The 115,698-nt window shown below is 34.1% G+C and overlaps 6 protein-coding genes across 8 annotated transcripts; 2 read left to right on the top strand and 4 right to left on the bottom strand.

The window, feature by feature from the left end:
• Positions 1-2,448: 2,448 nt before the first annotated feature.
• LOC111046345 (tRNA-dihydrouridine(20) synthase [NAD(P)+]-like) lies at positions 2,449-17,672 on the bottom strand. 2 transcript variants are annotated; one of them, XM_022331871.2, is made up of 7 exons: positions 17,130-17,672; positions 12,534-12,672; positions 11,485-11,817; positions 8,923-9,210; positions 8,016-8,321; positions 6,911-7,015; positions 2,449-2,637 (listed from the first exon to the last, which is right to left on the bottom strand). In XM_022331871.2, coding segments are annotated over exons 1-7 (1,341 nt in total). In that variant the 5' UTR covers positions 17,299-17,672; the 3' UTR covers positions 2,449-2,636. The 2 variants fall into 2 exon arrangements, with proteins under 2 accessions (XP_022187563.2, XP_039279831.1); XM_039423897.1 differs by lacking the exon at positions 2,449-2,637 and adding an exon at positions 5,423-5,477 and having other exon boundaries at positions 17,130-17,671.
• Positions 17,673-23,119: 5,447 nt separating this feature from the next.
• Positions 23,120-24,436, top strand: LOC120350237. The gene has a single exon (XM_039422808.1). It carries the CDS (start codon positions 23,120-23,122, stop codon positions 24,434-24,436), a length of 1,317 nt encoding a protein of 438 aa, XP_039278742.1.
• Positions 24,437-49,065: 24,629 nt separating this feature from the next.
• Positions 49,066-58,775, top strand: LOC111046342 (probable 26S proteasome non-ATPase regulatory subunit 3). Its single transcript, XM_022331868.2, has 2 exons — positions 49,066-49,298; positions 57,066-58,775. The coding sequence occupies exon 2, from the start codon at positions 57,084-57,086 to the stop codon at positions 58,578-58,580; it is 1,497 nt and encodes a 498-aa protein (XP_022187560.2). The 5' UTR covers positions 49,066-49,298; positions 57,066-57,083; the 3' UTR covers positions 58,581-58,775.
• Positions 58,776-62,060: 3,285 nt separating this feature from the next.
• On the bottom strand, positions 62,061-86,025 carry LOC111054112 (tyrosine aminotransferase). Of its 2 annotated transcripts, XM_039423894.1 has the most exons (10): positions 85,524-86,001; positions 80,433-80,701; positions 72,370-72,474; positions 70,371-70,438; positions 69,644-69,802; positions 69,085-69,276; positions 68,419-68,501; positions 68,244-68,310; positions 63,517-63,645; positions 62,061-63,005 (listed from the first exon to the last, which is right to left on the bottom strand). In XM_039423894.1, exons 2-10 carry the CDS (start codon positions 80,596-80,598, stop codon positions 62,898-62,900), a joined length of 1,077 nt encoding a protein of 358 aa, XP_039279828.1. In that variant the 5' UTR covers positions 80,599-80,701; positions 85,524-86,001; the 3' UTR covers positions 62,061-62,897. The 2 variants fall into 2 exon arrangements, with proteins under 2 accessions (XP_039279828.1, XP_039279829.1); XM_039423895.1 differs by lacking the exon at positions 80,433-80,701 and having other exon boundaries at positions 85,524-86,025.
• On the bottom strand, positions 81,303-83,450 carry LOC111054111 (probable ubiquitin-conjugating enzyme E2 C). Its single transcript, XM_039423896.1, has one exon. The coding sequence runs from the start codon at positions 82,989-82,991 to the stop codon at positions 82,428-82,430; it is 564 nt and encodes a 187-aa protein (XP_039279830.1). The 5' UTR covers positions 82,992-83,450; the 3' UTR covers positions 81,303-82,427.
• Positions 86,026-86,984: 959 nt separating the features above from the next.
• On the bottom strand, positions 86,985-109,098 carry LOC111054113 (dnaJ homolog subfamily A member 2). Its single transcript, XM_022341078.2, has 8 exons — positions 108,751-109,098; positions 107,957-108,225; positions 104,709-104,792; positions 103,453-103,586; positions 101,835-101,977; positions 101,068-101,266; positions 89,527-89,654; positions 86,985-87,998 (listed from the first exon to the last, which is right to left on the bottom strand). The coding sequence occupies exons 1-8, from the start codon at positions 108,817-108,819 to the stop codon at positions 87,810-87,812; spliced, it is 1,215 nt and encodes a 404-aa protein (XP_022196770.1). The 5' UTR covers positions 108,820-109,098; the 3' UTR covers positions 86,985-87,809.
• Positions 109,099-115,698: the final 6,600 nt, after the last annotated feature.

Raw genomic sequence — 115,698 nt, 5'->3', positions numbered from 1 at the left:
GATAGGATTTTTGAAACTATAAAGCCTACAATAGAGTCATTTTTTTCAAAAATGAGTGAAATTTCAAAGAAAAATTAATTTTGATGAATTTCAGTTTTTAGTCCCGACTGTCATAATTTGAATGTAGGTTACGAGGGTCATTTTTTCAACCCCCCAATGGTCAAAAATAAACGTACGGCTGTGAATCTTGGATGTTAACAAAATAAGACAAAAACCATTTAGGCGTTTTTGAAAGGAAAATCCTAAGAAAGATTTATGGTCCAGTTAAAGAAGGAGAGGAGTGGAGAAAAACTAATTCAGAGCTCGAGGCATTGATAAAAGGCCGAAATATTGTAAAATTTATAAAGGCACAGCTGCTTAGATGGTTTGGACATATCTGTAGAATGAACGAAAACATAAGCCTAAAATAATATTCAAGGAGAGGCTATATTCAAGAAGAAAGATAGAAGAAAATTTAAATTGAAAAAAGGCCGAAGATAAGGTGGGAAGATGAAGTGAGAGACAATCTCCAAAAAATGGGATATAGAGGATGGAGACAATTAACAGAGGACCGAAAAACGTGGAGAGCTGTAGTGGAGGCGGCCAAAGCTCAAATTGAGCTGTAGAGCTAAAAAAATAATAATATTATCCATTTATTGATTAACGTATGTACATTATTTTATAAAAATTACATCAATAAACTTCATTGAAGTTGAAAATTCTCAGCAAAAAAAGAGACTATGGATGGAATTGAACCCCAACCTCATCAATCAATCTTCCATTTATCATCCCAGCACGCTCGCAACTGAGAACTTCTGATGATAAAATGTTTGATGGGGGTTATATCTTATGTAAGCATTCAAATGATTACCATTGTCAGTGTGGCCAACTTAATTTCGGTTTTCACGCACTGATCCTCTATATAATCTACTAACTATTTTGAGTTGTCATGTTGCAAATCTGGAGAAGGCCTACGCAAAGTAGTACTTTGTGCACTAGTGCGGGAATGTGATTCTTTGCGGGTTGTAATCAATACAGGAATGGTCACTTTTCAAGGTAACTGTAGAAAATAGCTATACATGTATTAAGAGCGTAATGCGCGACTTTATCGCTCGCGCAAAGCGGAGCATGATAATTTTGCAAGAGCGATAAAGAAGCATTACGCGCGAATTACATGCAATTTTTTTTCCACAACTGCCCAAACCTGTTAAATCACTTATATCTGGCGGTGTTAATAATAATTCGTCTTCACTGATATCCATCATGCTGCAGAGTGCAGAACCGGTACAATTACCGACTTTTTAGGTTAAGACCTACTTTTTGTGAGCTGCTTATCATCAGCTGATTAGCGAGCGTAAAGAAACTTTTCTGCGCATGCGCGAATGATTAGCGAGGGAAAAGTAGATTCTCCTCAGAAATAAGCTGTTTTACGAGGAGAATTGAGGAGTATGTAAATTCTTTTTTTACGCGCAGTTGTAGAAAAAATAAGTTTTATTGATTTTTTTTATTAGTCCGTATTAAAATTAATCAATTTACCTTTGGAAATGCTGTACAGAACTCATCGTACACTCAGAATAATTATGTTCCCAATCGGTGAAAGAAGTTATAAGTTCCAATACTTCAATGCATTAAGATAAGATAATATTAAGTTTGTTTGGAATCTTAATGGTGAATTTGTACCACGTGATTGAGCTAGCCTATCAAAAGTGTGACAGTCAATGCAAAAATGTCTTGATGCATTAACTGTAGCATAAACTAGCCTGCCCTAAGGGACCACAGGAACACGTAATTGGGAATATCATGTACTAATTGTACCATTAGTCTGGGTTCGTGGCTGTAACAGCTGTAGTGTGAGGAGACTCTTTTCTAAAAAAAAAACAGTATCTTTTTTTCTGGCTGCCACATAAAATGCTGTTTTATGAATTTTGTAGACAAGTATATAAGCGAGCCCAAATTTTATAGAATGGCTATTGGCTAGTAGAGTCAAAGCCGCGCACACAGACTAATGACACAGAAATTCCGGATTTCCGTTTTTGTCCTTGTGTGCAGGTTGCAACTCACTTTTGGACGATATGAAAGTTTTTCACTATTATAATTTATATTACTATCTAACACAAAATTGCTAGTAAGCAATATTTTCCTAACATGAATTTCAAAAATTCTATTGCATGCTAAGAAAAATTTCATATGAAACCATCATTATTTGTTTTTGCGTTTTTAAGAATATTTTATACTCCCCTTATTCTAAGGTTACCTAACAAAACTGAACTTGTTGGAAACAAGGTGAAATTCAAAAGTAAAATGGGCTCGAAAGTGAAACTATGCTATGTTTACAACTAGTGTTTAATATGGTTCCAGTTGATGTGAACAACAGTAATAATATAATTGAAGTACATGTGAGTACCTCAGCATAATGTTCATAGGATGATTCTATTTTTGTCAGGAGAAGAATGAATGAAATGACAGTCGAATATTTACAAAATGTAATTTTTTTACTTTGAAAAAATGAATACATCATTCCAATGATAACAACGAAATTCTCATTTATAAGAGAGATTTCCAATATTTCTTTCAATATTATGATATAATATATACTTTGTTACTGATTGGTATTATCTGAAGATATTATCTTCTGCTTCTCATAAAAGGTATTCCATTCTGAAAATAAAATCGGTTCAAAAATCAATATACTATAGTATACATCAATAACAGGACATAATTTATAATATAACTTGCAGTATAATTCAATTAATGAAATTGCTGATCAGGGCGTGTCCAGACTTATGCGCCACGAAAACACGCATTTCACTTTTCATCAGCTGATTCTATGATTATTATAACTGTATCTTACTGGTTTTGTACAAATAATAAAAAAATACTATACAAATATAATAAGAATAGAATCAGCTGGTAAAAAGGGAAATGTGCGTGTTCGTGGCACATACTTCTGCAAGCACCTTTAGAAATGACTGACCAGACAGACCTTTCCATCAAAATCAGAGTTATTGGGAGAAATAAAATGTCGCAAATATGGCACATGACTATGCAATGAAAATAAGACGAGTAGAATAACTAATGACCCCCTGGATTGAAGAACTCACTCATGAACTGTTGTATTGTAATCTTTGGAACCCGCAACTTTTAATTATACAGAGTTAGTGAAAATTATGGAAAAAGCAAAATATTTCTTTTACAAGAATAATTTGACAGTAGGTTTCATTGGGGATCATATTTGAATTGAAAAATTACTCTTCAAAAATTATTCTTGTCCCTGTCAACATCTTTGTCCCTCATATGAATCGAAATTCATGGCGGACAAGAGTTTTGAAGCGACAGAAAAGTAGTTTTTTCAATTCGAATAGGATCCCCATAAAACCTACTGTCAAATTATCCTCGCGAAAGAAATATTTTGCTGTTTCCATAACTCTCACTAATCCTGTATAATTACAAGTTGCGGATTTCAATGATCAATACAACAGTTCATGAGCGAGTTCGCCAACCCAGGGGGTCACTAGCATATTAACCAGCTGAAATTATGTGACAGCGCATGAAGGACTGTCTGTGTGATAGCTCCCAAATAGCCTCAGCTAATGTTATAAATGAATGAATGGAAAAACTGTAGTATTTGCATGCAATGAATTCTCCAGCTGTCTAAATGATACATCACAATTTTTTTTCTTTTGCACCTCAATGTTATTTATTACCTATATCCTGAAAAAAGACGAAGGAGTCGGTAAATTTTGTTGTCCAACGAACTTAATCTGTAATAAGGGTTGAAGAATATGTGTTCAAAATTTGAAAGCTGATTGATCAAATCTTTGAAAATTAATTATCGAACATACACACAGATGGACAACGATTTTGGCCTTGAATTAGAAGTAAGAACTCGCTAACGCTCGTTTAAATATATGAGAAGGCAAATGATAAACAAGACAGACAAATTCAATACAGAAAAATGAGCAAGTGGAATTTTTTTCATTTTGAATAAAAGTTTATACTTCTACCCCGGAAGGTTTTCCCGTACCCATACTTTTCCTGCCTCTTACAATCCTAATCGATCTATAATGTGCGTTTTGTGAGTAAGGATTTATAACCCAAAACGAAGTAGTGTTACTTTGTGGTGATAACGCTTGTGATTTCCCCCACCACAATACCCACTTCACTAAAAGCCAATTCTTGTAATGTCAGTACCTTTACAGTCGGGTAGCCGTCTAGTTGTCACCCCGACTACTTGACACCTGGTCATTTTGGCCATAGGCGACTACTTGTACCCTCGTAAAAATATGCCATTGCCGTCAAGTTGTCCCCCCGACTACTTGACACCTACTGGACCAAATGTGCCAACTAGTCATGACCGTAAACGACAACTTGACACCTCGCACCCTCGCGTCAGGGTGTCCCCTCGACTAGTTGACACCTCCTTGGAAAGGAGACACCGGGTTGTCACCCCGACTACTTGTCACCTACAGAGCACCAGTTGGCACGACTTTCACCCCCGCGGCGTAGAGAGGAGAGATCAAGCAATTTCTATTAGTGGTTATGATGTAGAATTGAATTCCAAGCACTTTTGGTTCAGTAAAATTTTCCCGTCAAACGCACGGTTCGGGAGATATTCGCTATCTTTGCTATTTTTAGAATAAATTTTTTCGAGTTGGTTGAAAACAGATAAAAATGAATAATAAGCCCTTTTGATGACTGAACCAGATGTAGAACACAATTCTAAACACATTTTGTTCAGTTATATTTTCCCGTCAGACGCAGCGTTTACGAGTAAATTAAGCCTAATGCTAGAACAGTCAAATTTTCATTCATCAATGAATGATATGGCAGATCAAGCTATCAGTCTGGTTATCAACTGAGGTAATACATGAAGTCTAGTAATTAATATGAGGAAAAATAATGATTTATACACACTTGCGCTCAGATTGCAATCAGACCATAAGAAGGCCAATGAGAATCTTCAAGTTGTGTCTGTCTTCTACACTCAAAGACACTGTTCAAACAAATTTTATGAGTATGATTATTAAGAAGATTAGCGTTTAAAGATGTTTCATATAAAAATGAAACCGGTTTAAAGTTTATTGATTACTCAAGATTACAAATAGGGATGTCAATCCCGGGACTGATTTCCAATCCCGGTATTTCGGGATTATCCAATATCAATCCCGGAATTGGCAAAAATCATTTACATGCATTTTTGCAATTGTTCTTCCTCAATTACATGTTCAGTAACAGTGTGTGGAGATGAAAAAGGAGAGGGAGAGGATATTATTAAAATGAAAAAATAATATTAAAATTAAACATTCTATCTCTATAAATGTTTTCAAGATTAGGAGTAACTTTTTATTTGATGTCCTACCTTAAATTTGCTGTATCCTAGATGATAGTGAGAACTGAGGAAAGCAAGATGACTCATCAGAGTCTTTTTTTATGTAGAAAAAAGCATTTCTATCCTACATCAGGACGGGATAGAGTTCACACTTTTACCACTCCAAATACTGTAGAGTGAATTAATATAACTTGAATTAATAATATAATTAATTAAATAGAATACTTTTTGTAAGACCGTAACGCCATACCGACCGAACAAAGCGAAAGCTGAACCACTACACTACTAAATTAAATTTCGTAGTCAACTATATTTACTTCAACTAGATATTCTACTTATGATAGAGAAAGAGAAGAGAGGAGGAATAATTAGACAGAGAGTGAATAGTTAGTGCTTGTTTATTTCTGATTTTTGAAGTCTTTTCAAAGTTCTAAGTGCATTTCAAGGAAATGCAATCAGCACTATTGCAAATATCTAGACTGGTAATTGTGGTGCGTTGTAAAGAGAAACAAGTGTAGAGACATAGCAACCGATCAACTGCCATTCTTTGAATAATATGAACCGATAATGCGAATTCTATTTAGCCAGTACAGAGTACAGTATACAGTATTATATATATGCAACTGTAGGCTGTGCCTGTAGAATGAATTAGTCAAACACTCAGAACACAATTATACTAAATGAACTCTATATTAAATGAAAAACAAATAACTCTAACAAACAACTCTAAACAAACAACTCTATATTAAATGTAAATAAACTCTATATTGAATTTGTTTTTGGAAAAATATGATTCACAATTTCAGGTTTTCTAATCCCAGAAATCCCGGGATTGACGCTGAAAAATCCCGGGATTGTTAGGTATCAAAAATGGACCGGGATCCCGAATCCCGGGATTGACATCCCTAATTACAAATAACTTGTCACTAATGCTGGACAAATATTTTGAGGCTCTTTCAACATCCAGTCTGTTTCTATACTTATTCTTGTACTTATACTTGATTGCACCACGGTTGCATAACCATGAAAAGCCAGCCGGAATGGTGATTTATTGTGGAGTGGAATCGAGGGGATAGGTTGTCGTGACCGTGGACGACTACTTGTACCCTTGTAAAATATACCATTGCCGTCAAGTTGTCACCCCGACTACTTGACACCTACTGGACCGGAGGTGTCAACTAGTCCCGACCGTAAACGACAACTTGACACCTCGCACCCTCACGACAGGGTGTCCCCACGACTAGTTATCACCTCCTCAGAAAGGATACAACTAGACGGGTATGGCTCACGTCTACTTGTCCCCTAAAAACCGGTTTTAAAAGGGGACAAGTAGTCGGGGTGGCACCTAGTCGCGTACCCTTACAGTCAGTAGCAAAATATACATTCCACATTTCCACACAAAACTGTCTGCAAGACAAAAATCTGTTTTTCAGTGTTGATGTAGAATAATGAAAATTGAAAATAGAAGAATAATGAATAGAACGTTAACGAATTTTTATCACTAAACGTTGACATTAAAATGTAAACATACCTTAATCTTGAAAACAAAATTATAATCTGCCATTACCAAACAAACTATTCATAAATAGAAAGGATATTTACCATCTTAGTGCTCCTTTACGCCTCAAAGGTTCAGCATCAATGACATTAAGAGAGCACAAAGCAACTAGAGCTGCCGCTTGTTCAGACCATCTTTTATTCTTTTCCCTGAAAAAGTAAAATAAATTGTCAGTTTATTGTGAGGGGATAAATACTCGTTGAAGAGAATAAATATATTCATGAATTTTGAACTTGACCTTACTTAGGACAAATTATTCGACTGAGGTAATGAAAATGATGCCCATTTTCTCTTTTCTTCAATTTAAATGCTTGATTAGATAAATGAGCCATAACTAATACAAAGCGATCTTATACAATTCAAATGTCGTTAATACTGTACTTTAATTTGCAATTCAAACAAGACGATTGATTATTCGGAATAATAAAATTTGAAGATTGAATCACAACAAAACACATTTTGAACTTACTATTAATGAGAAGATTAACAATAATCTTAGTAAGATTCCAATAGCTGAGAATGCTTGGTAAAAGTTGTAGCAATAAATTGTAACAAACCAGTTTGACCAAATTTACATTCAATTTTTTCATTTCCCATTTCATTATTGTAGGAAATATTTCATTTTGCAATTTATTATTCCAGTGTGGTTCGAACTTCTAATGTGGTAATTGCCGTAACATACATAATTTTATTGTCATGAGTTTAAAATATTAATCAAAATAACAAATTTGACAAAAATAAACAGTTAGATTCTGAAATGAACTCAAATGAATAAGTTGTTTTTGAAAATGTGTAAGTTGTTAAAAGAAATAAACAGAATTTTATTGAAAATCGTATTCTAGGATAACTTCAAACGTTGAAATATCGTAAATAGGAAAATTAATATATTATACTACACTTGAAAAAGGTTAACAAGTATTAGTTGACGACTATTTTATAGTTGGAGTTATGAATTTATTCAATTCTAGATAGCGATGTAAGATTTAAATTAATATTTTGTTTTAAACTACTGGAAGATGTTATTTTTGCTTATTACAAGGTACGAATGAGTGGCGCATAAGTGCCATAAAATGAATGCTTTACAGAGAATCGGATGGGAAAAAATATTTCAATTGTTAGTTGTAGTTCAAAGTGAGTAATTATAGTTACCAGAAGGACGAGGAATATTTAGAGTTGTTGACTGTGACTATGGATCTGAACCGTTTATCGTACTGTTCAGTTTCGTAACTAGGGGTTCGCTGGAATTTTCTCCGCGCCCAGGTGAGCAATTGCGTTTTGGGCAGGTCATTTGTCTGAAACAAGTGCCTGAGGAATGCACATTTCATTTCCACTACACCTTCCTCTGCCAAATTTCGTTTTACACCTTCGGGCATTGCTTCACGTCTACACAGAACTCCACGATTGCGATGCTCGCTTTGTTTCATCTTGCAGTATTCTCCTAGCTCCCACAGCGAACTGAAACCAATGGAAGAAATTATTACTATACTATTGTATAAATTGTTTAAATTTGGATTTTTTTTAAATAATTATTATAACTAGTATTTTAAACAGAAATTTACAGATGAATTTATTTATTTATAATTTATCGAATTTGGTAAGGATTTCTGTTTGTTATAGCGCTCTATCTCTCAACTACATCGAACAAAGTTTTTAAATAAATATTTCTAGTATAAAATAGAATAAAGTAACTGAATTCTGCAAAAAATTGAGCTATGGTTGATTTGAATAATCTATAAATTTGAACCCTCACATTGTTCATTGTACAACGTAAGTAGCACTGATACTATTTGACTTACTAAATTCGATAATTTACATTTTTTAAATTAAAAATCTAGTGATTTGTAATCTAATCTAATTAGTGATTTGTAATCACAGTATGTTTAGTTTATGTAGGAAGTCATGATGATCGCCTATCTTCGCTAGAAGAAAAATGTTCTTTTCTGTAATTGAAATTTTTAAAAAGGAAAACTAGATGTCAAGATGGAAAACTAATGTCAAGGGATTGAATGATAGTAAACAATCTCTAAGCTGGAAATATTAAAAGTAGTTGCATTACCATATGTCTTCCAAAGTATGAGACTCAAGGAAAGCTAATCCCTTTGGAGAGTGCTGAAATTCTCTCAACATGTTCTGTACGCAGTATTTGCAATTTGATGTCGGATTATCGTAGTCGACACAGTACTTCAGGTATGCAGTTATAACTTCATCAATTGGTAACTTTCCACTCTTCCTAAATATTGAGCAATTCCATTGAGCTGCCCTGGCGATCATTACGCTACTACTGCCAGTTTGCTGCTGGAACGAATCTAGATCTTCGTATGAGTCTATCACCAGGGATCCACCACTAGAAATAAAATATAAATTACGAGATTATGTTAAAGTTAGGCAATCACATCAAACATTTATTTCAACAAAGGTTCAAATATTATGAAATCAATCAAAAGCAAGAAATTTATTTTGAATATTACAACAATATTACATTACATATTACAATTGAATATTACAACAATAACGTGCTATAAATTTTCGGCTCTAAATTTATTGTCTAAATTCAATATTTTCTAAATTTGGCTTAGTGGTTTTGTGTTTTGTTTCGGTTTTGTATATCTTTGGACTTTTTAACATCAAAATGAACTTTATTCCGAAGTGAAAAGTTAAAATTTAAAGTATTGTGCTCACTATAACCTTAGTGTCCGGTTTCCCATCAGGGAACTTTGGACTATATACGGCGAGGTGGAACTACCCGTGGGTCTCCCCACCATTCAAAGCCATACGCTAATAATAATAATAATAATAATAATAATAATAAAAATTACAACAATTATATAATTTTTGTTTGCTACATTTTTTCGAATGTATTTATGTTGAATGATATTTGAGAATAACTCATGACCTAGTTTTGAACTGTTGGTATAAATGAATAGTATCTAGTATAAATATTATGTATAATATTCATACTATTATAAAATAATATAATATTAATAATAGGCATATTCATTAATTATGTATAATATTTATTAATAAATAGTATGAATAAATTGGAGGTGGATCAGATATGAGCAAAAGTTTGAAGTTCAACATCAAGTTTAGAAACGATTGCTTTATCTTTTCGAATAATTAAATAAAGCATTTTTTCATTTGATAAATCATTGGCATTGTTTTTGAACAATACAATGACACTACAATGGATGACAAAAGAGTAAGACATAATAAAAGAGTGAACTCGTCATCCACTATATGATTACGTCCAGCTGTGGACCTGTGCGTTGGTCAAATATAGTTTTACTACCAATGCTCCGCAAGGGTCTACTTTAAAACTTGACAAACTGAAATCTTGAAGAATTGAAAATACGCCTATAAAAATCCTTGATGGATTAGGAATCTATATGCAAAATTTCATGTTAATCAATTCAGTAGTTCAGACGTGATGATGCGTCATTCGTGAATTTCCTACTGTATAAGTCAATGTATAAGCCTATTGTATTCCACAGCCAATTGTTCTCTTTATTGTACTATAGATGATTAGAACAACAACACTTTTGCTCAATCAAAAGAGAAAAACAGTTCAAATAGATTGAAGAAATAAGTTAATGAGTATGAACTTGTGCCATGTGAAGAAATAAGAGCTGGACATAATTATTATTATCAAACGAAAATCTAAATTAAATGCTATAATTCACCCCGAAGACTTCTGTTACTGCAAATATTGACAGGGTAAACAGCTAGATGGAAATTCGATGAGCGCTACTATACAAAAATTATTTTTAAGTCCGGGAATCGAACCCAGTATCTCCTAATTTCCGGTCAGGAATGCTTACACTTACACCAAACTGACAATCTCTGGATTGCAGCGCTATTTGTCCCGGGCTGGCAAATAATTTTTGAATAGTAGCGCTCATCGAATTTCCATCTGGCTGTTTACCCTGTTGTCAATATTTTCAGTAGCAGAAGTCTTCGGGGTGAATTACAGCATTTGATTTGGATTTTCATTTAATAATAATAATTAATTTATTAGCATTTGAATAATTGCAATATCTCAGTAATTTTCATCTGTATGCTGGACATAATGTGGATTATACAGTGTGGAGGTCTCTGAATAGGACGAGAACCGGAGTGCCCAGATGCAGGACCAAAATGCTGAAATAGAGCATACTCTACCTTGACATCCTGATAGGGATATTCTGGAGAAATTCAGGTTCCAAAACAAGTTGGTTTGTGGGATGCTTCCCAGCAACATGTAGCCTTGATAACTTGATATCAGCTAACCACAAGCTACTTCTAGTATCAAGAATATATTATGTATTAAAATTGGATACACTTCTAGTAAGACTTGGACACGGAAACGAACTAACAACAATAATCTCATCTGCCAAAAAAATATCACATAAATAATCCGTATTTTCTTCGTGAACTTTGTTTTTCCTGGATGATTTCCAAATAAAATGTTATTTGTGCATAGGTGATTTTTCAGTAGTATTTAAATGAAGACTATCAACACATCATTCTACTGTAACATCCACAATAATTACAAAGCTCATGAAAAAAATGCTCGAGGAGCAAATCTATACTGTCTCAAAAAATTAACATGTTAAAAAAATTAAGTTCTGAAAAAACTCACTTGGCAATGACTGGTATTGTTAGACACTTGGCCATAATCCTTATGAAATCATTATGGTTCTCACACTGAGGCCGCTCTTCCTTTCTCCGGCCATGAATGGCAATGGCGTCGATTCCACAGTCGGCCATTCGCTGACAAAACTGAAGGGTGCTGTCGACGTCTGGGAATATCCTCACCTTACATGTAACCGTGCATGGCAAGTTTTCGACCAGTGTTCGCATTATATCTTCGGCTACATCTGGCTTACATAAGAGAGCAGAGCCCATGCCACCCTTCACAGAGAACTCCTTCGGGCAGCCCATGTTCACATCAATTCCAGCCACATCATCCAGTCTGGAAAACGAAGCAATCTATTGAACTTGTAAAAACACCAACATAAGTGGAAAATTATATTTAAAAAATCATTAAAATTTACAGATTATATTTTTTGTTAGATGTACCTATATTTTTGAATGTAGCCTATTAATTGAAAATTGAATTTCCATCGCAGTTCCTTCAAATACATTGGATGAAAGAATAATTTGAAAGAATAAAAACAATTACTTTAGCCTATTAACATTAATAACACAGACTAATTTATACATTTCAGGCCAGCTTCAACTCAATATTTTCGGGTTGTAAGTTGTGATCAATATTTTAGTTGATATTATTTTCTTGTTTACCTATAAAAAAATCGAATTATTATCCTACAAAACACTAGTAAATTCGCCAAACTCAATAATGATGAGATTCCAGTGAGGGTTTAGGGAAATTTCAAGTAAACTATATTTTTAGTGATCTGTAGAGCCTTTGCTAATAGACTTATGCTAATTGCCTTATGCTAGGCCCTATTTACTTACTAAAAATAATCTGAAATAGGCCCTATGAGTTGACCATAGAAATTAGTCATGAATGAAAATAAAATATCTTTTCATACATGACCTCAAGCAACATAAGTATATAAAGCAATGTAAGTTGAATATGATGACAAGCAATAGACCATTGACAGAACAGACTCAACAAATTTACAAAAATTAAATTATTAGCCTACTGTGAGAAAAAAAAATTACACTAGCTTGGCTGCAGCTAACGCCCGTTGTGCATCGGCTGTTCCCAACTGTAGAACAACTTTGTCTTTTTCCAGCTCACAGGTTCTGAATATAAGTGAGCCATCGGATTTATCGATGAAGTCAACAGTTCCAAGCAGATCTGGAAACACAAGTATTGAACGTTTGAAAAATTAAGTAACTTTTCATAAAATCAGTAAATGTTTAAGGAATGCCATTTATGAAGCTTATATTTCAAGTAGATTAAATACATGTCAACGGTTGATAAAAATTTATTACAGCAGTGATTTTTGTATCTAGAGCTGCGTACAGACCTGGGCGCCTCGAATTTCACGGACGTTTCCCAAACAAGAATTAGCCAAGTCTGTATGTATATACATGCCATGTTGGCGTATCGATAGGAAGCTATCAGGAGGAGGATGTAGCTTTCTCGAATCAGCCAATGGCCGTTTTCATACTTGCCAATTCCGAGAAGGCAAGGCACAATAGGGCAGGAAGCTATGCGATTGGCTGATTGTTAATACGTCAACCTAATCAGCTAGTCGGAGAGCTTCCGGAATCGATGTGTGAAAACAGTCATTCAGGGAGATTCCTATCCTGTCGTGCCGACTCGATTGAAAACGTTTTGTGTAGATTTGGCTCTAAGGATCGTTGAAATTGGCGATCGAGACGAGCAGCTGAGATAACAAGAGTTTTGATTGTGGGCGTGTTTGAACGCTTCTCAGTAGATTTAACTCAATAGCGAATATTGCAACTCAATTACAGAGTAGATGAAAAAACAGGGATCCGCACGCATTTTTTGCTAGTTTGGATGGGTGGTTTGTCAGTGCTGGCCTTTGTTGGCCTACGCTAAGATTGCCTGCGATCGGCAAAAAATTGAGCGATGGCAAGCGCTGACAAACCACCCACATACACTGGCGCTATAGTGAGGTCCACGTTATAATGGCAGTGGATAAAGATAGAAAAATAGCGATGCTGATTCTCTGAATTAATTAATTATATTTCTATACTGTCAAAAACATAATTGGCTTCGTTGTGGACCTAGAAATGGAGATTGTGATGGCAGTGGTTGAATGTGACGTTAATATTTGCTCTAAGTGTACCGAAATTGTTAAATATGATGATTTAGGTGTAAAATGTGATGGAATATGTGACAAGTGGTTCCATGCGAGTTGTGTGGGTCTGTCTAAAAAGAAATACAACAGTATTTTAATTCTTGGTGATAGTGTACATTGGTACTGTGACGAATGCCAAGTTGAGGTTATCTCTATGCTTCAGTGTCTGGCTAATGTTGCGACTCCTTCAAATTTAAATTGTAAGGAAGATCGAAGTAAATCTACTTCAATTTTTGACAAAATCAAAAATCTGAGTGAAAACATTCTGAAACTTTCCAAAAGAGTTGAGGTGATAGAAAGTTCACATAGTGTGACTACTGTAGGTAATCGTGTTGTGAACTGTCTTGCTGACATTGTTTCAAAGGATAATATTTCGGTGAATGTTTCATTGGATTCAACTGACTGTGATAAGCCCAGCTGTCCTATTAATCCTGTTGTGAACCTAACAAGTGGGAAGGTGACTTCATATAGTTCTGCTGTAGCAAAAAAGCCAAAGCATATTATTGGTTCTAAAAAGAGTTCTCCTCCAGTGCCTACTGCAGGTAGTGTGCAACCCCTGAAGACCGTGGACAAGAAAAGTTCTATTTTTATATCAAGGCTTCAACCTGAGGTGGGAGTTTCGGATATTGAAACATATTTGACTCAGTCTGGTATAGCCAGCTCCGAATTTGACTGTTACAAACTGAAATCAAGGTACGATACATACTCTTCTTTCAAGCTTGCTATTTCTGAAAAGTTCTATAACCTTGTCTTGAGTGCTGATTTTTGGACAGAGGGTACTTTAGTTAAAAAATTTACTCCAACCAGTGTAAAAAACAAAAATCAACCAAAAGTTTTTTTAGGCAAACCAAAGCAGGCTGCTTGCCAGAAAGACTGATGGATTCAAGTCTACAATTACTTTTCTGTAATATACAGTGTTTGAGTAATAAAGTCTATCAAGTTGAAGCAATTGATCAATTTGATGAATATGATATTTTATGCTTCTCTGAGCACTGGCTGAGGGGGTGTGATTTGCAGCATATTAAAATAAAAGGCCTTGAACTGATGTCTGATTTCTCACGTAGAGTGCTTCACAATGGTGGAGTAGCAATTTTTGCTGCTAAGAGTGTAAAAGCATGCTCAGTAGATTTAGATCGCTTCTGCATAGAGGGTAAGCATGAATTTGCATGCATAGCATTACTAAATGATAAACTGTGTATTGTGGTAGTATATCGGCCACCATCTGGAAATATTGACAGCTTTTCTAATGTATTGGAGTCTTTGATTGAGCATCTTGAACATCGTTTTCCTGGCTTTGACATTGTGATGGGAGGTGATTTTAACATCAATGTGCTTGTTGAGGACAAAAAAACAACTGATTTTAAAAACTTGTTGAGATCAAGGAACTTATACTTGACAATACATCAGCCTACTAGGCTGGCTGCTTGCCTAGATAATGTTGCCACTAACCTGAAAGTGGATGTGAATATTTGGTGTGAGGTTATGCACTATGCTCTTGGTGATCATGATGCGATAAGGTGTAGGGTGGTACCCTCCTCAACTTCTCATCTCCGACCAGGAGACAACCTGCCACTCCAACCAATGGTGACTAGAATTATCTCTAGGAGTTCTTTTGAGCGGTTCTGCTGTTTGATTGGTCATGTGGATTGGTTTCTACTGCTTCAGCACTCTCTGGATGCTCAGCCCACTTTTACAGCATTCTTCAATCGGCTGTTGGGTGAGTTCAACTCAGCCTTCCCACTCAGAGTGCTGGAGCAAGCTGGGAGAGGACGAACATCTCCTTGGATAAGCCAAGATCTTATTAATCTGAGAGACTTGGTCCTGATGGCCTATGAAAGGTTTCGACAGGAGGGCTCAGGTGAATCGAAGTCTATGTATCAAAGACTGAAGGTCAGATACCATCGTGAAACCAGGCAGGCTAGGCTCTCCTACAATGCAGACATTATCAATGGGGCCTCAAATAAGTGTCTGGCAGCCTGGAATGTGATCCGAAGGGAGACAAAAGCATCTGCCCCAGCAAGTGTCCCGCTGTCTTCGGAGGAGCTGAACGACCACTGGATTGACTCTATCCAGCACATCACGGAGAGGATTGCTGCTTCTCCAGAGGCATCAGCATCACCAACACAACTGCTGAGAGAATCCAGGCAACCACCAGCGGCTACCCTGACTTGGCGCGGTGTCACACCAGAGGACATCTTGAGGATCACATCCAGTATGAAGAGCTCTACTAGTAAAGACTTTTATTATATGTCTAGTGGGTTTATAAAAAGTATTATTAAGCTGATTGTCGTTCCCCTGACATACTGTATAAACCTATGTTTAGCTCAGTCTGTTTTCCTAGCCAGCTTAAATTGGCAAAAACGATTCCAGTTTTTAAAAAAGGTGATACCCTAGACCATGACATCTTAATGTCTAAGCTCTCTGCCTATGGCATAGTTGGCAGTCCTCTGGTGCTTCTCCGCTCCTACCTGGAGGGTCGTCAGCAGGCTGTCTCTGCAAATGGTATAAGGTCGCGGGTGAGATTGGTGACCTGTGGGGTGCCCCAGGGCTCTGTGCTGGGGCCCTTATTGTTCCTGATCATGATAAACGATGTCGCTCTCTCCAGAAACAGGACAGTGGTATGCTATGCTGATGATACCTCATTATTGGACATCAATGGGGACTTGGCTGACCTGCATGAACTGATGCAGGCTTCAGAGGGGACCGTGGCTGACCGAGCAAATAGATTTTTGCTTAACAGCGAGAAGACTCAGTCCATTGTGTTCAGCCTCAAGAATGGTGATCAGTTCAACTTCCCCTCGGTGAAGCTCTTGGGCTTTACAATGGATCGTAAGCTTGCTTGGGGAGATCACATTCAGGGTGTCTGTTGCAGGCTCAATAGAGTGCTGTTCCTGCTGAGGAGTCTGAGAGGTTGCATCCCGCCAGAGGTTTGCCTGAGGTGGTCTTGAGGAGGAGATTGAGGACGTTCCTGCATGAAAATCCCTTTTACTCTTTAAGGGAATTTTTTGAATGTGACACGGCAACTGTAAGTAGCTACTTCTTGTAATAGCGCATTTGCCTGCTGCTTGGTTGTATTTTTCTGTGTTTCTTTTTACTTTCTGTAACATTTTGACTGTCCATCTAAGGACTTGTTTTTATTATTATCTTGACGTGTTCCCTTATGGACATGCCCTGGTGGCATGTCTGTGCTATGAACAAAAACCATTATTATTATTATTATTACCACCGGCTTTGTCGAATGACAGACAAGGATAGCAAAACCACAGTTGATCAAATAGGCTACTGTCATTATAACGTGGACCTCACTATAGTCACCATTGTGCCAACATGTAGTTGCGGCATTAGATTTTAAACATAATATGTGTTTTGATATTTTGATGTGGGCCTATTCTATCAATAATTTCAATATCGGTAATACGTAGAACATAATTATACGGAATTGTACCAGATTTATTAAATTTATTACAGTAAAATGTTTACTTACCATTTACAACTCTCTCAGATCTGATTAATCGATAGTCAATAATTTCTTCAGTATAAACAATATCACAGCCATAATCCAAACATAAAAGTCTCATAGGTAGAGTTCCAATCCTTACCATTGGAGCAAGAATTTTTTTATTGTTAAAAGTAAGTTTTTTTCTGCAACTCATTTTGATACCGGTATCAGAGCTCAAATATTTTTCAATAAAAGAGTTAAACTGAATCAGAGTAGCAAAACATGTTTCATTATTTTTCTTTAAATGAGAAAATTATGAAATAATAATAACCATGCCACTATGCCAGAGTTGTTGACAACTGACAGCATGAACATTGAACGAAAAAATGTATTATTGTATTTCGTGGATCTCAATTTCCTAAATAACACTGAAAAACTAATAGTAAATTGAACCTAAAGAAAGCCAATTATAAACCAGTTTAATTCATTGTCTATCGCTAATTATTTTTACATTATAAAAAATAAGATAATCTTTAGAATACTTTTAACCTTAAAATTTACTGAAGTCGACTGCCAGACCACAGAATAGATACAGAATGGAAACTTGTAATCAAACGCCTATAACCAATGCCTTTTAAATGACGCCAATACTAAACACGTCACGTGACCTTGGGAAGTTCCAATCCTGGTCTTCTAATGGGTCGCCTGAATTGGGAATTCAGGAATTGAGTTCCGGATATTTCCAATTCCACTGTCTGACAAATATTCGGAGTTCCACCCAGCAACAGTTTTCAAGCATAGAACATTTAACATTGATATTTTGAGTTCCAGATATTTCCAATTCCGCGGCCCCCTTCTGATTGACTCGTGGCAGTGAATGAGATCAATTGATCCGGATCATTAAAGTGATCCAAACCTACCATAAATACTATTACAATGCGGCGCTTTCTAACAAGATGGCGGATTTTGGCGTCAGGGTATAGCCAAGTTTCCGTACTGTATGTATACTGTGGCCAGACTGCCATAGCCATTACAAAAGAAACATAATGAGCGTCTTCAGGGATACACTGCTTCAATGGTTGAGTTCAAAGCCACTGATCGGTGAGTGAACGTGGCACTGAACGAAGTACTGTTTTGTCGTTGAACGATGCATAGACTCACATGCAGTGCTAGATTATTTGGAATTGAAATCGGCCATTAAGGGGACAGCCTGGAAGATTATTACATACTAAAGATCTTGAAGATTTTTGTGATCTATAATATTACAAAAAATATATATTATATAATATCTTGCGCTAAAATACCTCAATGGAACCTTTAATTTCAAGTAAGAGCTAGCATTGGGAAGGCATAGGTATTGTGCATTTATACCTCTTCAAGGTCTTTGGTCCAACTGATAAGAAAAAAAATATGTCATAATTATCCGGTTCGTTCACTGATCAGTTAATCGTACTTTTCCACCGATGGAAAATAACGTAAATAGAGAAGCTGAACGTAAACAGACATGGCTGAATATGAGGTTGTTTACAAATGATGGACTCCATTATAATGTATTTGGGAGCAGAGAAATGCATGATTACATAAATTCAATAACATTCAAAATATTTTACAAAGCATTTAAAATTACTCCAATCACCTGATGGTTTCCCATTTTAATTGATTACAATGAAATAGGTTAAGTTCTAGTTTTGTTTACAAAATATGATCAACATGGGAAACATCTGTCAGTCATGACTCATGAGCAACCGTTCAGCCACAGAATACACTCAAAATGGAAGGTATCAATCTAACCAAGATTTGAGTGCACCAAGACCACGACACATGACTGCATCATCTTGTTAGAAATTAAAACTACTGCTGTATTACAATGCTACACTTTCTTTCAAGATGGCGGATTATGGCGTCAGGATACTAGCCGTCAGGTTTTTACTGAACGTAAAAAAACCCGATGGAATTGATCAGTGGCTTTGAACTCAACCAATGTGGCTCTGAATGAAGTACTGTTTTGTCATTGAACGATGCATAGACTCACATGCAGCGCTAGATTATTTGGTATTGAAATCGGCCATTAAGGGGACAGCCTGGAAGATTATTACATACTAAAGATCTTGAAGATTTTTGTGATCTATAATATTACAAAAAATATATATTATATAATATCTTGCGCTAGAATACCTCAATGGAACCTTTAATTTTAAGTAAGAGCTAGCATTGGGAGCTAGTATTGTGCATTTATACCTCTTCAAGGTCTTTGGTCTAACTGATAAGAAAAAAAATATGTCATATATCCGGTTTGTTCACTGATCAGATAATCATACTTTTCCATCGATGGAAAAGAACGTAAATAGAGAAGCTGAACATAAACATACATGGCTGAATATGAGGTTGTTTACAAATGATGGACTCCTTTATAATGTATTTGGGAGCAGAGAAATGCATGATTACTTAAATTCAATAACATTTAAAATATTTTACAAAGCATTTAAAACTACTCCAATCACCTGATGGTTTTTTATTTTAATTGATTACAATGAAATAGGTTAAGTTCTAGTTTTGTTTACAAAATATGATCAACAGGGGAAACATCTGTCAGTCATGACTCATGAGCAACCGTTCAGCCACAGAATACACACAAAATGGAAGGTATCGATCTAACCAAGATTTGGGTGCACCAAGACCATGACACATGACTGCATCATCTTGTTAGAAATTAAAACTACTGCTGTATTACAATGCTACACTTTCTTTCAAGATGGCAGATAATGGCGTCAAGATACTAAAGTGCGAGATAAATTACTTTTAACATGAAGGAGGAGGAGGCGGTACAAGTTATTCGCTCCGCCATTTGTTTGACTTACAATCTGTTCGCTTGACAATCTGTGCACACTAGTAGACAAAGGTCACGTGATGGCATTTTGTGTGCACGATGCTTTGAGTGACGTCATCGGCTGTAGCGCTACCTACTGCTTTATTATTACTCTTTTTACTTTCAATAATTCTATAAAACCTCTCTAATAATTCTATTCATTTCAATCCAACCATTATTATTATAGCAAGATGGCGCGAAATACATATCACAATGGTGGCTATTTGGAAATTATGAATTAATTTGTTTATGACAAAAACTTTGTAAGATACCTTCCTCCAAAGGGGGTCTGGGAAGCTTTCCTCAGAAAATTATGTATTTTACTTGTCAAGAAATACCGGTAATACCCCAAATATAGTTTTGTTGTGTCCAGTTAGTAGGCTACTTGTTCAAATTTGCCCTTGAAAAAGCTCATATCATTTTAATAGTAGCCTATAATTTCGATAATTATTTTAAGTTTTTTTTTTTAAATACAGTATGCTACTTTGTTCTATTGTTCAAATTTGTCCTTGAAATAGCTCATTTATTCAATTTATTTGTTTATTTACTCAATAATTCAGAATTACTCAACTTACAGAAAAGTACCGCAGGCTTATAAGCCCAAAACGGTTCCAATTCTAATTCTCATGTCATTTTAGTAGTATAATTTCCATGATTATTTGAGTTTTGAAAAAATACACAGACTTGAACCATTCAAAAACTCCTTCACAAACTAACTCATGTAGGCCTATATACTGTGTATGGTTTCAGAAGGAAGAAGGGGCAGTGGAAAAATTCTACAACTTTTTTCTTTGTCAATTTAACAAATTTCTAAATTTTCAAATCAATCTGTCAAAATTTTAGAAAATCATTAACATACCGTATTTTTGAAACGCATACCGTGTATCCCATGATTTAACATACTCAGTCATTCTTGTTATTTTCGATATTGTAGCCTAAATAATACTAATATATTCAAGGTTCCCTCTAAAACGTTAACAGTATATATTTTATTAGTTATAATAACCTTCCAAAACTCTAAACAGACATTTAATACTGTACCAATTATAACGTTTTCTGTGCGAGCTACAGAGAATAATCTATTAAATTCATATTATAGTTTTCTTAGCTTCATAATGATATGTATCCACGTGCTGTGATGACAGGTATCAAAAATAACTGTACATTTCTCTCTTTTTCTTTATAATGACGTTCCAGGCGTGGAAAATGGATTTAGCCCACAGCCCTCAACTAGATGTCATTTCTGAAGCTTTACGGAAATATTCTATGGCGCTGTTTCAACGTAGTTGATGTCCACTGCAGAGATGCATTATTTTTACAAATTGGATGGTAAAATTTTGTCTCCGAAAGATGTACGGTATATGGTATTTCAAGTTTTTGTCCACAGAATGCCTTTTCTAGTAGCCTACCTACATTTGCGCCTGGACTATGTAGGCTACTAAATTTGAACGTTTTCTGTCAATCTGTTACTGAAAAAGCAAAGAAATGAAGATTTTGGGCGTATGTTTTTGCGTTATTTTTAAGCCATTTTATTTTCAATACAACATTTCAACATCTCAGATGAACCTGTTCACCAAGTTTGAAAATTTCTTGTGAATTAGTTTTTGAAAGAGATGAGAAAACACAGAAAAAATGCTAGGGAACGCTTAAAAACGCAGTAAAATCTTTGGCGTAATTCTGAAGTTTTCTCAAGACAAAATTTCTAGACCCTTGCTGAGTTTTTGCAATATATAGTTCTTGAGAATGCCTAGAAAACGCAGGAAAAACGCTCAGAAACCGCCAATCTTGGGCGGAACTTTATCTCAAAATCCTTACAGTACAACATTAATTTGTAAACCTCTGCTGAGCCTGTGTACCAATTTTGAACATTTTTTCTCGATTAGTTCTGAGAATAAGCAAATTTTGGGTTTATTTTTGATTTTTTAAAATCCATTCTTAGTGAGCCTTCAGGAGGCCAACTGAACAAACTTGCCAAATTTTAACTTACCCAGTAGATTTTCAGATCTAAAGGTAAGAATAATGCTCAGAGATATTTGATAAATTTTACATTGCTAGCTCTGATAGATCATAGATTCCAGATGACAGAGTGAGAGAGAGTAATTCAATATCTTTATTTTTCAATTAGAATATAATAATTATGTGTTGAGCACACCAGTGAGAGTTGTCTACTGGGGGCGGGATCATTTCAACCATGGTTGAAACGTTTTCATGCTCCTGTCGCTCACACTGTTGTGCCCAGGGGTTTATATACTAGATTAATTACTATCATCCCCTCCTAGGGAGTACAACACCTTGTTGTTGGTGGAGGGGCTTGTGTACTCCAATGACCCTGAGAGCTATGCCGGCGGTAGTGTAACTACCAGCAGGGCCTCCCAAGCCGGACAGGTTGAAGGGTAGGAGGCAGACTAAGAAGTGCTCCAAAGAAGGCGTTGTTGGGCTAATCACCCACACGCTGGATCAAAACTGATTCAAAGAACTACAACTAGCCTCGGACGGGACCGGAATTCAAGGAAAAATAAAAGGACACTCAATAAAATACGATTCGGGACATGGAATGTGATAACTCTGAATGGGCAAGAGGTGGAGTTGGTGGAGGAAATGATGAAGTACAAGGTTGAACTCATGGGACTTAGCGAAACAAGAAAGAAGGGACAGGGTGAGATACAACTAGAGAAGGGTTATTGTCTGAGATTCTCAGGAGTGAATAGAGCAAGACGAGCAGGAGAAGGAGTTGGAATAGTGATCTCTGAAGAACTAGACAAGAAAGTATGCAGATGGAAAGCAATAAGCCCAGAGCTGATGTATGTTGATTTGGTAATGGAGGAAAAAGTAACAATAATCCAGATCTATGCTCCAACGGATGACTATGACCCTGCTGAAAAGGATGCGTTCTATGAACAGCTACAAAAAGAAATGGATGAAGCAAGAGAAAGAAGCAAACATGTCATTATAATGGGTGACTGGAATGGAAGAGTAGGACGTGACATGAGTAGAGGACAGGGGTGTATTAGAAAATTTGTTGGAGACGAAATCATTAATGACAATGGTGAAAGAATAATTGATTTCTGTGTGGAAAATAACCTAATGATTGGGAATACATTCTATAACCACAAAAGAATACATCAAATAACATACTCTGGGAAGACAAGCAGAAAGCACAATTGACTACATGGTATACACTAGACAGACAAATTATGCCATCTGTGATGTCAAGGTTATTAGAGGTGCAGAGCTTAGCACAGATCATAAACTACTCATGATAGATACCAAATTCGCCTTACCGAAAGCAAGAAAAAGCAAGACATATGTTAAAGTTGAGACAGAAGAATTGAGAAAGCCTGAAAGAAGAGACATGTTTGAAAGAAAAATGGAAGAAGAGCTGATATGGGGAGAAGAGGAATTAGCAGGAAAAGGAATTGAGGAGATATGGCATGCCCTTAAAATCACAATCATAAGAGTTGGGAAGGAAGTTTGTGGTTGTAGGAGGATTAAAGGGACTGGAAATAAGTGCACAAAATGGTGGAATGAAGAGGTTAAGGCAAGAATAAAAGAGAAAAAAGAAGCATGGAGAAAGTATGTCAGAACAAAGAATGATGATGACAGGCAGACATATGTCGAAAAAAGGAATCGTGCTAAGGAGGCAGTGAAGAAGGCCAAAGCTGAAACATGGGAGGAATTTGGCAAGGAATTGGAAGAAAACTTTCGGTACAATAACAGGATATTTTGGAGTACTATTAGAGGGTTGAGACGAAAAGCGGGGAAAAAGATACAGAATATTGCTAATGAAGAAGGAAGGATAATATCTGATCCTCAGGAAATACTAGCAACATGGAGACGTCATTATGAGGAGAAATTTGGAGGTGGTGAGGAAGAGGACATGGAGGGACTGGCTGAGAGGGAGAGGGAAGCAGAGGAGGAGAACGGGGATATAAGCAGGATGGAAGTTGAGGAGGCAATAAGGATAATGAAAATTGGAAAGGCAGCAGGTATTGATGAGCTAAGCCCTGAGTACATAAAGTATAGAGGATCAAAGGTCAAGTTGTATTTGTGGGAACTATTCAAAAAGGTGTGGCGATACAATGAAATACCTGGTGATTGGGAGAAAAATATTATCATTCCCATTTATAGGAAAGGTAGAACGGTGGAGTGCGACAACTATAGAGCAATATGTCTTTCGTCAGTGGTGTTAAAACTATACTCCAGGATTATAGAGAAGAGACTGAGAGGAGAAGTCGAGGAGAGACTGGAGGAAGAGCAAAGCGCATTCAGAAGGGATAGGCAGACTCAAGACCACATTTGTGCCGTGAGAAGGGTGATAGAAATGTATTTGGAAGAAGGAAGAGAATTATATTTGGCATTTATTGACCTCAAGGCCGCATTCGACTCAGTGCCCAGGAAAGAAGTATGGAGTGCCATGAGGGAGATGGAAGTGAGTGATAGACTGATTCAAGCTGTACAGCACTATATAAAAAGACCGCTGGAGTAGTGAGGCTAGATGGAGACCTTTCTCAAGAGTTCAATATGAAGAAAGGGATGAAACGAGGGGATAGTCTGAGCCCACTGCTTTTCATAATATTTATGAATAGCATTCTCAAATATTGTAAAAGAAACACTCCAAAAATGAAGGTTGGATATAAAAACCTCAGACCAGTGTATGTGCAGGCCTTGGTATTTGCGGACGACATCGTGCTAATGGAGGATAGTGAGAGTAAACTTCAAAAGGCAGTGGATGTATGGGAGAAGGTTATGGCAAGAAGAGGTGTGGAGGTCAATGCAGGGAAGAGCAAGGTTATGAAGATAGCGGGGGGTCAAAGAAATACTCTGGCAATTACATGTAGAGGACAGGCCCTAGAAGAGGTTGATCAATATGAATATCTTATTGGTACAGTGATCAGCTGATGGGAAACTGGACAAAGAAATCAGAAACAGAGTGAAGAAAGCCATGCATGTATACTTCCAACTAAACAACACATTAGTAGGAAAAAGAGAGCTGTCTATGGAGACAAAGAAAAGAGTCTTCAATTGTGTATTTGCTCCTACTCTCATGTATGGAAGTGAGAGCTGGGTTACCCTCAAAAGCCATTGGAGTAGGATAACTGCCACCGAAATGAGATTCTTGAGAAAATTGGTGGGCAAAACGAGAAGAGATAGATGGAGAAATGAAAGGGTAAGACAAGAGGTAGGGAGGAAGGCGCTAAGTGTGGACGTAAAGGAAAAGCAGCTCAAATGGTTTGGACACGTCACCAGGATGGAGGAATATAGAGGAGTAAAGCAAGAGGCCAGGAGAGAGGGAAAAAGAAGGAAAGGTAGACCGAGAATGAATTGGGAGAAATATCTTGAAAGTCTGGGTCGCGAGAGAGGGAGTTCCATGAGGGAAATGAGGAGAATGGCTGAGGACCAGGAGGTGTGGAAGAGGCTGGGACCCCTACGCTGTAGCGGCAGAAGGGGAAAAGAAAAAGAAGAAGAAGAATTACTATCATAATTTAATCACCATATTTATTAAAAATTTTGACTGTTATTTCAAATCGAAGTGTCACTTCCCATTTATTGATTCATCGCAGTGATAATAATATACTCTCAGATAAGTTTATCAATATTAATTATATAAAATGACTTGTAGTTTTAAAACATCCAGTCTTGATGTAAATTTACTTTTCATGACAGCTAGAGAAGAAAACCCAGTTTTTACACGAATAAGTTGTCGCAAAAGAAGTCAATATTTTCAATGCCTTTTCACTCAAAAATGGGTGTTCCTTGTGCACACCAATCCAGAAGGATGTGAGAGAATATTCTTCAAACTTCATTTTAAATGCATAGTCACCTTGGAGATCAACGAGGTTTTCTTTTTCTATAATGTTGAGGGAGCACTCATTGATTAGGAATTTGAATGGGATTTGAATCCATGCCAAACCATTCAAGTTCTCATTAAAATATTTTCAAGTAGAATTTTAAAAGTAGAAAGATTACTTATAGTAATTATTTAAGAAGTAAATTTAAATAATTTACTTCTAAAATAATTACTATAAGCAATCTTTCTACCAAGCTTTGCGCCCCCCCCCTTGAACATTCATCGCGCCCCCCTTGGGGGGTCGCGCCCCACACTTTGAGAACCACTGATCTAAAGCACAAATGAACAGAGTTAGAAATAATAGGTTTGTTGTGAAGCACACTCACTCCAAAAAATTCTTTCTATATAAGTTAGCATTAATGTGCAGAAATAATTATTTTTCCCGAATATTCGCACCTATACCTCAATATAATCTTAGAGCATTCAGCAGATTATACTCAATTCCTAGATATAACAATTTGTACGGAAATAGACAATTAAAATACACTATTCCAAAACTTTCTAATTTGCTTCCAATATTATCATCCGAGATTACTCCAAGGAAGATATTTTCCAACTTACTAGTAATTCTGTGAACAGTAGACCTCACGCAGTTATAAACCACAGCCTCTTCTTATACTGTCCATACGAGTAAAACGTGTCTGTAAGTCGTGTCGGCGAGTTATCGGTGTGAAAACGGCTAATAGCTGTTGTGGTTGTTGTATAAAAATGCTAACATCAAATCCTTATCTCCTTCAATACATACTGGCAACAGGTCAGCCTGAAAGGTCGAGAGAAAATACTATGATACCTTCTGTCTTTTTTCTTCAGGGCTACTTTAAATATAAATAAAAATATAAATCTGAGTACCCTTTTATAACATTTTGTCACGACATGTTTCGTCGTGACAAAACATTTAAATTTAATGAATAATGTTTTCTCTTTAGTCTATAGTTAGCATATCATTCTACTTATGTATTTTATTATTTGTGGGCACCTGCTGTAAAATTCATTTAGGCTTAGCTGGACCAATTTTGTAATTCATTTTATCGGATAAAATGATTGAGTTCAAAATAGAATAGATTCAGTTTTATTAAACAGATCGTACAATGTCTTCGTTTATAACAATGCTATTATAGCTATTTTTATTAGAATGTTTCTTAAATGCAGTATAAAAACCAACACACACAATGAGCAGACTAAGATGAGGACTTTGTGATATGTTTTCTTGTCTGAAATAGAAAACAAAAGAATAAATTAACATACATTTTTGCAACGGGCACAAAATATTTGATAAGATTACGGGACAACATTTTTTTTTAATAAACTATCTATCAACAAATCTTTGAAAAATGTTATTTACTGTGTCTTGAAATATTAATACAATGATAAAGTGAAAATAACCATTAATGAAATATCAGCCTTTACTATTTAATTTTCATTTGTCAAAATAGTTCAACAACACTCAATGCAAATGATTACTTATTTTGTATTGAATGATATATTATTGCTCATACAACAAATCTCTCAACCAGAATATCGATACCTTCATTCTAATACCACGTATGTACAGAAAAGCAAATTTTTCAGGAGGGCAAAAAAACTGATTTTAGCAATTATTATTATAATTTCCCATGTGAAAAGCTACAATTATGGATAATAGTACATTTTTTGAACTTTTTTTCACAAATAAATCTTCAAATGATTATCCTACAAATTTTTAAATCACATACGTGGTATTAGAACTGCAAAACAGCTCTGATACGTGTTATTTCCTGCATAGGCTCATACAATAACAATGCATTCATTTATAAAATTCATAATTACAATGATTCTATAAGAGTTGACTTTGAATTTCCATTCAGAAATAAAGTTGAGACAAATAATTATTTGAATAGAAATATATTTTTTACAACTTGACTCAAGAAATCATTATTATTATTAACTTATTTTATATGAAAATTTCAGGAGCTCCGCCCCATCTATGCAAAGTTTGATTTTAGATTCCCAATTATCAGACTTCAGATACAATTTAAACCAAAAATTCTGAGTGGAAAAGATTGAGCATGAAAATTTCTTCAATTAATGTTCAGTAACATTTTCACCTGAAATTGAAAATAAGCTCGAAATTCGAGAAAATGTTATTATTTCAATTACAAACTGTTGATTCTATTAAATCATTCACTATGAAGAGATAGCAAACTTCGAGTGTCTCCAGCCTTATTGTCCTGTCACCAGCTGGCTTGGATCTCTGAATAGTAAACTTGAGTTGCGCGGGAACACTAGCGTCAGGTGATCAATTTTCATATCGGCAAGGAAAGTTGTGTGAGTGCGCCATACCAGATTTTTACTTTGTCTAATTCACTTCTTCTTACTTTTTTCATTCTCTTTTAGATTATGTGGAAGATTATCGTAAAAGCTATGAAAGTCAATTGGTATCACGTTTTTCAATTCTTGAAGGTGTTTCCATTTGGAAAGTGGGATAGGAATCGGACCCTCATACAATGCTGGAGCTTCTGCATCATTCCTCACTTTTGGAAGGTCTTCTTGGCAAATTTTGATAATCATCATTGAAATTCAATTTATAGAATACAATCCCATTTTGATATTTCAGGCTGACTATATCAACGACTACAGAATCACCTGTTTTTTCCCAACGCCATGTGCTTTCTGATACGTGTTATTTGAATTGGTGATCTTACGTTGTATTGGAAACCTAGGCAACAGATTCATGTGGGTTTTCTGATACGTGATATTCGAAATTGTCTGATACATGCTATTAGAAATTATTCTCAAACAATTCTTTATACGTGTTATTGGAAATTGTGAATAACAGCTGAACCGTTCGTTTCTGATACTTGGGATTAGAACCATTGGAAAGAGCGCCAAAATTACCTTTAGAAACCATTAAAAACCGAAATTGCTTGAAAATTCTCATACGTGGTATTGGAATGAAGGTATCGATATTATGAATTTTTGTTTTTCTGTCTCAATCAATTGTGAATTTTAAACAAGCAATTTTAAAGATCGCTGACGCTATATGACACGCATCATCAATGCAACGGTTACCAACGTACGGTTGCCTGATGTGGTTAGAGCACATGCCTCAGTGTGTCTCTATGCAGATGATGCTAATATAATATTTTCAGGAAAATCGATTGAGGATGTAGAACTCTCATCTGCTGTAGGCCTGTCTTCTATTAATGAATATACCTATAAATAGCCGAAATCTTTTGCTGAATTCAAGTAAATCTATTGTAGTCCCCTTTTCAACAAGACAGAGTAGGAGTGAATTGTGTCCAAGCATAGCTATGAGTGACACTCTTTTAGATTGTGAAGATCAAACTAAATTTCTTGGTCTGTTGATAGATAGCAACCTCTCGTGGGATAATCATGTTGCCAATGTAGTGAAAAAAATATTGCCGGGTCTATATGCATTACGTCAAATGTCCAGTTTGTGTAATATACAAATGTTAAAATCAATATACCACTCAGTAGTACATGCACATCTATCATATGGTCTCTGCATATATGGCAGTACAAGTAAAAGTAACCTTGATAAAATTCGAAAACAGCAAAAAAGAGCAATAAGAACTATGCTAAATCTCAATAGAACTGATTCTGTAAAATTGGCTTTCTCAAACCTGGGAATTTTCACAGTATATGGACAATACATAATATAATGATGTTATAGTCTTTTTTAAAAAATTTGGTAACAAAAACTTGAGAAATAACACTCACGGTTATAATACAAGGTTTGGTCGTATAATAGAGAGGCACAGATTAAATCTTTTTACGAAAAAAAAACTATTTACAGGGGTAGGAAGTGTTTTGTAAAGTTACCAAGCTGTCTCCAAATATTAGAAGATCCAAGAATGTTTACAAAGAATTTAAAGGAATATCTGGACAAATTGTCGCTGTATTCTTTTCAAGAGTTCAACATTGATTTTTGATAAAACGTTTGTGTCCATATACAGAGTGATTCATAATTATGGTAAAATATTTCAATACGTGATAGTAGAGGTAAAAATAAGAAAAAAAGTTCATATAAACATATATCCATAAACGCTTCATTAGCGAGCTATACAGAGTGAAAGATTTCGCCCGGAATTCAGTTCCTCTGGTGAAATACACCAATGCTGAATTGTTTGGCGACTAGTTTTTGAGAAGCTTATGCTGGATTCATATGGAAAAATATCTGAAAAATTTAATAAAACTAGTCTGGAAGTTGTAGTGTGAGTAGTTTTTGAGAAAAAAGTTGAAATATGCAAAAAATCGAAGTAGAAAAACACAGACTTCTACGTTTGATGCCCAATAACCTTCTTTAATGATCAGTAAACAAATAATTCCTCGCAATAAAAATTGTAGAGAATTTAATTCTGGAAAGAATGATGTAAGCTGTGTAAACTAAATTCAAATAAAAGTTGGATAAAATGTATTCTTATGTTGTACATTACACCACAAAACCTAAGAAATTAGTATTGCTTGCCACACCTCATTTATTCTTGTTTATTTCATACCGTATATTAAAATAGAATATCATCTTTATTAACTTCATTTTACATAGAGCATAAACAATAATATAAACATTATGTGCACTCCTCATTAGGCTAGGCCTGCGTTGAGGAATAATTAGTCTTGAAATAATAAAGAAAAATTCCCTATTTTCAGCATCGAATAATCAAGTTTATAGATAAAACCAAAATACAAAGTATTTTTTCAGCATCAAATAATCAAATTTATGGATAAAACCAAAATACAAAGTATTTGAGTGATGAACTACTGCAATACAGTCTTCATCTAATTAAAAAAAAACAACTGCCATAATAAAAAAAAAGTTATTTGTTTGGATTCACCCTCATTGACTTTCTGGGCCCTGTTGCATGATAAAATTTGAGCTAATGTTCTAGTTATTTCCTATTCTAATAGCCAACTGAATACTAATATTATTGTGTTCTTTATTTTCACATGGAATAGCCCCCTAGTGGGGCGTGAATAAAATACAGATATTTGTAAAACTGCAATAGGAGATCAAGTAGAATATATTGAAACAAAAACATTTTTTATTACATTATTAGTAGGTCTATTGAAAGTAATTAGTAACTTTGATATAGCAAAAACTGAAAATTATCAAGACCTGATAGTTGATATTGAACAAACTGACCTGATACTTGATAAATTTTTCACCAGCCATACATCAGTTTTAACCAGCAGCAAGTTTCAACAAGTGGCCAGAGAGCATGTGCTACATTATCTGAAAAAAGAAAATTTTAAAACTGAATAATAATGTACAATATTATTATTAATAGCAATAATCTTTTTTAGAGCACCTCTTGTTACACAAATTGAATGCCTAGGCATGCATGGATGGATCGTGTCCTTAGAAAATACAATATAACAATGAATTTAATAAATATCAATTATTGTCTCAAATAGAAAAGGTGAAATCGATTGGTGGAGGGAAGGGAGGTTGTAAAATCTGACAAAGCATTTATTGGAACGGTTCCACTTCGATACTCGTTCCGTTACTATGTTGTCGTCATTTTGTCCATTTTCACTGTCCGGTGACGTCACAGTCACGGTTACACATCACAGTCACGGTTACACGTCACAGTCGTATTCATGATTGTGTTTTCTAATATTATTCGTTGTTTCAATTTTAATATTTGTATTATTCAATTTTTGGTATTTTATTTCATCCTTTAGTCATCTTACTTTCAAGATAATTGCTACTTTTTCATCAAACGTTTGCTAATGTTTGCTTACGTGTCTGGTGTTTCCGGCTTGTCCTTTGTTAGTCGAGCCCTAGCTTGCTTTTTCGTCTTTCGATCTCTGCTCATCGGTGAGTGCACACCGCTTCGGTGTACTTTCAATTCATCCAAATTCATCTGGTTTACTGAACGTTTTAAATGTGAATTATTCCTTCAAATAATTCTTCAAATGTATTCATCAACTGTGATTCAATTATTTATCAATTTATTCGTGTATTTACGCTGATAGACTTTGTCAAGGTTCCATAGTCTCATGTTGGCATCTATCGCCATTCTTCTAACAACATGGCTTCACCACTTGAAACTCAGACTTTCAATTTCATCATCTCTACCCTTTGGAAATTGATCTACAAATTCCACAACTTGGAATTCAAGTTATTTGTTTGGAGTTCTACATGTTCCTGTTCACATTCCCACTGGGGGAATTGTATGCTGTGTTTGATGCTTCCATTTTCGTCATCACGTGGCCATCATGTCGGCGCTTACTGAACGTGCTGTTCCTTGGGGTACCGTGGATTCCTTGCCTGTCTGCCTGGCTGCATCTCTTTCCTCAAAATTTAACTCAGGTTATGTAAATCTTTTTATTCAATTTTCATTTTTTACTCATGTATTGCATAATTGTTCATGAAACTACTAACAGCATGTGGAAACTGGACCACATTGTTCTCTATTTCTAATTCAAACATTTCAATGTGCATTCATATTATTTTTGTAGCTATTATTCAGCTTTTATGGCAATTAAAAACATTTAATTGTCCGTACTTATTTGGCATTCAAGCCTATGTACATGAATTCAATATGCTACAGTGTATGTCTCATTGAGAGCACTGTTGATCAAGGTTATGATAATTATTTCATTGTATTTGATAGCTACCCTTGGCTTACAAGTGTATTAATGTCGACCGTGACATTCAATTTTGACAGCTACCCTTGGCTTACAAGTGTATTAATGTTGACTGAGACATTCAATTTTGACAGCTACCCTTGGCTTACAAGTGTTTTTATTGAAGGCCTATGTCGCCTATATTAATGTATTCAACATAATTAATTATTTCATTGTATTTGATAGCTACCCTTGGCTTACAAGCGTATTTTCATATCTGAATTGTTGTATTGATGTCTAACTTGACATCCAAATCATTGAAGGCCTATGTCGCCTATATTAATGTATTCAACATTAATAATTATTTCATTGTATTTGATAGCTACCCTTGGCTTACAAGCGTATTTGCATATCTGAATTGTTCTATTGATGTCTAACTTGACATTCAAATCATTGAAGGCCTATGTCGCCTATATTAATGTATTCAACATTAATAATTATTTCATTGTATTTGATAGCTACCCTTGGCTTACAAGTGTATTTTCATATATGAATTGTTGTATTGATGTCTAACTTGACATTCAAATCATTGAAGGCCTATGTCGCCTATATTAATGTACTCAACATTAATAATTATTTCATTGTATTTGACAGCTACCCTTGGCTTACAAGCATTATCTTAAGGCCACCGACGCCTATTTCAATGTGTATGATATTGATTTTGCAACTTACTTATGTTAATGTCAACCAAGACATTCTCATTCCTGAACTTATTTATTGATATTAATGTCGACCGAGACATTCAATTACTCTAAGGTTATTTGTACTAGTGTCAATCAAGACATTCAACTATTTCAATATATAGAGCTTTATCTACATCTCATTGTCATTTGTTATCATTCTTTTTAAAATCATTAACATTGAATTTCTCAACATTAACTTTATTATTGTATCATTTAAAATTTTCTATTTTCAATTCAGGTGTCATTGACAGTACCTTATCAATTGTTGTCAGTCTTCAATGGTCATTAGTATCATTAATTTACATTCATTCAAATTTGGTAATTGTTTACTTTCCAACGGTTTTATTCCATATTGTAATAAATTCATCTAAAGATTTTTATTCAATTTAATTTCCATACACTTGTTTTTGTATGTGGCCATCTGCCTATTATTTTATTAATATTAAATCTCAAATTGTTTACTCATTTTGTCTTTTATTGGCATACTCCCAGCACTTCAAGCTATCAGTTTTTCATGCACAGAATTCAGAGATTTATTTTGTAGGTATTAATAACAACTATCATTTACAGTCCACTGCCCTGACTTTGGATTCTGTCATAAAAATGGTCCTCCAGGCCAGATTTTTGATTCAGTGGTTACCTAGGATAATTGTTACATTTTTATTACCCATTTTCTTGGTCCATTGAACCTTAGGGTTTCAGTGACCGTGTGCCTAATAGTCTTGCTTGACGCCAATGATTAGGTCCCACTCTAGAGTATATTTTATCCCATTGTATTTTTGTATGTTTGTATTGTTCAATATTAAGCATTCACACACTTGTTTCAATTTCAGTACTGGCTGCAACTCAAAGCATGCTGCAACATGTATGCATCAGCTATCAGCTATCTTGTACCCTGAGAGACTGAACTGCACTGAACTGGTCACAGATGGCTATTGCACATTGAGAAAACAACACAAGGCACACTACACCACCTTGCGAGCTCACTACTTGACTCGCCACACAGCAAGCTTGACACAACTTGCCTCAAACACACAGGTGTGCCTCTCTGCGTACTGGACCAGCGCCCAAAGTTGCTTATTGGCGCAGCAATCGCATTGCTACAGTGCAGTATCATTTCATTTACTTTTTTCGGTTTTTCTGTTAATTTTTAAGCATGTCCAATCATGAGGAAGATTTGCTTCCTGAGCCTTCTGCTCTTTTCAATGCAAGAGACAATTTACACCAGAAAATAGATTGGTTCATAACCAGCTATAACGATTATGTTGTGGACACTGAAGCCACTTATTATCAATTATTGACTGTCAAGAACGAACTAGGTTCACTTAGAATTAAGTATGACAAAATATATGAACAATTATCAAATTCAGAGTTGCAAGCACAAGACACTTCAACTCATTTTGAAATACTCACTAAGTTTATCTCCATTACCTCTAAGGCAAATGCTGCATTAACTGCTTTTGAAAGCAGACAACGTAACAATGAGGCCACTGCTGGTGCTTCCCAGCGGCCAACATCTCAAAACTCGCATTTGGCAAATTTTCAGTTGCCTCAGATTCCACTTCCACGTTTCAATGGGGAGCTTTCAAAATGGCAAGCATTCTCAAGTGCTTTTACCAATATTATTGGTAATCAGGATAATATTAATGACTCATTCAAATTTTTCTATCTTCATCAATCACTCAGTGGTGAAGCTCTTGCTAGAGTGGAACACATTGAAGCTGACGAAAATGGTTTTCAGCTTGCATGGAACCTCTCAAGGGAGAGGTATGACAATAAGAGATTAATTGCTGCCAGGCATGTCACGGCAATTGAATCTCCTCCTACCATAAAACATAACAACTTGGAGTCCAAATCAAGGACTTATTGTACATGCACAAAATGTTGTTGCAGTTGAATACTGCTACTGTTCGAGAATGGGAAAAGAGTGTTGGCATACACAACATTCCCACCATTGACAAAATTTTGGAATTTTTTGGAATCACAATGCAAAATCATGGAAGCTGTTGCTTCAAGCTCAGCTAACCACCATCAAGGAAATGTACAGCAAGGTACATCTAACTTGGTTGGTGCTCATAGCAAACCAAAGATCAATCAAAATCAATTGAATGTTCAATCTAGAATGCAGGTTACTACCTCTTCTATATCACCTTGTAGTTTTTGTAATTCTGTTGGTCATTTTCCAAGTCGTTGTAATGAATTATTGAAGTTGCAGGTTATTGATCGTTGGAATGCTGTCCGTGACAAAAGGTTATGTTATAATTGCATCAAGCCTTTCACACCCAATCATACTTGTTCGGACAAATCTTGTGCAATTTGTGGCAAGAGTCACCACACTGTTCTTCATAGGCCCAATCCTCAATTGCAAGACACTCAGCCTACTTCTAAGGATAAGGTAAAAAGGCAAATGGTTAAACAATTCTGAAAATTTGAAGGTCGGTACAGTTGTCATCTTGAAGGATCCTGGTTCCATGCAGTCTACTTGGAAACTGGCTCGCATTACTGATGTTCATCCCGGTAAGGATGACAAAGTTTGAGTTGTCACTGTTCTCACTCCCTCCAGCACTTTTAAGAGAGCTATTTCGAGTTTAGCACCTCTTCCCATTGATGAGGATTCTAGTTGATTCCTTATTTTCTTATGGTTCATTTCTTATTTTAAGGTTTCATTGTTTTTTCCTCTGATTCTCACATGGGGCCCAGTTTTCAATTTCCAATTGCTTTGCCAGATTTGACATATTTTTTTTACTTTTTCTTATTGTGCCATACCCCCGTATGACACAAGGGGCCCAGTTCATGTAAAATCTGACAAAGCATTCATTGGAACGGTTCCACTTCGATACTCGTTCCGTTACTACGTTGTTGTCATTTTGTCTGTTTTCACTGTCCGGTGATGTCACAGTCACGGTTACACGTCACAGTCGTATTCATGATTGTGTTTTCTAATATTATTTGTTGTTTCAATTTTAATATTTGTATTATTCAATTTTTGGTATTTTATTTCATCCTTTAGGCATCTTACTTTCAAGATAATTGCTACTTTTTCATCAAACGTTTGCGAATGTTTGCTCACCTGTCTGGTGTTTCCGGATTGTCCTTTGTTAGTCGAGCCTTAGCTTGCTTTTTCGTCTTTTGACCTCTGCTCGTCGGTGAGTGCACACCGCTTCGGTGTACTTTCTCTTCATCCAAATTCATCTGGTTTACTGAACGTTTTAAATTTGAATTATTCCTTCAAATTAATTCTTCAAATGTATTCATCAACTGTGATTCAATTATTTATAAATTTCTTTGTGTATTTACGCTGATAGACTTTGTCAAGGTTCCATAGTCTCATGTTGGCATCTATCGCCATTCTTCTAACAACATGGCTTCACCACTTGAAACTCAGACTTTCAATTTCATCATCACTACCCTTTGGAAATTGATCTAAAAATTCCACAACTTGGAATTCAAATTATTTGTTTGGAGTTCTACATGTTCCTGTTCACATTCCCACTGGGGAAATTGTATGCTCTGTTTGATGCTTCCATTTTCGTCATCACGTGGCCATCATGTTGGTGCTTACTGAACGTGCTGAACCTGCATCTCTTTCCTCAAAATTTAACTCAGGTTACGTAAATCTTTTTATTCAATTTTCATTTTTTACTCATGTATTGCATAATTATTGTTCATGAAACTACTAACAGCATGTCAAAACTGGACCACATTGTTCTCTATTTCTAATTAAAACATTTCAATGTGCATTCATATTATTCTTGTAGCTATTATTCAGCTTTTATGGCAATTAAAAACATTTAATTGTCCGTACTTATTCAGCATTCAAGCCTATGTACATGAATTCAATATGCTACAGTGTATGTCTCATTGAGAGCACTGTTCTACAATATTTCAAGGTTATGATAATTATCTCATTGTATTTGATAGCTACCCTTGGCTTACAAGTTAATTAATGTCGACTGTGACATTCGATTTTGACAGCTACCCTTGGCTTACAAGTGTATTAATGTTGACCGAGACATTCAATTTTGACAGCTACCCCTGGTTTACAAGTGTTTTTATTGAAGGCCTATGTCGCCTATATTAATGTATTCAACATTAATAATTATTTCATTGTATTTGATAGCTACCCTTGGCTTACAAGCGTATTTTCATATCTGAATTGTTGTATTGATGTCTAACTTGACATTCAAATCATTGAAGGCCTATGTTGCCTATATTAATGTATTCAACATTAATAATTATTTCATTGTATTTAATAGCTACCCTTGGCTTACAAGCGTATTTGCATATCTGAATTGTTGTATTGATGTCTAACTTGACATTCAAATCATTGAGGGCCTATGTCGCCTATATTAATGTATTCAACATTAATAATTATTCCATTGTATTTGATAGCTACCCTTGGCTTACAAGCGTATTTTCATATCTGAATTGTTGTATTGATGTCCAACTTGACATTCAAATCATTGAAGGCCTATGTCGCCTATATTAATGTACTCAACATTAATAATTATTTCATTGTATTTGACAGCTACCCTTGGCTTACAAGCATTATCTTAAGGCCACCGACGCCTATTTCAATGTGTATGATATTGATTTTGGAACTTACCTATGTTAATGTCAATCAAGACATTCCTGAACTTATTTATTGGTATTAATGTCGACCAAGACATTCAATTACTATAAGGTTATTTGTACTAGTATCAATCAAGACATTCAACTATTTCAATATATAGAGCATTATCTACATCACATTGTCATTTGTTATCATTCTTTTTAAAATCATTAACATTGAATTTCTCAACATTAACTTTATTATTGTATCATTTAAAATTTTCTATTTTCAATTCAGGTGTCAGGTGTACCTTATCAATTGTTGTCAGTCTTCAATGGTCATTAGTATCATTAATTTACATTCATTCAAATTTGGTAATTGTTTACTTTCTAATGGTTTTATTCCATATTGTAATAAATTCATCTGAAGATTTTTATTCGATTTAATTTCCATACACTTGTTTTTGTATGTGGCCATCTGCCTATTATTTTATTAATATTAAATTAAATCTCAACTTGTTTACTCATTTTGTCTTTTATTGGCATACTCCCAGCACTTCAAGCTATCAGTTTTTCATGCACAGAATTCAGAGATTTATTTTGTAGGTATTAATAACAACTATCATTTACAGTCCACTGCCCTGACTTTGGATTCTGTCAGAGGTGTTTACTAAAATGTGTCCTTGATGCTATAAAAATACCAAATTTTGTATGTATGCTGATGATATAAGTTTGTGCATAGTAGAAAAAAAGTTGAATTTTCTAAAAACTTGGTGAAAAGATTCAGCATATTTAAAAAAAAATTGTTCGGATAGATTTGATAGGTTGATATTGAAAAAAACAGACCTGATACTAGATGTTACATTGTTCACCAGCCATACATTAGTTTCAACAAGAGGTCAGTGAGCATGCGCTGTATTATCTTCTCGTTTTACAAAGTAAATGCCCAGGCATTCAAGAATGGATTGTGTCTCAAACACATGTACAATAACGAAGCCTAATAAAAAAACAATAAATAAATTCGTGGGAAGGGGGAGTTCCCAAAATGAGTCCTTGATAACAAATTTTGTATGTATGCCGATGATATAAGTTTGTGCATAGCAGGAAAAATTCAAATTCTCTGAAAACTTAGTGTAAAGATTCAGTATTGATTTTAAAAATTTGAGTAGAAAAAACCAATCACTAGGTAAATTATGATCAAACATGATTTCTACATTTCACTTTAGTTGTAATAGAAATATATAGTTCTTATATAGGCTACATAAGAAATATGGTATGATACTTTAAAAGTAAGGTAGTTTTAATAATTTGTTGCATTCACAGATAGTATGTCTTTAATAAAGCGATTTATTGATTGCTAGCAACTCCTCTGGACTAGCATTTTGAGATTTGGATTTAATCAATATCCTAAATAAAACAAACGTTAGATATTATATTATGATGTAGTATAGTTCTTTCATAGGACAACTTAAATTGTTAAATTATAATAATTGAATAATTGAACCTACACATGTAACAAATTCATAAAGACCACAAAACATGAATAACTTAATTCACTACTTCTTCATAGTCTACATAGAAAATTCTTTCAAGTATGTAGGCCTATGTGTTTTCTAACAAAGTATTTCTAATGTACAGATGAAACATAATATTGTGGAAACTAATTATATTTAGCCTATTATCTAATGCCACAAAAATTTGTAATAGCCTACCTAGTATTTTAGTGATACAAGATTGTACCATTTCAGCTTAACACTTTTCTACTTGAGAAATTGTTATTTACATTCCTAGAGTAAATCTGCAGTAAATGCAATTTACTTGCAACACAGTAATAATTTAATATTATAAATTTATAACTCAAACTTAACCTCTAAACCGATATTGTTTTTGCCTCTAGAAATTTTTTGTTGCCAATGCCATTGTGATAAATTAAAGAGTCACATAGTTTTAATAATAACATTCCATTAGAGCGCAGATAGAGCGCCTATGTCACTAAACAACTAAATTTTGTGCACAACTGTCAGCGCGCACAGATTGCAATGCGAACAACTGTTAGTGAGCACAAATTGTGATGCGAACAACTGTTAAGGACTCGCCACACCAAGCTCGCCAGTACCGCCGAGGTAGTACCGCTGGTGGTAGTTTTCTCGGCTGAGCACGCCACACCGAAAAACGTCCGCTAGCAGTAGTCTCCGAGTAGTGAGTCTAGTAGTGGGGGGAGGGCGTGACTACAGCACTCAGCACTGCGCTACCTCTTCGAATCGCCTGCCATGTATTCAGGTTGAGCGCGCCACACTGAGCTCGCTTTGTCGCCGTACTACCTCTCAGCGAACTTTTGTTGAATCGCCTAGCAGGCGGTCGTAGGTGGTAGTGCGCCGTACTACCGCCGCGGTAGCGAGCTCGGTGTGGCACGATCAACCTGAATACATGGCTAGCGATTTTTAAAACTTCGCTACCGCCGCGGTAGCGAGCTTGGTGTGGCGTGCCCTTTAGTGTGAACAACTGTATACCACCCAAAGAGGGGGTGGAGAGACCCATTTCTCCCTCCACAGTTTGTAGCGTAGACACAGACAGACATCCTGCGCACAATTGGATGTGCCGTGTCATTTTGCTTCGTGTTCTTGGATGTGCATGTTGCTGGCCCGGCTATGATCGAATTTCAACATACTAACCATGTCAATATTTAGTACCTATTTCATACTATTTAGTACCTCCAATGAAAAAATTTGTATCTCACCCCTAACTGAGTTATTGATTTTTCTAAAGTGCAAGGCCAGAGACATGGTTGCCCGGCTATCTTCAAATTTGAACTCAACCTGTGCACCAATATTTAGTACCTATTTAGTACCTCCAATGAAAAAATTTGTACCTTAAAGAAATACTCCACATTGGATTACTAATGAGTCTCCTTCTTACAGAATGTTTGGTAGGAATGTGAGAAATCAATTTCATTGTTTGAAAGAATCTACACTTGATTGTAAGCCTAGCTATTCTAAACCTAGTGGTAGGGAGGTATACTTTGATGTCAGTGAAATAGCTTATGCTCGAGATTACAGAAATCCAAATAAACGAGTATGGCAAAAATGTAAGATTGAAGAAGTGGTAGGTTGCTGAAACTACATTGTAAAAATTGTAAATGAAGGTTTAATATGGTGTAGACATGCTGATCAATTGATTAAAGCCTGTAATTTCAATCAAGATAATGTTACAGATGAAATTGAAGACAAAAATGTAGTTAACTATAAGGTTGACAAGAGTATTGTGCCGAAGAGTATTGATTATAAATCTTTGATTGTACCGAATGAGACTATGAGAAATGAAACTGTGATTGTACCGGATACTTGTGTAAATACTGATTTATTGAATGAACCTATTGTAAGAAACAATGATGTAATTGAACCTATTGTAAGAAATGATGATGTAATTGAAAATCAAAAGCAAGTATGTGAAGGTCAAGGAATAAATTCGACTAGACCTAAGAGAGTAATCAAACCACCAGAACGTTTGAATTTATAATTTGTTTCTATTGATAAATTTTATTGATTTGTATTTTGTATTGTATTTCATTCCAATGTTATTGATTTGATTTTGTATTGAATTTACTTTTATTGTACATCAACTGTACTACTTTGTAACTTGGTGTGGGGGTGTTGTATCGATTGTATCGAACCCCAACCAATATTTATATTGATAATGTCATATTCGATAGTTAATGTATCGATGAGATGTACATTCAAGATGGCTACATGTTCGTTCTCCGGGTCAAGGCGACTCCAGTTTGTAATTCAATTTTGTATTTGATTATTATTTAAATGGTGTTAAATAAATAGTCAGTGAGTTTGCAAACATCGTATTTATTTCAATTCCACTTTACAACACCTATTAAAAGTGTTCATTATATAGTGAGGTCCATGTTATAATGGCAGTGGTTAAAGATATGAGAATAGCGATGACGATTCTCTGCATTAATTATATTTCTACACTGTCAAAAACATAATTGGTGGACCTAGAAAAGGATAGTACCACCGGCTTTGTCGAATGATAGAGAAGGATAGCAATTCCAAAGTTGAACAAATACTGTCATTATAACGTGGACCTCACTATAGGAGTTATCATTCGTTTTAGTAATATTATCATATTGGGGAATTCCATCATATTCAGGGAATCAAATTTATGAAAACATAATGTTTATATCATTTCTTCTTAAGAGCAATGTTATAATTCGGAAAAAGGGCTGAAACAGGCACTTTGTTCTAGCGTGTTTCGGATGCTATTTTCCAGCTGATAATCATGAAAATGGTATCAAATTGTTCAGAAAGATTTGGACATCTGGCGCCGTACCGCCAAATTCCAATCTTCCAACTATAAAATGACTTTAAAATTCGATGAGCTTGGAGAAAATTTGGCAAAGCTTGACGTTCAATAGGAAAAAATTGATAAGTGATATCAAAATTTGGCGGTACGGCGCCAGATGTCAAAATCTTTCTGAACAATTTGGTACCATTTTCATGATTATCGGTTGGAAAATAGCGTCCGAAACACGCTAGAGCGATGTACCTGCAAAGAACTCTCAATCGAGAAAGCTTCAATTCCCTACTAGCCTTTCGAAAAAGTGTGGTCGAACTCACTAACACAGTCCCAACTGCTATGATTGTGAGTACACACACTCACACCGGAGAACCGGAAAACTGGTTTTCGGTTGTTGAAACAATTGATTGTTTTTGTTCAATGAGATATTGCCCGTCTTCTTGTCTGCGCTATTGTGTTTTATGTTATATACTATATTCATATAATATGCTCTATTATTCTATATGCTTATACAGTAGTTTGACATCCATATTATTATTTATTCCCATTTCATTTCAATATCACATGAAATCTGTACTATATTCTATTTGTACAGCTATTTTGGAGACATGGTTCATTCTTCTCTCATCGAATTCTTTATTATCCATGTTGGGCCATGCATGGCAATTCAAATTCAACCCAAGAACTTTACATGATACTACCCAGGAAAAATTTAGTTTTGGAGAGATCAAGTTTTACATGTTTTTTTCTTACACTGTAATTAGAAAACAACCAAGCATTCCTAAATTCTCGAGAAAAAGTAAGTTATTGGATAATATGAATGAATAATAGTTCATGCTTCAACGACAATTTCTGCAATAAAAAAATACTTTTAGTATACTGCAAGATTTCCAAGATAAGCCAATTCTCTGTTCACTTTTTTTTCATTTACATTTACTTTCTTTGAAGTGGTAATAGGGTACAACTATTCAATTGGAAGAAAGGTGAAATGCAAAAACTAATGTACAGTATGACACTGTACATTGTCATTGTCCAGGAGTGGTAACGTTGGGGGGGGGGAGATTGCGCAGACTGCGTCCTTGTCATTGTAGTGAGGGGGGTTTCCAATAGAGTCAATATTGTTACGAATGACGATCTTCATGTTTGGAATGTTTTCTGAATCGTGCAGAATCACAAATACTTTGCTTCTGAATAAAATTATGCCTATATGAATCATAACTTTTTTTGGGTAAGGGCGCCTGCTGGCGCCTGCGCGGTAGATTCTATTAAATTCATAATTGACCAGAAATGAATTCGATTGTTTATAAAATAGAAAAATAGACAGTTATCAACTGTTCATTGTTCAGTTGTTTACAGGCCGTTGCACATGGTGATCTGCACTTGTTTTGGTGAATCAGGAATTAGGTACTTCTTGTAATATTTGCTACCGTATATTAGCCCAGTTCTGAATCGTGCTAATACAGTCACAAGTACTTTGCTTCTGAATAAAACTATGCTTATGAATCATTGTAGCGTTATAATATTTAGCGTTGTTGTATGATTTGAATTTTTGTGCCATGTTAATTATTTATTTATTTATTAGATTACCACAAACAATATAGGCTAATGATCGGGAAAGAAAAAACAGGGTATTGCCCAAAACTTTTTCAATTTCCTAATTCAGTTTCAAATTGTGCAAATATTATACATTTCATAGGTTATGTCCATTTCAATTTTCTACACCAAATCACAATCTGAGAGTATAGATTAGAATAAAACAACTTTAAATTTTGATAGATTGATAGTAAAACTTTTGTAAAAACATAAAAAAAACGTTACATTCACAAAATAAAGAATAAAACCACTTAAATTTTGAGCTCGAAAATATAACGTTCACCTTAGCTATATAACAGCTGTTTGATGTTATCATGGATAATAAAAACCAATTTGATTTGATTTGATTTATTATATTATTGGAATCATTTTTTGTCTGTGATTTTCCCTGATAATATACATAAATACATTGAAATATTTGATCATGTACTCCAAACAATATTATTACTGGAAAAATTAATTCCTATCTAGAATCAAAATAAATATATTTAAATCTCAAGAATGAAGAATCATGATTTTCTTTTGTCTATGCATGAACCATTTTATTAACAGCGTTCAGCACTTACTGTATCTATATAATACTGGTCGTCAGGCTCGCTTCGCTCGCCATATCCGTTTAGCCAGACATTTAGTCTGTACCCCCGACTGGATCGTCGTAACATATGATAAAAATGCTCAAATGAAAAATGCAGGTGAGCGAAACGAGCCTGCTGATATCATTCTTGGACAATCCAGTCGGGGGTCCAGGGGGCGGAGCCCCCTGGCTAGACGGATATGGCGAGCGAAGCGAGCCTGACGGCTAGTAGTAATATTATATTCCCAGGAATAGCTCTGATTGAAGTAGCAGTGCCCAATCAATTTTTCCGCGATAAATGGTACTGGATAAATTGGTATTTAGGAGGTCCTGGATAAATGCATTTCAATCTTCAACTTGGTGCCAACCTAACAAAGTCAACTCAACTTAATGCCAATCTGACAAAATTTTTAATTTAGTTACCAGAACAACTCTGTGGGTAGATGACACAAGTTGATAAGTCACATTTTTGAACATATTGAGTTATGCATATGGTTGTGTTCAGAAAAATTAGATCTATAAGATGGTAGCCTATCTATATAATAAGAGAGAGTAGGGTTGTGTTTGTTCATTTGTTCGCATCAAAACATGTCAACTTGTGGATTGCATACCGGAAAAACGGGAATGATTTAGATTTCCAAATTTTGCACATAGATTTTAAAAATATCAATCTCGTGCACCTGGAAGCCCAAATTTTAATTTTCCTTTTAGATTTTTCAGAATTAATGTTTAAATTTCATTAATGGTACATTCGATTCCATTAAAAAATCACCAAATCATATGGTCGAAATTAAAAAAAGGTACATCTGTTTCTATATTGCTTTCTTCCTGAAAAACATTGTTTTGAAACTTCGTTTTCCTGATGCAATGTTTAGGCCTACACGTGGCATGGATTATTAATTTTTCAGCTAGAACAATTTTTGAAACAAATGCTAAATAAACGTCTACAGTTTCATCAATGCTGTATCGGCAATATGAAAACGCATGCAGGTCTTTCAATGAAGCTGTTGTTATTTAGATAAAGAAATTATATTCTTCCAGTTTTATTTAATTAAAATTTCAAAATTATTTGAGCCCTGATAGAATGACTGACTCACTGTACATAGGCCTATTTTGAATTCTTCTAGATTTCATTACGTCAAGTTTTAAGAAAGACCCTTGCGAAGCACGGGTTACCTGCTAGTAACTAATTATGTTGTATCTCTTTAAATAGCTGAGATATAGGCCTTGCTCAAGCCTGATAGAGCATTTTCTTCCAAACCCCAAGTTGACAAATATTGATAAGTACATATATCTCAACACTCTTTTACCGGTTTGTATTATAATCCAATTATCAAAAGATGGCAAAATTTGATAAGTGTATGTACTGATAGGCTATTATAAAATCTGAAAATCAATAACCTCTATTGAGAACTATATAACCCATACAACTTTGCAAACAGTTCAAGTTTGTTTCACTTGATCAATACTTGTAAATAATATCAATTAATAGTTAAAAAATATATTCAAATTTCTAAATAATCGATTTTTAAGATATTTCCTATACTGTTACATTGTGATTTGAAACATTTGGCAGATGGCAAAACATGATATCTCTGACATTACTAGCAAAAATCCTCAATAGTTAATTTAAATAAATGTTTTATTCCTTGATATTTCATATTCAAATAGTCAATGATCAGCTGATTATATTAGTGTAAAATGGGTGAGAAAAAATATGATAGATAATTTTTGCAGCTATGCCAAACTTTCAAATTGCTCTCCTGAAAAGTTTACAAATCATGACTTATCAGCTTGTGTCATCTACCCACAGAACTGTTTCGAAGAGGTACTCTCTCTAGATTATAGTTCTATATTAACATATGGTATTGACATTTCAATTATAATTTTAAGATATTGGAATAAGAAGAATATACATGCTAAAAGTCGAACTTTAAACCCTTAAAAACCACCCTTAGAGTTAAAATATTGCCAAAAGATTTCTTAGTGCACCTCTAAAGGGCCAACTGAACATACCTACCAAATTTGAACGTTTTTGGTCCGGTAGATTTTTAGTTCTGCGAGTGAGTGAGTGAGTGCCATTTCGCTTTTATATATATAGATAGTGCACTCATATATTAATGAACTTGTATGTCGATTTAGAAGAATTAGTCAAATGAAGTGTTCTTTGATAACACTGTTGAAGCAATAGAATACAATCTATAGCCAGGCTACTCAAAAGCAGATCAGTCATGTTAGAACTTAGAACAGCCGCAGAATGAGTAGACAATGCAGTGTATAATAATAATAATGGACTTTTCTAGGAAGAGAAGACTGATGTGAGAGTGAGTGCGCGTGTCAATTGTGATAGTGGTGCTACTGAAGTACCTAATGAACTTCTTTCTCTAGAAAGAGAAGACTGATGTGTGAGAGAGCGCATCGATTGAGAGAGAGTAGAGCTATGAAGACCGATGTTTGTGATCCAGCATGCTTTTTCACTCCGTTCCCCATCTCATCAGTTAAATTTACCTAGTACTACACTTTTTGAACAGCCTTCCTGGACATGCCCCTTAAATCTCCTTCTAGTATCTATCTAACTGTATTGGAAACAAAACTAAGATATTTATAGGCTCAGATTTAATAATATGCTCAGATCAGAAAAGGTGGTCAATTAGCATTATCTATTTTATAGGTTGGTAATTCTAATATTATTAATGATCATCATCCTGGCTCTACTCAACAGAAAAATTCTATTGACCGAACCATTGACTGCTTGACTGGTTACTCGAAATTGATAGTTGAATATTGTGGATAAAATGGAATACTATTCTTATACAAACGTTGATATTATATTGAAATGGAATTATTATTCATATTATCTGTCGTATACCAGTATCTGCCATACCGGTATGCTATAAATAAGAAACTAGGTACCCTACTGTATAGGGACACCTTATGTATGAATGCATGATTAAAATGATGTAGCATGTTGAATTATTTAATTTTTTGAGTGATTTCTATCCTTCTATAGGCAGAAGCTGTATGTAGTACCTTTTCCAGGAATAGTGATAATAAATTGATGAAAATTTAATCACTACGAAATTCTTGTTCAATTTATTGTTAATTTTATTGGAAGTTCGAGGTATCCTTGAGGTCAAGAAAATCTAATTCAATTAGATTCAATGCAGTTTGCTTGGACCCAGCAAGTTACATTTCGATTTTGTGAAATTGAACTTGGCGGTTTAACTGAAAAGCAGTTTGTACCGGCAGAAGTACTGTATCAGAAACCAAAAATATTTGCATTCAGTTATAACAGTATAATGGCTTTAAAGCTATTGCTATTCAACTGAACACATAAAATTGAAAAAATAAATAGAGCCCAACAATAGATTCCAACTAGTACAGTAAATATAAGTTACTAGCCATCAGGCTCGCTTCGCTTCCCATATCTGTCTAGCCAGGGGGCTCCGCCCCCTGAATTTATCAATCTCATGCACCTCAAAGCCCAAATTTCAATTTTCCTTCTAGATTTTTCAGAATTAAACTATACATTTCATTCATGGGACAAGAAGTTCCATTTGGCATACATTGTTCATTGTTGTAAAATGTGTTTTTTATAAGGAGGTTATAACGTTACAAGACATTCAATTAAGACCTCAGTCATGGTCTAGTGGTAGAGTACTCGACTATGGAGTGAATGCTTCTCGGGTCGAATCCCTGTTCCTTCCAATTTTTTTGTACTTAATTTTTTCCCTTGAAACGTAATAACGTATTATTATAAATTATTCTTTGATGGAAGTTGTTTTCATTATGATTGAACTCAGATTTCATCGAATAACTATTTAATGTAAAATTTTTTAACCAGTACAAATGAAATGGACATAGCATAATATGTTGTATCAATGGAATTCATAAGAAAAGCATGAATAGATCACAATAAAATTAGTAATAATTTATATTCTTCAGTTATAATGTACTATCAGACACAAACTCGGAAACGAATATTTATTTATCCCTTACAAAAACGAGGAAGACTACAGGCATTAAGCCCAAAACAGTCTTCAATTTAGTATTGTAGGTGTTTTGTTAGTTACCGGTATTTGGGAAACAAATGGATACCTTATTCAAATTAGGTAGGATCTAATCGATACTAAAATTGATGTACGGTATTGAAAAAAATTAATATGATACTGTTAGGTTTTCAAGTATTATGTCTCCTTCAGTTATCTATTGGATAATAATGAAAAGAATTGGCTTATACAGTTATTATACACATACTGGATAGGAAATACATTAATGACACTTCATCTTGAAAATTTGCATATAAATTCTTAATTTTTACCAAGGTAGATTATAGGCCTATTTTAGATTCTTCAAGAATTCAGTAGCTCAAGTTTTTAATTAGACCCTTGCGCAGCATGGGTTACCTGCTAGTACATAATAATTATATTGTGTCTTCGAAAAATAGCAAACAATATTTATAAATTACATTTTTGTGTTATCAGAATATTCAATGATTCTTAAAAATATTGTCCTTCATAATATTCAACCAACAATATGAATTGAAAAAATAATAATCTACAGCTCTGTAAAAAGATGCCACTTTCGACAAGTTGGAAAACGTTGCCTACGTTTGGTCAATAGAATTTCTCGGCCGGGGGTGGTGGTGTGAAGCGACAAGCTGGATCGAAAAAAGACATAGTTTGTCGTCGTCCCAGTTTACGATAGCACAATAAATTTGTCCAATTTTAGTGGCTGTGGTTGTTTTAAGGGCTGGCGATTCTCTGCGACCCCCAAAAAAATCGTCAATTATTATTATTTATACCTCAGACCAGTTATAGTCTGTCTATAAGTTAAGTTAAGTTATACTGGTCTAACCGGTTATATTCTATAACTGGTCTTAGACTTCATAAGTGAGCGATTTTCACTTTTCAAAACTTGATGCTCACAGGTAGAGTGCGCTAAGAAGTGTATAGATAGTTGACACAGTCTCATTTCATGCAACTCTACTTATCTAAATCTCCATGGCATTCGATGACGAGGGCTACTCAGCATTATTTTCTGTCTTGTTGCCGTCTGATTTGTGAGGTTATTAGAAATAAAATAGTTTTCATTTAAAATTGAAATTAATATTTATTCAACTTGGTGTTTTATCAAATTTTATTTATTTTCTCAAATTGTGAGTATAGAGTTTTTCTATTATAATTCTTTACTAATTATATTACTAAAATAATGTTAATTATTCCTAATTTACGTTTGTTTATGTGTTAAAATCTTCCTAGAAAATTATTATTGTTTGCATCAGTAAGTTTATAGCATATTAGTCTATGAAATAGCCTACAATCCATTCAAAAAAATTTATCACTTATTTAGATGTTCAATAAAGCACTGTGATATTTTTTATGAACTTTCATAATAAGTCCTAGCCTACCATACTTAATTATTAGGCTACAGTAGGCTACCGTTCTTTTATTAGAATGAACACAACAATTCTTACTACTGTAATTATTGAGGAGAATTTACATTGATATTTTAAAATTTGTTGACCCAGTGGTTCTGCTAGGTTAATCAATAAAGCATTCATGACTGCACTTTAGTAATTATGGTTTGCGGAATACATACTAAAGTGTCCATACATTAACAAATAATAACATACACCTTAAATAAAGAGTAGGTCTACCGTGAGTTATCTAAAAAAATTTTTGTTTAAATCACCTGTATAAGTAAATATTTCATTAACTAACTCACTTGAGCTACCTTAAAAACTTTCAAACGATTTCATTAAATTTCTCTTCAAGTTTGTAATTCAGTAGGTAAGCTGCTCCTTAAAACTAGCCTATTAAAAGTAAAACATTGAAATTTAATTGAAGATTGAAGATTCAACTTTCCTTTTTTTTTCTTATATCAAATTCTGTAAAATCATTGACAATCTCTAATTTATTTGAAATTGTTTTTAATATCTATAAGCTTGATAAAAGTAATGAAGTTAAAAATGTTCAAGCTTCCAGAACTTTGGAACTTTGATAACATTTATCCTAATAAGTAGGATTGCTTTATCCTGCTGCGCTGTTTCCAGACTTTAAAAGCTGTTTCCAGATTTTATTGTTTCTATATAAGTATGAGATGTAACTGACATATTATTTATAGGTTTTCAAATATTATATTTTCACAACTTCAAAAATTTATCTAGTCTTACTTTGTAAATGAATGTTAAAATTTCAATGTACGTGACTATTGTCTATGCTTACCATTGTTTAGCCATGACAAGTAATAAATTGAATGAATAAACTATCCTACGCCCAAATTCTTATTTAGGCCCTACATTGAAATATGAAAATCTACTTCTGAATTACAATCATTTTCCAATTGCGTTTACGTTATATGTTAGTTTTGTATCTTAATTTTATCTTTTATTGAATTCACTGTGATACAGAAATTGAAATATATAGGCCTAGGTAATATTAAAATATTATTCTATCAATTATTTCTAATGTAAATCGTTTGTGACTTTATTTGTTGCCCAACAGAAGTAGTTTCTATAAATTGCAAACTTTTTCTTTACATAATTTCAAAATAGAAGGCCTACTCACTTTCCATACAGTTGAAATGGATATAATCGTTGAAAAAACTTCAATGCCCGGTTTAACTAAGCTCGGTCAAAACTTTTGAACACGGTAAAGCTGGGAACGCCTCACACGTGTTTCTCTGGAATCATCGATAGTAATTTTAACTAAATATTGACATAGAAATCTAATGTTGTTCCAGTAAACGTGTTTTAGACTGACCCTTATTTGATCATAGTCTTGACCGAGCTTAGTGAAACTGGGCAAATGTCTAAATAAAGGTCATTAATAATGTCTCTAAGGTCCCACTACCTATTGACTCCTTCTGAACTCTTTATTTATTTTATTCAACATTAAATATAGTTTTCAATTCAATCAATCGCTGACCAGCGTAAGCTGGATAGATTTCAGGGGCCCGTCTCACAAAGGTACAAGTAGGTTACAAGTCTTGTTGCCAACCATGGTTTTGGAGAACAGCTGATTACTAGCGTTTCACAAAAGCAGAATTGTAAACTTGTAGTTACAATGAATTTCTACAAGATTACAAGTGATTTGCTTGTTACGAACAAGTGTATTATATATAGTACATCTACTATTTATATACAGAGTATATAATATAGTGTGTAGGTTACAAATTCAGCAATAAATGAAGTAGACTGTACAAAAAACATTATATTGCTTTCAAATATTTTCAAAGTAATTATTGAAAAGTACAAGTAACCTTTATAAAGGATGAAAAAAGGAAATCATCATGAAAATAGGTTATGTTTACTATTGAAGTACTTGTAGACTTGTAAAATTGTAAACTTGTAGATCATAAATTTTTGTAAAACGTGAGTACTTGTAAACTTGTAACTACAAGTACTTGTTCGTAACCATGGTTGGTAACAATACTTGTACCTTTGTGAAATAGGCCCCAGATATAACAGAAAGTTCATCAATATGGCACTAGAAGGATAGAACAGAAAGTTCATCAAGATGGCACTAGAAGATGTGAGGATCAAAATAACTCAAAGAAACTGGTCATCTCGCCATCACCAATACATATGTTATCTATTATTATTCAGGCGTATCTATCAAAATTCATTAGGCATCTATATTTGTGTCCTGTGTTTGTGCAAGCTAATCTTGTAAGGTTCAACATAAGGAATGACTTTCATGGTCACAACACTAGAAGTCGAGGTCTTATAGATCTGCCATACTGCCGTTTGTCAAAGACCCGTGATGCATTTCCCGAGTTAGCCTTGCGGATCTTCAGTAAATTGCCAGTGGATTTTAAGAGGTTGAAAACACCATCATTCAACTCAACACTTAAGTGCAGTCTTAGGAGAATGCAATTCACAAACATTTTCTGAGCTAGGCCTACTTGGTAGGCCTTGTTTAACTCATGTTGCCACCTCGATAGTTGAATTGTGAAAAAAAAATTATTTCAACTCTCAGACGCAACCCATCCGGTCCTGCTGGTATTGGTGGAGAGGAAGGTAATTCAGGTAATGATAATTTGGCGAAAGAACAATTTTGGGCAATGTATGATTTATAATAATAATAATAATATAGCTTTATTTACATTCTTAAAAGAACAAACGCCTCTCTTATGTGGTATATGTGGTTGCAACGAATACAATATTTCACATTAATTTACATTATAACATTTTTCAATTTTTCTCAGTGTCAATAATTTTTGCACATCTCCCCCGTCTCTAGCTTCAGTCAGCCACAAATCTCCAACTTGTTGAAAAAATTCATCCGTTCATCGGAGTGCTGGATGCGTCTCCTTCCTCTGGTCCTGTCCCGTGGTATCCATTCCCTTATGTCTTCGCCCAACTGTCAGCTTCCATCCTTGCTACGTGACCGGCCAATCTCCAATTGATTAGATGAGCTCCTCGCTGCAGATACTTCAAATAAATCCTTTTCAAAATGTCCGTGTTCTCAACTCTGTTATCCATTCTCTGTTGCAGTCAAAGTCCGAGTATACTTCTTGCCGTTTAAATTTTTCTGAAAATTCGAACCTGTTTTCCATGATTCCTCTCCAATCCTCTCTTCTTGTAGCTCTCATATTCTCTTTGTCTTCCTCTACAGTTTTACTTTGTTTCTCTCGCTGTAAGCTGAGATTGTCTGTTCCAGTAAATTTTTGCAGTCAGTTTGTTACAAATCTATCAAAACTATTCTGTCTTGCTGCTCTCTTTCCCTTTTTTATCGGTTGTTTGTTTCGTATGTTATCTTCCAGGTTCCTTGGGGATGTCTCTTCACTCCTGCTGCTCTTTGAACTGGTTTCTCCTCCATTATCAAGCTCTTCCAGAGATAGAAGTTCAATCTATTGCCTATCATTACTACCTTGCTCCCTTCTTTTTTCAGCCTTATGAGATGTGGAAAGAGCAGTTTTCTTGTTCCCCGAACCTCTCTGGTTAGATCTTCTTTTATTCTAATGTGTTCGAATTGAGAGCTTTCTTTTAGAGCACGTTTCTTTCTCAAGATAAGATTTCGAACAACTAGTGAGTTCAATTTTACAACTACCGGTAATTTGTCCTTCTTCTTATTTGTCTTCCAAATGTCTTTGATATAGCTCTCATATATTTTCGGTACAAGGTATTTCAGTACCTATTATCATTATCTCCTCATTCATTGCGAAAAAAGGTTTTTGCCTGAACTTCAAAAAATAATAGGTTGTATCTCATCTCTTTTTCAGCATTATACCTATCGGTTGTCAAACACTTCTGTTTTATAGCTTGAATTTCCGCTTTTATACTTTCTATTCCTTTCCAAAAAATCCATTAATAGCATTTACCTTGTTTTCAAGAATATCCAGCTTCCCTAGCTTTTCCAGAATTCTTCCTAGCTTTCAATCTACTTAGTCCAGTCAAAAAATGGTCGTTTTTCAGGAAACAGCCCCGAAAGAATTTTTCTCGAAGCATTTTCTCATTTTTTCTGCGATTTTACTGTTATTCAAGAGTCTCTAGAACGAGTAAGACACCTGATAGAAACTTGCGATTGGTCTCAAATGAAAGAAAATTACATGCTCTATAAGCTCCGTTGCCTCAAATCCATCTTGCATGACTGTTCATTATCGAAAAACAGACGAGACTGTAAAAATGAGGAAAATATCGCAAATTTCTTGATTTCTTGAAACAAACGTATCTTACCCCACGATTATATTTTAACAAAATTCATTTATCTCATATGGAAGAGGAGATTCTGTTCATCAAATCAAGACCAAATACCATTTTCTGTGTATTCAAATATGGGCTAAAATCCACTAAAAAAGGAATTTTTTCATCAAATTTTAGTTATGATACATGATTTTGAACCGCCTTGACGAGCTGATAAGAATGAGCTGTAGTACGATGAGATCTGATCATTTTGTCAGAAGTTATAAGTGGTCAAAGTTTTGATCCTTGACGTATCCTTATGACGTACACCCCCACTAGGAAATACTGAAATTAAATGTTTCTACGGGTGATTCTCATAGAAAATAACCCTCGTGAGATGATTTCAGCCGAAATATGTATTTTTTGTTAGGGAGGCCTTGAAAAGGTATTATAATGAAAAATTTGAGTTTTGGCTGTAGAACATGATTTTCTATTTTTGGGTGTATTCCCCCACTACTAAATTCGAAAATTCCTAAGGAATCTTGTTCGGAATTAATTGTTCTTTCACGTGATGTGTGGTTTTTTATCTGTACTAGAAATATAGGGTAGAAGTGGTAGGTTTGCATAATTTTGAAAACCCCTTAAAAACTACCCCTTTTTTGAAAATTCGTAGCTCCGGAACCAAAAATGGTAGAATCCTGCGCGACCACTCAATTTATTGGACATTTTATTATCTTTAATTTTGTAGAGAATGATTTTTCTCCAAAAACTCTAAGTTTTCGAGATTGAATGGGGAAATTAAAAAAAAATTCAGGGGGTTTTGGGGGTGAAGCCGCCCTCTGGCGAGTCAGCAAATTTCAGATTCGAATTCAGCGCCCCAAAATACATATAGAACCGTCGAGAAAAAATCTTTCAGGGCTGTTTCCTAAAAAACTACTATTTGAATGGACTAACTGTACCCATTTCGATTTCGAGCTGTTTGCCTGTTGATTTATTATTTCCAGTCGATTAATCGATGATTATTTCCCGTCGAGAATATAATAATCGATGCTCTGATAGATCGAAGCTTTGTCTGACATCGATTAGAAATTAATCGATTATCCCGATCAATCGATACCTATCCCTAGCCACACCCTACTTACCTCGTATTCAATCTTTCTAACCTCAAATATTAACCTTGTCAACTTTAACTGACTTTCAAGATTCAAAACAGTGTTTAAGAGGAACAAATATACTCAGCTAATCATTATCGGTCCTAAGCCGTTCTCCTGGTGACAAATGATTTTGTCGGAGAAGGCTTAGTTGTTGAAATTGTGCTAGGCCCTGAAGTATGCGGATTTTTATCCGATCAATAATGTGATCCTAATTCTAGTGGTTTGAGGGTCTTGGAATTAAAAACATAGATATGCGGTTGACTGACTGCTCTTATAATAATGAGAATAATATAGAAAATATTACAAAATGCATCTTTACATGGATAATCTAATCTAATCTAATCAATCTGTCTTTAAGAGACCAACACAACATGTCTTTAAGAGATCAAATAATACTCATGTCTTTAAGAGACCAAATACTCATGTCTATAAGAGACCAAATACAATACGTCTTTAAGAGACCATATATACGGGGGCACATCTGATATTGTAGTGGGGGTATCAAGTACTTATCTAAGATCTGTCGTCCTCGAGTCCGGTGTCCAAAGGGTGATGAATGAGGATGAAGGGTGATGGCCTCCAGGCATCGGGCTAGTGGCGTCAGATCAAAGATCGTCTTTCAGCCCCGCATGGCAAGGTCAGATGTCCGATATTACCGGCCATCTCGGTCGGCGAATTCGTAAGCCCTCGTTTGACAGCAAGGCATATTTACAGCACGATCCTCGAATGAGTATTCAAGAATACACACACACACACACACACAAAATCCTGCAACACAAGTCACAACTACTTGTAATGCTAAAACAAATAACATACTAAATATTGTATTCAATGAATGATTTCTCAAGAAATCATCTAATGAATACAATACATACAATTTACATAAATATTATAGGTTTTAATTGTAGAATTTGAAATCTATAATGAATGGGATTATGAAAAGAAATTACTAGTTAGAAGAATGATGAACAGTTACAGAGTTACAGTTGATGTACAACCAGTGAGTATTTCAAACTTTACTCACAATTACAAAAGGTCAGAGATATAAATGACTGTACTAATAAAAAAATAGGAATATATTCCATTTAGTATAACTTTCTTGTACATTAGGATATCGCCATACATCTCAGATGTAAGACTGCAAAATTCAGTAAAATTCAATCATACAATAATACTATAAAATATTCATTACTCACCATTAAATGGGTTTTTGACTGTCACTAATCCATAGCCTACAATAATAATAAAGTGCAGCAGTCAACCGCTCTGAATTAAATAAAATACTTCATAAATAAGTTATTGAAGAAAAGATAAGCGATTAAAAACTGATGGAATACATGATTCCCGATTAGGCCTATATAATTTTAGTCTCCAGGAGAGAACAAAAAACAAGACGAATATGTCATGATTAAATCAGCTCAGAAAATAATGTCTGTACTCTACAGAATCTAAAATCGGTCTCCTGTTCAGGTCTCCAAGTCGACCGAATCAGGCTCAAAAATAGGTATCAGGGCTGGCAATATTATGCATTAAAAAGTACCAAATTACAAAGGACGTGGTGGGGACGACAATAATTTCCCTCAATAGAACGAGAAAGGAATAGAACTAACAAGGACAGAATATGGGAAAATTCCCTCAGTCAAAGTAGAAGACTCAGCAATAGAATGGACGTTCAACTGATTTTTTATGATGATTTTGCATCTACAACAATTCTAAGTACTCTAGGAAAACGTTGGAAAACAATAGAGGAAATATTAGAATTTAATTACGTAATGCGTGGAATGACATCATGAAACTACTCCGATACCGTGAGAAAATCACAACATTAATCCAGCACTCTAATAAAATTTTATCTTGGGAAAGTTATAATTTCGAAAAAAAAAATTTTTGGCACAGTCCTCAAAGATTTGATGAATCACACAAAAGTAGCACTCTGAAATGAATATATCACTATAATTCCAATCCTTTCACGGACTTGTTACCACTCATTACTTTTCACGGCAGACCACGGCTGCCAACCACCAATGTATGATTTATGATTGTATAATAATTGTATAAACAAGTATACAGTGTTTTGGTTTTGTTGATGTAAGATTATTCTGCTAAGAATTGCACAACTTTCTTACTGTTTCTTTTGTTGCAGCAAATCGTTGGTTGAACGATGCCAGGTGTGGAGCAAGTAGCAGATGTGGAGATGAAGAGTGTGGACAGTCCAACCGAGGACGTGGAGGCACCGGCTGATAAGAAGGATGTCGACCTCCTCACTGTTCAAGAAATCCGTGAACAAATCAGACAGATCGAGAAGGCTGTTCAAACAAAGGAGCCAAGGTTTGTTTTGAGAGTTTTAAGATGTCTCCCAAATACACGTAGGAAGCTAAATCCAGTAGTTCTTCGGGGTTTGATATCAGGTTTCTTCACTCACTCTTCTACTGAGAAGGAAGCCCTGCTTGCCTACGTTGATGAGCCCATGGAAACAGAGAACACCACCAATCAGAGGATGCGCAGTGGCAAAAGCTCTAACACACCATTAATCCCAGAAATCGATACATATCTTCACCTTCTTGTACTTGTGAAATTAATTGATACTGAGAAATACGCTGAAGCCGTTCAGTGCTCCGACCAACTTATGGCTAAGATTACCACTCAAAACAGGAGAACCTTGGATCTGGTTGCTGCCAAGTGCTACTTCTATCATTCTCGCAGCTATGAGCTTACTAATCAGCTGGACAAAACCAGAGGTTTCTTGCATTCAAGACTCAGAACAGCAACTCTGAGGAACGACTTCGAAGGTCAAGCAGTACTCATCAACTGTCTCCTAAGGAACTACCTGCATTACAACCTGTATGATCAGGCAGACAAACTGGTTTCAAAGTCTGTGTTTCCAGAAACTGCCAGTAACAATGAGTGGGCACGATTCCTCTACTACCTTGGTCGGATAAAAGCTGCTCGTTTGGAGTACTCAGCAGCTCACAAGCATCTCGTGCAAGCAATGAGAAAGGCGCCGCAGACGGCTGCTGTTGGATTCCGGCAAACCGCCCAAAAGCTGGCCGTCACTGTAGAGCTGCTGTTGGGAGACATCCCCGACCGCCAGACGTTCCGGCAAGCGGCTCTGCGACGTGCGCTTGCGCCCTACTTCCAACTCACTCACGCTGTCAGGCTAGGTGATCTGCAGCGATTTGGCGAAGTGCTAGAGAACTTCGGCCCCCAGTTCCGATCAGACCACACATTCACTCTCATCCTTCGTCTCAGACACAATGTCATCAAAACCGCTATCAGAAGTATTGGACTGTCTTACTCGAAAATAACACCCGCCAGTATCGCCAAGAAGCTAGGCCTCGACTCTCCCGAGGACGCTGAGTTTATAGTCGCTAAAGCTATCAGAGACGGAGTGATTGAGGCCACCCTGGACCCAGAGAAGGGGTATGTTCAGAGTAAGGAATCAACCGACATCTACTGCACCCGTGAGCCTCAGCTGGCTTTCCATCAGAGAATTTCGTTCTGTTTGGATCTCCACAATCAGAGCGTGAAGGCAATGCGGTATCCTCCCAAGTCCTATGGCAAGGACCTTGAATCGGCTGAAGAGCGTCGTGAACGGGAACAGCAGGACTTGGAACTAGCCAAGGAAATGGCCGAAGAAGATGATGACGGATTTCCTTGAATAAACATTTTTCTAATTAACTATTTTTGGTTGCTTTAGGTTAATATTCGATGATATTCTACATCAATAATAATATTATTTGTATTATAAATATTTTGTGTTTTCTCAATGCGCTAGATTCCTTAAAATCCATAACATTCATTTCCACGCTACTTCTTGTCAAATTTGATTTGTTATTAAATATTTTCAAATCAATATTTGAACGTTACTCAACTCCTGTACAGTGTTCTACCGAGCTTAAAATTCTATGACAATGAGTTGCAAACTGAATCAATATTGATTGTTACTTATGTTAGAAGAACATAACAAAGAAGTTTTCAGCTTCAAAAAACATATTCTTTTCAAATACTGTGGTTTTAAACCAATTCAATGATTTGATTCCAATTTGCAGTATATTTCGCAAACAAAATAAGAATGTTCTTTGTCTCCCAATGGATGCTTGTCTATTTCTATTCATCATGGATAATTTTCTATGTCGAAGTTCAAATAGATGATTCAATATCAGTAATACCAGGAAAATGTAAAAGGAATTCAGGATTTTTCATTGAATTATTAAGCAAACGGGGATCTTTTTCTTTTGTGCTGATAATGAAGTGAGTGAGCGATTGCGTGTGTGGGAGTGGGACAAAATTAACAACAGCTGTTGAACTATTGCATTCAATCCGCTGATCTCACAAGAAATATTATCCGGCAAGAAATTAATCGAAATAATCCTATTATATTAAGCGAGCAATTTCTGTATATATTTATTTATATGGTTATCTGATTATGTAGTTATATGGTTATATTGGTATATATTTATGTTCAACGGATCTCGAAAACGGCTCTAACGATTTTCACGAAATTTGGAATAAAGTAGGTTTATGATATGAAGATTCGATTGCACTAGGTCTCAACCCTTGGATAACTCGCTGAAGGACATTAAAAGGATAAATACGTCCTTGGAAAAACAGCTGGAAATTTTGTCGTCTGTCGATACCGTAATGGAAGATAGTGAGAACGAGTGCATGTGTGTGGGATTATCCAGCTGATCTCACGATTATCTAGAAATTTTAATCAACGTGATCAAAATATCTGATTTGTTGACATGACTTGATATATCATTCAAAAAAAGTAGGCTATATCAGAATTTTCAAAATTACTCATTATTTTACAGTTTTAAGTGATTAGTGAGTGTTATTTCGTTATTGTATTCAATTTGGTTTGTAGACAATCTAAATTGAAACATTTCTGTTTTTAATTTTTTTGACTAAAAACTGGACCTGAATTCAAGTGTATGGAACATACCTAACCTACTTTTTGGACCATTTATAGTGTATAAATCAAAATTTGGGGAAGAAACCGTTTTGGGCTGTGCCTGTTAGTACTTCCCCAATCATTTTAAAGAATTATGTTCTGTTTATCAATAATAAAGAAATTAATCAGTAAATAACGAGCGAAGCTCGGTGCCCCGATATTCAATATTATAATGATCGCTGTAGGAAAATTTTCTTAATCGTTTACTCTAACAACGCATTGTTAAAGCGATGTTGTGGGTTAGTGAGGAATTGGTTGATGGATGAGAAGGACGTCCTTTCTCGCGAAACTTTATGTTCAATATTAATTGACAGAGCAAAGTGAGGTCTTAGATTCAAGTCGACGGTTTGGCATTTCTCTTAATGTTTATACATTTACGGCGAAACGCGGTAATAGATTTTTATGAAATTTGACAGGTATGTTCCTTTTTAAATTGCGCGTCGACGTATATACAAGGTTTTTGGAAATTTTGCATATCAAGGATAAAATAAAAGGAAAAAATCAGCAGCTGTGTAGACTATAAATTGCATGTCTCATTGAATGCATTTTTTTGCACTATTAAATAGGATGCAAAGAACTTATAACAGCTTGTCTGGGCGCCTAGATGTCTTCTGGTTTTCTCGCGCTAAATTCCGGAAAGCTTTATATGATGATTAAATCTTATGATCTGATCAAATAAATAGTTAGTGTATCAGAGTGGATGTGCATATGGTTTGGGACGTCGTTCAGTTATAAAATGTTATAATTTATTCTATTGATAAAATTTTTGTTCATTATTTGTTATTATATTCTTTAATTTTTATAAGTTTTGGAATTATGAATTCTGAATTTGTTTTATTTTTACTTTTTTTATAAGTACCGTATTTAAAATATTTTTATTTTTCATTTTTGAATTAGGTGGTATTTTTGTTGTTTGTATTATTTATTATTGCATAAGTTCGTATTATTTTTCTTTTTTCAGTTGTATCTGTAACAATTTTTATTGTTAAGGAGACATATTTGGGGAAACCCGTTGTCTCCATTGTGAGTAAATAAATGAACTATTGATTGCGTGCAATAACGCATGCAATTAATAACTAAAATAGCATAGTATTGTCTCTCGAACTTTCTCTGCTTTGAACTTGGGCTGTCCTGTTGCCAGTATGTCTTGAAGGAGATTAGCTTTTGATGTTAGCATTTTTGATACACCAAACCTAACAGCCATTAGCCGTTTTCACACCGATATCTCGCCGACACGACATACAGACAGGATTTACTCTGATGGACAGTATAAGAGGAGGCTGCGGTTTATAACTGCGCGAGGTCTACTGTTCAGAGAACTACTAGTATTCTTACTCTGGTACTCCAGAGCGAAGCTCGGTCCCCCGATATTATACTTTTATCGAATATACAAGGGTCATTTTTCTCAACCTCCGATTGGTCATTAATACAAGACGACTGTACGCTACATAATTATTATTTTTCCACCAAAAGTTACTTACACTTATGATTATTCTTTAAGGCATTGATTAAGGCACTTTTCATACCAGTGGACCAGCCTTCCAACCCCCTCTTCATAAAATGCTGCCGTCAAATGAGTTTAAGTGGACTATGATGTTGTTTTGGAGCTCCTTATTAGTATGGAAGCTCAGCCCTCAAAGTCATGTCTTGATTTTGGGAAAAGGTATAAGTTACTAGTGACCAAGCTAGGTTTGTATAGTGGGTGATCGAAGTTATCCAATTTTATTTGATGGAGAATTCATTTGGTTGCACCAGCACTGTCAGTCCGAATTGTCATGCATCACGACGATTTCGGAAGCTATTTCAACTGACGTCTCTCATTCTCCGATACCATTCATATGAACATCATCAATCATAACGTATTCTGAGTAAACTTGAATCATTTTTTGTTGGATTCATGCTGAACTATTGCATTTTGCTTGCAAAAACTATAACGCCAAGTAACTGACACTTGGCGGCAGTCTCAAGTGAGGCGACTATGTTTGTAGGTCTATAACTCGACAACAAGCAATTGACGAGCTGGCCGTACCTGTCAAAGGGCGGGGATGATGAACCGTTCAGCTCTGTTGAAGTTGCCCCCCTACCACTCGTCTGTGTCTTAAGATACGAAATCGGAGGCTAAAAAATATGAATAGTTTGAAATGAAGTCTGAAAATTATAAATTAAAAGAGGAGAGCAATCAAAGCAATTTATAATTCAACTTTATTCAATAAAACAGTATGAATTAAATGAATCTAATTTATCGAGAGCAATTATTAATTTGTTGGCATTATTATACTATGGAATAAGTTTCAGTGAAACTTATAAACTGAGTAGCTTACTTAACTAACTAGCTAACACGAAAATTTATAAACTAGGAAGCCTATCCTAAAAATACTATTGAATAATATTATTATTTTATTCATGTAATATTATTGGTGCTTCTCCCTGTTGTATTTCCTTGACATCTTTGTAGTAACGTCCACAGAATTCTTTGAATCTTTTACAGGCCTCTAAAATCAGTTCCTCTGGGAGTGTCAGTACAACTCGCATGTAATTCGGGTAGTCAAAACACTGCAAATTGAAAAGAAAATAGATTGAAACAAAGCTATTACTGAATTGATAAATCAATTATTAAATTACAGAAATTAAATGTATACTATTTAAACCTGTCTTTTTCCGATAGAATAAATAATTCCGTTATGACATGTAAGAGCTATGTTTTTCAATAAAATATGAACAATTTTATCTCGGATGGTTATGAATATTTTTCAAAGTATCGTTACGCATTCATCCTATAAGTAAAATTAATGATCTCATACATGTCAGCTTACACGATTGTTTCTCCCAAATTTAACTTAATTAAATCCAATTCAAAATAGCCGAAACTTTACATTATTTTGTCTTCAATTTTCTAGTTTTTCGAAATTTAATTTAAACGTGACTATGACTACGACTACGCCCCGTTTCAGAAAGCCAATTTTCTGACTCCAGCTGTTTAAAGCCTAGAACTTAGCTAAATACCGAGCTCGAAAACCGGCCCTAAAAATAAAAACCATTCATTACCATCATATACATAGCTCCTTGTGGCATAATAGGGTATAATCCTTTCACCTCGTTGATCAACGAATGAGCCAATTTCGCTGTTTTCTGGAATAATAAAAAAATATCACTTTACTGATACGGTAGTATCCTAAGTTCATCCGAAGTATGCTACAATAGTTTATCAGCCCCACATTAATAAATAAATGCCCACACAAAAGAATCTTAGCACTTGATGTAAGTACTGTAGTCTTTACTAAGACTTAGTGCCGTTTGCACAGTGAAAGGTTAAACTGAATTGAATCAACTGGTGGATTAACCTAAACATTAATTGCAATATATCTAACGAAACTTGACATCGATTTAATCTCATTAAAGTTGAGATTCCGTTCAACTTGTACTAAACGAACGGTTCTTAGTATCTTACTGTATTGGATTCAAGTGGCAATCCAATTTCGCAAAAAAATAATCTCCATCTCAGAAATGTATCATTTCAAAATAATAGTAATCTTATATTATTATCTACTGGATTTTTTTCGAATATTGGAAAATAGAAATAAGCTGATCGGCATGATAATTTGAGTCCTCATGTGAATAATATTATTATCAATAATCTCACCTCTATTGTATCCATAACACCATCAAAATATGCTTGAGGTACTCCAGTTAGTATTCTTGGTAGAGCACCTTGAATGATAGTACTGCATCCAAGCGTCTTCTGGCTGATAGACACAAGCCCTTTCCTGATCTGTGAACATGTTAATGTCGACTATTATATACAGTTTGTGTCATATTGATCTATTTGCAATATGCAATTGACGTATTAGAAAAATATATTGATAAGAATACAGACCCGTTATTCGTTTTCAACTTCAGACCTATCTAGATGAATAAAATTTAATTTTCAAAAAGCAATATTATTCATATTAAGCCATTGAGTAATTTATAGTAATGAATGAACTATATTGACAATATAATATTCCGTTGTAGTTCTTAACTTGCAGCCCACATGCAGTAAACCATCTGTTTGCACAGGTAAAGGAGTTGATAGCTGTTTTAAAATGCATTTTTGCTAAGTCGGTACAATTTGATCGTTTTATTCAATAATAACAACTGACATAAAATTGTGATCTTATATTTGGTTCAAGTTGAGGTGTTGAAAATGTCTTTTTCGCCACACTGCACAGAAAGCAGTTGTTCTCCAGTCCCTACGTAGATCTGAAAGACATTGTTTGCAGACGACTCTCGTCTGACGTCAGAACAGGCTTCTTTCCGGCCTAGGCCGGAAAGAGTACCCTTTCCAGCCGCTAACATGGAACTAAGAAAGGTGATCAAAAAACTTTCCATTATTTGTGTTCATTATTCAATAATTAAAACATTTATAATAATATCATATTATTGTCATTTGAAAGAATAAAAAAGTATAAACTCAACCTCCCACAAAATTGAACATCATATTTTAGGTTATTTAGACAAATCAGAATAAAAAATTAAAATACTTGTGGACAATTTCCTGATATTCAGATTACCTCAGATTTGCTAGAACTATCACCTTCCACTGCTGCTTTCGGAAGTGCTTAGTAAACAACTATTCTCATATATATATATATATATATATATATATATATATATATATATATATTATATATATATATATATATATATAATATATATATATATATAGTTTATTTTTAAATCTGGCAAAAAATAGCATTAGCACCACGGGCAAAAATGTTTTTCCGGCTCTAAGATATTAAAAAATTTCCAAATTCAATTTTCAGAGTATAATAGAATCTAACCTCAAACCTCATTGTACTGTGTTTATCACGAAACCTGGTGGATGATTTTGGAACTACTTGGGCAATATCCATGGTGCTGGACGTTTTTACAAAAATAGTTTATGAAACGGAATCAGTTTATGAGTAGATAGATTTTACCAATTTTGGGACAACTCTTCAGCCATGAAAGACGGTCAAGGTCACCAAACCTAACCAAAACAGAACCAACCTGACCTAGCCTAACCTATACTATCATTTTATTTGCATGAATGAAAAGACAAGATATATATTCTACAGAATCTATATACTCTACAGATAAGATATATATTATGAACTATTCAAATTCGATTTTCAGAGTAGGATAGAACTTCTAACCTAAACTTCTGAAGTCAACGACAACAAGCATTCAGATTGGCCAAATTTCAAGTGTGCTAAAACAGCTGATCCAAAAACTTTCCATTATTTGTGTTTATTATTCAATAATTAAAGCATTTATAATAATATAATCTTATTGTCATTTGAAAGAATAAAAAAGTATAAACTCAACCTCCCACATAATTGAACATAACCTTTTAGGTTATTTAGACAAATCAGAATAAAAATACTTGGACAATTTCCTGATATTCAGAATACCTCAGAATTGCTAGAGCTATGAACTTCCACTTTTGCTTTCGGAAGTGCTAAATAAACAATTATTCTCATATACAGAGTAATTCATAATTATGGTAAAATAATTTAATTTAATACGTGATAGTAGAGGTAAAATAAGAAAAAAGTTCTAATAAACATACATCCATAAACGCTGCATTAGCGAGCTCTACAGAATGAAAGATTTTGCCCGGAATTAAGTTCCTCTGGTGAAATACACCAATGCTGAATTGTTTGGGGACTAGTTTTTGAAAAACTTATGTTGGATTCATATGGAAAAATATCTGGAAAATTGAATAAAACTAGTCTGGAAGCTGTAGTGTGAGTAGTTTTTGAGAAAAAAGTTGAAATATACAAAAAATCTAAGTAGAAAAACACAGACTTCTACGTTTGATGCCCAATAACTTTCTTTAATGACCAGTAAACAAATAATTTTTCGCAATAAAAATTGTAGAGAATTTAATTCTGAAAAGAATTATGTAAGCTGTGTAAACTAAATTTTAATAAAAGTTGAATAAAATGTATTCTTATGTAGTACATTACACCACAAAAATTTGCTGTTTTATGAGGAGAGAACTAATTACTCATAGGTTGTAGCTGATTGCAAATAAAACATGGATTTTAATAACAGCTGTTTTATTTTGTTTTAAATAAGAAAATATTTAAAAGAAATTATCAGCTGAAAATTATTTTCAGAAATATTTTAGCTCACTGTTGAACAAAACAACAAACTGTAAGTTAGGCGTACTGTAACCGCACTGTGTTTTTGGTTTAATGTCAATCAATCTATTATTTGGAGGATACTAAAAGAGCAACAATTACATCCATATCACCTCCAGAAAGTTCATACTCTATTGCCACGAGACTGTATTCCCCGTGCTGGTATTTGCCGATGGTTTTTAGTAAAACTTGTTAAACCAAACTTTTTAACAACCGTTTTATTTACCGACGAGGCACACTTTACAAGAACAGCTATCGTTAACGTCCACAACCAACATATTTGGGCAGATGAGAATCTTCATGCCATCAATCCTAATCGTCCAAAACATCAGTTTTCAGTAAACATTTGGGCAGGAATCATAGGTGATCATCTACTTCTGTTCGAGCTTCCTCCCATGCTTAATGGCATAATCTACTTAAACTTTTTGAGAGAGGAGCTATTTATCTTACTTGAAAATGTACCTCTTCAGTTGCGCCAAAACATTTGGTTTATGAATGATGGAGCTCCAGCACACTTCAGTGTTGCTGTTCGTGAACACCTGAATCACAGCTTTCCAAATCAATGGATAGGCCGATTTGGGCCAGTACCATGGCCAGCTAGGTCACCAGTCTTAAATCCTATGGATTTTTATCTTTGGGGACACTTGAAAACCTTAGTATACAATACTCCGATTGATACCATTGAAGAACTCCGATTAAGGATTTTGAACGGAATTGATATGATAAAGTAGACTCCTGAAATATTTGAACAGGTCCGACAATCGATGAGAAGACGTCTGAAGATATGCATTCAAAACAACGGAGGTCACTTTGCCTTTTGTTATAAGTTTAATTTCATTTAGATATGTTACTTTCATATAAGAATAAAATTTTTCATGAAAAAACCGAATATTTTATTTGCAATCAGCTACAACTTATAAGTTATTAGTTCTCTCCTTATAAAACAGCAAATTTTTGTGGTGTAATGTACTACATAAGAATACATTTTATTCAACTTTTATTAAAATTTAGTTTACACTGCTTACATAAATCTTTTCAGAGTTGAATTCTCTACAATTTTTATTGCGAAAAATTATTTGTTTACTGGTCATTGAAGAAAGTTATTGGGCATCAAACGTAGAAGTCTGTGTTTTCCTACTTAGATTTTTTGCATATTTCAACTTTTTTCTCAAATACTACTCACACTACAGCTTCCAGACTAGTTTTATTCAATTTTTCAGATATTTTTGCATATGAATCTAACATATGTTTTTCAAAAGCTAGTCCCCAAACAATTCAGCATCGGTGTATTTCACCAGAGGAACTGAATTCCGGGTGAAAACTTTCACCCTGTATAGCTTGCTAATGAAGCGTTTATGGATATATGTTTATAAGTTTTTTTTTCTTATTTTTACCTCTACTATCGCGTATTAAATTATTTTACCATAATTAAGAATCACTCTGTATATATATTTTTTTCTGTGTGGCGAAAATAGCGTTCGCACTATGGGCAAAAATGTTTTTCCGGCTCTCATTCTTTTCTAGTCCTCGGCCTACGGCCTCGGACTTGAAAACTGATTTCGAGCCGGAAAAGTCTCATTTTCGGCCCTAGGTGCGAAATATACTATTACAGCTGGCTATACGTCAGCTTATGAATTTCAGGGATGCGATATTTTGATTTTTCACAGAATTACTCGCTCACTTTTTAATATCCACAGACGACGAACAAAGTCTCAGCTGTTTCAGCCAAGGATGAATTATCCTTTTAATGTCGTTCAGCGAGTTTTCCCAAGGATGAGACCTAGTGCAATCGAATTTTTATCATAAACCTACTATGTTCCAAATTTCGTGAAAATCTTTAGAGCCGTTTTTGAGATCCGTTGAACATAAATAACCATGTATAAAAATATAAAAGATACACAGAAATTGCTCGCTTAATATAATAGGATTTAGACCTATGTTGTCTTGAAGTATGTAGTATAATTATAAAGACTTTCTAATTTCTTGTTTTTCTATGAGGGAAATACCAATTCATCTCTAAGAAACATTTTGGTTTCAAAATTATCAGTGTTTAATGTCAAATATATAGAACTAATATTGACGTGGAATGTAAGAACACAATAGTGTGTACTAATTTTCTCTCAAGTAAACTATGACTGTAATACAAAAACTTATTATTGACTACGGAAATTATAATAGAGAAATATTAATTGAGTGTAACCTCCGTGAAAACTCCGATAGGATCATGAATCTTTATCCAACCAACTCTCCAACCAGGCACAAGAAATCTGAAAAATTGAGAAATTTTATTATTATTCGCATTCAAAAGCATAATACATAAGCTGGTATTGACCAGGATAAGGACAAAATTCAGAAATCTGAAATACATAATATACCTTTTTGAAAGTCCACTGCATGTCAGTATAGGGACGTCCTCTGATAAGTCAGCAATTGGGAAGAATTCCTGACCTCTGAAAACCTATAACGTGAATAGAAAATTTAAGAAAATACCCATAGAAATTTTCAAGTAATAATAAATTTCACTAGACTATTATGAATCAAGTATTTTTTCTGTATAAATTATTAGTTCCATACAGAATACTTACCATACCATTGGACCTATGCTTATTATCCAAAATACGGTAGTCTTATTGCGTTGAATTCACATTATAATACTAATCAAGCTTACATTATAATCATGGGATTCTTCATATTATTAAACCAAACATTAAAAAATTGGGAAAATGTTGTTCTAAAAGTTGAATTTTTTATTATAACCAACTTTCAATTGTACTAATTTATTCATTTATAGACAACCTCAATATTGCCAAATACTAATACAGTAGCCTATATAGACTGCTCCACTCATGATCCTCTGGCTCACGGTATTTATCTTGAAATATTATTTTAATATTCTCGAACTTATCTAGCAGCACAACTAAACATGAAATCCTATATCTACCACCGGTATCAATTCTCGTATTTTCTGATTATTTCAGGAATTTCAGAATCAAGAGATTATCTTATCACATTAAACATTATAATTTACATGTGATACTTGCCATATTCTCATAAATCTCATCAGCAATGATCGGTAAATGGTGGGTCCTTGCAATTTGTAGAATGTCCTTGAGATGCTGATAACTGAAGACTGAGCCACATGGATTCGATGGATTGTTGATGAGAATGGCAACTGTATTCTCATCTATTTGGCTTCTCAGATGATTCAAATCAATTACCCAGGATTTAGTTGGCTGGAAATTAAAATTCAATTAATTTCACATAAAATTACAAATTTAGCAGTCAAAATGCAATGAAGTTATAAATATAGAAATGCTTTATAATAATTTTCTGAATATAACGATCAGGATGAAATAAAATGTTCAAAACTTTGCAAAATGTCAAATGAAATATAAATAGTGTGTAGTTTTTTATAACAGTGTAGGCCATCACTGTTCACGCATTTATTATTAGAAAGATTTCTCTAAAAAAATATCTAAAAGGTTTAGGCCTAACTATTTTTCATAATGAGAACCGACTCAGCGAAATCGAAAAAATACCCTGGTAGATGAAAGATTTTGAAATCATGATTGTTGAAGAATTATTGTAGTTTGGACTTACCATCAAATTGTAGGGTTTCGTTTTTATTCCAAGGCTTTCGGCTAATGTCCTGTACAATGGGAATCCAGGAAATGGTATTAAAATATTTTGTCCAGGATTGGCTAAGCATGTTATACAATAATCAATGGCTGCAGAAGATCCATTTGTCAATATTATATCCTGAAAGGAGAACATAATATTTTGATTAAATTATTTTATATGTATAGGAGGAGCTACACCATACTTGTACTTTCTGAATTTTTAATTAAAAAATAATATGATTTTTATAATATACCATAAATTCATATAGCATAGCCTACTACTGTATGAAATAGGCTACTGTATCAAGTTGATTGAAAATAAGTTTTGAACATGTTAAGCTGAAACAAATGCAGGAAAAGATAAACAGTACCGATACTGTACGAGAATGACATACCTACAGAAATAAAAGACAGTAGGCCTACTCAAGAAACGTCTAAAGTTATTCAAAAACTAATATCAAGTAGACCAAGTCTAATAAGCAATTCTTATTGAATTAATTCTCAATTACTCACAATTATTAAAAGTACAGTTTTTTAATTCTAGAGAATAATAGAATTTCATTTGAGACTGACTACTATATTTATATATAATTATCAATTACGATACTATTATTATGTACCAATACTAAATTACTGTTTTCCTTAACACCGTAAGGTTTCCTATTTTTCTGTATTATAATTTTTTAATATAGCAGAAATTATACTACCTTGCTATTATATTGAACGTTTTTTGTTGATGAATAATCAGCCACAGCTATCCTAGCTTCTTCAAGACCTTCAACAAAAATAATAATCAACAAAAAATAGTCAGTTGAAACACAAGAGATGACCAACAGCTAATATTATTTAAAACTTAACAGTTATTTATTCGTCATAGAAAAAATCATAGCCCATAGCCCGTTAAAATCATTTAGCCCAAGAAGTATTCAAACTTAAAAGAATGAATGAGCTAGTTTACTGGTACAATATATCATTTCATAATAATATGGATCTTAGTTACAAATTATAATATTAGTTTTAATAATTTGGTTTCATAGTCATTCAAGTTCATGACTTTTTGTCCTGAAATAAATTTGGTCGTCGTCTTTAGATGCTTCATAGTGTGCCTCTAAAACATGTTCAAAAATCACTCACACAACTTTCCTCGCCGTTATGAATATTGATCACCTGATACTAGTGTTCACGCGCATCTCAAGTCTACTATTCAAAGATCTGAGCCAGCTGGTGACAGGACAATAACACTGGAGACACACGAGGTCTGCTATCTTTTCATAGTGAATGACTTAATAGAATCAACAGTTGCCAACAGTTTGCAATTGAATAATCAAATTTTCTCGAATTACATGCTCATTCTCAATTTTAGATGAAAATTTTACTGAAATTTTTTGTAGAGATTTTCATGCTCAATCTTTTCCACTTGATTTTTTTTTTGTTTAAATTGTATCTGAAGCCTGATAATTGGGAATCTAAAATCAAACTTTGCATAGATGGGGCGGAGCTCCTGAACTTTTTACAGATATTGGACTTGTGGCAGTTGATAGAACTTATGACTATTTTAGGTATGAATTTGATCAAAATCGTTGGAGCCATTTCCGAGAAAATGGCAAAAAACCCTGTTTTTGACAACATTTTTGCCATTTTAGCCGCCATCTTGAATTGCATTTCATCGAAATTGTTCGTGTCGGATCCTTATATTGTAAGGACCTTAAGTTCCAATTAATTTCAATTCATTCCGTTAATTGGGAGATGAGATATCGTGTACACAGACGCACATACACACTCTCTCTCTCTCTCACACACACACACACACACCCATACCCAAAAATTACTTTTTTGGACTCAGGGGACCATGAAACGTATAGAAATTTGGAAATTGGGGTACCTTAATTTTTTCATGGAAAGCAATACTTTCCAAACAGTACGTATGGTAATAGGGCAAGGAAAGAAAAAAGTCGGCTCTCATCAATTTGGCGAAGAACTCATTCATTGAGTTGAAATCTGAATGTGATGTTTCCCGTCTAGATGTGATGTAAATGCTGTAGTATATAATATATTCGCCAGTGGTGCCTGCTGGTGGTGATAAAAATGGAGGCGCCACGCCACTTTTTCATTTTGTCTGGCTTTGTACCATCAAATTTCGAATCTGAATTCACTTGAAGCATATCCATGTCTTCAAACGTGACACATTTTGTAAATAATTCAAACCAGCTCATTCGTAAAAATCATACTTTATGCTACGGAATTTCACTTATAAAACATTCTATGTCTGTTGATTTTAACTTGAAAATGACCTATGGTCCAAACTAGTCGTTAAAATATTTTGAAGTTTTTAATAATAAAGGGTACTACAAGTTTTTATACTGTATTGTTTTTATTAACATTCTATGTAATATGCTCTTTAAAGAATACTATTCTTAAAAAAGAAATAAGTTTTCTTAATAATTTTAAACTTTATAAAATAGAAAATCAGGAAGTGAAAGTGCAAATTTTTAGTGAGAAAACATGAAGAACCCAATATACTCTTATAACCTATAAACTTGAGTGTTAATAGGAAATGACATTGGGTAATTCGGCAAGGCAGAAAGAACATCCAAAAAGATCTCTCTGCCGATAAAAGCCATATAATATGAATAAATAAATAATAAAGAATACTATTGAGAGAATCCTTAAAGCTCTTTAAAGAATCCATTGTATGTCATTTCTTACCAGTTGAGGGACCGTATCCGTTGAATTTCGATGATTTAAGTGACTCAATAACATTGCAAATGACTTCTTCATGTGGGTTTAAGTTTCCAAACACTGTTGGGTCTCCTGTAACAGAGAGAAACATTCAGTAAACATATAAATACATTCCCATTTATTGCAGTTTTTTTTATTAAACTAATATTAAAAATTATGTTTAATAAGGGCTCAACGGTACTGTTTGTATATTATATAATACTGTAAAAAGAAAGCAACTAACTTTATTTCATTGAATAAACGATATAATTTAAATAAAAAAAATATATAGCGTATGCATTAATCGTGAATTTGTACATGTGACTTCTCTGACAATTATATATCACACAGTCATGTACAACCGGTTTTAATAATATTGGAAAAACTCTGATTCTCTCCACGGTCAAGGTTGAATTTTTGGCACAAGTTACCAGTTTGGAAGCAGAACACAGTTTTTGCTACAGATAGCATGAACTCAACAAGTGACATTCTCAGCATGAACTGTGTTGGGTAGTTTTCCTATGCAAGGAAAAACTCGCTTCATCCTGAACCTGCAAGGCTGTAATAATTGAAAAATTACAATTAAAAATTACTAATATAGAATTTATTAAAGAAACTAACAAATGGTAGAGTGAATAATATGCTTACTTTTTAATTATCCTATTCACCAGAATTCCAACTATTATGACAATATTAATGTTAGGTAATCGTTGGCAATATACCGTAGCCTAGAGATTCATGAAGTTCGAAATATCTAGGAACGGCGAACCTTAGTTTCTGTATACTGGTTTTTGTAAAGTATAAGTTTATAAGATTATTATGTCTGAAAGTATATGTAGAACAGTGAACCCCGAAATCCATTCATGAACCTCATGGCGGTAGCTATGCAAAACCCACGTGAACAACAAATAGAGTAGTAGAGACCAAAATCACAATATGTAGCCTAATCACATCATTTATATAAGAGTACGGTACTTGCAGGTGTATTGTGAATTTGAATTATTATGTCCTACCGGTCGGTATATAGAGTTTATCCTTATTTATCGGATTAATATAAGATATAATAATATAGGTCATGATCGAATTTCTCAGAAATGTAAACATTATGCAAATCAAGATTCCAATATTCGACTGTCGTAAACGTCGTAGTGAATTTATAAACAAAAACAAATATTTAAAACGCAAAATGCCTTCAGAGCAACAACTAGGACATTTTTTCAAATCCACTCCTGTTATTTAGACGCTATAAAGCCATTGAAATCAAGTTAATCAAATTACGCTGTACTTTAATCAAACAATCTGGAAAAAGTCCAGTTGCAACGCAGTATTAGGTTTGAAAACAAAACACAGAATGACGCATCCAGCCATCGGTATTTTTTATATTTTTTCATAAAATAAATAATATTAGTATGACTTATTAGTAAGTAGAGGGTCCATAAAAAACACGAAAAACAATGGGTCTTAAGATTGTAGGCTATAGGCTACTTCAGTCGGTTCCGGTAGCGTACAGCAACATGTGTCCATCCGATAACATGCATAATATTTTATGATACTGTGTATATTATAAAATGACAGAATGGTTATTCCAAAACAAGCTAAGTAAAGACTGGGATAACGTGCAGAAAAGGTACAAACTTTGGTGTAAACACAGCTTTAGTGTTTAAAATCTGATTTGAGTGAAACTTTTTCAGAACGATAGAATAAAAAAATCCTAAAGAACTGAGGCAGGTGAAATTTATTTGTAATGAAAAATATGTTTCAGCTCAATACAGTAATCACACAATTATTATGCTTTATATGTCAGTGAGAATGAATTCAAACAGGAAACCCAATGCCTACATACGGTGACGGAAAATGAATAAATATAGGCTACGCCTAATACTAGGAAAATTCTTGATAAGAAAAAAATTCTAGAACTGGCTACTGTAATGGAGAGATTCCAAATTTCTAAAAAAATCTAGTTCTGGGAAAAAATGATGAAATTTCAAACACACTTTTTTGATGTATTTTGCTCGACGTGCAGTCAATTATTTGAAAAATTATCAAAAAAGTGAGTTAATACATTGCAGCTCGATCGAGAAAGCATCATCTGAAATTTCGTAGTTCAAGAATTTGTGAATGGTAGGGCCTACACGTAAATAACAGGCTATTCCAGAGGTAATGAAAGTTAATACAACTGAACAAGACGGACTGAAGAAATAAAATGTAGTTATCTAAAAAATTACCATAAATCAGCAGTGTTTTCTGCTGCGATATCTCTACAGTTATTAATTATTGATACTATTTTCTATTATTTATATAATAGTATTTACTATTGTATAATTTTATCTTCAGACTAATGACTCTGAGGGTCTTTTATATTACCATGTTACCCATCTAATGAATTAAGATTATTATTTACCAGGATAATAATACATTTTTATTAGATACTGATGATTTGAGACTTATTTGAAATAATTGATTTATTTAGTTGTTGGGGTGTAGCGTATGATCTTTTTTGTTTTGGTATTACAAGGTTGCAACCATTAAGCGCGGTCCAGACGGTCAAGTATAGCTTCAGTCGTTGCGCCTGGACGGTAAAACGGATAGGTCTTCAAGCTTAAGTCGTCAAACTTAAAATGTATCGACCGGGAATCTTCTTCCATCAAACAGTCTGTCTTTTGCCTATCCACTAAAACCTAAATCACGTAAAAATTTAGATAGAGGAATTGTGATTTCAAATTCGGATTCAGCGCCCTCAAATTAATAAAATGCCTCGCGAGTACTTGAAAATAAGCAAGTTTTTTTTTATAGATTTTATATAACGCTTTTTTTCTTTCTTGATTCTCATGATACTCTCAGAATATGATGTTGATATTATGATTTTAGTTGTATCGACAATAATTATTAATATTAAAAATAATTATCAACATTAGAAGAGCATTAGAATGCTAATAATTTGTTTTAAACAACTATGCTAATATCATTAAAAGCTTATCGAGTTGGAAGCAGAGAAAAGTCGGGAGAAAAAATAATAAGCTACATCGAGTTATCAATATTGCATGCCTCATTGATTGCAATTAATAGTCCACACGACAGCCGATTTTTTACCAAATTACAATGGGATATTAATTGCATGCAAGTAATAATCCACTCGACAGTAGGGATGGGTATCGATACATCGATGTTTTAACATCAAACATCGATGTTTTTAACATCGATGTTTACTGTTCGATGTTTTTCACTTATCGATGGTTTTACCTAGACATCGGTCATCCGATGTTTTTCCCAACTAAAAAGTAAAAACAATTCTAATTTTTTAATTTTATACAAGTTTTTTTTTATTTTTTTTTTTGAAGAGGATTATCTTGAGAGCAATAAGCAATAGTAACAGAATTATAATCATTATCTTTATCATATTTAGTGTAGTATTCTGTTTAGTGTTTTTCGTGAATGTAGATCACTCTTGTGAAAGATCTCGCATAAGTTTTGATTTCCTGCAGATTGCTATTCTTATTTTTCAATCAGGCTCTCTGTGTTTTTATGTGAGACTGTTGGATACTCTTGAAGATTTACATTACTTCTGTGGTTCGTGTCAAGGTTAGATAGTTAGTTATTTAGAATTGAATAAGAGGTCGGATTCTTCGTTTCTTAGGAAGAAAGAGTTTTTTCTTACTACAATTATTTCCTCAACATATGTTTAACACTAATTAATCTAGCTCTGGAAAAGAGGTCCTCGTATTGTAAGGAGTGCAGATATCAATATAAAAAAACTTAATCCATTTCCATTTCCTAAAAAATCTATCAGGTATTGAATGAATACGATATGAGTATCAATGATTGCTAAAATTAGCTTAGGGTGAAATTTCAAGACCGAATTCTCAAGGATATCCCGAGAGGTCTCAGACTAGACCATGAAGATGAAAAATCTTGTGAACTAGAGTTGATGTATCTTTCTAGTCACAACCTGACTTCAATTATTCGAAAGACTGTTACTTGAATACCACAAGTACTGTTACTTGAATACCACATTGCTGTGATTCCAGTTAGTAACTGTTAGAATATTGGAACAATAGCTCCAGATAAAATTGTAGTCACTTTAGAAGCTCTTTTTTTGCTCTACAATCTGAGATCAGGTAGAGCGCTCTATCTCATATTCCAGATACACCTGACAACAATGCTCCTTGTATTGTGAAAAACACCTAGTTTTCAGCTTCAAACATCACCAACTACATTGTCCTCACATTGATATTTCGCACAACGACATAAGTTCTTGAGATTATATTCTATGAGAATCACCCGTAAGATACACTTCATTTCAGTATTTCCTAGTGGAGAGGCGCGCTTAAGGACACCTCAAGGATCAGAATTTCAAACACATAACTTTTGACACAATGCTCAGATTTCATCGTACTACACTTCATCCTTCTCGGCTCGTCACGACGGTTCAAAATCATGCATAATAAGTCAAATTCGGTCGAAAAATGGGAAATTTATTGTTGAATGTATTAAGCCCATATTCCAATACACAAAAAATGACCAATTTCTATATTCAAAGTTGCATGTCTTGTGAAATACTTCTTATAAAATTCCCAAATCTAGTGAGAATGTAAAAATTGTCCCCCTCTACCCACTTCAATAAATAATACTTACGATTCAAAAAAAAATGGAAGTTAAGATTTAAAAAAATGGCAATTTCAGTTTTTACATTTTTTTCGTAATTTTACTGTTGATCAAGAGTTTCTAAAACGAGTCTGATAAATCATAGAAAATTACGATTGATTACAAATTGTGGATAAATTCATCCTCTACGAGCTCAGTTGCCTAAAATCCATCTTGAATCACTTTTTGCTATCATAGAACTGCCAAAACCGTTAATATGAGAAAAATATCTACAATTTCCGGATTTTTTTCAACAATCAAATCTCACTTTACGAACATATTTTTTCATGAATTGTTTACAGCAGATGAAATAGAAAATTCTATTGTACATTAATTTTCAAGATCAAGATGTAATAATTTTTATAATAAGGGGTTACCGAGATACATAGCTTTGAATATAGAAATTGGCCATTTCTTATGTATTGAATATGAATAAGTACCTACACTCAACAATAAATTTTCTATTTTTTGACTGAATTTGACTCTTGATGCATGATTTTGAACCGCCTTGGCGAGCCGAGAAGAATGAAGTGTAGTACGATGAAATCTGAGCATTGTGTCAAAAGTAAATTATAAGTGTTTGAAATTTTGATTTTTGAGGTGTCCTTAACCGTGCCTCTACTAGGAAATACTGAAATGAAGTGCATCTAACGGGTGATTCTTACCAATGAACTTATGTCATTGTGCGAAATATCAATGTGAGGACAAAGTAGATGGTGATGATGGTTGAAGCTGAAAATTAGGTGTTTTTCACAATACAAGGAGCATTGTTGTCAGGTGTACCTGGAAATCTATATGACATAGAGCGCTCTACCTGATCTCAGATTGTATAGCACAAAAATACGCCTAGAGGGATTTTGAAATATACATCTAAATTGTAACAATCAGAAGATATTGTTGATCAAAAACTAAAATTCATCAAAATTGATTTTTTCTTCAAATTTCAATCATTTTTGAAAAATAATAGCTAAGTACTCATTGGAGATAGAGAGTTCCGAGTGATCTCATTTTTTCAGAATTTCATAATCAGGGAGAGATTTGGCAGAAATAGCTGAAAACTGGAGAATGAGCCGAAAATACGAGATTTTTGGGCTATCCTACTGTATCTAGCACAAGGAAATCTTGCATGAAGAAATTGGTTCTGGACTCCTCTTATGTACCCAAATAATATATTAAAAAATCAGAACTACAATATAAATTGCAAGCACACCCCTTTTTTTATGTCTATATTGACTGGACTAATATTATCATCCATAAAAACGTAGGGCGATAAACGATGTTTAAAAACATCGATGTTCAAAAACATCGATGTTTTTCACTTATCGATGTTAGGATGAAAAAAACATCGATGTTTTGTCTTTCGATACCCATCCCTACTCGACAGCTGATTTATGATGTCTATAGTCTGATTTTTACGGTAATATTGGCGTTCGAAAGAGACTTCTTTTCCTTTTGTATCAACCTTAAATTCAAAATTTCAAAAAACCTTGTATATACGTCGACGCGCAATTTAAAGAAGAAAGATAACATACCTGTCAAATTTCATGAAAATCTATTGCCGCGTTTCACCGTAAATGAGGAACTTATAAACATATTTTCAGATTCATCTTGCAATTCTCGAAGCAATGCAACGTGAGAAAATTTGTGTCCTTTTAACAACCAGTCCCTACTCCAACGTGAACGATGAACTCTACCTTTCTTCCTATTTTTTACACACAAAACAAAAGTGGCCAAGAGTACTGGCTCTTCCATAGTTGATGACGAACTGAGCTTGTGAGCACAAAAATAGGAAAACGGACGACATAAGACGGATGCGTGTGGACGCAATTTTACATCCGTCTTTTGCTTGAGCAAGAGACTGATGGTAAACTCGAGCGTCTGGACCCGGCTTTAGAACCATTTAACAAGCAGATTAAATTATAAATCCCTAATAATAATAGGAATTAGTCATAATATTGTTCTCAACCCTTATTTTCTTGGATTAAAAAAATATATATCATTAGGCTTACCGTATATCAAAAGACCGATGAAAACATGAGAGAAACTGAAAATTCAATATTTTAGATGGAATGAGTAGGCTGCAGCAGCTAAACAGCCAGCCAACAGTATAAGTTTGAAGATTCGTCAATCCGGTTTCGCAAGAGCAGATCGCATTTATTTGCATAAATAATTCTGTTTCTACTGTGACAACACTTAACTTGGTTTATCTTTTATATACAGAAAGGTATATTCTGATTTGTAAACAAAAACTGCGCAGTACGGTATTAGCGATAATAAATTATATTATTATTATTATTACTTTATTATATTATTTTATGACTGATAGAGTTAATTAATAATCAGGCCTATTATGATACCACTGCGAATATCTGATTCAGGTTTTATCAGTGATTGAAAAAATAGCATAATCTATTGTATTATATGGGTGCAGTTCACCCAGTAAAAAGCAGTAAACATTTAATACAAATTTTAATTATAGATCTACTTGAAAATATATAAAATACACTTTACCTACTAATTCACGAGTGAAAAAATATACAGTCCCATAAACACTTGATGAAAGGAGAGGATAAGAAATCTATCACTGTTCAAGCGCATTAATATCCTGATATTAGAAAGTCAAATCCACTAAGTTTTATCCATTTATTGGATGACAAACTGAATGTTTGTGGCATTTACGTTAAATTTAAATTTCTAGATTTTTCGAGCAAGGATAAATAATTGAAAAAATACATAGGCCTACTATAGAAAATTTCTCAAATGAGATGGTACAGTACGGTATAATCACATCGGGTTCGATGACAAATTTTGCAGTAGAAAGAGAATTTGGTAAATTCTTTCAACTATTGAAATGAGGTTCACAACAAAAAACGTATTCCACTTACCTGTCGATTTTTTAAAATTTATTTTGTTATAGTAATTGACAATGCTGATTTAAAAAAATAAAAAAATGTTTCCATTAAATTAAGAATGCTTCCTTCCTTTGAAAATGCTTGCTTCAATTTTGTAAAATACTTCCGTCTCGAATATTATAAAAAAGAGCGGAAAGTTTTCACTTTTTTCATATTTGGTACCACCAATTCAAATTTTATGGATTTTAAATTTTTCCACAAATTTATTTTCATTTTTTGGTTGCGACAACCGTTATTAAATTCATTATGCTAATGCCAACTTTAAGTATTTTTATTCAATGAATGCCTACAATAATATCGCATTCATTAAATACAAAAGTCTTGTAAACCTAATATTTTAGTAGTGCATTCTTGCTTAGCTTCTCATTCCCAATTCGAAGCACAGGCTCTCCTAATCCTAGCTTCTACAGAGAATGTGGTGGTAGAATGAACTTAAAAACCTTAAGCGCTGAGATGAAAATACAGAAAATTTTGCCCTTATTGGAGGGGATGACTGACCGAGAGAAAGCGCGATCATCGGCTTGCCAGGGCACGGCTTCAGTTTGCACCCCTCGACGACGGTCCTGATCGGGTTGTGGGTCCGCGATGCCAGCAGAGAAGCACCGGATGGCGACCAGTCCATGTCCAGCGGAGGCGTCGGCATCTTCTCACCTTCCAAGTTCATTTGTTTCTGATGGCCAAACACAACCTGCTGCGTCGCACCACCACTCGTTTTCCTCTTGTTTTTCTTTCAATTCCGAACTACCACGCCAAGATGCGTTGCATAACTTAACAAACAACATAACACAGCTCATTTCAATCCGAATGTTGTTTGCTTATCCCTGTTGAAAGGTTCATCGACATAATAGCAAACATGTTTTTGCGAATTGGGAAAAAACTGGTGGAATTGAGATTGTGTTATGGAGATGTCAGAATTAAAAATATTGGGACTCCCATGGATGATCATAACAAATCTTACAGTAACGTAATCGTTTTAAAATAGAATGAAACAACCCAATTGATTACTATACAGTATGTTGTTTTAAGCAGAGACAGACACTTTTGAAATCTATAATAATATGGGAGAGAAATAAATAATAATGCATGAAAATGTATATACAAATGAGAAAAACTGCAGATATTTTGTTTCTAAAATTTTTCATTTGTAGGTGAGTTTTTTCATATGCACAGTAATATCGAATTAACATTTCTTAGTGATAAAATAAAATTATGAGATTTGAAGATGGAAAAAGAAAAAATATTTGTGATTTCTTCTCAATCTGATTTATTAAACAACCTACGCCTGTTTCGCATTAAGATCTGGAGCAGTTAATACTAAACAATATTATTTAGAAGATATCTCCAGCAAAATCACTTTGCAAACCTAAATAATATTGTTTAGTATTAACTGCTCCAGATCTAAATGTGAAAAAGGAGTAGGTTGGAAATGGATAGTGTTAAAAATAGTTGGTTTTTTGCAATCCATTTGTAAGATCATGCTAATGAAATGAACATCAAACCAATGGATACTGTCACTCCAAAAAAATATTTTTCATTGAGATTTTTTAGAGTAAGCTTTCTCAATTCTAAATAATTTATACGAATATAGCCCACATAATACTGGAATAAAACCAGTAACAAACTGTGTTGAATATAAAACCAGCATTTTGTTTTTGAACAAATTGCAATTATCTTTAATAGTTGTGTTCCAAAATATTTTATACAAAATAATTTGCATAAGGTTTTAGTACGGTACATATATCTAGGGAATTATACTAATTTCTTGATTTTCCAAGCAATCTGAATCCTATAATTAATTATTGTCTCAATTTTACATCACCAACAATAATTTGGTACTGGTTGTAAAATCAACTTCAATGTTGTTATTACTGTATTAGCAATGATAATACTATTATTTAGTTATTTTATGTTAAATCCATACGGTGGGCATAAGACCTCTAGGTACACGTAATAACTTTGCACTCCAATTCTTAAAATGACTTGACTGAAATAAAGTTGATAATTTTCAATTGTTGTAAAATGAAATACAATAAATAATTGTATAATTCAATAATTATTTATTGTTAAACCAAGAAATCATAAATAAGACAAACTTTTTAGTATTACCTGATTAAAAATATTTTTCAGTTTACTGTTTTCGTTTATGATAGTTATTCTCACTATAATAGCTTTTAGGTAACAATATCCAGAATGAGCTAAACTTTACCACAAAGAGTCAAATAATATACAAATTTTCTAGCATTATAAAAACTTGGGTAGATAACAACATGCTAAAATTACTTTCAAGTAGTAGGAGAATGTCAATAAAAATAGTCTCAACATAGGAAAATAATTCAAAATTCTTTTACAAATGGCTAAAATGTAATTACTTTTTTGAAATAGTCAAGATAAGGTACATACAAATAAAGTGAAAACTTTATCTAAAACATTAAAAATTTTGTTTTAAAAACACATTAGTTTTTGGAACAACTTTTTGTATTAATTGGAATATTATTATATAGCTGCTGAGGTAACTGACAAAAGTGCTGCACTCATCTTTTGTCGTTCTAGCATGAACAAGTGCAGGTGCTCCTTGAAGTAGGGCTGATTAGGCCACAGCTCAGCCGCCTGACTGTTGAGGGGACTTTCGTTGTTCGGCTCACCAAGCAGTGACTGGATGGACAGCAGAATTGTGCGCACATCGAACAGCGCCGACCATTTTTCTTTCAACATGTCCAGACAGATATTTCCATTCAGATCTACGTTTGGATGAAAACAGGGAGTTATGAACTTTACCAAGGGTGCAGTGTATGGGTAGTTACTCGAAAACTCCAGATTCAGCTTGAAGGTGATCCCTTCATAAACTGTGTCGCAGGGACCGTTTATGGTGGCAATCCATTTGAATAAATTATTGTCTCCTTCCGGAAAGGCCGATACACCCTGAACTGAATTCATCATCATCATCATGAGTTCTTTCTTTAATCTGTTTGATACTGCATGATTATTGTCAGAATTCTGAGTGTGGTCACTGATTGTTCCAATGGTGGTAGAAGATTCGCGAGGAAATTGATATGCCATTCTATAATGAGACCGACATGAAGTTTCACTTTCGTACAATACAAAAACAGTTCGAAAAACTGCAAAGGTTACTCACAACCACTGAGTTTAAATAAAACAAATTATATCAATGCTCACTGCAAAGCAACTGACTTTCATCACATGTGAAACATATGCATGGGTTGTGTCAAAGACATGGAATAATGAAAGTAATGAAACCTGCCCTATTATAAAATCAATTGCAGTATGTGAATTTTAAAATTTTGATATACTAGAGCATTCATACTTTGTTCGATGTAAAATTGGAAACAGAAAACTGAACTCTCTATAAGTTTATTTAATATTGTGTTTCTATTGCTAGGATAAATATGAAATATTTTTTCAATTTGAGTTAATAACAAAAATCTGGAGTGGCGCACTCACAGAACTTTCCTTGCCGTTATGAAAACTTCGGCTAATACCGCCTCGTGTGTCTCAAAACTTTGCATAGATGGGGCGGAGCTCCTGAAATTTTTACAGATATGGGACTTGTAGCAGTTGATAGAACTTATCAATTACTATTTTCAGTATGAATTTGATCAAAATCGTCGGAGCCGATTTTGAGAAAATCGCAAAAAAACCTGTTTTTTACATCATTTTCGACATTTTAGCCGCCATCTTGAATTGCATTTGATCGAAATGTTTCGTGTCAGATCCTTATAGTGTAAGGACCTTAAGTTCCAAATTTCAAGTTATTCCGTTAATTGGGAGATGAGTTATCGTGTACACAGAGACACAGACATACATACACTCATACACACACACATACAGACCAATGCCCAAAAACCACTTTTTGGACTCAGGGGACCTTGAAACGTATGGAAATCAATACTTTCCTTACCTATGTAGCCCAGTCAACGAAGTGTTATAGAGGGAAAAGTTTGGAAGACAATTTTTGAGCCCGCAGTTCTGTTTAGGGTAGTGATGAGTTAAACATATCAAAAGTCCCCACCCCTACCCCCTGTGCTATATAACTCGAAAACTATGCATTTTACAGACATGACTATTCTATAAGAAATTGAAGCTTACATAATTTCCTACACTATTGATCAAACAACTTTTTCTATATCTCTTTCACTTTTCGAGATATCCACTCTAAAAGTTGTGACATTAAAAAAAACACATTTTCCTTCGATTTTTTGCTATTTTTGCTCTTATAACTTTTTTAATATCGATGGGGAAAATCCATGCTGATCATGAGATTATAGAGCATCAAATTCTCTTCAATTTGATGTAAAAAATCCCAAGTTTACGCACATCCCCACGACTGTTGCAGCAGCTTCAGTGTTGAGTGTGAGATCTTCAGTTATGCAAAAATAGACCAATTAACAAAGGAATTTGGAGAATATGTTTTGAACACAATTTTTGACTCCGCAGCTTTGTTGGGACCAGTTAGGGGGTGAACATATCAAAAGTCCCCATCCCTACCCCTTGTTCTAAAGGGATGAGGGTGGTTTAAGAGTTGCATTTTTCAATGTTTTGCTTACACGCTCATATCTTGAGGAAAATGCGTTCAACCGACATGACTAACTATTCAAAAATAAAGCATGATAAATTCTCTACAATATTTGATCTGTGGTGATTTGTGATATCTCCAACAGTTTTCGAGATATACGCTTTTAAATGTGTAAAATTGTTAAAATAACAGTTTTTAATCCTTTTTTTATGTTTCAGGGCCTACAACTCTCCAACAATGCATCGTAAAAACGAATGCTCACCGTAGATTTGTAGAGCTTTGTTTTCTCTTCAATTTGATATATTATTTCATTAGTTGGTGTTTTCCTTTAATTGTTATAGCAGATTCTAGGTGGGTGTGAAATTTTCAACTCTGCAACAAGTGTCAACTTAGCAGTTCCAAAACCTTCAATAGACGGGCTAGAGATGCGTATTTTTGCTATGTTCACCTCACAACTAGTCTTCATTAAGCTACAAAGTCAAAAATTGTGTACCAGATGTTCCAGACTTAAATTTCATTGTCAAGTGATCAATTGCTACAAAATTGAAATTTCACCCCCCTAGAGTTCACCCCCCCCCCGATTCTTTAATAACACGGAATTTTCTGTTAGAAACACGAGTTATCAACTTTTGTTAAGGATTTTTGACGATTCAGTCAAGTTAATAACTTTTTTCAATAAATCGTGTTATTAACTCCGGTGTAAACGCAGCTTAAATAAACTTGTGGAGCAACCCTTGGTTTCTTGCACAAAACGGAGGAAAAATTATCATTTAAATTCTAAAACAAATTAAAGCTCATCTCTACATCCATGTTAAGTACCTACAATCTTTCAATTTTAGATTCATAAAATGATGTTTCAATGCCATAAAGTACGGTAACAATTTAAAACGGGTTTCTAACCAAGTGAAATATGATTGGTCAGTTTAAAAATAAGAAAAGTTCAAGAATAATTCGCATTTTTAAATAAGTTATTGATTTAAAAATGTAAAAATTAATACCATCATGAATAGATAAAAAATACAGAAAAAGGATTAATTTGTTTAAAAATAGTTACCTACCCATTCCACAGCTAATGTAAAATTTATCAGGATTCTTTTCAAGATTTGAGTCAAGAAATATAAGTGGTGGATAAGATCCAAAACTGGAACATTTCTTAACACTTTCCCAATCACTTCGGAACATTTTTTCTAAATTATAAAAAAAACACTACCAGTATGAAATGAATTCGCCGTGAATTTAGTAATTGCAAAGCATATCCTATTCCTTCCTTATTATGGCATGAGACAATATCCTGAGTACAGGCTTGCTGCATGTACCAATACGGACCTCATAACATATAGAATAGAATGTTTTTATTTCACAGAAAAACAAAAAAATACAGCACAATAGTAGATAGTGGACCCACTTATCGATAAAAATTGGCACATAATAAATATGAGTAGGCGTGCAAAACAAAATTACTACAAACAAAAAAGAACGATAATATTCCTTTTGTCCGTTTGAAGGAGTAAATTATATATTACCATAGATTGTAAAAATGTACATGTTTTAAACTTATTCATATCGGAATGGCAATGCCAAGATTAATTGGCTGGCCCTATCAGTGAACTTATCAACATACAACGTATTTCCAAGAAACACAGTTAGGTATCCCTGTTTCCAATAATTACTTAAGGCAATTTTCCTGCCTCATGGCTTAACAATTATTACTTCATCTATCATGTAGGAAAAATATGCCCTGATAATAGACAATCCGTCCTATTATACAATCCGTCGTCCTACTTAGACGTTCGAAGCAAGGATAACTGTTATCATGAAATTTTTCTCAAACTATGCTCTCTTATATAATTTACTATTAGTTTCATCATGTGATTATTTTGAAAGAAGTACGCTATGAGTCAACCAAGACAATATGAAACGTAATGTGTGAACAATAACGAAAACTTGTTGATACCGCACAAAAAATACAAAATAATACAAATTACTACCAGTATACAGTTCTTTGGATTTTTAGTGATGTAGGTACTGTTCTTAGATTATATTATTATATGATATTCTTATAAGACGTCGAAATCTAAATAAGTCTATTTTTATTACATTATAAATTGACCCATGATCAAAATTGGAATGCACTACAAGTATTACTCTCGATATTTTATTGCGGGTTATACCCACATAAGCTTTTTGCCTGCTGTACGTGGGTGATTTGATGAGATGATCAAACGTCCATGCTACCAGCGGGATTCGAACCCACAAACCAGGTGTGCTAGCAGTTTGAAGTTTGTAACACTCCTGACCACTAAACCTAGAGAATTCTATATCATTGATAACTTTAACAGATTTTCCTGACAAATCAGCTCAGTGCAAAAATATTGAATTTAAAAAAGCCTCCGAATCAAAGAAATAATACCTCAACCCACTTCTCGCTCTTCATCCACGCACTGCTACAATCCGAGTCGGTCATAACAACCTGGAAGAAAGTATTAAGGGCTTAGTATTTATGATAGAAACTAAAAAAATGAAGTTGCAGAAGCCATTTATTTTCAGACTGACATCGATATTTTTCCAAATATTACAGTAATTAACACGATAAGAAGATTGTGATTACAGTACTATTGTTTTGAAATATTCAAGAATAATATGAAGTGTAAATGAATATCAATGAGGTTTTGAGTTGAAATGTTTTCAGCTGCCAAAATGGATATTACAGTAATTAACAAGATAAGAAGATTGTGATTACAGTACTATTGTTTTAAAATATTCAAGAATAATAATAAAGTGTAAATGAATATCAATGAGGTTTTTAGTTAAAATGTTTTCAGCTGCCTAAATGAATTTACGTATTTATGATAGAAACTAAAAAAATTGAAGTTGCAGAAGCCATTTATTTTTAGACTGACATCGATATTTTTCCAAATATTACAGTAATTAACACGATAAGAAGATTGTGATTACAGTACCATTGTTTTAAAATATTCAAGAATAATATGAAGTGTAAATAAATATCAATGAGTTTTGAGTTCGAATGCTTTCAGCTGTCTAAATTAATTTACGTACTATTGTGTTCACATTATATGATTCAACTTTACATTAGTCTGTAACCCACCAAACTGTTGTCCAAAGTACCAAAACATTATTTACAAGTCACAACATAAATCTATAATAGTAATATAAAATTCGAATTTTATATTACGATCACTCGTTTGGGTTTTTGAAACCAATAACTATCCTATAGTGAGATTTACTTCGAACTGACAGCTTTGATTGTATGGGAAGTGGTGATGCTACACATTATGAGTTTATAAAAAATGCTGACAGTTGAAAGTGAATGTCCTATAGCTAGTTTATTGGTAGGCACAGGGAGGAATGGCTCCGGCGTGCATCTCTTCAAATGTTGCCTCGTCGTCATCGTCGTTCTCAGGAGGCTGGTTGCTCCTGTCGTTTGGATCGTAGTCGTACAGGTCGACCTCTTCCAGCAATTCGGCGGGAGGTATCACAGCAGTCGGCCGAGCGGGCAGAACACTTTCCAAAATCTATCAAGCAAAGAATACACCGTTTAATTGGAGCTGATACAGTTTTACGACATAACATTAATAAATATGAAGTAGCAACTGAGTTTTTCAAAACATATAGGCTTACAGCAAAAATATTAAAAAGTAAAAATATTGTATGAAAAAAATATACAGGGTGATTCTTAATTATGGTAAAATAATTTAATACGTGATAATAGAGGTAAAAATAAGAAAAAAAGTTCTTATAAACATTATATCCATAAACGCTTCATTAGCGAGCTATTCAGGGTGAAAGATTTCGCCAGGAATTCAGTTCCTCTGGTGAAATACACCGATACTGAATTGTTTGGGGACTAGTTTTTAAAAAACTTATGGTGGAATTATATGAAAAAATATCTTAAAAATTTAATAAAACTATTCTGGAAGCTGTAGTTCGAGTAGTTTTTGAGAAAAAAGTTGAAATATGCAAAAATCCAAGTAGAAAAACACAGACTTCTACTTTTTTCTTATTTTTACCTCTACTATCACGTATTAAATTATTTTACCATAATATTAAGAATCACCCTGTATATTAATTATTGTAATACGAGGCGTAGTTTTTAAAAGTAACTTCAAGAACAAAAAGTAATACTATTTCTCATCACTCAAGGAGTGATTTTCATAGTATTTACCGTGCCAGTTGAAAACAATGCCATTGATTCTAAAAGTGCATTTTCGTTTGTGCGTAAATTTCAGCAGTCGACGGCGACAAGCATTGTTGATATTCATATTGTCCAAATTTCAAGTATGGTAAAACAGCTGATCAAATAACTTTTCATTATGTGTGTTTATTATTCAAGAATAAAACCTTTCTAATAATATCAACATATTGCCATTTAAAAGTATAAATTCAACCTCCCCCATTAAAACATAATTGAACATAATCTTTTAGGTTATTTAGACAATTTAAATTTACTCATTGTGAGATCCTCACCCTGTCGTGGTCGACGACAGCATTTACGCACAAACGAAAACCCAGCTTTAAGACTATTCACACATAGACAGAATGTTCGGCAAAAAACAAAAGCAATTGAAACACAGACAAACTAAATGTTCATGTCAACATTCTGATTTTATTCAAATGCCTATCAAAGCAATGCTATTTTCACGAACAATCACTCTCTGATAAAAAGAACTAATTGTTTTGTCGAAAACAGGCATATTTGTCGATTACAGTTAAATAGGCTGCTCTTGTTTTTGTCTACTTCTGATTCGAGTCAGCTTATTATGACAGCTATATTTTTCAATCTCCAAATATAATTTATTGTTTTACAAGAAACGAAATTTGTAAATTTTCATGGATAATATATTTTTTAATGTATTCAAAATTTAATATTCCTGGTCTGGTTTATTTTTTCGACCGACCATTCTGTTAAAAAAAGAAGACTCCCATGAGAACCAATAATATTCTTTTCCTGCCGACCAAGCATAATTTATTTGAAAGCCCCCCCCCTTTACTCATGAAAAAATCAAAAGAGTGTGCGAAATCTGACTTGACAATGTATTATACCTTTAAATTTTCTTCGCTGATCGAATGATTCGCTGGGAACTCAACATCAAATTTGATATACAGGTTTCCTCTTTCGAATGCATTTCTATATACAGGCATGCCCTCCCCTCGTATTCCTTTAATATCACCTGAAAAATCAAGTAGAACAACATTCAAAGACTTTCACAACAAATCAATAAACAAAAATGTAAAATTCAATTCAATTTATTTCACCAAAACACAGAAAACAGAACAAAGATGTGACAATCAGAAAAAATCTGGTGTGGCGCACTCACACAACTTTCCTTGCCGTAATAAAAATTTATCACCTGACGCTAGTGTTCATGCGCATCTAAAGTTTACTTTTCAAAGATCCAAGCCAGCTGTTGACAGGACAATAACGTTGGAGACACACGAAGTCTGCTATCTCTTCATAGTGAATGTATGATTTAATAGAATCAACAGTTGCCAACAGTTTGCAATTGAAATAATAACATTTTCTCGAACTTTGAGCTTATTTTAAATTTTAGGTGAAAATGCTACTAAACATTAATTGTAGAGATTTTCATGCTCAATCTTTTCCACTTGGATTTTTATGTTTAAATTGTATCTAAAGCCTGATAATTGGGAATCTAAAATCAAAATTTGCATAGATGGGGCGGAGCTACTGGAATTTTTACAGATATGGGACTTGTGGCAGTTGATAGAGCTTATCAATGATTATTTTAGGTATAAATTTAATCAAAATCGTTGGAGCCGTTTTGAGAAAATCGCGAAAAACCCTGTTTTTGACAACATTTTTGCCAATTTATCCGCCATCTTGAATAGCATTAGATCGAAATTGTTCGTGTCGGATCCTTATATTGTAAGGACCTTAAGTTCCAAATTTCAAGTAATTCCGTTAATTGAGAGATGAGATATCGTGTACACACACACACAAACAAACACATACAGACCAATACCCAAAAACTACTTTTTCCTACAGTTACCTTGAAAAGTGACCATTCCTGCACTGATTACAGAACGCAAAAAATCACTTTTCCGCTCTAGTGCGCAAAGTATTACTTTGCGTACTCCAGATTTGCAACATGGCAACACAAAATAGTTGGTGGGATATATGGAGGATTAGTGCACGAAAACAAAAATTACGTTGGTAACTTACTGTGGTTAGATTTAGATAAGAATCATTTCAATGGCTACCCTACATTTGTAGGGTTGGGTTGGTAGCACTGGGCTGCCCTGTAATGTTGTTTTAGTTATTTGCTCCGTATTTTTCATCATTTTACAGTGGTTATTTGAAAGAAATAAAAGATTGGAAGAATTTGGATAGTTTATGAAAGTTCTAAGTACCTGTTTCAGTGAATTCCATGACTACATGACGGGTGAGTGACTAGTAACAGTGATTTAAATACGCGTACCACATACAATTTTTGAACGTTTTGACTCCATTTTTCTTAACCGGCATAGACCTACACACTACACGTGCTATTTCTTGTTCCTAATTCGACTTTGTGGTTCTACTAGGACTATCGTAACTGAGCAACTACCGGCTTCAGGAGTGATAACGAAAGTGAAAGTCCTACTCTGATAACGGCAACAATCTGAAAAGTTATCTATACTACCGCTGACTGTTTCAAAGCAGATAATCTCCAGCTGGTTTTTGTTTATATTGCTGGTTCTTATCTAGGCTACGTGTTACTATGACAACCTAGCGCGGCAGTTTTTGAACTTTTTTTCGTGAACAATGTTTCACTCTTTTACCTCAAATAAATGAGACTATGATAGTAAACGTAGAAAGTAGAGTGTATAAAGTAGACTCAAAGCTTTTAACCTTTTTCTCTTCCCAATCAGGAGCTTCCGTATTCTGCCTTGACAGCTCTCTTGGCATTTTTCTTCCTATCCTTTTCCTTTTCACTTTTTAATTCCATATTTTTCGCATAATTTTTCATGAACAGTTCGCCATCACTCATTACCTTTTTGAATAATAACAACTGTGCATAATCGCTAGTGATTTTTTCAAATATCATTATGTCTTCAATAATAAAGAAATTCACAACACAGAGGAATAATGTTGCTATTCAGATAGATGGCTTTAATTACCGAAAAGAACGTACAATGTTGGATGGGAGAGTTTCGTTTAGGTGTCTATTCAATGGATGTCCCGCAACTTTGAAAACGAACGCCTTAATGCATAAAGTATTGGAGAAAAGTGGGTTGCATAATCATACTGCACCTGATCAGGATATTGATATTAACGATGACATTTCTATAGAGCAGACAACTCCAGTAGGCAATAAAAAGTTGATGAACATGAAACCAACTACTCCTGGCAGTGGCAAAATAACTCCCCCCTTGACATGTGATATGAGTGTAAACACACCGACTTCAAGAACAATCTCAACAAGTTCTTCTCCAAGCTTGCAAACAGTTGAGCTTCTCCAACAACGCGATGATTTAATAGCTCATTCTCAAGATTTACAAAAGCAAATTGAATCCCTCCAAGAACAAAAGAAGCACATCGAGTCAATGATGATTGAATTTGAAAAAGAGAATTTATCTGTCAAAGATCAGCTTAGATGTATGTCTACGACAATTGAAACTTTGAATGCAGATAACAATGCTCTTAGGAGTGAAGTTAGTTTGTCTAGGGATGATGCCAATAAGTGGAAAAATAAGTATGAAGACTTGTTGAGATCTAAATCTAGGCGATTTGATGTTGGTGGTCAACTAGAATATTCTGGAAAAGCTCGGTCAAAGCGATCAAACATTCCAATTTTTAATGACGATGAATTTCCGGCGCTGGATACAACCAGTTATGAACACAACCGTCGCAAATGGGAATCTACAGGATATCAGGAGAAAAAACGTAGATTTCATGAAAATAAGAATATAGTTTTGGGCGACTCTATGATTAGAAACGTGACTCCTCAAAATTGTATTGTTGATGTTCGTCCTGGAATACGCATCGAGCAGCTAACTAAAGTGATTGAACATAAATATAAAAAATCGTCAGCACAGAATTATAAAAGTGTATTAATTCATGTAGGAACAAATTCAATCCGCAGAGAATCTGAAGAATCCGTGGTGAATGAGATGAGGAACATGATAAGGACAGCCAAGCAATGTTTTAGTACATCAAGAATAATAATCAGCGGAATAATACTAAGGCGTTCAGTGAGTGACTCATACATTACGAGGATTAATGACTCCATCAGAAGTGAATGCGCCAAATTGGGTGTACTATTTGTTAACCCCAATAGTTTCATCAACACCAGAGAAGGCTTAGGCAAAGATGGTTTGCATTTGAATAGGTTGGGCTCAACTAGTCTAAGTAGAATGTGTGATAACGTTTTCAAATTATTAAATGATAAGGGAAACTAATAAGCTGTGACAGGGGTGTGGAAGAAAATAATAATAGAAGATACCTTGTCAAAGACACTATTAATAATAGATATTTTAAAGACTCATATAGTTTGAAAATAATACATCAAAACATTGATGGAATAGTTAGTAAGGTAGCTCTTTTAGACATCTTGGTGGAGGATGAACAACCAGACATTTTAATATTGACCGAGCATGGCTTGAAAGATTATGAAATCAATTCCCTACCTATCAATAACATGTCTCTAGTGTGTAGTTACTGCAGAGTTGATATGAGAAAAGGAGGAGTGGTCGTGTATGCCAGTCTTGAATTTTTGAATGCTATTGATCATAAATTTACTGTTATTAATATTTCTGATTTGAGTCACATTAAGGATATTGAAATATGTGGCTTCAATTTTAAGATTGATGGAGATCCGTATGCTATAGTAGGTCTGTATCGATCACCTAGCGGTGATACTAATATATTTCTTGAAAACCTTGAAATTTTATTTAATCGTATTTGCAGTCATGTATCTAATAACGTCATTGTTGCAGGCGATTATAATATTAATGTTTTAGATAGTTCTTCTGAACATAGAAATCTTGTAAATATTCTGAATCTTTTTGATTTACACTACACGATTAAAGAACCAACAAGAATTTCTAGAATAAGCAGAACAGCAATTGATAACATTGTCACTAACATTGAAAAAGGTATATATTCAGTACAGGTTGTTCATACACTGTTATCAGACCATACTGCACAGGTTTTTCGCACACATGGCACACGTGATTCCACCAGATTCAAGTCTAAACAAATTCAACTTGGTATTCCAATGTATACTTGTTCTAATGAAAACATAATAAAAATGAAACCCTCTTTGAGTGGTGAATCATGGGCTTCAGTTTATAATGCAATAGATGTAAACAGCCAATTTGCGAGGTTCCATGAAATTTTACAGTCTCATCTTGGCATAAATTGCCCTTTGAGATGTAAAAGAAAAAAAACTCAGAGCAAAAAGAGATTAAAAGGTGAATGGATTACCGACGAAATTAAGCAAATAAGACATCTTTTGGAAGTGGCTAAAATCAGAATTAATAATGGTTTGAGAATTGATATGGAGCAATTGAAAGCTATTAAAAAAATTTATGATTATGAAGTTGTTCAGGCAAAAAAGCAATATATGAGTAATATAATTTTGAGAGCTTCAAATAAATCAAAAACAAGCTGGAAAATCATTAATGAATTTAGAGGTAAAACAAAACAAACACAGCCTAATATAGAACTAAAAGAAAATGAAAAAAATTTAACTGATTCCAAGCAGGTAGCTGATGCATTTAATAAATTCTTCATATCAATGGCACCCAAATTAAAGGCTCAAAAATCAAATCTACAAATTAATGACTCCTCTTCTTCAAATTCAAATTTTAACAGAAATTTTTTCTTGTTTCCAACTAATAATGATGAGATTATAAAAATAATAAAAAGTATCAAAACGAAAAATAGTGTTGGATTTGATAATATCCCAGTGACAGTGATTAAGGAATGTTGTATTGAAATAGCTCCACCACTAGTATTCATAATGAATAACGCTTTCGAAACGGGTATTTTCCCAGATCTACTTAAAATTGCCAAGGTAAAACCATTGTTTAAACAAGGTGCTAGAACTGATATACAAAATTATAGACCTATTTCTATTCTTCCATCTCTGTCAAAGGTATTTGAGAAACTAATTTATTCCAGGATAATGACTTACCTCGAAAAATTTGATTTAATTTCAGCTTGTCAAAATGGTTTTGTAAAAGGTAGGTCGACAATTACTGCAGCGGTCACTTTTGTTGAGAATGTTATTGAACAGGTTGATAAGGGAAACTTTGTTATCGGTACATTCATGGATCTTTCAAAGGCCTTTGATAGCGTTGATAACGACATACTTCTTGATAGGCTTTCAAATATTGGAATAAGAGGAATCTGTAGTTGTCTAATCAAGTCCTATTTGACAAATAGGTTTCAATTTGTTACAGTTGAATCTCAGTCTCATGTAGCTCAATCGATGCGATTGAGTGTTACAAGAGGGGTGCCACAGGGTTCTATTTTAGGCCCATTGCTCTTTGTCCTTTACACTAACAATGTGCAAGCCTCAGTCCCAGTAGGTTTGAATATTACACTCTACGCTGACGATACATCATTGATGTTCAACAACAAAAACTTGAATGATCTTGAGGTAGAAGCTAATGTTAAAACAAATTTGGTTGCACAATATTATAATGAGTCAAAATTGGCAGTGAACCCGCAAAAGAGTAAGTGTATTCAATTTGGGTCTAAAAATCATCTCTTCCAGCCTATGATTAGTATTGGCGATTCAATGGTTGAAAATGTAACAGAGGCAAACCAACTGGGGTTAATGATAGACAAGGATCTCTCATGGAATGTGCATACTGATGAATTGGCCACTAGAATCAGTAGTAATCTGTTTGTATTAAGGAACATGGTTAGGTATGTGCCCAATGAAACAGCAAAAACATTATATTATGCACTGATTTACTCTCATATTTCATATGGTATAGAGCTCTGGGGTAGAACAACATTACAGAATATTAACAAGATATTTGTACTACAAAAGCGTGCTATTAGGTACTTGGCGGGCCTGGGGTTTAATCATCCTTGTAGAGAATATTTTAAGAAAATGTCTATATTAACAGTACCGTGCATTTTTATTTATAAAACAATATTGTATGTTGTAAAAAATATTGATAGATTTGTGACTCATGCACAGGTACACTCTCACAATACAAGGAATAGAAATGATTTGACTGTGCAACCTCATAGGCTAGCTATGTTTGAAAAAAAGACCAGTTACATTGGGACAAAATTCCTGAATAAACTGCCTGGTAGTTTAGATCATAGAAACAAAACATTCAAAACAGATTTATACAGTTACCTTTCTAACAAATGTTTTTATAGTGTTAATGACTTTTTATGTGACAATCATATTTAGGCTGTGAATATATTATAAAATAACGATGTTAAATATTACTATGTTGAAAATATGACTGATACAAGACTGTAAACTGTGACTATAGCCTGTGATATTATGTATAACATGAAAATTAGTATTTTTTATTAGGTATAAGTTCATTTTAATGACGATATTCAATTGTATTGTTTGATACTGTATTGAATAAATAAAATATTATTATTATTATTATTATTTATGATAAAATCCCAATCTAGAAATCCAAAACAAGAATAATGTTCATCTAAATCATAATTAAATAATCATCATTCACGAATTCTCATCATTTAATAATAAATATTAGTTCTTTTCTATTGATAATTATTATTTCAACTGCAAGCAATGAGAAAAGTAGCAAATATACATTATAAAATTCGAATTTTGAGGTTAAATGATTACCGTTCGATATCCATATAAATAAAAATAATAAAAAACATAAGAATACTACAATAAATATTCTCTGTTGTCTATGTTATTTTTATAAATATTTTTCAGTTTACTTTGAGCATTTTTCTCGGTAATTTGAGCAAAAGTCTAAATTTCTGAATCCTGTTTCAGTACTTTTTAGCTGGATGAAACAAACTTAGGTACGATTCTTCCCGCTAGGTCGTGCGCTTGTCGGTTCAGCCATCTTGCAGCCATCCCAATCAGCTGTTGGCATGTATTTTGAATGCGAATTTTTTGTTCTATCTGTATTTTTTCTGATTCTTCAATGAATAAAAATGAGAACTTTGGCTGAGAATTTTCAACTTCAATTGGATTATTAATTTTTAAATGAATTAAGATTGTTATTAATAACAGCATCACACACACAAACATTTGATGAATTTCAGCCATCATTTTACCCATAATCAACCACTTCTCATATTCAATAGTAACTGTAGGAAAAGTTTAATGTGAAATACGTGAGCAAAGTTCCTCTGCTGCACTCAAGAAGCCATTCCGCCCTCGCCTACGGCTCGGGCATAAACGTTTCTTTCGGTGCAGCAAACTGTCACTTTGCGCACTAGTTGCACAAATAACTATTTTGGACTCAGGGGGACCTTGAAACGTATAGAAATTTAGAAATTGGGGTACCTTAATTTTTTCGGAAAGCAATACTTTCCTTACCTATGGTAATAGGGCAAGGAAAGTAAAAACAATAATTATTATTATTATTCTAAATATCGAAATCAACTATCTGTAAAATATGGCTGTTGGTGAAGACCTACTGGCATAAGTGAAACACTTATTCGCCAGTAGGAGTAGAAACTTAACTGTTTCTAAATCTTAAGCTAATAATTTAAAATGGAATCTTGTTTAATCTTGGAAAATTGTTTTATTCAAACAATGATAAGTATATTTAAAATAAATGCTATCAATTGTGAATTAATACTGACAATAAAAAATAGTTTTGAAAGCTGAAAAATTTTGAACTCATAAAATATTAAGATTGAAGTAATAATTGTGAAGTATCCACTTTTTAATATTTATTGGGACAAACTTAATAGGTACACCGATGAGCTCGTTTGGGATGCAGTTTACAATCTTTGGAGCGATGTATACCAACTGCTTACAAATGACCGTTAAATTAGAATCATAAGTAACATATCTATGTAGATTGTATCTTGTTCTATGAGTTACATTGATTCTTGAAAATGAACTCTTATGTTTATTGAAATATTTAAATATGCTAAGCACATTGACATGACTCTCCAAGTCACTGAATGTAATTTTTGAAGGGAACAGTATGGGTTTATTTAATGTGGTTTTTATGATCATTTTCTGGATAATGAATAGTGGTAAAAAAAAGAGTGTCATAAGAACCTCCCCAAACCACCAAGCCATAATTTAACAGAGATTGTACAATTGCAAAATAAAGCATCTCAACTTTGATAAATCAATTATCGACCTCAACTTGTAAAAATTATAGGAGACAACCCTTAGTTTATGGCATAGGTATTCAATATGCCTTCTCCACTTGAATCCCTCCTCGATTATCAAGCCGAAATATTTTATTTGACTAGTCCTTTCAAACTCAGGACATCTACAGGAAGCACCGAAGCATCATCAAATAAATTACAATTTGTGTACAATTGTACAATTTGTCCCTTCATGTCCAGAGATATTTCTTGAAAAGGCGATATATTTTGTATTTTTAATATTTAAGATTAGGGAGTTAACATCTAACCATTTCTTCAGGGTGGAGATGCCTCTAGAGGTGGCTCCATAGATTCTTTGCCAGGTGCTCTCTCCAAACAACAGCACAGTATCGTCAGCAAATGAGAATACCACACCTCCATTCAGGTCTAATCTGAGTATCTCATTTACATAAAGAAGGAATAAGATTGGCGATAAGACTGTTCCCTGAGGGAGACCGTAACCGGAGAGTGGCAGATCACTCACACAGTCATCAAGAGTAAGAATTTGTGATTTATGTGCAAGGTAGCTCTGGAACAATCTCAGAGTTGTACCTCTGATTCCTGCTCGATCCAGTGCTTGTTCCTTGTGTCCAGTTGGTTGTGAGCCACAGTATCGAAAGCCTTGGCTAGATCAAGGAAAACCGCAAGTGTTTTCTTTCCCTTATCTAAACATATACATCTAAATGGTCCCTATACATCTAATTATCCCTATATATCTAATCGGAAGATATACCCTCCCTGAATACCCTATAATCGGAAGATATTGTTGATCAAAGACTAAAATTCATTAAAATTGATTTCTTCTTCAAATTTCACTCATTTTTGAAAAATCAGTACTCATGGAAGATAGAGAGTTCCGAATGATTTCATTTTATTCAAAATTTTATAATCTATAAAAAAGGCGAGAGCAAATTTTTCTGTCCGATTACGAGATTTGGCAGAAATAGCTGAAAACTGGAAAATGAGCCGAAAATACGAGGTTTTTGGGGCACCCTGTATCTAGCACAAGGAAATTTTGCTTGAAGAAATTGGTTCTGGACTTCTCTTATGTACCCAAATAATATATCGAAAAATCAGAACTACAATATAAATTGCATGCACTAATGTATATAATGACTGGACTAGTAGGTTCCTGAATTTATTTTTCAAGTGAGTATCGAAAGGTTCCTTTTTTAGTTGCTTGGCAATTTTATCTCTTTCATTAATAGACTCCATCAAGCCCAGCGTGATCCATGGTTTCCAAAATCATAAGTTAATAATTAGAACAAACTTTATAGAGGAGAATTATTATTCTGTTATACAGAGTGTTCTGAAAAAAGATGCCCATAAGTCAGGGCGTGATTCCTCACATCAAAAGAAGAAAAAAATGCTAATTAACATAGGTCCGAAAATTCTTGGTTACCAAGCTATACAGGGTGGAAGATTTCAGTTTCTTTGCCGAAACGAAGCTCTACGGGTATTTGTTGGCTGTTAATTAAGATGCACAATTTAGCGTCTTTATGTAAAATGAACTCAAAAATTGAATAAAACCGTTTCCAGATCTGTAGCTACGGTAATTTTCAAGATATGTAACGAAATACGCGAAACTTGGTCCCGAAAAACAAGTTCCTTTAAGGTTTAAAGCAGATTTACTATGTTAAATGTACAATAAACACAAAATATTTTTTTCAGAACTTGTACAAAATTTAATTTTGAAGAGAAAGAGATGTAGAATAAGTCTATAATAGACAAACGCAACCTTTAAAAAAATAATCCTCAATTACATACAAAACGCATGAAAAATAGACAAAATCTGTTAAGCTCTCTATTTTCAAACCTTAAAGGAACTTGTTTTTCGGGACCAAGTTTCCCTTATTTCGTCACATATCTTAAAAATTACTGTAGCAGGCCTTGAAACGGTTTTATTTAATTTTTCAGTTCATTTTACATAAAGTTCGCTAAATGGTACATCTTAATTAACAGCCAACAAATACCCGTAGGGCTTCGTTTCAGCAGGGGAGCTGAAGTTCAGACGAAATCTTTCATACTGTATAACTTGGTAACCAAGCATTTTCGGACCTATGTTAATTAGAACTTTTTTTCTTCTTTTGATGTGAGGAATAACAGGCCACGCCTGTTGGTTTGAATTGAACAGAAAAATGTCTATGCCGAAATAAGCTGTTCTGAAAGGTGAAAAAGACGATGGAGTCGGTAAATTTTGTTGTCCAACGAACCTTATCTGTTAAAAGGGTCGAAGAATATGTGTTCAAAATTTGAAGCTAATTGATCAAATCTTTCAAAAGTTACTGTCGAACATACACACAGGCGGACAACGACTTTGGCCTTGAGTCAAAAGTAAGAACTTGCTAACGTTCGGTCAACTATTCGACAAGTTTAATGATTTTGCTTGTTGGATTTGTTTCACAAGGCAAGTTCTGTGAGTAAAAAGAATTTGATTCCCAATTGAAGCTATTCATTTATGAATTGCTATTGAGGAACAATTTGAATTCATGTTTATGTTTTTGAAGGGACGGATTCAAAGATCCAAAGGTTCAAAGAATCTCACACGTCAACCGAAGCTTATTGTGAGTCCCAAGTATGTTAGTTAGGCAAACCAACTCCTGTGTCCTTTACAAGGTCCAGGAGTTTTTTCCCTATACTAACATCTCATTCCTCACCTGGTTGCTTGCAGCCAAACAGAGCCCTTCTTCTAGCCCCAAGTCTTTCACAATCCAGTATGATATACTTGGCAGTCTATTCAGACTGATTACAAAGCCTACACATCTGGGTTTCATTTCTGAGTCCAATCGTGTGGAGATGTTTCCTGAAGTGGCCGTGTCCAGTTATCAGGGCAATCAACTGCTTGACCTGACCTCTACCCACACACCAGCCAGCTGATGAAGCGAGGCAGCCTTTTTCCAAGTGCTTAACCAGGGTGACCCTGCCATTGCTGGTTATGTAAGTCCCTGGACCATTTAGTTATTGTATGGAAGGCATTTGTTTTGCTTATGCCACAGCTTGGCTCTGAACCAAAGAATGGCATACTGGAACCCCGCTTAGCAATCTCACCTGCACGCTCGTTACCTCCTATGCCTACATGGCCAGGATGCCATGAACCAAGATGCACAGAGTTGCGTGTTGCAAGCCTGCTGACTGTTTTGTGGCACTTCCACACCAATTTAGACTTGATTTGAACTCATAATTCAAAGCCTACACTTGATTTTAAAAGTGTGGGAGACACGTGACATTTCTCTTGATAGCAACGAAGGAAAGATGATAATAATAATAATAATAATGTTTACCAGGTTTGATGATTTTGCCGGCTGGATGATTGATGAGTAGGTCTCGTCCGTCAAGGTGTTTCACAACCAGAGTGAAGCCACACAGAGCGTCGGTGAAGGTGATTTTCTGAGTCATGTACAGATCATTGTCCGATCTTTGGAATCTTTCATGTGGTTTCAGTTTCAAAACTAGAATTACATCACCCGGAATCATGTCAGGCTAAAAATAAAATATTAACATTGTGAGATGAAGAAAACACCAAGAAAACAATACAAGTGAAAAGAACAGAATAGAGCCGATACTTCTTTTCTATTGTATTTTTTTCTCTTGAGGGCTACTTTTGAATATAAATAAAAATATAAATCTAAGTACCCCTTTTAAAATTATTTAGTCACCTAAAGATGATGAATATAAATAGATTTCTATTTTTATTTATATTCTTTTCTATTTATTGGACCTAGCTTTGCACGACAACACCTACTTAGAAAAACTGCAATATGATGGTAGCCTAATAATTGCGGATGTGATGATCTCAATGTAGCTTGGTTTCTATATCAATATTATAAAAATACATTATTATTAAAGAAAAAAAAATCGTGGAAGGATGATACATCATAAAACATTTTGAAATTGGAATAAGTATTCTTTTTGAAAAAATCTAATAAAATATAATTTCTTCACACTGACATACAAATCTCAATTTTTATAATAGATTATTCAATACATTATAGGTTTTTAAGCCCCCTCATTTCACAAAAAACGTCATTTATTGTGGAAAGTTTGTCACCTGCTGATGTCCTTCGCCTCTGAAGTAAATCTTTTGGCCATCACACATGCCCTTGTCAACTTTCACATTCAGGATTTTTGTTTCATTCAGAACCTTTTTGCCGCGGCATCCAGGGCAGAGGTCTTCTTCAAGAATTACATATCCTGCAAATGATTAATTTTAGATGAGAAAATGATTAATTGGAAGACTTATTATTCGATTTTCCATCTATATTCATCACGCAAGAGACAAGTCGAATAATTGGGCTCTATTATGATCAGTTTAATGTGGATGTATTGCAAGCTGAGAGCTTCCAAAGTTTTGAATTGTTCCGTATTGATATACAAACCCTTTGTAGCTTGATTTGCAGAAAACTTTTCAGAGCAATAAAGCCCGAGGGATAAACCTGTGTAGGACACTGGTCACTAACACTATAATTCATTACCAGAACTCACAACAAACCACCAAATGGTAACTTAAAATTTATTTATACCAAGTTTTTAAGGTAAATGGAATAGATGAGTTTTTTAAAAGTACTGCATTTTCACTTGATTGCAAAACTTATCTATTTGTCATATGTATAATTAAATTCATCAAGAGTATCAGACCATGACAACTTGCAATGTAATTTTCAAACCCATTCAATCATTCCTACTTCTCATACTCCATTATAAAAATAAAATTATTGGAACGCATACTTTTCTCAATTACAAGTTACAAGTGATCGACTAATAGGACTGTGATAGGGCAATCTCCTGGCATTGCTTCCGTAAGATGACATCATTTTACATTAAATGAACTTCCGGCAACCAAAAATTTATTATTATTATTATTAAACGAAAATCCAAATAAAATGCTGTAATTCACCCCGAAGACTTCTACTACTGCAATTATTGACAACAGGGTAAACAGCTCGATGGAAATTCGATGAGCGCTACTATTCAAAAATTATTTGTCAGCCCGGGAATCGAACCCAGTACCTCCCAATTGCCAGTCAGGAATGCTTACCCTTACACCAAACTGACAATCTGTGGATAGCAGCGCTCATTTTATATGAAGCCATAGCGGCCAGCCAGTCTACAGATGGCAATAACTCAGATATTGCAATCATTCAAATCCTAATGAATTTATTATTATTAAACGAAAATCCAAATTGCAATCTAAAATTGATATTGATAATTGAAATTGCAATCTCAGTAATTTCCATCTGTAGAATGGCTGGCCGCTATGGCTTCGTATAAAATGAGCGCTGCTATCCAAAGATTGTCAGTTTGGTGTAAGGGTAAGCATTCCTGACCGGCAATTGGGAGATAGCATACTGGATTCGATTCCCGGGCTGACAAATAATTTTAGAATAGTAGCGCTCATCGAATTACCATCTAGCTGTTTACCCTGTTGTCAATATTTGCAGTAGTAGAAGTCTTCGGGGTGAATTACAGCATTTTATTTGGATTTTCGTTTAATAATAATAATGAATTCATTAGCATTTGAATAATTGCAATATCTCAGTAATTTCCATCTGTAAAAATTTATTATAAAAGAAAAATAAAATAGACTGATTGAAAGAATATTGTAATTGTCTTCCAATTTGTTAGTACATTACGTCTAATTAATTAGAAACATTTCTGACAGCACTAACCCATTCCAACACAATCTGTGCACTGAGTTTGAACCTGTTGCGCCATTGACGGGTGAAGATGTCGAAATGTCATTTTTACACCATAACCCTTACAGGACCGACACGAATATGTCTGACCAGACTTCGATCCTTTCCTGCAAGGGAAAAACAAGTATCAAATCAACATCAGAACATATCAAACTAAAGTTTGTACTGAAGAGGTTTTTGGCATGATGCATTTTATTTTCAATCATAGTTTTGATTCAATAATGTAATTCAAACAACAAAACAATGCAACTCATTGATAAATTTATTTCAATAATGATTATATTTTATGCTACAAATATGAAATGTTAGGCAAAAACAATTTAGTTTATTAAATTATTCCAATGCTGCTTGCTGTTTATAGGTGCGTACAGACTTTCGCTCTGCTCCGCAACCGAACGTCACTCCTGAATTCAGACGGCAGAGGCAGATGTCTGTCTAAATTGTGCGCCAAAATCGAATCAGATTGTAGAAGAGCATGCACTTGTCATTTGGTCATTCCAGCAGAGCGATTGATGATCGACCGGGGAGCAACAGTGGTTCGACCGGGGAACGCGAGAAGATCTAACATTTTCCGTAACGTTCATGATGGGTGCGTGGGCGGAGCGACTGTGGTTCGATGGTGGTACGAGGGCGGTACGAGGGAGGAGCGTGCTCGGTGCGGGTTGGAAGAGCGAATATGTGTACGCAGCTTATTAATTACTCATAATCATAAGACATAATTTCAAAATAGTAGCAAAATAAGTTTCTCGAATGTGCATAAAAATATTTTTTCCATGCTCAATTGCTCAACTAACTTGAAACTCAGTAAAAAGAATTTGCGAACTCAAAATGAACTAATGGTCCACCTAATCTAGTTGACTTGTATCAGGTGTTGATTAATTTATCAGAATTAAACACCTTCTTCTTTTGAAGGTGACATAATCAATAGCTGTGTGTATAGTCTAATCAAGTGGAGAACACAAAATATTATTCATGAAATTAATATATTTGTTAAATTAATTATTATATTTATGAATTAATACTATTGCATTACCTTTTAGAAACCCATTTTTAATTCCCGGCTATTGTGATATCTTTATTAGTGAAAAAAAGAACCTCACAATATTTGTAATGATATTTAATGACAATCTTCCTGATTTTTGTGATTATCGCCAAGAAAAATGCTAATAATAATGCTTTGTGCAAATTTTCCTATGCTAATCTTTGTATTAATTTAATAATGAACTTACCCACTGCAAGTGGAGCACAGCACCTTTTTACTGAGCTGTAGCACTGATGTCTTATTTCCATTATATAAATCCTCAAGTGTTACTCTGCAACAAACATTTTCAAATCAGGAATATTGCAAAGGTTGAAAATAAAACAAAAATACAACCTTCCAAGTAACTTAAAGGTTTATAACAAATGATTGCTCACTTTTTCAAACACATCCATAACTTCTAAAATTTCTTATTTCTCGATAAGTTATTCCTTGATAGATCGAGTGGTAAACAAATAAATACTATCAACTTGGTCTTATTTTGATGAATTTTTGATAGAAAAACTCAAGATGCTTGAGTCACAAGATTGGATATATGAATGATGTTGAGGATAGCGTTACTCATGTTGTCATCTAAAACCTCATTCATAAAAATATATGAACTGTTTTCAATGAGCCAACGTGTTATTACACTCTTGGAACTGCTGAATCAAGCAGTCTGAAGAGGAGGTGAACTATTGAACAGGTTTATCCTTAATGCAGAGATCCGGCACTTCAATTTTGAAAGTCCACATGTGGTCTCTTGTATTGAGAGTAGAAGTCTGCCATCTTACTGGAAACGATTCTTAGTGTGTTTTCATGTAAAACTGAAATGCGAAAATATCATAGATGATTATGACGTAAACGGTGTGTCTGCAAAAACAGCCCGATATAGAGCACCATAAATTACCTAATCCAAGGATTTCGTAGTCAATTTATTACTAGTGGAGTTATTATTGATAATTATTCAATATTGAGGCTAACCAGGTGCCTAAGCTAGGTTTTACAATTTTTAGTAGAATTTGTTTTAGTTTATTGATGATGAAAATACTTTGATGCACTCTTGGTGGAACTGAGCGCCACAATAAATCTCTCTTCTTGACAACAGTTAGCATACCTTCCTCTAAATTGGGCTTAGCTCAGCTCCGCATTTTAGCACTTGTTTGTTTGTTCGTTTCTCCGTTATATTGTACTACTGTGAAGTATATTATATACATTAACTTACATCTTGATTACGGTATGAGTAGGCTATTGAAACTACAAAATTCAAGAATTAATGCTAGGAATCTGTGATTTTATCATTGAAACTAGGCAGGCTCGCTTCGCTCGCCTTATCTGTCTAGCCAGGGGGCTCCGCCTCCTGGACACCCGGCTGAATCATCCAGGGATGAGAACAGCATACTCGCTTCACCTACAAGCATTCTTCATCTCCCTTCATCATCCCGTCAAATACAATTTTTTAGGATCGATTCAATCACCAGTTGACTGAGGCCACGCAGGAAAACGATTTTGGTCGTATCTTAAGCAAAATTTTGAAGTTCTTCTAACACATAATTTCCAGAACATGTACAACACCTTATACAACATTTTATACCTTAGCTAAACCTATGAACTAAATAATTAACATTTTCTCTCAATTAGTTCTTGAAAAATCTGAGAAAACACAGAAAAAACGCTGGGGAACGAGTGGAGAACGCTATAGAACCACCTATATATATCGAGCCTATCTTTGGCGAAATTTTGAAGTCCTCTCAAGGCCAAATTTCTAGATCCTAACTGAACTTCTGTATCAAATTTGAACATTTTCTCTTAATTAGCTCTTGAAAATGAGAAAGAATCACAAAAACGCTAGGAAACTGCAGTAAAACCGCCTATCTTTGGCGTAATGCTGAATTCCTCTTAAACAAAATTTCTATACCCCAGATGAACTTCTGTACCAAATTTGAACATCATTTGTCAATATTAATTCTTGAAAACGCCTGGAAAATGCAAAAAAAAAACACTCAAAAACCGCCGATTCTGGGAGGAACTCAGAATTTATTTCAAAACTCTTCAATATTTTCTACATCAGCTGAGCTTGTGTACCAAATTTGAACATTATCTGATAATTATTTCTTAAAAACATAGAAAAAACGCTCAAAAGCTGCTGATTCTGGGATAAACTTGAACGATATTTCAAAAATCTTCTAATACGATATTATTAAACCTCAGCTGAGCCTGTGTACCAAATTAGAACATTTTTTGCCTATTAGTTCGTAAAAGAGCAGAGAAAACTCAGAAAAAAATTAAAATCCGTTCTTAGTGTGCTGCGCCTCTGCCCCCTGTGGGTTGGGGGAGCTTTGAGTCGAACATTGTACAAGAATGTGTTGAAAACCAGAATTCACCCACAATATCCCTGCTTGTCGTAGGAGGCGACGAAAAGGGACCCCAAGGCAACTCCAAAAGTTGCCTTTCCTTTAAACCCACGGGATCTGTCCCATCGGGGCAGTTTCGTAGGGGCAAAAAGAAAAACCCAAGAGACCAGAGATGGGTGAAACTCTAGGCACAAATGTGGGTCAAGAAGCTGAGTCAAGGGTGTCCGGGCGCCCTAGAGGCAACTTGGCCACCCCTTCCTCAGCGGAAGGACCTACAAAGAAGTCCAGGAGTGGAGCTCACGTAGGTCACGAGGACCAATCAGTCTGAAGAGACTGCCAAGCATATCACACTGGATTGCGACAAGCAACCAGGTGATGAATGGAATGTTAGTATAGAGAAAAAGTCCTGGTTCTTGTAAAGAACACAGGTATTGGTTTGCCTAACTAACATACTACTTGGGAGCACAATAAGCTTCGGTTGACGCGTGGGGTTCTTTGAACCTTTGGATCCTTGAATCCGTCCATTCAAAAACAATACAAAATAGTACGCCTCTAGTTGGCCAACTGAACACACATGTCAAATTTGGTCTTTGTTGGTACAATAGATTTTTAGTTCTATTGATTATAAATGAGTGAGTGAGTGAGTCAGTCCCATTTCCCTATAGGCCTATATAGACTAATTAGGTTACGTTTGATGATTTTATCCTTGACATTAGGGTATGATCATAATTGGATCCAATCAGCAAGTACAGTACAAGCAAGGTCGTGCATGACCAGGCGCGCAGATAAGATACAAAATCTGGAAAGAGCAATAGGAAAACTCATACTGGACGCGTGCACTTGCTGGTACAAAAAATAACGTACAGTAGCTATAAGTAAACATTTTTTATACAAGTTCAAGGTGTAATATCAACTTGAAAATATACTGAAAATTGATATAGGCCTACATATTTAATTTATTTAAATTCTGAATAAATGAACTGATTTAATTTTCAATACTTATAATAAAAGCTTAAAGTATTTAATCCGGGAATATCACGATTTTTTCATTGTACAGAATGCTGTAATTTGAAATAAACGGACGTTAAATAAAAAAAATACCTACTTTAGAGAATGAAAAGTATTTTCGCCTTTCTGATTGAACATTCGACTGCCCATGCCAAATAAACCGCCAGAAAAGAACTGTGAAAATAATAATCCTTCTCCACCAAAATCTGGTACACCTTCTTGAATTCCTCTAATTCCATGTCTATCATATATTGATCGTTTTTCTGGATCAGAAAGCACTTCATAGGCAAATGAAATTTCCTTGAATTTATCACCAGCATACGGATTTTTGTCAGGGTGAAATTCTTTGGCTAGGTTGCGGTAAGCCTGAAACAAAGGGATTATCCAATGTTGAAAAATAAACACTAGGTAGGCTACTAAGAAGTTAAAAACACTAGATAGGCTAACTAAATTTAATCAAGAGAATGAATGAATTGAATTAGTTTTTTAATTAGAAATAGGAATTTTTATGATGTTGGATTATTTGAACAATAGAATATAAATTAATCTGAACATTAACTGCGTAGCTAATGAATATTGTCTGACATCAATGTTGGCAAACAATAACAATAATTAAATATGTGCTTCAAGCAGTTTGCATGCGCTTTGAATTCAAAAGTTTGGTGCAAATTTCATGAGTTACAGGGTGAATAAAGTTGATTCATTTTACAAAATTGATTATTTTATTTAGGATTTCCATAATAGTTATGATAAATCAAACAGAAGCAACGACCTACCAGTTCCTGGTGGAATGTCAAAAGCAATCTAACCTAATCAGAATCGTCAAAACATTTATTTACTTTAGATTTTGCAAAGTTTAATTATCACTAATACTAATTTAATATGACCTACCTTCTTCAATTCCGTCTCTGATGCACTTCTACTAACACCTAAAACATCATATAATTTTGTATCAGCCATCTTCGAGAGGAAGAAGAGCTGCTAAGTCCGAACCTGCAAAAGTACAAACGTGAAAACTGAAGAACCAACAAAAGAATCAAAATGGAGCGCAACAACGCAAGCTACAATTTTCCAATGATAACTTGATAGTACCCAAAGAAGTTAAAATTGGACAGTAACCAATAATTCACTACTTTTTGAAATTTTAAAAAACATACAAAATTGCTTTTTAAGAAAATAAGTTCTAGATTATGATTTTATTTCATGTTACCTCTACAACCTTTCAACCATTACACACACAGCCTTCTTGTTCAGGATAAATTTGTACTTCCCCCAGACATCAAAAAGGCGGTAAAATTCAATAATTCTCTTTGCTGTAAATAATTCAATAAATTGTCCAAAATAAATAATTTTAACGTAATATTATAATTTTTATTCTTATAGGATATAAATATATCTTAACATAGAGTCCAAATTTCTAAGTATAATAAATTTTCAAAACATTATAGCCTATAAGTGCCGGTTGCACAAAAGCCGGTTGAATTTTAATCGTAATTAATTCGTAATCAGAGAAGCCGTCTTATAAAGAAGCCTTCTCTGATTAGTTCTCATGAAATTAATCACGGTTAAAATCTAACAAGCTTTTGTGCAACCGGCACTCAGTTAGGTAAAACTGAAAAAAATTGATCTCGAATACTTGAATAGTAGCATAGACTATAGAACAGTTCTGTGGTAGTAGGTATAAAGCATAAAGTAGCCTATAGGCCTAAATAATGTAAATGTCCGGTAATTAGAATATGGAATATTCAATATTAGGCCTAATATAGGTACTATAATATATACCGTATACATATTTATTATATTATAATAAATTATATTAATGATATCAGCAAATCAGCATGTAAGAAATACCAGTAAGATGCACCAGAAGTTGCAAAGGACCAATAGATAATATAGGGGGATACATGCAAAAATGCTCACTTGAGGATTTTGCTTGTGCGACAATGAGAAGTGCGAGGGAGAATTGTGAGATAACCAAACGTTCATGCCTGGGAACCGGCGGGATTCGAACCCGCGACCAGGTAGCACTAGCAGACTGAAGGGTGCAACCATCTACTACCTACCGTTCTACTCCGACTATTACTATTACTATAACTGTTAATAATATAGCTGTTTTAATAGCTGTGATGAGCTCTATAATGAGTTAAGCCGAGTTGAAAAGAAGATTAAAAGAAAGGGATAATTTGTATAGACATTCTGGCACATCAGAGGAAAGCATAAAAGACATATCGTAACAAATAAAATATAATATTAGAAAAGCAAAGTGTAATTTTCTAAAAAATGAATTTGAGACAAACATTAATAGCATAAAGAATAGTTGGTCATTATTAACCATGGGTATACAAGAAAAAGTTGTCAGTTGATGATAATAAATAATGGAACACAGAGTGGTTGGTGATAGGCAGGTTTAGGAGGTTGTGGAAAATATCTTCTCATAAAATTGTACAATCCATGAGTAGTGAGATAGGTTTATCAAGACGAGGTATTAAGTGGTTAGTAAATTATTTGGATAACAGAAAGGTTACTGTTAAAGTGGGAAAATCCTAGAGCCGCAATGAATTTGTTACCTCTGGTGTGCCACAAGGCTCCAATATTTGACCATTGCTTTATTTGGTGTCAGTAATCTCAATGGTTAGTGTTGCAAAGGAAACTAAAATATTTCAGTATGCTGATGACACAGTTATGGTAGCCAGCCACACAAGCTTTGATGAAGCAAGAATATTGTTACAAAGAAACTTTGATAGAATGCAAAATGGATCCAAGATAATGGCTTTACTTTGAATTAAAAAAAGACACTTGTATGCATATGAGACCGCCACGTCAAACCTCTAGTCTACTACTAATATTATTATGCATTCTTTGAATTGTTTACATTTGAATAACTTTGGATCTCTTTGCACTTGTAATGAAAAGGTCAAAAGTATCTTGGTGTTTTCATTGATGATTGTTCAAAGTGGGGTCCACACATTGATAGTGTCTTTGCTAATGTCTATTTGGTTTATTTAACTTACAGCGATCTGTCTCAAAGAAGACATTGATAATTATTTATAAAGCTGTAGCTGAATCCGTAATTAGATACGGTGTCAATGTTTGGGACAATGCAAGTGGCTATGAAATTGATAGAGTTAAAAGATTACAAAATTCCTTACTGAAAATAATACATTCAAAACAAGCCAGTTAAGTAGTATCCTAAACAGAATTTGTTCAAAAAATATAGCATTTTGCCTGTAAATGGTCTTTTCGAGTACGATATCTTATTCAATAATTATTTTTGAAGTGGAATTATATAAGTGGAATTTTGCATGAGCGAAGACAAAGTGCTGCATTTATGAGCTTTATTGTGCCCGAATACAATAACTATCATGGTAAATGATATTTAAACTTATATTTACCTTGTACCTACTATGAGCTGCAAGATGATCTAATTGGTCTGGATAAAATTTCAATTAGGTATTAAAAATAAGTTGAAACATGTGAATTGGAATGATCCATTTTTCAAAATCTAATTCTGTTTGTATTATTATTATTTGTGATAAGCAACAACTGGAATCCCTTTGTTCATTATACTCATTGGCCTCATTGCTTTATATTGCTACACAATACAATAATTGAATGAATTATTATCATTTATAGTTAATATTTACAACTATCTTTTTTAATGTAATTTGAAGAATAATTATTTTAAGATCACTGATTGATTATATCAATGTACTTATTATTTCTATGTTTTTTTTCTCATAAAAATTTGATGTTAAACTTGACTCCTCCAGTCAAACTAACTTTAGAAGGCTTTGGAGTATTAATATTTTATATTATTATTATATTTTATATAAATATTTTGTCTGGTGTAGGTATACTTTTTGAAATTTTCCACTGAAAAGAAATTTTCTTATCATTTGTCATTCTTCCTTTGTTTATTATTCTTCATTTTTTGTTTGTAAGATTTCTTTTTATAAGTGTATTTTTAATTTTTGTTTATTATATTTTATGTAATAAACTCCCTTCTTCTGAGTGTACCAGAACGAAAGAAAAAGGAAAAAGGACTAAGTAATAGTAGGTATTGGTGCAACGCCTTAGTCAACTCAGCCATCTGGACGGCAAATTAATTTCAATTAATTATTGAAGGACTAATTTCATTTCATTTCTGAAAACTTTAATTTGTTCACAAATAATTGAACAAGGCATATTATATTCATAATATGAATGCTTTGTTCAATATTATTCAAAATACTGTAACTTACTGTATCTATATAAATTCTTATGATTCTTATAGAATATAAATTAGTTTTATGAAATAAGAATATATATTTTTATTCAATTCTACATACTAATGAAGTTTAAGGTACAAATACTCCAGAAAACCACATTTTAGTAGATGTTTTAGTAAACCACTTTTATAGATGAAGTTCGATATTTGATATATCCCAGATAATTATACTTTATGCTTTATTTTTGTTCTTGTATTCTTATATTTCATATATCACTTCATTTGACTTCATGACTCTGGAGACAAAATAAAGTAGAAAGATGTTAAACAAAATGGAACTCAATTTGATTATTTTTTTATAGTTCCATGTTTTAGTAAAAAAAATATAAATTAATTTTATTTCTGCAGGTAAGAATCATATTTTACTCTGAAACCGCTTCTTGGTTGTTAGTAATTTTCGAACCAATAAAATAACCATGCATCCTGAGACATCACGTTTACTTGAAAAAAAATCGAAGCTGTTTAAGAGAACAAAGCACGCCATGATGTGAACATCTGCATAGATGAATTAGGTATTGAAGAAGTCTGACAGAGAGTGTATATGGTTTCTAGATGGAAGCATTCAAAATCACTTTTAAATTTAGATACCTGTAACATATGAAAACTCTCGCCGAGTATGGCAATACATTGGAAAGCATTACCTAATGATAAAATAATTTGGTACTATCATTTAAAATTTGAAATTACTGATTTTAAATTATAGTTGATAGCAAACTCTTCAGCCCGGGGTGCAGTCTAATGTACTCATCTAAGTACTGTACAAGTCCAAATGAAGTCATTCTTTTTCAGATTTCTGAACTGATATAAGTCAATGTTTCACTGTTCATTGAAAAAAGCAGATCTTATTGCATTTTTCAATGATAGTAATATTATTGAGAATGATTAGCAGAATGCCTAGAGCAGACAATTGAATATACAGGCTGTATGATTCCTTTATTATTTTTCATATGCTGATCTTAAGATAGATTCAACGATTAAATATATAAGGCCCGGTGCAACAATAAGGCCCGGTTGCACAAAAGCCGGTTAAATTTTAACCGCGATTAATTTCTTGAGAACCATTCAGAGAAGGCTTTTTTGAATAGACGGCTTCTGTGCACCCGGCACTAAGACATTAATTCACTAAAAATTGGAAATCCATGCGTTAACATGAAAGTTGTTCATAAACTATTTTTTTGGGATGATTAATTATTTTTTCAGAAAGTCAACAAATGTATTAATTATAGACCCTGATCATTGTCAACTGATTCTAATTGCTAGCAGAGGTTTTGGTGTCAGTGAAGTTCATACATTATGTATACATGTATGGGGTAGGTATGTATATGTACGGATATATTCAAAATTGTGATAACAAAATTTATTAGTTCTGGTATTTCAATCCTGGAAAGTTTTGCAAATAAGACTGATTTTGGAGTTCTAAGGTCTCCCCATGTGATACAGTAATGTAAAGCTTATCTTTATCATATTTATGTATTTATATATTAATACAAAACAGAAATGCACTTGATAGACAAAACTAAAAATGTAAGTTCTATCTTATTATGTCAATAGAATCCAACTATTTTAATCCAAGATTCTCAAATCAATATGCTTCAGATATGAAATTTCTGAATTCAAAGTTATAAGTCAAAAGTTATGTTGTTTTAGGGATTCTCCTCTCAAAACTGACGAGTAGGCTATATATTCATGTTTTATTTCGACAAAATAGTGTTAAAATGATTTTCATTTGAGGCATTAAGAATATATGACTTCATCCATTAACTCTCCTCATCTGTTATAGGTACTTTGAAATTATTCACAGCTTTTTAAAACAACAAAATAAAACCATTCATTGTTCAAATATACATTTTCAAAGTTTGTGGTAAATAAAGAATAAAAATATCCTTCAACAATAATAATTAATAGAGAGAGGCCTGATGAAACACAAGATACTTAGCAAGAACAAGAAACCTTTCTCAGCTTATTGTTTTCCATAGAACCAGGCTGATGGTTTTGTTTTCAATTCATGATTTCCAGTATAAACTCACTTTTAATTTGAAAAGCTTATCGAAAGGGAAAGGAACTGAGCACGGTGCTGCTCTTAGTAGAGCTAACTCTGCTAAGTTATAAATCTATGAATTTTATAATCGGTTACCAGTGGTTCGAGCCTAAATATTGTTCTTCCCCTCATAGGCCTACTTCATCATGATCTTTCCCATTACCTCAAAACTATTTGGAAATCAACTTATAAAACGTTTTAAAGAGTATATAATAATTAAATATTATATAACTTCATTCACTCATAATTACTCTGCACTAATTAGCCTCGATTTATCTATCAGAGCAACATTTTTAACAAAGTTTATCCGTAAAAAAGCAGGAACGCACTAAACGAGCAAATACAGTGCCTTTGTTTTATCTGTGGTGGAAGTTGTTAATAGAATGTAAAGTGCTTCTCATATTTTTGAACTCCTGAATGACTGACTAGCGATGAATGCAATTTGGAGCTCTGATATGCTTTTGACTCATGTCTTGCAAAAGAACTTATGATGCTTGTAGAGCCAGCCACTCCTGCTGCTCACCGCTTCACTGCTTGCAAAGGGCGGATGACCTAATTCGTTGATGTCATCCTTGTCTGGTTCATGACCCCTCCTGCCATCTCCGATAAACTCATCTGCCTCATTTTTCCTCTCTGGCTGGCTGTCATGTGTCGGTCGCTCTAGGCTGACGATAACAGAAAGAAAATAAAAATGCCAAGCGCTAAGCTTGTTAGTGTTCTGATTGCCCGCCAGATGGTGCTTGCTTCCTTCTCTTGTTTTGAGACGAGCTACGCCCAAATTTTCAGATAAGAACACGGAGCTGGACTCGTGTACTGTTCGCTGCAATAGTTTTCAACTGCCGCAAGAGCTCTACATTGATAAGAAATATATGAATGTGTGGGAGGCTACCATAAGCCTTCATGCCTCCAGTTATTGCTCTCAATGAAAAGACGCACTTCTCAGCGGTACAATCCGGCAAAAATAAAATATCATTTATTGTTCGTGGGATATAATATTGAAGCCATCCAAGTGATTTTTGCCAATACCGATAATTCAGTTTCAGTAAATAACGAGGGGATCAAACAACAGGTGGGGTAGAATAGAATACTGAAAAAATCCAATCAAGAAATGCATTATTTGAGATTGCAGAATAGTCCCTTTCATGGACTATTGAACATCCTGATCATGGATTGTAAAAACAACCTTACTCAATAATTTACTAATAAATCAAATCCATTTCTCAAAAATGTTTTTATAGTCTCATGAACATAATCATTCATTGTAGTTCAATAATTGAGGGTGGTGACTTCCCTCCATTGTAGACTCCTGGCTGAACCGGATATCCTTATCCTCTAATCTTGATTTAATTTTATTTCTTATCACACATCTTTTATAGCTCATCATTTTATTTCTCAGCTTTTTGTAATGAGGCTTATTAGTTGTGTTGACATCAGGATTATAGTGAAATTAATTCATTATCTCAATTTATTCACTTACAGGTGATGAATTTGCCCCACACTTCATAGATACAGAATGCCTTCCAATACAAAAAAT

This window comes from Nilaparvata lugens, chromosome 3 (genome assembly GCF_014356525.2).
Source record: "Nilaparvata lugens isolate BPH chromosome 3, ASM1435652v1, whole genome shotgun sequence".
NCBI classification, from domain to species: domain Eukaryota; kingdom Metazoa; phylum Arthropoda; class Insecta; order Hemiptera; family Delphacidae; genus Nilaparvata; species Nilaparvata lugens.
This window is presented reverse-complemented; position numbering and strand designations above follow the sequence as displayed.

Coding starts and splice junctions, on each gene's coding strand:
- LOC111046345 (XM_039423897.1), bottom strand. CDS start 17,298: ATGAGTTGCAGAAAAAAACTTACTTTTAACAATAAAAAAATTCTTGCT. Junction 11,818..12,533: donor TTAGCTGCAGCCAAGCTAGT/GTAATTTTTTTT, acceptor TTCGTTTTCCAG/ACTGGATGATGTGGCTGGAA. Junction 7,016..8,015: donor AAATATTCCTCGTCCTTCTG/GTAACTATAATT, acceptor TTACTTTTTCAG/GGAAAAGAATAAAAGATGGT.
- LOC120350237 (XM_039422808.1), top strand. CDS start 23,120: ATGGTATACACTAGACAGACAAATTATGCCATCTGTGATGTCAAGGTT.
- LOC111046342 (XM_022331868.2), top strand. CDS start 57,084: ATGCCAGGTGTGGAGCAAGTAGCAGATGTGGAGATGAAGAGTGTGGAC.
- LOC111054112 (XM_039423894.1), bottom strand. CDS start 80,598: ATGAACTTGGAAGGTGAGAAGATGCCGACGCCTCCGCTGGACATGGAC. Junction 69,803..70,370: donor ACGTTCAATATAATAGCAAG/GTAGTATAATTT, acceptor TTCTCCTTTCAG/GATATAATATTGACAAATGG. Junction 68,311..68,418: donor TGCAGTGGACTTTCAAAAAG/GTATATTATGTA, acceptor TCAATTTTTCAG/ATTTCTTGTGCCTGGTTGGA.
- LOC111054111 (XM_039423896.1), bottom strand. CDS start 82,991: ATGGCATATCAATTTCCTCGCGAATCTTCTACCACCATTGGAACAATC.
- LOC111054113 (XM_022341078.2), bottom strand. CDS start 108,819: ATGGCTGATACAAAATTATATGATGTTTTAGGTGTTAGTAGAAGTGCA. Junction 108,226..108,750: donor CAGAGACGGAATTGAAGAAG/GTAGGTCATATT, acceptor CCTTTGTTTCAG/GCTTACCGCAACCTAGCCAA. Junction 103,587..104,708: donor CTGTGCTCCACTTGCAGTGG/GTAAGTTCATTA, acceptor TTTCCCTTGCAG/GAAAGGATCGAAGTCTGGTC.